This window comes from Pongo pygmaeus, chromosome 14, assembly GCF_028885625.2.
Source record: "Pongo pygmaeus isolate AG05252 chromosome 14, NHGRI_mPonPyg2-v2.0_pri, whole genome shotgun sequence".
Taxonomy (NCBI): Eukaryota; Metazoa; Chordata; class Mammalia; order Primates; family Hominidae; genus Pongo; species Pongo pygmaeus.
In genome coordinates this window covers 56101248-56245426 of record NC_072387.2, presented here as the reverse complement: position 1 = coordinate 56245426, position 144179 = coordinate 56101248, and positions in this window count along the sequence as shown.

Sequence of the window (144179 nt, the reverse complement as noted above, 5' to 3'; positions counted from 1 at the left end):
TTCTGGGTTGAAAATTCTTTTTGTTAAGAATGTTGAATTTTGGCCCCCACTCTCTTCTGGCTTGTAGAGTTTCTGCTGAGAGATCTGCTGTTAGTCTGATGGGCTTCCCTTTGTGGGTAACCCGACCTTTCTCTCTGGCTGCCCTTAACATTTTTTCCTTCATTTCAGCCTTGGAGAATCTGACAATTATGTGTCTTGGGGTTGCTCTTCTCATGGAGTATCTTTGTGGTATTCTCTGTATTTCCTGAATTTGAATGTTGGCCTGTCTTGCTAGGTTGGGAAAGTTCTCCTGGATAATATCTTGAATAGTGTTTTCCAACTTGGTTCCATTCTCCCCATCACTTTCAGGTACACCAATCAAATGTAGCTTTGGTCTTTTCACATAGTCCCATATTTCTTGGAGGCTTTGTTCATTTCTTTTTACTCTTTTTTTCTCTAAACTTCTCGCTTCATTTCATTCATTTGATCTTCAATCACTGATACCCTTTCTTCCACTTGATCGAATCGGCTGCTGAAGCTTGTGCATGTGTCATGTAGTTCTTGTGCCATGGTCAGGTCATTTAAGGTCTTCTCTACACTGCTTGTTCTAGTTAGCCATTCGTCTTATCTTTTTTTCAAGGTTTTTAGCTTCCTTGCGATGGGTTCAAACATCCTCCTTTAGCTCAGAGAAGTTTGTTATTACCAACCTTCTGAAGCCTACTTCTGTCAACTCGTCAAAGTCATGCTCCGTCCAGCTTTGTTCCGTTGCTGGCGAGGAGCTGCACTCCTTTGGAGAAGAAGAGGTGCTCTGGTTTTTAGAATTTTCAGCTTTTCTGCTCTGGTTTCTCCCCATCTTTATGGTTTTACTACCTTTGGTCTTTGATGATGGTGACCTATAGTTGGGGTTTTGGTATGGATGTCCTTTTTGTTGATGTCAATGCTATTCTTTTCTGTTTGTTAGTTTTCCTTCTAACAGTCAGGACCCTCAGCTGGAGGTCTGTTGGAGTTTGCTGGAAGTCCACTGCAGACCCTGATTGCCTGGGTATCACCAGCAGAGGCTGCAGAACAGCAAATATTGCTGCCTGATCCTTCCTCTGGAAGCTTCGTCTCAGAGGGGCACTCGTCTGTATGAGGTGTCAGTTGGCCCCTACTGGCAGGTATCTCCCAGTTAGGCTACATGGGGGTCAGGGACCCACTCGAGGAGGCAGTCTGTCTGTTCTCAGAGCTCAAATCCATGCTGGGAGAACCACTGCTCCCTTCAGAGCTGTCAGACAGGGACGTTTAAGTCTGCAGAAGTTTCTGCTGCCTTTTGTTCAGCTATGCCCTGCCCCCAGAGGTGGAGTCTATAGAGGCAGGCAGGCCTGGTTTTGCTGCGGTGGGCTCCACCCAGTTTGAGCTTTCCGGCTGCTTTGTTTACCTACTCAAACCTCAGCAATGGCGGATGCCCCTCCCCCAGCCCAGGCTGCCATCTCGCAGTTCGATCTCGGACTGCTGCACTAGCAGTGAGCAGTGCTCCGTGGGTGTGGGACCTGCCGAGCCAGGCATGGGATATAATCTCCTGGTGTGCTGTTTGCTAAGACCATTGGAAAAGCGCAGTATTAGGGTGGAAGTGTCCCCATTTTCCAGGTACTGTCTGTCACGGCTTCCCTTGGCTAGGAAAGGGAAATCCCCTAACCCCTTGCACTTCCTGGCTAGTCGACAGCCTGCCCTGCTTCGGCTCACCCTCCATGGGCTGCACCCACTGTCCAACCTGTCCCAGTGAGATGAACCAGGTACCTCAGTTGGAAATGCAGAAATCACCCGTCTTCTGCATCAATCCTGCTGGGAGCTGCAGATTGGAGCTGTTCCTATTCGGCCATCTTGGAGAGATCAACCTCAACTCTTCTAGTTTTAAGCCACTGAGTTTTCTGAGATTGTTACCGCAGCATAACCTAACCCATCCTAACTATCATATGCTTCCTCTTCAGAAATATATACAATGTCCAGCTTTAATTCAAGGCTTAACAAACTGCAGCCTGCCTGTTTTATTTTTTAAAATTTTAATTATTTTTACTTCTTTTATTGTGGTAAAATATTTATAATAAGATTAACCATTTTAAGAATTTTTATGTGTACAGGGATTCCATGGCATTAAGTACATTTGCATTGTTGTTCAACCACCGTCCATCTCCAGAACTCTTTCATCTTCTGTAACTGAAACTCTCTACCCGTTAAACACTTACTCTCCATTTCCCCTTCCCCTAGTCCCTTGCAAACCACCATTGTACTTTCTGTGAATTCGTTTACTCTATTCCAATAAAACCTTATTTACAAAAACAATATGGAACTAGAAAAAAAATCAAGACTTAAAAGAATTTTAAGTGGAATCATACAATATTTGCCCTTTTATGACTCGCTGATTTTACTTAACATGATGTCTTCAAGGTTCATCTATGTTGTTGCACATGTCAGAATTTCCTTCCTTTTTAAGGATGAATAATACCCCATTATATATATGTATATATGTCACATTTTGCTTATTTGTTCTTCCACTGATGGACGTCTGGTTGGGTTCACTTTTTGTCTATTGTGAATAGTGCTGTTATGGACATTGATGTACAAATACTTGTTTTTGTGCGTGAGTTTATTTCTTTTGTGTATATACCCAGAAGTGGAATGTCTGAGTCATAAGATAATTCCATGTTTAACTTTTTGAGGAATCACCACATAATTTTTCCACAGTGTTTGCACCATTTTACATTCCTACTAGTAATGCACAAGAGTTCTAATTTCTCCATGTCCTTGTCAACACTTGTTATTTTCTGTGTTTTTTTTTAAATCGATAATAGCCATCCTAATGGATGTAAAGTGGTACCTTGTAGTTTTTATTTGCATTTCCATAATGTTTAGTGATATTGAGCATCTTTTTGTGTGCTTGTCATTTTTATATCTTCTTTGGAGATGTGTCTCTTCAAGTCCCTTGCTTATTTTTGAATTGGGTTGCCTATTTTTCTCTTGCTAAGTTGTTGCTGCCTGTTTTTGTAAATAAGGTTTTATTGGAATTCAACTATGCCTGTTTATTTACATGTTTTTTTTTTGTGGGTGCTTTCAAATTTTAACAACAGAGTTGAATAGTGTTGATAGAAGCTGAATGGCCCACAAAGCCTAAAACATTTACTATCTGGCCTTGTACAGAAAACATTTGCCAAGTTTTGCTCTAGACCATTCTGTTTCTATTTCTAACTTCTATTTCCACTTTCCTTAGGGAACCTGGTAAGTTGTTTTCTCCCTATCACTTGTGCTTTACTCCTGCTCACCCTTGTCTTCAAGGTGTGAGACTTGGTCCATTGGTCAAAGTCTAAAGGCTGTGAAAAAAGGCAGAATCTGGGAGATGTGAGGAAGAGAATGGATATTATAGGAAGGACAAAATTTCAAGACTGAGGTGAAAACGTGGAAGTAGGACTCCTCAATGTTAATTTTTTTAAACTAATATTTATTAGTGCTTTAAATATGCCAGGTACTGCTAAGCAGTTTCTATGCATAATAACATTTAATCATCAGAACAAATCTCTGAGATTGTTACTCTGATTATTAACCCCACTTTAAAAGTGTGGGCACTGAGGCTACTTGCCCAGAGTTATATAACAAGTGGCTGAATCAGGATTTGAACTCAGGTCAGTCTAACCCCAGAGCCTAAGCTTAACCACTCAATCACTATGCAAAGCAGATACAAGCTGCATTTGGAAACAGAAAGCACACCAAGTAGGTTGGAGGAAAGGCTGTGTGTTCAGAAGTGGATGTAGCTAAAGTAAATGTTGTAGATTTGAACCAAATTTCAGATGGCCTTGAATGGCAGGCTGTAGATTTTGGACTTTATCCTGAGAACTGTGAAGGCTTAGATAATAAAAATCAGTCTAGAATTGTGAAAAATTGAAGGGCATGAGAAGAGGTGAGGCAGAGAGAGCTTTGGCAGGTTGCAGTAGTATTCGAGCACAATGATAAAGCCTTGAACTGGGATGCCATAAATTCAAAACTAGGTAATAAGAAGCCATGAATCTGTGTTCTCGGAGTAATGGCCTCTGAAGGTATTTCTAGGTTAATTTAGAGATGTTGGTTGTCCCTCTCCTGTCCCTGTGTCCTTGGCTGAATTTTTCATCTACCACATAGAGAATACTGGGAGATATGCCACAATAAAAATGGGAAACAGGATTCAGCATTCCCTGAAGTTACATTTACTGTGGTGGCCGTTATTTGTGCCTTTCTCAAGGCTTACTAGGGCTTTCTTCATGGTCACAAAGACTGAGAACTTTAACTTGATCGCCTTCTAGTTCCTAACATACTACAATCTTACTCTATTGTTGATATCAGATAGGACTTTTATAATATTTTCTTAGTTTTATCAGATAAGCAGAAAAGAAAGGGTCTTAATTTATTAATATTTAGGAGGGGTCTACAGGTGGGATAAACTTGTTGCTACTACTGCTCAGATGCCATAAATGTTTGAGAGTTGGAGGCCTGTCTATGCCCAAGAAGGTTCCTGGTATTAAGAAAGGTCCAGGATGGCCAGGCGCGGTGACTCACGCCTGTAATCCTAGCACTTTGGGAGGCCGAGGCAGGTGGATCACCTGAGGTCAGGAGTTTGAGACCAGCCTGGCCAACATGGTGAAACTCCGTCTCTACTAAAAGTACAAACATTAGCTGGGCATGGTGGCAGGCACCTGTAATCCCAGGTATTTGGGAGGCTGAGGCAAGAGAATCACTTGAACTCGGGAGGTGGAGGTTGCAGTGAGCCCAAGATCGTGCCATTGCACTCCAGCCTGGGAGACAGAGGGAGACTTGGTCTCCAAAAAAAAAAAAAAGTAAATAAATAAATAAATCCATCCAGGAATGAGGCAGACATTTTAGGTATTTCTAATGAGAAACATACAATAATTATGTCTAGTTCTGTGTATTTATCTTAGTAGAGATGGGGTTTTACCATATTGGCCAGGCTGGTCTCAAACTACTGACCTCAGGTAATCCACCTGCCTCGGCCTCCCAAAGTGCTGGGATTATAGGCATGAGCCACTGTGCCTGGCTCTGTGTATTTATCTAAAGTTGATTTAAATTATAACATATTCATAATACAGTCGATTCACATGATTTGCAGTAGTTATGACCTATAAAGTCACTGTAATCACTTAATACCAAACCATTGCTTCTTTTATCTATTTACGTATGTATTTATTTTTATTTTTTTATTTTATTTTATTTTATTTTATTTTATTTTATTTTATTTTAATCTTTTGGAGTTGGAGTCTTGCTCTGTCATCCAGGCTGGAGTGCATTGGCACGATCTTGGCTCACTGTAACCTCCGCCTCCCAGGTTCAAGCGATTCTCCTGCCTAAATCTCCTGAGTAGCTGGGATTACAGGCGCACGCTGCCACGCCTGGCTAATTTTTTGTATTTTAGTAGAGATGGAGCTTCACCGTGTTGCCCAGGCTAGTCTCAAACTCCTGAGCTCAGGCAATCTGCCTGCTTTGGCCTCCCGAAGTACTAGGATTACAGGCATGAGCCACTGCGCCCGCCCATATTTATTTATTATACTTTAAGTTCTGGGATACATGTGCAGAATATACAGGTTTGTTACATAGGTGTACATGTGCCATGGTGATTTGCTGCACCCATCAACCTGTCATCTAGGTTTTAAGTCCTGCATGCATTAGGTATTTGTCCTAATGCTCTCCTTCCCCTTGCCCCGCACCCGCCGACGGGCCCCGGTGTGTGATGTTCCCCTCCTTGCGTCCATGTGTTCTCATTGTTCAACTCCTACTTACGAATGATACCAAACCATTGCTTCTAGGGGAAATACAGGGTTAGGTTCCTGCAAGCCTCTGGTCTCAATGTTTTCACCAACTGATTGATACATAACCTTATTTTATGTGTGTGTCTGTTTAAAGACATCTTATTTCATATATATTATTGATTCATTAACATGGAACTCATGGCCAACAGCACTATAATTCATGCCTGAGTGAAGCTTATCTAAGATGTGTATTTTCTCTGTAAGACACATCACAGTCTTTTTATGATTAGAGACACTTGACAGCGCTTTGGTGCTGTGCTTGGGGCCATTTTAAATAGCAAAGTCACCAACAAGAAAAACAACACAGAAATGCTAAAAACGTAGCACTAGACAGATCACAAAAAGGATAATTATGTACAGGATGAGAGTTGAAACCAGAAGGCAGAGTGTTGCCTTGTTTGATCTGAGTCACATGTTGGGTGACTCATTTTTTCACCACTCTGCACAGGTTCACTAATGACCATGAAAGCATTACGAGTATTGATCTTTGGGGTTACAAATAAATTTTAGTCAGTAGGCAGACTTAGAAACATGGAATCTATGAATAACAAGGACTGACTGTACGTAATTATGAATGACACTATTTCTAAAACAGAAGTTTAATTTGGTTAACTAGGTGCTAACCTATGCTTAGTTAACCCCTGTCTGAGGCAATCCTTTATCCCACACAGTTCTGCTTTGACCAGTAGGTACTAACTGGACCAGGTGCTTGCTTTATAAATCTAAAACCCTACATGACAGCAAAGGGCCCTTCCCTAGTCCAGGTGTTAGAAACACCAGGGTAAGCAATGACTACTACCAGCCTACTGGTGAGAACTCATGACATACTTAATCTGCTTTTGCTTTCCTATACACTTATAACAATTAGGGCATAAGAAGCATGGATGGGTTTTAATTTTGAGACAGGATTTCCATCATAGGAGTCAAGGACACAAGGAACTTGCCAAAGTTAACCTTGCATAGACATCTTCCAAGACAGGGAAATCAATTAAACAACTTGGAAAGGAGGATGCCATTTGATGCAGTACAAACAATTAGACTCGTATGTAGATACAACAGGACATCTAACTTGGGTTTTGCCTAAAATATCTGGCTCATAACTCTTGGCAAATTAAATTTTCATAGGTGAAAGCCAAAGAGGTAGGAAGGATGACTCAACCTAGTTAATACAATATTGAAAGCTATTAAAGCACCATCATAATACATTACTGTCTCACTTGAATAGTGGGAACATTTGAGTCATTTCAGATTTCGGAACCAATTGCCAAATGTGGAACTGAGCTCCAAATTCCCTAGATACAAGAGGTGCCAGTGCTGGTTTGTAGTCCTCTGCAGCAGAGTGGAAGCAACACCAGGTCCCTTCTTGAGCATCATCTCCTGCACTCTTCTGGCACCCAGGGTCCTCACAGTGCTGTTGATCCCCACAAGCCTGCCCTCTGTTGCAGGACTTCATACTTCTAGGCCACTCATTCTTTCTCCTTCTATCAAAATGTCTGATTTTCTGGTCAGGATATGATCCACTTAGCCCTGTCTGAGCTTTTTAGAATAGTAAACCTGCGGCCTCCAAGCTGCTCTGACCATTTCCAGACTAGTAATGGGTTAACTGAGTGTCAGCTGGGATCCCTGGCCTGCAAAGAGAGCATTCAGTCACTTCTGGACTCCCTCTGCTGGGCAGCTCTCCTTACCACCACGTTCCTGTGGGGAAGCCAGGGACCACTCCTGGTTACCTCTGGTGTTCTTCATTGCCTCCCTAAGCTTTATTAAAGTACAAACAGTAGCAGATACTAATATTAGAAGTTCTGGGGAGATAGAAGTGACAGTAGAAAGCAAGGATGACTTCAAAGGAGAAGATACTTTCACAAGGAGCTACAGATATTTTGAAATATAGTGTAGACACCCCCAGCAGGCTGGAGTAAGATATGAGTGTTCAGTGTTGGAGCAAATGGAACCTCAGGGGCATTAGAATGTTCATGCATAGTACAATAATTGATACCCATAATGGCAGCTCTGATATTCAGGGAATGTTAAACTACGTTCAGACACACTGCCAACTAGGACATAGAAGTAAAGCAGTCATCCTTCCTACCTCTATGGCTTTCACCTATGAAAATTTAATTTTCCAAGAGTTATGAGCCAGATATTTTAGGCAAAACCCAGGTTAGATGTCCTGTTCTATCTACATACAGGTCTAATTTTTTGGACCGCATCAAACAGCATCCTCCTTTCCAAGTTGTTGAATTGATTTTCCCTGTCTTGGGAGATGTCTATGCAAGGTTAACTTTGGCAAGTTCCTGTGTCCTTGACTCCTATGATGGAAATCCTGTCCCCCAATTAAAACCCATTTATGCTTCTCATGCTGTAATTGTTGTAAGTGTGTAGGAAAGCAAAAGTAGATTAAGTATGTCATGAGTTCTCACTAGTCGGGTGGTAGTAGTCATTGCCTGGGTGATCTGGTGAGTACTTCTGTTTCATGGCTTCCAATTAAGCCCTGAATGCTTACAACAACAACCCTAACATAGAAACGATACTAGCTAACATTTTACTGAGTGTTTATGATGTGCTGGATACTGTTCTAACACCTTTACACGTATTAACGTACTAATTCTCTGGATAACTCCATCAGGTAGTGTGATCACTGGTCTCCAAGGTAATCCCCAATGATCCCCATGTCCTGGAATTCACATCGTTGGGTGGTCTCTTCCAACATTGTATCAGGGTGGGTACGTGTGACCAGCAGTGTAGGACACAAAGGATGGTATGTCCCATTCAAGATTAAACAACAGAAAATTGCAGCTTCCTTCTCGGAGAGGAACTGAGGACTTGATCCAACAGCCCACAATGAGTGAATGTTGCCAACAACCACGTGAGGGAGCTAGGAAGTGGATCATCTTATTTCAAAGGACTGCAGCCCTGGCCGACAGCTCTCCTGCACCCTCACAAGAGACCCGGGACAGAACCTCCCAGCTAAGGCTCTGTTGATTCCTGATTCACAGAAATGACTGGTTTGTGTGCCAAGTTTTGGGGGTAAATAGTTACACAGCAATGGATGACAAATACAAGTTGGTACTAATTTTTTTTTTTTAATGGAAGAACCAAGGCATTGCCAGATATGTAACTTTCCCAAGCTGACCCTTAAATGATGAGTTGGGGTGGAAATTCCAGTCTGTCTGTACAGCCTGTCGCCTCTAGGCTAGATTGCCTCTGGGCATTTTTATAGAGGTATGTTGTGAGATCATCTGGGGTGGTCTTCAGTGCGGAAGAAGGGGTGTAAATCTGTGGCCACTATGGGAAGAATAAGCTCTCTGCTCACTGTGGGTCAACTTTCTGCATCAAGGATGCTGTGTATGTAGGACTCTTGGCCAACTCAGGATCACTCTATAAATCTGTGACTTAACGGGCTCAAGTGGACCTAAAGCCTGAGCTCACTAGGCCTCTCTCTCCAATATTTGGTGCCTGCCAAGGATGTGGAATGGTGTCAAGGATAACGAGAATTTGTTTAAAACATGGGTTACACCTTTGGGAGAGCTTTGTTTAGTCACAGAGCTTGTTCTTGCTCCAAGCAGTGGGTTAAGTCCCATTTCATATTCTTTTCAAATTTGTATTAATTAATTCCTCCTCCCAATGACCTCTGGATGTGTCAGATTAAAAGCTCTTGGGAGATTGAGGTCCCAGAAGAAATGTTAGACATTTAGAGACATTGTAGAATATTCATTCCTGAGACAATACACACTCAGGCTCTTAGTCTTCAGTTTACCAAACTGAAGTGTGGCCCAAAATAAAAATACTCTTTGCAATAACAAACCTTGTATCATTTCACAATTTACCTAGCTCTTTTAACTTTTCAGAATGCCTCCACATACTTTTTTTTTCCCTCAGAATATACTTATTCTGTCACAGAATTCCCCATTCTGTCCAGGTGGGGAAAAGTGACTCAGGAGGCCAAGTGATTCCCTAAGGTCATATATTAATAGATTGTTTTTTGGTGCTTACTGTGTCTTCAAAGCACTTTGTACATATTAACTCATTTAATCTTAACAATAGCCCTATGAGGTAGAGTCTACTATCAGCCTCGTTTTTATAGATAAGAAAACTAAGACCCGGTTAATTAGCTTGATTTCATAGCAAAAAAGCCATGGATTGAGTCAGGATTTGAACTCAGGAAGTCTGACTCATGGAGGCTGTCTGCCTCTGAAGCCTTCTAGGTAACCAGCCCATGCTGGTTTTACTGGCCATTAGGTTTTACTGTAATTAATTCACAATGTAGGTTGAGATCTGAACCCAATTTTATATTTTCAACTCTAATTTTGTTGCCATGTCAAATATAAAATGTTATATCAGATGTTCATTTATTTGCAAGTGGAAACTTTTGTTTTAGAAAATGTAACGAGTTTATTTGTAAATATGGTCTGTCTTTTCTGCTAAGCTGACTGCCGTGTTTAATGGAATGACCTTCACATGATAGCATTGAAAAACGCAACCACCTGACTGTCATTCCTGAGTCCTGAGGGTGCCACACAGACCACAGAGCAGCCTGGAAGGTTCCAAGCCGCATGTCATTACCAGCTGGACTGTTGACTTCAGACTGCATGTAGCTCCTGTCATGGAGAGGGTAGGAGCTGGGAGGACCCCTTTTTCCTCTCTAGACTGGGACCTAAATGGAAATTACGTTCAAGATCTTCTGTTTTCTTTCCCCAGGCTCCAGGCTGAATTTGACCGAGGTTTTACCCCTCTAACAGTGAGAACTGAGGTCTGGGGCTGTCTGCTCATTGTCTATATTAGTCAGTTCTCCAGAGGGATGGAATGAATAGGGTGTGTGTGTTTGTGTGTGTGTGTGTGTGTGTGTATGTATGTATGAGTTTATCAGATTAAAAGCTGACACAACTACAAAGTGAAGTCCCATACTAGGCCATCTGCAAGCTGGGGAAAGACAGAAGGTGATAGTGGCCCAGTCCAAGTCCTAAAGCCTCAAAACTGGGGGAGCCTACAGTGCAGCCTTCTGTCTGCGGCCAATGGCCAGAGAGCCCCTGGGAGGCTGCTGGTCCAAGTTCCAGAGCCCAAAGGCTGAAGAACCTGGAGCCTGATGTCCAAGGGCAGGAGGAGAGGAAGCAAGATCTCAGCATGGAGAGACAGCAAGAGTGAGAGGGCACAGCAAGCTGCTTACCCCCTTCTTCTACCTGCTTTGTTCCAGCTACACTGGCAGCCGATTGGATGGTGCCCACCCACACTGAGGGTGGGTCTTCATCTCCCAGCCCACTGACTCAAATGCCAATCTCTTCTGGCAACACCCTCACAAACCCACCCAGAAACAATACTTTACCAGTCATCTAGGCATCCCTCAATCCAAGCAAGGTGACACCTAATGTTAACCATCACATTGCCTTCAGCGTTTGTTGCTATTTTGTATGCTTGATCATTTCTGTATTATTTATAGGAGGCAGTATAGTGTCAGGGTTAAGAGACTGGGTTTAGGGTCAGCTGGCCTGGCTTTTTATTTCTGTTCTACAATTTCTTTTCCTAACAACTCTCCCTGTCTTCTGTGACTTTTGTGAGCTGAGTAGAAGCAGCATTGAACATGGCTTGAGCCCATTTCTCCCACCCAGTGTCAAACGCTGGGCCTCATTACCCTTTGTGCTTTGTGACCTAAGAGGCCACCAACAGTTCTTACACTCTGAGGGAAGACGGTCGTGAGGGGAGAGTGGCTGGAAAATCTTCCCACGTCTGCAGAAATACCATGACTACCAGTGCACACAGTACTCCAGTGCTTACGTTAGAGAACTTTCTCACATGTAGTTACATTGGATTCTCACAATCCCATCTACTAAGTAGGACAGTTATCTTACCTATCCTAAAAGATTATCCTACATGGTCTTACAGAGGTTTCAAGACATGACAAAAGGGTAACAGGAGAATTCTAATTCGTGTCACACTTTGCCCATTACCATGCTCTTTCAAGAGCTTTTCAGGACATTATAAAGAAGATCTTACAGAATACACAATCACTAGCTTGGAGTCCAATAATTTAAAGGTCACTATAACGACAGAAACAACCATAATCAGATCAGCTTATAGTTACTGAATGCTTACTGTGTGCCAGGAACTGTGCTGAGAACTTCGTGTGCATTATCTCATTTAAGCTTAAAACCAGAACCCAGGCAAGCTTTGCCCCTCAAAATGTGGTCCACAGGCCAGCAGCATGGGCATTGCCTGGAAGCTTGTTTGAAATGCAGATCTCAGGTCCCGCCCCAGACCTCCTGATGAGAGCCTGCATTTTAACAAAAGACCAGGTGATTTATGTGCACATTAAAGTTTGAGATGTTCTTCTGGCTTCTCTGTGAGGAACTGTCATAGCCCATTTTACAGAGGAGGAAAGGGAGGCTAAGAGAGATTTAAGTAACTTACATATTCATTTATCCAGTGGAGTAAAACCAGGCAACTTGTCTCAAAAGCCTTGCACATCACTACTGGTCACCTTCCTTCTTTGAGCCTTAGCTTACACACCTGATGCATGGAAATAATGCATCTTAGAGCTTTGATGTCATTTTGTGAAATGCAAGAATCACGCAAAGTTGTAGGCTCAGTGTTTGGCCCACAGATAAAGAAAAGCTTGATATATTTCCTGTAAAATAGTCTTTCTAATACTCACTTGTCAGTATTCCAGAACTTCTACCATAACGCCTGCAAAGGACTTAGCCAGAGTTTAACAAACGATGCTTATTATTTGTATAAGAATGAAAACCTGTGGTTGAGGACTGGACTGAGCAAGTATTTTTGCATGAATTTCCAGGCAAAGTGTGATTTTGATTGTTTGCAAGGACAAAAACCCTTTCTGTACACACACACACACACACACACACACACACACTCACTCCTGTTGCAAGAAACCTGGAGCGAGATAAGCGGGATCAGAAACATCATATCTACCCAGAGGCATCAGGCTTCTCTTGAAATTATTGGCTTAGCGGGAAGCAAGCTGGACCATGAGCAAATGTCAGTTTCTGTATTTTCTAGCAATATCTCCCTGCTATGGATGTGATTCTGGAAGTGTTTCAGCTTGAGTGAGTGAATGCCATTTTTTTGTTTAGGAGCAAACTATAGCTGGCTTGAAATCTGTAATACAATCTACACATTCTTAATTGCCCCAGTTTTCTTCCCTGTGTCCTCTTATGTCATAAAGCCCCCTTTCTTTGTCACCAAGGAGACATCTGGGTTGGCACACACTGGGGGCGGGGGGTCACACAGGGACATGGCATACTGGGATCTGGCCATTGGGAGGCTTGCTGGTATCACGGGTGTGAGTCTGACCTCTGACTGATGAGCACTGGTCCCTCACCCACTCTTTGTACCCTTCTGCACCCTCCTCTTTGGTTAAGCACCCTCCTGCTCTGTACACCTTTTCCTGGGGTGACCAGTGCCATTCCCCTTTCCTTGAATGCCTTACATTGTGTAGCTACTAAGTCTAGGGCTTCTGTTTTCATTGTTTTCCATTTACAGTGAGACAAGTGTACAGTGGCCAAGGCACCACAGTTTAATAGACTGCCTAAGTTGAACTCCTGGCTCTGCAGTTGACTTGACTTTTTTGTGACTCGTTTCCTCTGTATTAGGTTGGTGCAAACATAATTGCGGTTTTTACCATTACTTTCAAAGGCAAAAACCGCAATTACTTTTGCCCCAACCCAGTAAAAGTGTAATAATTAAAATACCTACCTGCTTTCTAGGGTTGTGACATTTTAGTCAAACTTAGAACAGTGCACACACAGTAAGTATTCAGTGATGCTCTTGGGTACCTTTTTTTTTCCCCCAGAAAATCTGTGATCTGGTCAGGACAATTTTGTGTTCTCCTTTAACAGATGAATAATTTGGAGTCACCCAACTACAGGTTCATAATCCTTTGTGCCAAAAAACCCTGAAAACAAAAGGGAATTCTTTTTTAAAAGTAATTCTTTTGATGACCAGACTGACATGATGGTATTTGTAATCTTTCATCCCAGTTTGTGTAAATATTTATGTGTCACTGAAACATAATGTATTTGGTCTTGGATGTGGCTACATGCACTGCTGGGGAGTTGACGAAGTTCTCTGAGCCTCAGACCGCTTGCCTGAAAAACAGGGTTAACGAATCCCCCCTCTTTGGATAGCTGGGGGATTAAATAAAGGAGTCTATAAAAAATGAGGAGACAGGGCCATCCCATTTCTCTTCTCCTAAAGGGAGACTAATGACAGCCAAGACTTATGGAAATAATTTAATATGACTGTTTCCTGAATGGGCCATTTAGTGTGTCTCTTGTGTAAACAATTGGGTTATACCATTAAGGTGTGCTAAGGCCAAGTTCTTAATTCTGCAGGCTCCCAGGCAAGCAGGGAAAGAGCCAAACACTGCTCTGCGCACCAGTTGACCCTGCAATCCTGCTTTCTTCCCCCTTTTGTACCGAGCACTTATCTAATATGTTCTGATCTGTTGAGTTATCTTCTTCTTGTCCCTCTCCCCTCATTGGAATGTAAGCCCTCTAGGGAGGGGTTTCTCAGTCTTGGTCATTACCATGTTCCCAGAGTTTAGAACAATGCCTGGAAATCCACTAATTGTGAACAATGAATGTGTGAAATAAATGAATTAAGGAGCGGAAAAGGGAAACTCATCCTGGAAGACCCATATTCACTTTATACGATGGTGTCTGGATAGCCAGATTCCACCACTTTTCCCCACTTTGAAATGTTTTGAGGAGCTTGGAAATCCTGCTGGCATCATGGGAAAGCAAACCCTAGACTTCTCCAGCCCAAAAAGTGTAGACTTGAGAAAAATGCATGAGGCAAAACATCATATCCCTAAAGCAGTTTCCTCTAGTTAGGGGATGAGGGAGGAAGGAGGGCATGGGGTGGGAAGTGTTAGGATTATGGGATTTAATTATTTTTGTAAAATATTGTTACTTTTTAGAAAAAGAATCACAGGTAAATATAGCAAAAGTGTTTAGATTTGATAAAGCCTGGAGGAGGGTGCACGAATATTTAGTGTATGATTTGTCACAGTTTTCTCATTGTTGGAAAGACTTTATATTATAACATACTGTGCAAAAATAGAGATTCTGTAAGATCCAGGAGAGGAGACTCCTTTCTGTGGATAGGGATGATTTCACTGAGAGATGGGTGGAATTCACACATGGACACTTGCAGAAAGAGGTGACTGGGAGAGAGAGAAGCAGGAACCGCAGGGCAGGGCAGCCAGGTAGGATCTGTGGAGTATCCATGAATGATCCTCTTGTGGAGGGTTCATTTCCTCGGGGACTTTCCCTCTGGCTTCTGGAAGTAGTTAATGAAAACAGCCTCTCCTTCTCTCCATGTTGTAATTCCTTTTTAAAATTTGTCCTAACCCTTTAGTGAAGAAATTCATGAAGGTATAGCTTCCTGCAACAGCCTGGGGGAAATGGAAGACTCACTCCTATCCTGGAGAGGAAGCCTCATCCTGTTGAGTTGACAGTCAGGATTTCTGCACATGGCCATTAGTGCTGTGAAAAGTTGCTCATGGTGGGGGTTAGGAGGGATGGAGGATGAAGTCTTGATACTGAGAACAGCTCCTCAGGAGCCACTCACAGCTGTATAAAGCCTGTGCTTATCCTTATGTGTTAGGAGGCTGGAATCTGAGCAAGAAAGGGAAGTGGACATCTGGATTTTACATGTGTGGTAGATGCGTAATAGAATGTCAATGGAAGGTCAATCTCCAAAATTTGGTTGAAGTCTGTATTAGTCTGTTTTCACGCTGCTGTTAAAGACATACCTGAGACTGGGTAATTTATAAAGAAAAAGAAGTTTAATGGATTCACAGTTTCATGTGGCTGGGAGGCCTCACAATCATGACAGAAGGTGAAAGGCACATCTTACATGGTGACAAACAAGAGAGAAATGATAGCCAAGTGAAAGGGGAAACCCCTTATAAAATCATCAGATCTCATGAGACTTCTTCACTTCCACGAGAATAGTGTGGAGGAAACTGCCCCCATGATTCAATTATCTCCCACTGAGTCCCGCCCACAACATATGGGAATTATGGGAGCTACAATTCAAGATGAGATTTGGGTGGGGACACAGCCAAACCATATCAAAGTCCAAAACCTTAGACTAGGGGATAAGTATCCTCACATTTGTAAAGACAAGTAATAGACACATCCAAGCCAGTCTTACTAAAAGATAGAAAATCTGATCTAGCAAATAGCACCCCCAACCCGGCCGCATTTTCAGCTTATAAAGAACTGAATAGAAATTCGAATGGGTTTTATTGGAAAGAGTCCACATAAATAGAGATCTCTGCCTTTTTTCTCAGGGTGTTTCCAACAACTCTTCCCCTCCTCCATCAAGTGAGGCCTCCCAGGAGGACCCCTGTAGAGACTGGCAGTGCCCACAGCCTACAGAAGGGAGGATTGGTTATTCAGTCCTGGCGGGAGGTCTGTTGGGGAGTGTCACCAGCCATATGGAGCATGGAGAGGGAGTTCCTGGGAAACCTCATGTGTCCACAGATGTGACATTAAGACTGAAGCCTGTGTCCTGCAAGTTCTGAAGGCAGGAGGGTATCTGAAGTAGCCCACAGAGGCAGAGGGTGGGTGGGCTGTACCTGGGCGGATTTATAACAATGCTGAGTTCCCAAGGACCAAAGTAACAGGGCCATCTGGATGAGATCCTTCCCAAAGATCACTTACAGTTAGATCTTTTGGGGGTTTGACTGCTGAGGATAGGAGGTGGAGGTGATGCAGGATTTTTGCCCCTTAGTTCAGCTAAATGTGGGTTCTTGTCTCACAGCTAGAAAAAATTAGGCACGCAGAAACATTGAATGGTGAGAAGGATGGAAATTATTAAGCAAAAAAAAAGCTCTTGGCAAAAGAGGGGAGGTCCTGCCAACAGGTTTTCACCTCCTTAATTGAATATCAGGGCTACTACACACGCACTAAAGAGGCCACTTCTCCCTTGCATAAGGCATGAATTCCTGGTGGCTCCATCCCATTCCCCCAGTGTGCAGGCAGGCACGCCCTGGCAAGCCATAGATAGTATTGGAAAAGGCAGCATTTGATTGATTAAAAGGCCTTATGCAGAAAGAATCAATTGGGAAAGGGTGGGCAAACAGGGGCAGAAGTTTTCCGTCTGGGTTGCAGGTTTCATCCGGAACCAGCACTCCCGTCTTTCAGCTTTTAGGCTGCTTTAAGCTTGAAGGGGGGGGTCTCACCCGAGACCCTTCTCTATCTGCCTAGGCATTTGTCTGCCTCCTGCCTTTATTAGAGCAAGATTGAAAGAGGCTGGCCAGAGAGCCCCTTGCCCAGGTCTGAGAGCTCAACACAGCTGCAGGGAACCTTGGAAGTATGGACGTCTTCATCACTTGAGGGCTGATGTCCAGCTGGGGTGATCTCAGGGGGAGTTTCTGTAGTTTGCTCCTCTTCCCCTTTGGCTCTATGAGGCTGAGAGAGAAGGAAGATAGAGAAGGAAAGGTGGAAAAGACATGAGAGACCAGTTTGGCACCCTTATACCTACTGTAGTTGTCTGACCTGCAGGCTAGGCCTGGGTTAAAGGGGAGGAGAAAGTTGTAAATGTGATCTTGGGGTTTTGATATGACTCTACTGGACTTTTCAATATCTAAGAGTGAGTCTTAGTTAAAGTGAATGAAAGTGGTGGGAGCTGCCTGAGCTCTTGTCCGGGGATGGGACAGAAAGCTTTGACGTAGCAGACCAGCAATGGGAGAAAAAAAGAAGTGTTTCCTGGTTGTACCTTGTTGTGACCATCTCATGTAATAAGCCACACAGAACCTGATATGTTGCTGTAAATGGCAAATTCTTGGTAAGTGCTAAGTGAAAGGCAGTTTTATGATCATCCTTTTTATCTTCCCTATGTATCAAGTGAGTCAGAACTAAATCACCACTTTGCAGACACAGAGGGCACGAGGTAACAAGAGTTAAGTAATGCCTGACAACCAAAAATCCAAGAATGTCAGTAATCAAATCATACTTTAAAGTTCACCCTCTGACCCACTTGCTTGGGAAAATGCCAAGGAAATAAATAGGAAAGATGAAGTCTCTTAATACACAATACAGATTTGTATTGAACAAATGTGCTGTCCCTCCGAGGGAGCAGGATGATGTTGACCCACCTTGAGTGACATTTCCCAGATGCTGTCCCTGAAAAGCCCCCTTTATAAAGCCTTCAAGACATTTCAGTAAACTGGGGAAGGAGTTGTGGTTTTCAATGGTCCATAGGTCATGGGAATAGCAGGGTGTGAATCCATTCCTGCTCTTCTTGGGTTTGGTGTGGGATTAGCATAATTCCGTCTTTTTGTAATCCTAAATCATGCCATTTCTCCACGCCTGCATCTTATAAGTAGAGAAGAGCCTATGTACAAACTGTCAGGGTAAGGAGGATCTGGAAGGCATGACTATGCTAGTGAATATCAATTTTCACGACATGAACTGGCCTGGGGAAAGCATAGATGATTGAAATACACGCATAATCCAAAAGTGTCATCTTAGTCAATTGCTTTAATCCTTACCAGCCATCTTCACTGAGACCTTAAGTTCTTAATAGACTAGTTTGAGTTTTATTTTTTTTCTTCTTGCCAACCTAATACTTGGGGATAATGACAAGCACTGAAATGAAAAGAAAGTAGGTAAAGTGATGGACCAGGGTAGTCGAATTTGTAAACTGGGTCATCAGCCTTTGAATGCTTTGGAGTCAGCTATAAATACTGTTTTGTGATTATGTGTAAGCATCTGGGTGATTTAAACCCACAGTCCATGAAATGTGACAGGATAGATGTACCCTGCACCTGTTTTTCTTCCTCTTTGGATTTGTTAATAATGAAGCTTATACAACTCAAGAAAATTACCACTGACAGAATCACAGGAGGCTCAGTGCTTTGGGCGGTATAAATTTTAGGTGATTGAGTCTGCATGTGAAACAAACCTTTGTTGGGTCAGACCAGTTCCTGGAATAGAACCCTATTGAGATTTGCCATGATCGATTCTGAGAATCCTGGGGTCACTTTCTCTAGTATTGTTAGAAAAAAAAAAAAACCCACACATAAAATCAATACGGTCAGGAATATCATCTACCGAACAGTTTAACATGTCCTTCTCTCCTTCAGGAAATAGCTTATTTTTCATTCACAGGAATACTTTGCTCTTTTGAATGCTGACCCTACCTTTATTCGAGCTGACCGGAGACAATAATTTAGCAACAAAAAAAATTTCTTTAAATGCATGACAGAAGTTGACTCATTAATGTGGAGACAAACATTTAAGGAAACAGAACCTGTCTAAATCCAGCTACCCTGTTATTCAGCTGCAGCCCAGGGACCTGCCTGAGCCTGTGTACGGCTCTCTGCCCCCACTGAGACCTCCAAATGCTATCTGCTCCTGATTACCTTAATTCATATATATACCCCCCATTCATTTCGTTCATTTGCCATATACCCCCCAATCATTTCATTCATTTATTATATATCTTATTTATTTATTTACTTTTTGAGATGGAGTCTTGCTCTGTCACCCGGGCTGGAGTTCAGTGGCATGATCTTGGCTCACTGCAACCTCTGCCTCCCAGGTTCAAGCCATTCTCCAGCCTCAGCCTCCCGAGTAGCTGGGACTACAGGTGCATGACACGTGTCCGGCTAATTTTTGTAATTTTAGTAGAGACGGGGTTTCATCATGTTGGTCAGGATGGCTTTGAACTCCTGACCTCAGGTGATCCACCCGCCTTGGCCTCCCAAAGTTCTGGGATTACAGGCGTAAGCCACCATGCCTTGCCTCTTGTTCATTTAATCCATTGTTATACATCTTGCTCATTTTGTTCATTTGCTGTATATCTCCTTGTTTAGCTCATTGATTTGTCATTCAGCTCTGCTCATTTGCTGGGACAGGGCTGGCCAATGGGAATAGAAAAAGCTTCAGGACAGAAGAAATGACAGGAGCCTTGTCTCCTTACAACGAAGACTGAATGAATGTGGGAAAACCTCAATCAAATCCAGGGCGGTCTCACTATCCAAGGAACCAGGTTGAACTTTAAAAGGGCCAAGGTACCCCAATCCTGTCTAAAATATGGGTTTGGTTTCCAAGTAAGAAGAACCAGTAGCTGGTTACAACTCCCAAGGGAATTGACAAGTACTAGGCAAAGTATATGAGGTTGCCTGGCTCACTGGGTTGGAACTGAGGACCACTGCTTAAGTCCCCTCTGTCTGGAGTGGTGGTAGGTGGTTGGGGGAAGAGGGGATTAAGATGGTAGCAGGTTCTGGTCAAGGTAGGAACACCCTGTGGAATGGGAACAATGCAGAAATGCCATAACCTTATGCTGATATTGCACTTAGAACGCTCTGCTTGTAGATATTCAGATTTGAGGTAAGAGATAGCTAAGAATTTTTCAATTTGATGCTGGACTGGACTTTATTGCTTCATAGTTAAGCCGTCAAATGACTGATCTTAGTGTATTTTCAGTAGCCAGAGTTGGATGACGCTTTTTGAGGACAGGCTCTGTGCCTTATTCACCCTCCTATATGTTTCAGCACCTCTCACTAGGCATTGGGCATAGTCAACATGTCAAGGCAACATTTGAATACATATTTGAATCTTTTGATATTGAGCTTTACTCTATCAACCTTATCTATTTTTTTTTTCTCATTTCAATAGACTTTGTGGTTAGAAAGACTTGGATTTGGATTCAAGTTGTGTTAGTTAATAGCTGCAAGACTTCAGGCAAGTTACCTTCTCTGAGCCTCCTTACTCACCTCTGAATTGTGGATGACACAGCTATATCTTAGCATTATTGTGAAGATGCAGTAAAGTAGAAAGTATAACATACCTAAGGGTGCTAACAAGGAGGTGCTGAATCTTTTGCTGAATCTCCTTACTGTCCCGGACCATTGTGAGACCTTCCCTCAGTGGTTAGTGTGCCTCTTCATGCATCACTCTAAACTATTGTTTTTATCATAAGATGTATTATCTTTATTTCCTAGTAAAACAAAAACAAGTTAATTTATTCATGGATATAGGCCTGGAGTTCAGCATGGCCTGGAGTTCAGCATATCCAGGATTCAAATCCTGTTCTTTCTGACTCATATGCCCACAGACTCTTTTTTCTCTTATTTCTCTCTCTGTTGCATTTGGCAAGATTCTAGCATTAACTGTATTTTATTTTACTCTGGCACTTTGAAAATTGGATCAAGTTTTTGCAGTTTTGTATCCTCGCGGAATCACTTATGATAAACACAAAGCAGACAAAACAAAATGCTAAATTGCTGTGGTTATGTTTTGCTGACTCAATATTCCATTCCTCAACTCGCAGAAATTGGTTTCCTTTGTGCATACGTCTGCACTTTCACATATACCTATGTGTGGTCAGCTGAAAAATGACTCCTCGAAGGATATTCATATCAAACTCCTGGCAGCTATGAATGTGACCTTATTTGGAAAAAGGGTCTTTGCAGGTGTAATTAAACGAAAGATGTTGAGATAAGGTGATCATTTGGGATTGCTCAGGTTGGCCCTAATTCAAATGATGAATGTCTTTATGAGAGAACGGCAGAGGGAGATTTGAGACAGATAGGAGTGAAAACACAGAGAGGAGGTGGAGGCGATGTGACCATGGAATAAGATATTGGAGTGAAGTAGCCACAACCCAAGGAATGCCTAAAGCCACCAAAAGCTGGAAGACGCAGGAAAGGAGCCTCCTGGAGAACCTTCTAAGGGAGCACAGCCCCACCGACGCCATGATTTCAGACTTCTGGTTCCCAGAATTGTGAGAGAGTAAATTTCTGTTGTTTCAAGTGGCCAAGTTGGTGGTAATTTGCTACTGAAACCCCAGGAAAGTAATATACCATGTTTTTATCTGTGTATGATAAATATAATGATAAGAAATTATATCTCTTGAGGACCTACCCTCTTCTGTGATTTATATCTCAGACATTGCTCCAAGCTTTGAAGCAACTATCAGCTTTGTTTCTTATCTTAACTAAGATATAAATCTTGATGCAGCAGCTGCCTCAGCTGGTAGTGTAGCTGCAGAGTCTCCGCTAACCCATCTTGAATAGAGCAAGGTCAGATGACTTCGAGTGGAGTTTGGAGAGTTTGGAAAACTGGGTCTTGAAGACCCAAGGTCAGCTTTTTTGTCTTTAATCATTTGCTTAGAGGAAGGTGGAAAGGTGAGGTCAGAATTTCCATTAAATATGGAAAATATTAATTAGGGAAATGGGCAAAGAAGATTGTCTCATTAACTGGCAAATTAATTTTAGCTCACCAGCAACATGGTGCCACTAGATTTGAAGATCCTGCCAATAAGTATTTTAATACATTCTTTGCAAGGAGGTGACAACTGCCACAGTGAAGACTATGCATCATTTTAAAATGAAAGTAAATTCCTGTAGAATGCTATTGAGGTAAAAATCAGAGTGATCTCTTAACGTCTAGAAATGAATAAAATGACCAAGGGTTATGTGTAAGTGATTTGTAGTGAATAATTGCAGACTTAAGATGGAAAATGAAATAGATTAAATCTTGAAGACTTGAGATAAGGATTCTGTTTCTGAAGCTAATGTGGTGCAATATCTGTATCTTACTAGTGAGGAGAGAAAGAAGAATGGCATTCTGATGAAAGAAACCTGTCCACAGCGATGAGTTCTCTAAGGGCCTATTTTGATTGTCAGAAAATCCAAGATAAAAATTACGTTGCAAGGGCACAGAATTAATCTTTCTCTGAACAACAACCATAACAAAAATGCAATTAAAATATATAGATTTACACCTGGAAGTCAATCTGTTCAAAAGGATGCCGTTCCTCTTTGAGTGTCAGGTGAGTAGGGACTCACACATGAATTAAAAAATCTTCCTGCTTATAAGAGCTGTGGAAGTTGGGTTTGATTTCAGGTCAGAGTTGTTGGTCACTCAGAGGTGGCCTAGCTCTGTGCTGCAGAAAGGGCAAATTAATTCTGGTGAGCAAAAAATAGAAGTGGAGATGTTCCTGTTCTTCCCCATTTTGTCACAATTTTATAAATTCTCTATTTTAACTGTAATATCCATCAGAAATTCTATTTTTTCATGGCTGATACTGGGTCAGAGACATCACACAACTGTCCCTATGGCTCAGGTCCCTTCCTCTCTCTTTCTTTCTTTTTCTTTTCTTTCATTCTTTCTTTCTTTTTTTTTAAATAAGTCCGTGTCATTATCATAGTGCTTGAATGAAAGATAAAAAAAAGAATATAGAGGGCAACAGTCCTTTTCCCCCAACTGTTAATGCCTACATGTAGTTTTCTGGGGAAATAGATAAAAAAGAATGTGTAATTTTTGGAAATCAGCTATTCAGTGGTAAATATAAGGCATGATTCTTCTTTTCATGTAAATATAAGAATTTTAAAAAAGTACCAAGAAAGAAAACTAAAATAAGGAAAGCAGTGAGTGTTCTGTCTTGGAGATTCCTATCACTATCACATCTGGGTTATCTGGGACTCCTGGACAAGGTTTTATTCATGTTGGGTGTATATTATCATTGTTGTGTAACAAACTAGCTTAAGACTATCATCTTCAAATAGCAGACATTTATTATATCTGAGTTTCTGTAGATCAGAAACCAAGAAGCAGCTTAGCTGGTGGTTCTGTCTCAGAGTCTGTCCTGGGGTTGTTGTGAAGTTGTTGGCTAGGGCCGTAGTCACCTCAAGGCTCAACCGTGGGAGGATCTGTTTCCAAGCTCATTCACGCAGTTGCTGGCTCTTGGCAGAATGGGCAGTTAGCAGTGGCTGTAGCCAGGTTGGCCTTGGTGAGTGGAAGTCCATATTGCTGAGCCCATGCATAACCTCTATCCTTGCCTCCATGGCCTGTTTGTGAACCAAGTGGGCAATGACAGGAATGGCAGGGAAGGAGGCTGACTAGCCTCCACAGACTGGCCGTCCAACCCACCTAATTATTATAATCCTTCCCTGAGGTCACTTTTTAATGAGCATTCATAAGGGACACAAATATCTTTACACTCTACTCATTTGAACATATCTCTCTACATACTTCTTTCCTAGACTTCCTAGCCACCAATTTTCTAGTTGTGTTTCTTTCAAGTCTCTGACCATCCCGCCAAACAATTTATTAGCCACAGCTCATAAACTGACATAGACATGTATCTTTGGGCATCTCTCTTTCCTGAAAACTGAACAATCTGGTGCATTGCTTGAAGTTCAGCCCACTGGAACCTCTCTTCACCTTCTGGGTTCTTCCAGATTGGGACTGTAATATTGCAACTCTCCACTTTGGTTGGTAACTGCATATTGCGCAGAACTATGTGTAATCCAAGCCTTAGATTTTTTTCTTCAATCAAATGATCATAGAGAACTCCCTAAGAGGCCATAGATATTGTGTGTGTGTGTGTGTGTGTGTGTGTGTGTGTGTATGTGTGTGTGTGAGAGAGAGAGAGAGAGAGAGGGGGAGAGAGAGAGAGAGAGAGAGAATATAATGTATCATGATTGAGGCCTTGGGTATCTGGATCATTTCTTGTCAGACTTGTGTCTAAAGACCTGCTTAAGCCTGACCTCATAGTGCTGCTGTGCATGCCCATCTCTATAGCTGGGTGAGTTAGAACACACCCAATTCATGATGGGCAGTTCAGGTTTAATGTTAACTTGATATCCTATGGACAAGTATTCAGTCTCTACCAATGCCGAGCAGCAAACCAAATGCTGTTTCTCAAGATGAGTGTAATTATCTTCAGAGGTTGGAATAACTGCTCCAAAATCCTAACTATCTTCACTAAAATTCATGTATAGAGGCCTGCCAAAGGCTTCAAACAGCATCTTTATGGGCCACTGCCACTTCAAGCACCACCAGATCTGCTGAGTTGTACAGGCCATGTAGCAGAGTACTTTGCATGGCAGCCTGGGCCTGTTGCAGAGCCCTCTCTTATTTTGAGCACCACTCAAAACTGGCAGCTCCTATGGATCACTTGGTAAGTGGGTTGAGGTATACATTGCTCCTCAAATCAAAAGAAGGCTACTAGGTGTTAGACTTCTTTCTTATTGGCAGGGAGGACCAAGTGCAGCAATTGTCTTTCTCTTGGAAAGGCTATCTCAACATTCCCCAGACAAGTGGGCCTCTAGAAATTTCACTGAGGTGGCAGGCCCTGGAATTGTTGTGGAATTTATTTTCTATTCTTTGGTCTATTAGTATCTTATCAATATATTTAGAGTAGTTGCTATTCCCTGATCACCAGGACCAATCAACATCACATCATCAATGTAACGGACATCCTGTGGAGGGGAAAGGCAGTCAAGGTCTCTGCAAACTTGATCATGACATAGGGCTGGAGAGTTGATATACCACTGAAGTAGGTCAGTAAAGGTATTTGGCCGGTCTTCCTAGCTGGAAGCAAACTGCCTCTGATGGTCTTTACTAATAGATCTAGAAAAAAAAATAATTTCCCAAATAAATTCGTGAGTAACAAGTACCAATGGATGTGTTTCCAAATGAAACCACATTTGGAAGAACAGCTGCAATTGGAGTCCCCACCTAATTACACTTATCATAGTTCACTGTCATTCTCCAAGACCTGCCTTCTTCAGAAGCCAAACATGCAAGCTGAATAGGAATGTGTTAGGAGTTGGGAATAAGCAACCCTGCATCTTTCAAGTCCTTGATCATGGCATTAATCTTTGCAATTTCTACAAGAATGGTATGACTTTTGGTTTACTATTTTCCTAAGTAAAGGCAGTTCTAGTGGCTTCCACTGGACTTCCCTACAGTACTAAGCCTTATTCCATGGTCAGGGAACCAATGTGGATATTCTTCCAGTTTGTAAGCATATCTATTCCAATTACGCCTTCTTGAAATGGTGTAAAAACCATACATTGTGTTTAGACTCACTGGGCCTACTGTAACAGACCTGAGCCAAACTCCATTGTTCTCCATTCACCTGACATCCACAAGCTTCTTTTGCTCTGATGTGATAGAGAAGTGACACTTAGGTCTCCAGGAATTAGTGACAGTTTAGAGTCAGTATCTGGTAAACCCCTAGAAAGCCTGATTATTTCCCCTTCCTCAATGTGCAATTACTCCAGTAAATGGTTTCAGGTACATTTTGGGACAGCTGAGAAGATTAATAATATACAGGCACTTTTTTGGAAGCATAGCAGGATTTCTTCTTAGAAGGATCTAGCCTCCTCTTTATTTAAGGAGATCTGGGCCTATCAACTGGCTGAAGCTGGGGATTGAGTGAGGGACTGTGACTCTGTTTTGGTGATTCAAGTTAGACTTCTGTTCACTATCTCTAGAGCTTTCCTCCTATACAGATCAAGTAAGATTTTAGTCAGCTGACCTTATATTTCAGTTCGAGGGTTACCATGATCAACTAGCCAATAATGAAGATCTCAGACTATATGAATACTTCTTTGGCTTTGCTGTGCATTATGGTGACCAGGCACAATGCTCATGGATTGCAGAATCAGCTCTTGCCTGAGAGTTTTCAGCCTAGCCTTCTCGACAATTTGCCCTGCAGATTTTGCTTTGCCTAGCCAACCCCGACAGTCACTAATTCCTTGCAATAAGTCTCTTAATACATATTTCCCATTGGTTCTTTTTCTCTGGTGGAGCTCTGACTGATACAGAAGCCATGCTTCCTCCCACTATTTTCAAGCTTTTATTCTCACATCATTCCCTCATATTTCATTATTTGTCTCCTCGTTGTTCAGTAGCAGCCATGGTATATCAAACAAGATCATCTTTAGTGGCATAAAACTGATTAATGTCTTATTTCAAAGAGAGATTTATTGTTCTCATGTAACTATTAGTCTAAAGGTGGCAGTCCAGGCTCATTCCTCAAGGGAAACTTCAACGATCAAGGTTCCATTTAACCTCCCACTACCATCCCTAGGACATGGTTTTCCCACTCTTGATTTTAAGAAAATAGCAAAGTTCTTCTAACCTTTTCTCTACAGCTTTGTGCCTGGATACTAGCAGGAAGGAAGAGGAGGAGCAAAAGTGGAAGGTTTGTACCAACTACTTCTTATCCTTTTTAATGAGGAAAACAAGAGCATCCCTATTCTGCTCTTATCTCACCGAGTTCCATGGCCATTCTGAGCTGCAGTGGAATCTGGGGAGGTGAGTATTGCTTACTGGGCATATTTTCTTCCCAAATAAAAATGGGGTTGTCTATGGAAGGAAGAGAGGCATAATGGATATTAGAAGTTCCTACTGCTTGTGATTTTTTTCTTTTCCAGAGTTTGTATGTGTTGAAGTTGGTGGATAGACACGAGAAGCAGATTGAGGGATCTGTGGAAAGGGAGAGGAAGAGGAGGAGGGGGCTGTCAGAGGAGTAATGGATGCTAGAGGAATGGATTCCCTCCAGTTTTAGTAAATATAGGTAATTTTCACTGCATGTAAACTCTCATTCTCTTCTTAAGAGAGAAGGCTTGGGAGATAAGATTCCTTAAACTTCAAGCTACTTCTGCTGCCTTTTCTCTCTGAAAGGAGAACCTCTTTTTCCCCATTATTGCTTGCTGAGTCTTACGAGGGTTTACTTTGGCCCACGATACCTGTTTGGTGATCTTGTTTCTTCTCTGTCAACAACCAAAGTGACTTCTTTGGGTTTGGATTTCCATTTTTCCATTCCTTGGAGACATTGTCTGTAAATTTGCTGTCAAAGTAAGAGAATGACTCTCAGCTTATGATTTTAGGCTGAGTAGTTAGGAAGGGCAGAATTTATAACATCAGTGAAAGAGTTCCTTTCAGGCAGGTGGAACTTGGGAAGATACCAGGTCACACCATACAGAAGTTTCCGACTTGGCCTAAACACAGATGTTATGGCTGTGGAAATTCTCCTTAAACTCATTCTAGTGGCACTGATTACCCAGGTCCCATCTGAATGCTTCCTAAATCCCTGTGGAATAAACTTTGAACAGGGTGGCTTACCCTGCAGAAACCTTCTATCCTATGGTCATGACAATATTTAATTAACAAGACATCAGCTGTACTGAGTATTAGTTAAGTGGCAGGCCTTTCTGCCAACAACTTATTGGTATGCCATCTTCTGACACTGTACCAGAATAGAACATTGATTATTTGGGGGCGGGGCCGTGGTAGTTAACTCATTTGTTATGTGCAACTCTGTACTATATCCTCTAGTATATCTTATAAATCATACATATGTAAATTGACAAACTGACAGGATGAAGCTACGGAAGCTACTGTAACATAAAATTTCTGCATCTAGACTAATAATAAATATAGTGTGATAAACCTAGTATCACAGTTCATAAACTATTTAGAAAATAATGTTAATTTCTCTTGTGCTCCAAGATAAGTATTGCCAGTCTAAATGGAAAACTATTCAAATTATCAGGGTTTCTCCTTAGATTAGTAGGCTTTAATAATTTAAGTCATATCTTTGATTTCTAAGCTATCTCCATGGTAACCTAGTTGGAAGTCTTCGTGGCAACTAAGTGGGTGAGAACATGTCCCACGGCCACTTTGACTTGTGGAAAACTGCCAATAGCTGTTTATTGTTATCAGATACAGAGCATCTCATTAGAGCTGAATTATCCCCAAAAATTTTGTACTGAAGAAGATTTAGACACTTACATTTCAGGATGGGGGACTCCACTGCTCTCTGCCTGACATGTCACACCTATCCCCATGTCCTACCCCTCCAGCCCATGTTCTCTATTGTGGTGTGGCCAGTGTCCAAATTCCCTGATTCTGCTGGAAATTCAAATTTCTCAGAGGCAGAATGGCTTGTGGTTGCTAATATGGTCATTGTTTGTTACATTTATGTGCCCTCTATGAGCCATACTCTGTGATGACTTTGTGATTTTCTGCCTTCTCCAAGCCAGGCATATACTTTGTCAGCTGATCTATCACCACATTTGAATAAAGTTCTCTTCATGTTCATGACCCACTTCTGCATAATAACAACGTAAAGTGAAGGAAGAGGAAGGGAGGCTTAGAGCACTCAATTCTTCATTGCCTGCCATCCCATTCTCTGGCAGCTCATTAGACAAAGCTGCCAAATCCCAAGGTGAGATGTCAGGCTACTTTGGAAACTACATTTACTAAAAACTTCATTTGTAACAGACACCTAGGGGAACATAAGAGAGTGTCACAGAACAATTAGCTGACGATATTTTTTTTTCTGAATCTATTATTTATCCTTTTCTTGCAACTGTCAGAACATATTTGGGCAGTCATTTCAAAATGCTGGCAGGAGTTTGTAGAAATCAATTTTTTAGTTTATCTTCTATGGTGGTCTCATGGAGCAGTTGTCTTGTTCATGCCTTAGAGAGATACAGCCCACAGGAATTCAGAGAGTTAAGGCTGAGTAGTTAGGAATTCAGGGAGCATTCAGAAGGGGCCTGGATAGTCAGTGCCCCTAGAATGAGTTTAAGGAGAATTTCTACAGCCAAAACACCTTTGTTTGGACAAAGTAGGAGACTTCTGTATGGTGTGACCCGGTATCTTCCTATGTCCCACCTGCCTAAAAGTAACTCTTTCATTGATGTTGTAAATTCCGCCCTTCATAACTACTCACTTACCTAAGTCAGGGACTTCAGGTAAGCTGACTAGGGAAAGTGTGGGATAAGAAATCCTCTCATAAATATATTGTAATACTTCAATATCTCATTTACTGTTTCTATCCTCTCTTTCTTTTCTTTCTTCCTGCAAAAAATTCTTTTAAAAAATGGTAATTTCTCAGATTTTTAATCTCCTCAGATCAGCCACAATCCTGCATTCCATGGTTTAATTGGCCATGGCAGAGACCACTAGCTGTCCGAAACAAATTTGTGCTTCTCTTTACACAGTGGGCAGCTGCCCAGTGAGACTACACTTCCCGGAAGCCTTTGCATCAAGGCAGGGTCACATGACTAGTTTTCACCAACAGAGTTGAGTGGAATAATATACTCCTCTTCTGGGCTAGGGTTTAAAGAAATGTTTGTGTGTTCTCTACTCTTTCTTCTCTGGACATTTGGCTGGATTCAAAGAACTTTGAAGCCCAAGGGGATGGAGGAACCACAGGATGGAAGGTGCCTGAATCCTGAATGACTGTGTGGACAGTTTATAAACATTTGGGCAGTGCCATCTCTATCACATAAACTTCTTTTGTCTTCTTTTATTTCTTCTTACCTTCCCATGATTTTCCTGGGTGAATGGCTAATTAGAAGAGTAAGATGAGGTAGAGGGTGGAATAGAGAGATTATAAATTCTGCTTTGGGGATATTAATCTGAGTTGTGTGTGAGATGTTCAAGTGAAGATGTCAAGCAAAAATTTAGATATTTGCACCCCAGTGTGGTGGCTCACACCTGTAATCCAAGTACTTTGGGAGGCTGAGGAGGGTGGATCACTGGAGGTCAGCAGTTGGACACCATCCTGACAAACATGTTGAAACCCTGTCTCTACTAGAAATACAAAAATTAGCCAGGTGTGGTTGTGGGTGCCTATAATGCCAGCAATTTGGGAGGCTGAGGCAGGAGAATCGCTTGAACCTAGGAGGCAGAGGTTGCAGTGAGCCAAGATCATGCCATTGCACTCCAGCCTGGGCAATAAGAGCAAAACTTGTCTCAAAAAAAATTTAGATATTTGCCTATGGATTTCAGAGGAGAAATGTGGCAAGAGTAAAAGTTTCAGAGTCAACAACCTAATACTTGTATTTAGCTGCAAAAGAATTGTTGAAATTATATAGGGAAAGAGAGTAGAGAATAAAGAAGTGCCTGAAGTTGAGACTTAAGATTCCTCAACATTTAGAGTTTGGGTAGGAATGGAGTTCAAGAAAGAGCAGAAGAAAAAGTAGAAGGGATATCAGGAGAGCATGAGGTCAGAGAAGCCAAGAGAGAAATATTGTTCAAGATGGAAGATGTAGCCACCATTATGAGTTCTGTTGACTAGTGAAGTAACTATGGGAGCCATCAGTGGCCTTGACAAGAGACATTTCCTGGGATGATGGTTGGAACCTAGACTGGAGCAGATTGAGGAGACAACCAATAGTAAGGCTACAGAGAAAAGGGAACACTTACACACTGTTGGTGGGAATGTAAATTGGTTCATCCACCGTGGAAAACAGTTTGGAGATTTCTCAAAGAACTTAAAACAGAACTACCATTTGACTCAGCAATCCCATTACTGGGTATATATCCAAAAGAAAATAAATCATCCTAACAAAAAGACACAGGTTCTCATATGTTCATCACAGTACTATTCACAATATCAAAGAAATAGAATCAACCTAATACTCATCAACAGTGGATTGGAAAAAGGGAATGTAGTAATATATACCATGAAGTACTACAGAGCCATAAAAAAGAATGAAATCATGTCCTTTGCAGCAACATGGATAGAGCTGGAGGCCGTTATCCTAAGTGAATTATGCAGGAGCAGAACACCAACTATCACATATTCTCATTTATAAGGGGGAGCTAAACATTAGGTTCTCATAGACATAGACATCAAGATGGCAATAATAGACACTGAAGACTACTGGAGGGAGAGGGTGAAAGGGGGAAGAGTTGAAAAACTAACTGTTGGGTACTATACTCTGTACTGGGCAATGGGCTCATCTGTATCCTAAACTTCAACATCATGCAATATAACCTAATAACAAATCTGTACCCCCTGAATCTAAAATAAAAGTTGAGATAATAAAAAAAGGTGTTCATCATCATTAGCTATTAGAAAAATTCAAATTAAAATTACAGTGCAGGCTGGGCATGGTGGCTCATGCCTGTAATCCCAGCACTTTGGGAGGCTGAGGCGGGTGGATCACGAGGTCAGGAGATCGAGACCATCCTGGCTAACACAGTGAAACCCTGTCTCCACTAAAAATACAAAAAATTAGCTGGGCGTGGTGTCGGGTGCCTGTAGTCCCAGCTACTCAGGAGGCTGAGGCAGGAGAATGGTGTGAACCCGGGAGGCGGAGGTTGCAGTGAGCTGAGATTGCGCCACTGTACTTCAGCCTGGGCGAGAGAGTGAGAATCCATCTCAAAAAAAAAAAAAAAAAAAAAAAATTACAATGTAATATCACTACACATCTATGTGAATGGCTAAAATAAAAATTAGTGACAAGACGTAATGCTAGCAGGTTGCAGGGAAACTGAATTACTCTTACATTGTTGGTATGCATGGGTGGGAATGTAAAATGGTACAGTCACTCTGAAAAAGTTAAGCAATTTCTTATAAAACAAAATATGTATAGTACACCTCAGAAATTTCACTCTTAGGCATTTATTACAGAGAAATGAAAACTTACATGCACACAGAAAACTTATACACGAATATGCGTGAATATGCATAGCAGCTTTATTTGTAATAGCCAAAAAGTAGAAAAAACTCAGATATTATTTTTACAGGTAAGTGGTTAACAAACTATAATACACCCACACCGTGTAATATTACTCAGCAATAGAAGGGAATGAACTATTGATACTAGCTACAATTATATAAATCTTCAGAATTTATGCTGAGTGAAAAAATCAATCCCTAAAGATTACATACTGTATAATTTCAAATACACACACACACACACATATATACACGCATATATATATTTTTTAAATGATAAAATTTTAGAAAAGGAGCACATTAATGGTTTCCAGGGCTTAGGGAAAGAAAGTTGGGTGGGGAGGAGATGAGAAGGAGAAAGGGTCCAGGAAAGAATGAGAGAGAGGGGGGCGCGTTTATTAAATGGCAACCAACTGGAGGGATCCTAGTGATGATGGACTGTCTCTGTATCTTGACAGTGGTGAAGGATACATGACCCTATACATGTGATAAAATTAAGTACAACTAAATAGATGCATGTGCACACACATTCACAGGACAAAAAGCTGCTCAAATCTAAATAAGATCCATTGATTATATGAATATCAACAGCTAAGTCATGATATTGTATCATAATTTTGCAAGATGTTACCATTAGGTAAAGGGTACATGACATTGCTAAGTTTTATTTCTTACAATTGCCTGTGAATCTACAAATTTCTCAATTAAAAATTTGATTTATAAAAAGGAAAAAAAAGAAATTACATAAAAAGAGGGGCAGAGAAATCAGGTAGAGTGGGAGGGGATGTGAAGTGTGGGGTCAAGAGGAAGATTTTCCAAAGATAAAAAGTGCTTGAGCCTCTTCTAATGCTATTGGAAATAATCCAGTGGGGACAGAGAGAGAAATGATGAGGAAAGAGAGGGAGGGAGGGAGGAGAGAGAGAGAAAGAGAGAGAGACAGATATTAAAGAAGAGAAGTCCTTGAGAAAGAGATGAGTGATGAAGAGAGGAACCCCAGTGGGGGAACTGAACTTTGACAGCATGAGGGACATGTCTTCCACTCTAATAGGAGAGAAGGAGAGCTATCAGTTAGGCAAGGATGCAGGCAGATTTGGTGGTGGGAAGATGAAGGATTTTATTTCTATTTTCTGAATGAAATATGAGGTGGAGAACTCAGATGGAATAGAGGGGAAGGAGATGGTGAGAAAAGTCTAAAAGAGTAGGTATGAAGGTTGTAGTAGCCAAGGATATCCAGTCCTAAACCCTGTAATCTGTAAATGTTACCTTACATGGCAAATAGTTTGCAGATGGGATTAAGGATCTTGCCTTGGGAAGATTGTCCTGGATTACCTGAATAGGCCCTAAATGGGATCACATAAAAGGAAGGCAGAGGAGATTTGACACAGACACTGTTAGGCCATTCTTGTATTGCTATAAAGAAATACCTGAGAGGAGTAATTTATAATGAAAAGAGGCTTAATTGGATCACAGTTCTGCAGGCTGGACAGGAAGCATGATGCTGGCATCTGCTCAGCTTCTAGGGAGGCCTCAGGATGCTTTCAATCACGGTGAAAGGTGAAGGGGGAGTAGAAACACCACATGACAAATGCAGGAGCAAGTGAGAGAGAGTGAGGTTGGAGGTGCCACATCCTTTTTTTTAAAAAAATTATACTTTAAGTTCTGGGGTATGTGTGCAGAACGTGCAGGTTTGTTACATAGGTATACACGTGCCATGGTGGTTTGCAGCACCCATCAACCTGTCATCTACATTAGGTATTTTCCGAATGCTATCCCTCCTCTTGCCCCCCACCCCCTGACAGGCCCTGGAGTGGGAGGTTCCCCTCCCTGTGTCCATGTGTTCTCATTATTCAACTCCCACTTATGAGTGAGAACATGTGCTGTTTGGTTTTCTGTTCCTATGTTAGTTTGCTGAGGATGATGGTTTCCAGCTTCATACATGTCCCTGAAAAGGACATGAACTCATCCTTTTTTATGGCTACATAGCATTCCATGGTGTATATGTGCCACATTTTCTTTATCCAGTCTATCACTGATGGGCATTTGGGTTGGTTCCAAGTCTTTGCTATTGTGAATAGTGCTGCAATAAACATACATGTGCATGTGTCTTTATAGTAGAATGATTTATAATCCTTTGGGTATATACCCAGTAATGGGATTGCTGGGTCAAACACACTTTTAAATGACTGGATCTCATATGAACTCAGAGTGAGACTTCACTTATCAAGGAGATGACCCAAGCCATTCATGGCGGATCTGTTCCCATGCATCACCCACCAGGCCTTACCTCCTGCACTGGGGGTTACAATGCAACCCCCAGTGATTTGGGTGGAAACAAACATCAACACTATATTAGGCAAATAGACGAGAAGGTGGTGTGAAGATGGAGAAGAGGGGGCTACCAGCCAAGAAATATCACTTGCTACCAGAAGCTGGAAGAACTGAGGGATGAATTCTTTTCTGGAGCCTCCAGAAAGAATGTGGCCCTGCTGACACCTTGATTTTAGCCCATCAGTCCTGCTTTCAGACTTCTGGTCCTCAAGCTAAGAGAGTAAATTTCTATTGTTTAAGACACTAAGTTTGTGGTAACCTATTGCAGCAGGCATAGGAATCAAATACAAAGGTACTCTACACTTGTATTTCATTCAGTAGCTCTCTGTTTTTTTTTTTTTTTTTTTTCTTTTATTGAAATTATTATTATTATTATTATTATTATACTTTAGGTTTTATGGTACATGTGCCCAATGTGCAGGTAAGTTACATATGTATACGTGTGCCATGCTGGTGCACTGCACCCACCAACTCGTCATCTAGCATTAGGTATATCTCCCAATGTTATCCCTCCCCCCTCCCCCCAACCCACAACAGTCCCTGAAGTGTGATGTTCCCCTTCCTGTGTCCATGTGTTCTCATTGTTCAATTCCCACCTATGAGTGAGAATATGCGGTGTTTGGTTTTTTGTCCTTGCGATAGTTTACTGAGAATGATGATTTCCAATTTCATCCATGTCCCTACAAAGGACATGAACTCATCATTTCTTATGGCTGCATAGTATTCCATGGTGTAGATGTGCCACATTTTCTTAATCCAGTCTATCATTGTTGGACATTTGGGTTGGTTCCAAGTCTTTGCTATTGTGAATAATGCGGCAATAAACATACGCGTGCATGTGTCTTTATAGCAGCATGATTTATAGTCCTTTGGGTATATACCCAGTAATGGGATGGCTGGGTCGAATGGAATTTCTAGTTCTAGATCCCTGAGGAATCGCCACACTGACTTCCACAAGGGTTGAACTAGTTTACAGTCCCACCAACAGTGTAAAAGTGTTCCTATTTCTCCACATCCTCTCCAGCACCTGTTGTTTCCTGACTTTTTGATGATCGCCATTCTAACTGGTGTGAGATGGTATCTCATTGTGGTTTTGATTTGCATTTCTCTGATGGCCAGTGATGGTGAGCATTTTTTCATGTGTCTTTTGGCTGCATAAATGTCTTCTTTTGAGAAGTGTCTGTTCATGTCCTTCGCCCACTTTTTGATGGGGTTGTTTGTTTTTTTCTTGTAAATTTGTTGGAGTTCATTGTAGATTCTGGATATTAGCCCTTTGTCAGATGAGTAGGTTGCAAAAATTTTCTCCCATTTTGTAGGTTGCCTGTTCACTCTGATGGTAGTTTCCTTTGCTGTGCAGAAGCTCTTTAGTTTAATTAGATCCCATTTGTCAATTTTGGCTTTTGTTGCCATTGCTTTTGGTGTTTTAGACATGAAGTCCTTGCCCATGCCTATGTCCTGAATGGTATTGCCTAGGTTTTCTTCTAGGGTTTTTATGGTTTTAGGTCTAACATTTAAGTCTTTAATCCATCTTGAATTGATTTTTGTATAAGGTGTAAGGAAGGGATCCAGTTTCAGCTTTCTACATATGGCTAGCCAGTTTTCCCAGCACCATTTATTAAATAGGGAATCCTTTCCCCATTTCTTGTTTTTCTCAGGTTTGTCAAAGATCAGATGGTTGTAGATATGTGGCATTATTTCTGACGGCTCTGTTCTGTTCCATTGATCTATATCTCTGTTTTGGTACCAGTACCATGCTGTTTTGGTTACTGTAGCCTTGTAGTATAGTTTGAAGTCAGGTAGCGTGATGCCTCCAGCTTTGTTCTTTTGGCTTAGGATTGACTTGGCGATGCGGGCTCTTTTTTGGTTCCATATGAACTTTAAAGTAGTTTTTTCCAATTCTGTGAAGAAAGTCATTGGTAGCTTGATGGGGATGGCATTGAATCTGTAAATTACCTTGGGAAGGATGGCCATTTTCATGATATTGATTCTTCCTACCCATGAGCATGGAATGTTCTTCCATTTGTTTGTATCCTCTTTTATTTCCTTGAGCAGTGGTTTGTAGTTCTCCTTGAAGAGGTCTTTCACATCCCTTGTAAGTTGGATTCCTAGGTATTTTATTCTCTTTGAAGCAATTGTGAATGGGAGTTCACTCATGATTTGGCTCTCTGTTTGTCTGTTATTGATGTATAAGAATGCTTGTGATTTTTGCACATTGATTTTGTATCCTGAGACTTTGCTGAAGTTGCTTATCAGCTTAAGGAGATTTTGGGCTGAGACAATGGGGTTTTCTAGATATACTATCATGTCATCTGCAAACAGGGACAATTTGACTTCCTCTTTTCCTAATTGAATACCCTTGATTTCCTTCTCCTGCCTAATTGCCCTGGCCAGAACTTCCAACACTATGTTGAATAGAAGTGGCGAGAGAGGGCATCCCTGTCTTGTGCCAGTTTTCAAAGGGAATGCTTTCAGTTTTTGCCCATTCAGTATGATATTGGCTGTGGGTTTGTCATAAATAGCTCTTATTATTTTGAGATACGTCCCATCAATTCCTAATTTATTGAGAGTTTTTAGCATGAAGGGTTGTTGAATTTTGTCAAAGGCCTTTTCTGCATCTATTGAGATAATCATGTGGTTTTTGTCTTTGGTTCTGTTTATATGCTGGATTACATTTATTGATTTGCGTATATTGAACCAGCCTTGCATCCCAGGGATGAAGCCCACTTGATCATGGTGGATAAGCTTTTTGATGTGCTGCTGGATTCTGTTTGCCAGTATTTTATTGAGGATTTTTGCATCAATGTTCATCAAGGATATTGGTCTAAAATTCTCTTTTTTTGTTGTGTCTCTGCCAGGCTTTGGTATCAGGATGATGCTGGCCTCATAAAATGAGTTAGGGAGGATTCCCTCTTTTTCTATTGATTGGAATAGTTTCAGAAGGAATGGTACCAGCTCCTCCTTGTACCTCTGGTAGAATTCGGCTGTGAACCCATCTGGTCCTGGACTTTTTTTGGTTGGTAAGCTATTGATTATTGCCATAATTTCAGCTCCTGTTATTGGTCTATTCAGAGATTGAACTTCTTCTTGGTTTAGTCTTGGGAGGGTGTATGTGTTGAGGAATTTATCCATTTCTTCTAGATTTTCTAGTTTATTTGCATAGAGGTGTTTGTAATATTCTCTGATGGTAGTTTGTATTTCTGTGGGATCGGTGGTGATATCCCCTTTATCATTTTTTATTGCATCTATTTGATTCTTCTCTCTTTTTTTCTTTATTAATCTTGCTAGCGGTCTATCAATTTTGTTGATCCTTTCAAAAAACCAGCTCCTGGATTCATTGATTTTTTGAAGGGTTTTTTGTGTCTCTATTTCCTTCAGTTCTGCTCTGATTTTAGTTATTTCTTGCCTTCTGCTAGCTTTTGAATGTGTTTGCTCTTGCTTTTCTAGTTCTTTTAATTGTGATGTTAGAGTGTCAATTTTGGATCTTTCCTGCTTTCTCTTGTGGGCATTTAGTGCTATAAATTTCCCTCTACACACTGCTTTGAATGCATCCCAGAGATTCTGGTATGTTGTGTCTTGGTTCTCGTTGGTTTCAAAGAACATCTTTATTTCTGCCTTCATTTCGTTATGTACCCAGTAGTCATTCAGGAGCAGGTTGTTCAGTTTCCACGTAGTTGAGCGGTTTTGAGTGAGATTCTTAATCCTGAGTTCTAGCTTGATTGCACTGTGATCTGAGAGACAGTTTGTTACAATTTCTGTTCTTTTACATTTATTGAGGAGAGCTTTACTTCCAAGGATATGGTCAATTTTGGAATAGGTGTGGTGTGGTGCTGAAAAAATATATATTCTGTTGATTTGGGGTGGAGAGTTCTGTAGATGTCTATTAGGTCTGCTTGGTGCAGAGCTGAGTTCAATTCCTGGGTATCCTTGTTGACTTTCTGTCTCGTTGATCTGTCTAATGTTGACAGTGGGGTGTTAAAGTCTCCCATTATTAATGTGTGGGAGTCTAAGTCTCTTTGTAGGTCACTCAGGACTTGCTTTATGAATCTGGGTGCTCCTGTATTGGGTGCATATATATTTAGGATAGTTAGCTCTTCTTGTTGAATTAATCCCTTTACCATTATGTAATGGCCTTCTTTGTCTCTTTTGATCTTTGTTGGTTTAAAGTCTGTTTTATCAGAGACTAGGATTGCAACCCCTGCCTTTTTTTGTTTTCCATTTGCTTGGTAGATCTTCCTCCATCCTTTTATTTTGAACCTATGTGTGTCTCTGCACGTGAGATGGGTTTCCTGAATACAGCACACTGATGGGTCTTGAGTCTTTATCCAATTTGCCAGTCTGTGTCTTTTAATTGGAGCATTTAGTCCATTTACATTTAAAGTTAATATTGTTATGTGTGAATTTGATCCTGTCATTATGATGTTAGCTCGATGTTTTGCTCGTTAGTTGATGCAGTCTCTTCCTAGTCTCAATGGTCTTTACATTTCGGTGTGATTTTGCAGTGGCTGGTACCGGTTGTGCCTTTCCATGTTTAGCGCTTCCTTCAAGAGCTCTTTTAGGGCAGGCCTGGTGGTGACAAAATCTCTCAGCATTTGCTTGTCTGTAAAGTATTTTATTTCTCCTTCACTTATGAAGCTTAGTTTGGCAGGATATGAAATTCTGGGTTGAAAATTCTTTTCTTTAAGAATGTTGAATATTGGCCCCCACTCTCTTCTGGCTTGTAGGGTTTCTGCCGAGAGATCCGCTGTTAGTCTGATGGGCTTCCCTTTGATGGTAACCCGTCCTTTCTCTCTGGCTGCCCTTAACATTTTTTCCTTCATTTCAACTTTGGTGAATCTGACAATTATGTGTCTTGGAGTTGCTCTTCTCGAAGAGTATCTTTGTGGCGTTCTCTGTATTTCCTGAATCTGAATGTTGGCCTGCCTTGCTAGATTGGGGAAGTTCTCCTGGATAATATCCTGCAGAGTGTTTTCCAACTTGTTTCCATTCTCCCCATCACTTTCAGGTACACCAATCAGACGTAGATTTGGTCTTTTCACATAGTCCCACATTTCTTGGAGGCTTTGCTCGTTTCTTTTTATTCTTTTTTCTCTAAACTTCCCTTCTCGCTTCATTTCATTCATTTCATCTTCCAGGGCTGATACCCTTTCTTCCAGTAGCTCTCTGTTAAGACACTGTGCGGGGTGAAATAATTTCTCCTAGGATACTCAGTCACCTAGTACTAATTAGTACTTTTGTTAGTACTGGTACTAATAATCTAGCTAGTTTTCTGTGCTGCTAATAATTTCCAAATTTCACACACATACACACACACACACACACACACACACACACACATTTTTTCTCCCTGCAAAAAGTACAAATTTTTGAAGGCAAGCAGCTGCTCTATAGGTTTTTTGTTTTCTTCTAAAATGTTCCTTTATTGTGCTTAGAACAGTACTGGGATGTGACAGATACTAAAAAACTAGTATTTGAATTTAAATGAAGTAGTAATTTAAGTATGCATTTAATTTTGTTTTAGTTCATTTATAAATCTATGGTCTTTTGGCCTGTGAATTTTGGGAAAAAGGATGTCTATTTCACTGTAGTGTTGACAGAATGAGGCAGTGGATGGGAAAGTGGCTGTCCACGGTGGTGCATGAGCTTGTTTTGACTTGCAGCCTCCTCTGTCTAGGGCTTCACAACTCCAGTTCTAATGCATTTCCCTGGGACAGAACTGTGTTTTCTGAAGACTTTACAAAAATTCCTTTATGAAACAGATTTGGTAGTGTTGCATATTTTACTTTTTGAGTCAGATAATTTGTTTCAATTAATTTATTGTTGATTTTTCTTCACTTAATGGGATATACATACAGATTTTCCTATACTTAATAGAACATGTTCTGCTTTCTTAATTCCTGGGGCACTTTGCTTTGATCTTCCACTTCGTCCTTAATCTAGGCCTTCACTTCTAGTCTGGTTTATTTACCAAGTAAAGAAATGTTTTAAAAACACTTATATGAGAATGTAGAATTGACACACAAACAAACAGGATGTGTTCTCAAGTAGATTATAATTCATTAATCTATCCATTTATTAATCCATCTATCCATTATCCACCAATTTTGACAAACATTTTTCAAATATTTATTGTGGTCCAGGCCCTATATTATGGGTATAGTAAAAATAATAATATTAGTAATCAAAGAAATGCCACCTCTTTCATCAAGAAGTATACACCTGGGGAGGTAAGGGAGAGAAATGACTATCGTATTGTGTGCTTTTAGTGCTATGGTAGAGATGAGAACATGCTGCTTTAGCAGCATGGTGGAGGGCCATCTAGCCATCTAGTCAGGGGCAAGCGGACTGGGAGAGGTGAAGAGAGCACAGAGGAAGTCAATCTCAATTGTGAAGAACCATAGATTATGTGCGTGAGAGCTATTCTAAGCATAACACAATATGGCACCACCCGACCGGAACCGTTCTTCCAGATAAGGTACAGTCTCTTGGTACTCCATGGAGCCTTCCTTGATTGGCCTAACCTAAAGTTACCTCAGTCTCCTCCAGTCTCCAGAATGTGTGCTATGTATGGTGTTTTTCACATCTGCCCTGCACAGCTTGGTGTGGTGGGAGCACCAGGGTGTGGTTGAAAAGACTGGGGTTGAGTCTTCCTCCACCTATCTGCCAATGCTTCTCGATGCACATGCCTTTTCACTCCTACCTTCCCACTTTCTATTCCAGCCATTCTGACCTACTTGAAGTTCCTTCCTGTGCATTTCCCCATAAATTCCTGACCTTTGCAGGGGCTAGTTGCCTGGTCAGGTAAGCCCATATGCTCTTCTCCCCTCTTGGCATGGCTAACTCCTATGTATCAAACTCAAGTATTTTCTATATAATATTTCCTTGATATCTATAGTTAGATTCTCCTCCAGTGTGCTGCTGCAGAACTGCAAGCATCCCTCTGCAGTGCACTTATCACAGGAAAAGACAATAGTCCTTGCCACTCTTATTTTCCAGTAGACCTTGAGCACTTTGACAATAGCGACCATGGCCTGTTTATCTTTGGATCTCAAGTAACTTGCATAGTGTCAATGACATGATAGGCATTCAAAACATACTTAGTGGATGAATGGGCAACTGAAATAGGCAACAGATTGGCTGTTGTTTCACTGAGTTGGTTGTTATTAGTAATCTTTACCCAGCACCTAACAATACATTTTTTCTTATGTAGGCTCAAAAATACCCTGCATTCAATCACATACAAGATCACTATACTTAAGGATTAAAAAATGTCTATTCCATTGCTAGAAATTTAGTAAAATATATTCTAGTTATAGACGACATGGCTTAAGAAACTTTAACAAATATAGAGTTGAAATTAGGTAGAAAAATACAATCTATTGATCAGATCTAATTCTACTGCTTGGAACAAAGATTTTGATTTTAAAGAACCCAAGGGGTATTATGCAGTGTATTTCTGCTGCTGAGAAAGTTAATTTACATTAGGTAAAGAGAACTAATATATGATGTAATGTCAAGAGTAATTAAATTGATGATGACAAAATATCTTCCCGGGTTTATCTTTTATTGAAATGAAACTGTTGTTTTAATCCCCCTTTGAGGTGGTGTGGGAGTGGGGAGGGCGTGATGTCTCATTTTCAGGGTAATTTACTTTACGAAATGTGTCATTTTCAGTGGGAACATTTGTTAATTACCAATAAGGGATTTGAAACGCCAGACCTAAAATTTAAAGTCATAGCAGTTGGTTTGTTTTAAGAAATAAGTCACCTTGCAGGCTCTGATTAGAAGATGCTCTCAGTACTCAGAGAATTGTTAGGATCTCCTCTGGGAGCTTGTTAGAAATGCAGAATCTGAAATCCCAGCACTGCTCTAGGCTATCCATGCTAAGATTTTAGTTCAACCATTCTGTACCACACCCACCACCCCCATCTCTGGGCCTTAGTTTTCTATCTGTAGGTTGGATAGAGTGGGTTAGTCACTAGGTTCTTATTCCTGAGCTTGAAGAGACACTGAAGTGGAGGGACTCTTGGGAGGGAGAGAGCTATGTCCGTGCCAGATACCTGGCAAGTGCTGTGCGGAACATCATGGACTTTGTATCCTGTAAAATGCAATATACATGCAAAACTGTTCTGTCAGTTGATGAAATGCCAGACCAGAAAAGGTGACATTTTTTCCTTTGGAGTGCCATACTGTGATGGCAGGGGTCATCAGCCATCAGTTGTGGACAACAGGGAGCTGAAGTCAAAGGAGAGAGAGCAAGAGAGTAAAGGCATGTGAGCTCAGGGCAGAGCAGCTGCAATGACCTGGGAGGATAGGACCAAGTTAACAAAGTGGAAGGAACCAGAGCCATGGGGCTTGGAGAAGCAGAGATTTAATAGGGGCAGAGCAGGGCTGTCTGACAATTTGAGGGGTGTAAAACTGCAAGAGTGAGAGAGTGTTTGATCCACGGGAGATTTCAGCATGAGATGCAAATGGAAACCTCAGTGTAAGATTTTCCAGAAGAGCTGATGAGAAGGGGATAGACTCAAGGGATGTCTGACAGCTTGAATCATGAAATTGACAGAGTACTGAAGTACACTTCAAATCAATCCTCTCTGCTTTCTGTGTGTGGGGTGGGAAGGAGAAAAGGAAACAGGGTGTTATCTTTTCGGGCTACATTAATAACAGCACACTCACCTTGCTTTTTCCTCCACAGAGTCCTCATTGGATCTATCCCAGTGACTTCTACCTAGTCTTTATTGGTCTACTTATGTTAACTACCATTAAATATTTGCCTGGTCTTGATGTGCCTGAAATCTTTTTTCATTTAATGCTAGCCTGAGAGCTCCGGAGTCTTTTCTATTTCACCACCCTCCATATCCCCCTGTTCAAAAATGCCACAGTACATCTCACAGGTGCTGCCTAGAACTGACGAACAGCTGTTAAGTTAAGCTGTTCCTTTTCAGTCCCATCTCCTGCCAAATTTTTACACGAGCTACAGACGTGCAGAGAAATCAGAAATGACTGAAAAGCTAGCATTCCAAATAGTGCCAAAAAACAACAAAAATAAACTAGGTAAGTGAAAGATAGCATAATTAACCCTTGCACAATGTGGAGGGGACTGAGTCACTTGTCACCTCTGCTGGGACCTCTGAGAGAAACTGATCCTCAGGGGCTGTTGTTACCTATTTAGAGAGGACATGTTGTCCATAGTGCCCCATCTTTCCTTAATCTCAAAAGGATTGGCTTTAGTCCCTTTAAATTTAGTTGTTTGAAATGTTCTGTAGCAATGTTTCTTAAGACGTCTCTGACTTTCATTGTGAAGATGCTGTGGTATAGAAAAATCAACTTTGGGTCTGGAGTTGGAAGACTAGGTTCTGACTCACTAGCTAAGTGCCTTTAGGAAAGTCACTTAGTCTTTTTGAGCATCTGTTGTCCTGCAAAGTCTATTCCTTCCTCCTGGGCACATGGTTGCCCAGCTAAGGACTACGTTTCTCAGCTTTCTTCATAGCTGGATATGACTGGTCTCATGACTAAGTTCTCACCAATGGAATATAAGGAGAGGTGTTGTTTCAGAAAATTGCCTACCCTAGACTCTCTCCTCCTTCCCCTTCTCTTGAGCTGGATCCTGGACCTAGGGGTGATCCAGATTCTATGGTGCAGATGAGAACAACTTCCCTAGGAACAGCAGACCAAGAAGACGAAGGAATCTGGTTCCCAAGATGACTTTGTGAAGTATAGCTTTCCCACCAGCTTGGACCTCTTCGCTCCACAGGATAAAATGGGAGAGGAACAAATGTCTGTCTTATGTAATCCTCTGTATTGTTTGCCTCTGTACGATACCTGCTTAGTCTTAGCCTTAGTTAATAGAACATCTGTATCTTTATTGGTAAGATTGGAGAAATCATATGTACCTTGCAGAGCTGTTGTGAGGGTTAAGTCACATGATATATACAAATGTTTTACAAATTGTTAAATACTATGACAACGCTATCTTTTGTAGTCGTTGCCATTCATTGCATTTGTAAGACCATGAGGTGGAGCATGGCAAATGATTGGATATAAGGTGAGTACCAATAATCAAGTCTCTGGAGGGGCATGCAGCACTTCTGGTGGTCTATCTCCTGCCCCTGCTGGGAAACATGGGTAGTTATGATTAGAGAAACATGATGTCATTATAGTAGAATGATTTCTACTCCTTTGGTTATATACCAAATAATGAAATTGCTTGGTTGGATGGTAATTCTGTATATATATATATATATAAAAAATAGTTTAAGTTCTGGGTACATGTGCAGAACGTGCAGGTTTGTTACATAGGTGTACACGTGCCATGGTGATTTGCTGCACCCATCAATCCATCATCTACATTAGGCGTTTCTCCTAATGCTATCTCTCCCCTAGTCCCCCACCCCCCAGACAGGCCCTAGTGTGGGATGTTCCCCTCCCTGTGTTCATGTTTTCTCATTGTTCAACTCCCACTTATGAGTGAGAACATGTGCTGTTTGGTTTTCTGTTCCTGTGTTAGTTTGCTGAGAATGATGGTTTCCAGTTTCATTCATGTCCCTGCAAAGGACACGAACTCATCCTTTTTTATGGCTGCATAGTATTCCATGGTGTATATGTGCTGTATTTTCTTTATCCTCTCTATCATGGATGGGCATTTGGGTTGGTTCCAAGTCTTTGCTATTGTCAATAGTGCTGCAATAAACATACATGTGCATGTGTCTTTATAGGTGAATGATTTATAATCCTTTGGTTATATACCTAGTAACAGGATTGCTGGGTCAAATGGTATTTCTGGTTGTAGATCCCCAAGGAATTGCCACACTGACTTCCACAATAGTTGAACTAATTTACACTTCCACCAACAGTGTAAAAGCATTCCTATTTCTCCACAGTCTCTCCAGCGTCTGTTGTTTCCTGACTTTTTAATGATCACCATTCTAACTGGTATAAGATAGGGCAAAGACTTCATGACTAAAACACTGAAAGCAATAGCAACAAAAGCCAAAATTGACAAATGGGATCTAATTAAACTAAAGAGCTTCTGCACAGCAAGAAAAACTATCATCAGAGTGAACAGACAACCTACAGAATGGGAGAAAGTTTTTGCAATCTATCCATCTGACAAAGGCCTAATATCCAGAATCTACAAGAAACTTAAACAAATTTATAAGAAAAAAAAAAAACCAAACAACCCCATCAAAAAGTGGGAGAAGGATATAAACAGACAATTCTCAAAAGAAGACATTTATGTAGCCAACAAACATATGAAAAAAAGCTCATCATCACTGGTCATTAGAGAAATCAAAACCATAATGAGGTAATTCTGTTTTAAGTTATTTGAGAAATCACCAAACTGCTTTCCACAATGGCTAAACTAATGTACTTTTCCGCCAGCAGTGTATAAGTGTTTCCTTTTCTCCACAACCTCCCCAGCATCTGTTGTTTTTTCACTTTTTAATAATAGCCATTATGACTGGTGTGAGATGGTATCTCATTGTGGTTTTGATTTGTATTTCTCTAATGATCAGTGATGTTGAGCTTTTTTTGATATGCTTGTTGGCTGCATGTATGTCTTCTTTTGAAAGGTGTCTGTTCACATCCTTTTCCCACTTTTTAATGGGGATTTTTGGTTTTTGCTTTTAAGTTTATATAAGTTCCTTATAGATGCTGGATATAAGACCTTTGTCAGAGGCACAGTTTGCAAACATTTTCTCCCATTCTGTAGGTTGTCTGTTTACTCTGTTGATAGTTCCTTTTGCTGCACAGAAGCTCTTTAGTTTAATTGGGTCTGATTTGTCAATTTTTGTTTTTGTTTCAATTGCTTTTGGCATCTTCACCATGAGATCTTTGTCAGGTCCTATGTCCAGAATAGTATTTCCTAGGATACCTTCCAGGGTTTTTTATTTTTTATAGTTTTTGGGTTTTAAATTATGTCTTTAATCCATCTTGAGTTGATTTTTTATATATGGTGTAAGAAAGGGGTTCTGTTTCAATCTTCTGCATATGGCCAGCCAGTTATCCCACCACCATTTATTGAACAGGGAGTCTTTTCTTCATTGCTTGTTTTTGTCAGCTTTGTTGAAGATCAGATGATCGTAGGTGTGTGACCTCGTTTCTGGGCTCTCTATTCTGTTCCATTGGTCTATGTGTCTGTTTTTGTACTAGTACCATGCTATTTTGGTTATTGTAACCTTGCAGTATAGTTTGAAGTCAGGTAATGCGATGGCACACATATGTTCATTGTAGCACTATTCACAATAGTAAAGACATGGAATCAACCTAAATGCCCAGCAGTAGTAGGTTGGATAGAGAAAATGTGGTACATATACACCATAGAATACCATGCAGCCATAAAGAAGAATATCATGCCCTTTGCAGCAACATGGATGGAGCTGGAGGCCATTATCCTAAGCAAATTAACATAGGAACAGAAAACCAAATACTTCATTTTCTCACTTGTAAGTGGGAGCTAAACTTTGAGTACATATGGACACAAAGAAGAGAACAACAGAATTCAGGGCCTCCCTGAGAGTGGAAGGTGAGAGGAGGGTGAGGATCACAACTACCTATCGGGTACTATGGTTATTACCTGAGTGACAAAATAATCTGTACACCAAACCTCTGTGACACACAATTTGCCTATATAACAAATGTGCACATGTACTCCTAAACCTGAAATAAAAGTTAAAAAAAAAAAGGAGAAGCACAATGGCCTAATGCAAAACTTTGATTCACACTGCCCGATTTGAATTCAGGACCTGCCACTTACTATCTCAGGCAAGTTATTTAACCTCTGTTTTCTTTAGTTTTCTTAGTAAAATGAGGATAATAACCATGGCACCCTTGTTGGGTGGTTGTAAAGATTAAATGTAAAAGAGGATTACTGCATGTATAAACGATACTGACAACATGGGAATCACTCCATAAATATTATTAATATTTGTATTACCTATATGCTTACAGGAAAGGACAAGTAGAAGTGGGAGATACGAGGTACATAAATAGATAAGCAGCTTCTTCATCTTAGATTCACTATTAGTTAAGACTACTTCAATGTTTTTATAGATGACTTACTAGCACCAAGGTCCAAAGTTCCTTTTCTTCTCAACTTTCACTAGTATACCTTAGTTCTAATGGCTGTAAGAGGTACATTTTTTTTCACATGTCTAAAATTGGGATGCATCTTAAAATTGATAGCGTTGTTGGTGGGAGTGTAAATTAGTTCAGCCAGTATGGAAGACAATGTGGTGATCCTTCAAGGATCTAGAACCAGAAATACCATTTGACCCAGCAATCCCATTACTGGGTATATATCAAAAGGATTATAAATCATTCTACTGTAAAGACACATGCACACGTATGTTTATTGCAGCACTATTTACAATAGCAAAGCCTTGGAACCAACCCAAATGCCCAACAATGATACACTGCATAAAGAAAATGTGGCACATATACATCATGGAATACTATGCAGCCGTAAAAAAGAATGAGTTCATGTCCTTTTCAGGGACATGAATGAAGCTGGAAACCATCATTCTCAGCAAACTAACACAGGAACAGAAAACCAAACACCGCATATTCTCACTTACAAGTGGGAGTAGAACAATCAGAACACATGGACACAGGAGGGGAACATCACACACCAGGGCCTGTAAGGGGGTGTGGGGCAAGGGGAAGGAGAGCATTAGGACAAATACCTAATGCATGCAGGCTTGATAGGTGCAGCAAACAACCATGACACATGTATACCTGTGTAATAAACCTGCACGTTCTGTACATGTATCCCAGAACTTAAAGAAAAAATTTAAAAAATATTGACAGTGTTTTACAGTTGCCACAGACCAGGCAGGAATTGTGATGCAGTTGTCATTGCCTGTCATTGCATACACAAACTAGATCATAGCTACTCATACTGTTGTTACTGCAATGAACTCGTGTACCTTGTCAGTTTAGTTGCTATTTTAAATATCTTAATAAGAATTACACTGATATTTGGCATTGAAATGATAAACTATGAAAACAAGTAGACATGGAAACAGAACAGCAGCATGTGCATTTGATATTACTGAAATAGATATTTGTAGTTGGAGGCATAATTTCTTATTCTTTTGAAGAGCAAAAGCCGAGTATAATAAGATCTAAGGAAAGAAGATTCCCTCAAGTAGATGAAGCTGTGTTATGTTTGTAGAGATATCTGTACAAGGATTGTGGACCCCATGTCTACATAAGTAACTGAAGATGGAGAAATTATAAAACTCCTCAGTATACATGAAAAATGTCAAAGCCACAAAAACTGTGTATTGAAGAGAACTATGATTATAGTATTAAATCACTGAACAACAATTCGTCAGAAACTTCTTGCTAACTTTGAACAGAGAAGTTGATTAATTTCTAGCAACATATGATTCATTTGAGGGAAAAATGTATGAATTAAATGGGAAATGTTGATGAAACCTCAGTGGTTTTTGGCATGCCTAGAAATTTATACTAATGGTACTTAAGAGATAAAGCACTCGATCATGGGTTGGAAAGCACTGTATCCTTTAATAATACACATAATTGCACTGGTCAAAAGTCACCATATTTAATTGAGTCCACAAAAATATGTCAAATAATGAGATATTCCTCAAAGAGGAAAGAAATGGATGAATACGTGATGGTTAAATTGGTAGAGTACTGGCATGAAGTCCCATTTGTCTATTTTTGTTTTTGCTGTATTTGCTTTTGAGGTCTATATCATACATTCTTTGCCTAGGCCAATGTTGGACATCCCAATGTTCACATTCACACTCCAACCAGAATTTCATGGCCTTCCAGAGTTCTTATTCTCTTACACAAAATGTATTCTTTGCTTCAAGGAAATCTCCAATTGCCTTAGTTTCTCTTTTCCATTTTCCTTGCCAGTTCATTTCTCCCCTCCTCTGTCCACTTCACCATCCAGTCTGACCCCACGGCACATCTCTTCAGCTACTCTCCTGCTGGCACCTTCAACTTTCCAGTACTTTCCCTTTAATCCCATGTCATAGTTGTTTAGCTAATTGTCAACTTTGTATCAATATGCTTTAATTTCTTCTTTAAAAATTAATTACAATATGTGATGTGATTAGGCTTTGTGTCTTCACCCAAGTTTCATCTTGAATTGTCATCACCATAATCTCCACGTGGCAAGGGAGAGACCAGGTGGAGGTAACTGAATTACAGGGCCAGTTTCCCCCATGCTGTTCTGGTGATAGTGAGTTCTCATGAGATCTGATGGTTTTATAGGTGTTTGGTAGTTGCTGCAAGGAAGATATTTCTTTATGTGTCTTTGAGCTTGTGTGCAAGAATCTGTCTAGGGTATAATAGAAGTGGGATTGCTGGATGGCAGCATATACACCTATTCAAGTTTACTAGGTATTGCCGAATTGCCTTACAAATACACCAGTGCTGTATGTTGATTTCTGTCTTAGAGAAGCTTTAAATATTAAAGAAACCAAGTTTATCAATTTTTTTCTTTATGAATTTGTACTTTTCAATGTGTTATGTAAGAAACCTTCTCCTGCCACAAGGTCATTAAGATATTTGACTATATTTTCTTCTAAAAGCTAAAATTTTTCTTAAAAAAATTTTGTCCTTTGATGTACTTATATTAACTTTTGAGTATGGGATGAAGTTAGAATATAATTTTATCATTTCCCACATTGTGGGCCCTTTGTCCTAGCACACTTTATTTCATTCCACTGGTCTACGTGATTATCCCTGTTCTCACACTTTAAATTCTTGTAGCTTTATAGTTTGTCTTAATTTCTGACAGGGAATCAAAGGTTAGTGACTCATTGTGGAATCAAGGGTTAGTGACTCATAGTTATTTATTTTCTTCAAAACTGTCTTGGCTATTTTTGGCCTTTTACTCTCTTGAATGAATGTTAGGATCAAATTTTATGAAAACCCCTGTTGGGATTTTGATTAAAATTGTGCTGAATTTGTAAGTAAGTTTGAGGGAGAACTTATATTTTTGTGATACTGAGGGGGACATCTTACTAAATAGGGTCTTGCTCTTCAGCATGTGATCTTTGGGCCAGTAATATTGACATCACCTGGATGCAGCATTTTGGGTGCCATCCTGTTCTTACTGAATCAGAATCTGCATTTTAACAAGAGCCCAGATTTGCCTGCACATTAAAGTTTGAGAAATATGCTTCTAAAGGCATCTCTCCCCTCATTCTATGAGTTTCCAATCACCTTAGGCTTATATTTATGTTTTAATGAAACTCACATTAATGAATTGGCATGTTGTAAGTGTGTGTCTTGCCACAGTGTTTTTGTCAGCTGTGTAACAAGAAATAAGCAGATAACACAGTGGGATGTGTTAAAAACATCTTATCGTTTTCACATAATAAAACATGGATTTTTTTCATCTGATGTTCATGAGATAATACATATTGTCTGGTGTTAGAAGTCAATAAAAAATAAATATAGCTGTTGATTTAGGGTTTGGACGTCATATTTCAAACCTCCCTCTCTACTAGATTATCTTGAGCAGAAAAGACACATGCTAAAACATCGATCATTTTAATAAAAATACCCCAACCTCGGACTCTGACTCCATGTCGTTATTGTCCACTGTCATTGTCTCCCTTCACCATCAAACTCTGTGACAGATATGTTTGTGCTCCTGGTGCACACTTCCTCACCTTCCAGCCTTCTCAGGCTTCTAGTCCCTATCATTTCATCAAAACTGCTTGAGTTTAGGTTACAGAGGACCTCCTAATATCCAAATCCTCTGGGCATCTCCCAGAACTCACTTTACTTGACCTTCTTGCAGCATATCTGCACCTTTTCACGATTCACTCATTTCTCCTATATTCACAGCATTTGACTCAGTTCAGCTTCTAATCATCTTTCTTATACCCTTGCACTTCTCTCCTAACCAATATTTTCCTCTCCAGCCCATGCCTTCAACTGTCTATAAAGCTTCTACAATTCTTTTAAATGTAAGCCAGAACACGTTACTCCTTCACTTAAAACCACTCTGTAGGGCTCACAGATAAAACCTAAAACTTCTTGGCTCATCATCAGAGGGCCTTGTTGATTATGCCTGGCTGTCTTCATTTCCTTCCCATTCCCTTTCATGAGACTTACGTTCTAGCCAGTCTAGCTGACTTGCAGTTACCCAATAGACATTCCATTCTATTTCCTGTGTCCATGCCTTTGCATTTCCTTGCACCAGGCTGTCCCTTACTTCTGTGTCTATGTATCAAGCACTTACTTATCCTCTGAGATCCAGTCCAAATGTCTTTTCCTCTGTGAAGCCTTCCATTCCCACCTAGACAGAGAATCTCTGCCACCTTGGGCTGCATTTTTATGATTTGCTATCACAGTTTACAGCAACTATTGTTTACCTTTCCTCCCCTACCAGCCTGTGAGCTTGTTGTGACTGGACTTACTCGTACTCATGTTTATATCCCCCATAAAAGCATATAGTTAGGCACTCAATAAATGCTTATTGCATGAACAAATGGAAGACTGAATCAGGCTACTAAAGGAGATGTTGGTTCATGGTGTTTACTCTATTTGCTTGCAGTTGTTTCTGCTTCTGAAAGAGCACATCCTTCTGGGACCATTGCAAATTATTCCTCCTCTGGAAAGTCCTTCCTGAGATGCTCCAGTTGGAGGGAATCTCTCATCCTCATGTGCTTAAATACCAATTCTAGCTGATCCCTCTCTTAGACACTTCTCTCTTGCTCTGTATTTGAGTCTCTCTTGCTCAACCCAAGTCATTTGTAAGTTCCCCAAAGAAAGAGATTCTGCCTCATTCTTTTTTATCCTTTCCCCAAATGCCCATCTCAATGCTTTGACATGGGAGGCTCTTGATTGATGTCTATTAAAATGAATCAACATTGTTTTAAGTCAAGAAACGAGGAGTTTTCCAATGAGAACATAAAGGAGCTGTAGATCCCTAAACTGGTGAGAACATTATGTGGGTAGAGCACATGCTGTGATTATTAATGTCAGATAGGCCAGTCATTCCAGAAATCAGAAGCTGAATACTTGCTGAGAGAGAGGCTTGTGGAGGTTTGAAAAATCTACCTCCACAAGGAAGCTGCCCCACAGAAATGCTCTTAACCCTCATAGGAGTGTTTGGTATATCCTCTGTACTCTTATCCTGGGGCAGGAGCAAAAACTGCCTTTTCACTAAGCCCATCTAAGCTTCTGATTGGACTTTGGGGCTAAGCTCGGGGAAGTTTCTAAAGGGCTGTTCTTAGAAGATGTCAAAGGAGGTGACTAAATCTTCTCAAGCCATGGGAGACCATGGGAGACAATGCATTCCCTCCGGCTCAGTTCCCTTGGCTGAAATATCACGATTGAGGAGTGTTCCCTTCTCGCTCCCAGAGGTCTTAGTATTCTAATCTCTGGTTAAATTAAGCATCACTGGAGAGGAAAAAAATCCTGACTTGGTAAAAACAATAAGCTTAAGTGGAACAACCTGAGCTTGTGGTACAGAGCATGCCTTTGGCAAGTAAATGAGCTCAGACCTCATCCTTATTCTGATCCACACTCCTGACTAGAAGGAGGGGCCCATTAAATATCAAATTTACCAACAATCAACATTTTATTTGACTTTCTCATAAGGCATTAGAAATTTCAATATTTTATTTTAATATGTTTTCATCATGTGCTGTTTCAAAACAGGCTTGAAAACAGGCCTGCAGCCCCAGCCCCTTTCTCGCCTGCTAACGGAAGCAAGGCTGTGCCTAGCCCTGGGTGGCTCACACTTGCACCCTGATCGTTCCCGGGGTGGTGGTAAGTGATGACCTCCCCAGAGTTCCTCTAACAACAGGACGGAAGTCCCAGCAAGGTGACCTTTGGGCTTCTAGGACTTGAAAATGCTTATTAAAATATGCGGCATGAGACACGGCCATTCTGTGACCCAGAAAGGGTCATGTTTAATTTTTAAAATCCCTCAATACATTAAACCCCAACAAAGCATAGACGGACATTTCTCCTGTGAAGGCTAGAGGACAGCAGTGTTTCAGTGGCTTCATTTTTTCCAAGTAGAAACAAAAGGAAAACATTAAAGATAAGTGGAAGAAAACTCTAACTTTATTCTTGTTGTCAGTGAGCTTACTGAGTACCCACTCACTTCCTGCATCAAAGAGGCATGTGTCCTTCTTCCATTGAAGTCAGAGTTTAGTTGAGAGAGACACTGTACCATATAAATGCAATGACTGAAGCTATGTTGGATGTTTTCTGTTTGTCTTTCTAGCTCTACCTCCTTCTCTTTCTCTGCTCCCTAGGAGGTTAATCACTACAAGCTGAATCAGAGGGCTGTCTTGCCCTCTGGCTCCAGGTGGTGTTTGATCAAAGAATGGAACTAGCAATAGATGGAAGGAAAGGAGGACCATAAGGCTGGGGGTTTATTTCTTGGCTCTTCCCTGCTGGTCACTGCAGGTTAGATGGGTTTCTACTTACAGCCACAGCTTCTGTCAAGCGGTCCTCCCTTACAATTCCACTGACTTCCTCAAGATTTTGGCAGTTGTCTCTTCCCTCTGCTGCTTCAGACCTTGGAGGAAGAAACAGCTCCCTAATATTGCTGCTCTCAGGGTACTACATTATCCCTTGTCCCTTAATCCTGGCCAAATTTTGGAGAGTCCTGATATGATTTGGCTGTGTCTGCACCCAAACCTCACCTTAAATTGCAATAATCCCCACCTGTCAAGGGCGGGGCCAGGTGGAGATAATTGAATCATGGGGGCGGTTTCCTCATACTGTTCTCGTGGTAGTAAATAAGTCTCACGATATCTGATGGTTTTATAAATGGGAGTTCCCCTGCACAAGTTTTCTTGTCTGCTACCACGTATAAGACGTGACTTTGCTCCTTGTTCACCTTCCACTATGATTGTGAGGCCTCCCCAGCCACACAGAACTGTGAGTCCATTAAACCTCTTTTTCTTTATAAATTACCCAGTCTATGGGTATGTCTTTATTAGCAGCATAAGACCTGACTAATACAAGTCCCTTTATTAAGGCCTACTCTAGTGCCCTCCCTGAGTGTGCCAGTTGTTTTCTGCTAAGACCTTGCCTGATATAATAGGTATCTTGGAAATATAAGATGGGGCACTTAATACAGCATGTGGAAATTCTGGAAGGTATTTGGAGGAAGTCAGGCATGAAACAAATTGTGGGTTAGCCTAGTGGGGAGGAGATTTCAAGCAGCTGGAACTGAAGAAAGTACTAGTTTGTTGTGGTTGAAACATATTGCTCCAAAGGTAAAGGCATCATTACCTATCTTGCTTATTGTTACAGGCTCAGCTTCCACTGACGCCCCAGATACATTATTTGTGATCAATCACATTTGCCAAATAAATGGAAGAATGAAGGAAGGCAGGGAATTGTAGATGCTGGGGTATTCTGCAGAGTTCAGATGACAGGGAAATGGTTAGGCCATGGTAAAGAGCTGGGGTAGACAGAAAGGAACACATTAAAAATTATGTAGAAGGAAAAGAATGAAAAAGAACTTGGCGAATGATCAGATGAGTGGAATAAAAAATTCAAGAATGGCAACTACTATAAAACCTTGCTCATCGTTTTTAATAAGCTATTTTCTCCTGTATTCTTTTGGGGTCCTTTTGCAACTTTCAATGATTCATTCATACTGAACTGTCGAGAATTCCTGCTAACTGAAAATTCTAACCTAAGGCAGATTTTACCCTACATGTTTAGATCTTCAATTTGATAAAATGCCCTGGGGACACCTGAGTTAAAAAGGACACAGATGTTCTTAATCCTTGCCCTTTATTAAGACTCTCCTTCCAAAGCCCAGGCTCCTGCAATCAGCATTAAGCTCATGCCAAGAAGGCAACACCTTTTCCACCAAACAGGCAACACTTTCTGAGATGTTAGTGCATTGCTTTTGAAAGAGTTCTTCTTTAAAATGTAAATACTTTAAACAATTTTTTAGATTCTTTTCCACATGAGTCTTCATCCTTCCTTTTACCAGTATTCACCGAAAGCCTACTGTATGCCAGACATGGATAGATTTGAGAATTACAGAGCAAAACAGACACAGTCCTTGCTTTAAAGACCTTAAGGCAATTTCAATTGTAAATACAAGACGGTATTACCTCCTGCACAGGTTGTTCCTGAAAATATCTGTAGTAGAGTGTTTGAAGTTAGGGGAACAAAGTTTATCATGAGAGAGTTGTATGTACTAAGATGCACATGGTTGCAGAGAAGTGATATGGCCACAATTTCAAGTTGAAGTTCGTGGTTGGGAGGAAACATCTCTCTGAAGGTGTGGTAAAGCAGCCAGAGATGGATGGAAGTGCACAGAGAGGGCACAGTACTCAGTTTCCTGAGGTTAGGAACACCTGCTAAAATGAAGTTGCATCTGTGCTTAGTCTTAAAGGAGAATTAGTTTGCTGTCCTATGAGGTGGGGGATGGGGAAGGTGAGGTTTCGGTTAGAGTGAATGGTGTGTGCAAAGGTGAAGTGTGTGGGAGGCAGGTGAATGGCCATGAGTTAGGCAGGAGTCAGATCGCAATACAAAATTGCCTGCTATTTTATTTCCTTTTTCTATTAATTAGCTTGTATTCTATTATCAGAATAGTTCTTTTAAGTTTTTTAAATTATACAGAAAAATACAAGGTGAAAGGTAAGTTTTTCACACTCCAGTCTAACTCCCTAGAGGGATCAGAAAGCATTAAGACATTTCCATGTTTTCTTACACATAATTTTTTTTGCATACCTGCCTGCACATTCATATATTCCATATTTTGCAAGTAAAGTTTCAACCTAGATTATGTACTCTATGTAAAATGCAAAATTTTAAAAATGCCATTTAATTTCCATCTGGCTTCTAATTATTGCATGGTATTCTACATTAGGAATCATTATAATTTAGTAACCAAAGCAAATTAGGAAAGTTTATGTTGTTTGGTATTACAACAGTATAGAAGTTGGAATGGACAGATTCTTGAGAGTGGAATAGATAAATTCAAGGGAAGTAAGTAGCTTTAATTTTGACATCCATTTCCATGTTATCTTCCAAAAGCTGAACCTTTTTATGCTCACATCCATAAATGTATGAGAGCACTGGATACTAGATTTTTATTCAACTTGACAAATCTGAATGTTATTACACTTAATGTTTCATAAGACTGGAAAACAGACTTTAATAGTTGTCTGATAGGTGAACTCCTACTCATTTTTATTTATCCCATCTCTCCCAACCAAATAATTTATTTAGGCATCAATAACTTCCACTTATCATTTATGAATTGCAAACCCCAGTTAGAATAAAAACAAAGAAAACCTTTATTTATTTATTTATTTATTTTTTTTGAGATGGAGTCTTGCTCTGTAGCCCAGGCTGGATTGCAGCGGCATGATCTCGGCTCACTGCAAGCTCTGCCTCCTGGGTTCATGCCATTCTCCTGCCTCAGCCTCCTGAGTAGCTGGGACTACAGGTGCCCGCCACCACGCCCGGCTAATTTTTTGTATTTTTAGTAGAGATGGAGTTTCACTGTGTTACCCAGGATGGCCTTGATCTCCTGACCTTGTGATCCACCTGCCTTGGCCTCCCGAAGTGCTGGGATTACAGACGTGAGACACCATGCACGGCCAAGAAAATCTTATAAGTACTAATTAAACACTTGTTATTTGACCATTTTAGTTTTATTCCCTATATTCACTTCCTTCAGGATATTTCTACAGCTTCTGAAATGTGTTTTTTTTCCCATCTTAAATACGTGAGTATTTTAAATTAGCTTGCATATTAATTTTTCCCTTAGCTCATCTTTGCTGCTTTCTCTGGCATTTAACATAATTATTATTTCCTAGTTTTTCAAGGGTAATCTGGAAATGCAATTTCTGCATATGTTGTAGTTAGGGAGGCAGAAAATGAACAAGTGAAAAAGAAACCAATACAATTTCAGGTGGAGATAAGTGCTATAAAAATAAAACAAGGACAGGGTTTGAGTTTATGTGCCTTGGGGGATGTGGGTGATAAAGCTGGTGCTCAGATATGTAGTGGATGCAAGACCTCCTCGAGGAGGCAACATTTGAGCAGATTCTGAATGATAAGGAATGAGACACATGAAGATAGGTTGAGGGGTGACCCAAGTAGAAGTATGTGCATAGGGGTGGGAGGGAGCTTGGGACATTTGAGATCAGCAGGAAGACAGCTTGGCAGGAGCCTCGTGAGCAAGGAGAGGAAGGCAAGGGCAGGGCTACTAAGGGCCTGGCATCCACTGTAAGGAGTTTGGATGTGTCTGGATTGAAGGGACACCATGGGAAGGTGTTAAGCTGCAAAGCGACATGTGACATGCTTTTAACAGATCCTTCTGGTGACATGTGCTACCCTGGCTGCTTCCTCCTCTTTCCATCCCACTCAGCCTCAGGAGGCTTCTCTCTGCATAAATATAGCCCCCTGTTATACCACTTGACATTGTGATGTTACCAAAGGTGAGGATTAAACTGCAACGATGGCTTTGCATGTGGTCTTTTATCTCTCCTCCAAGTCCTTCAATTTATTACATCAGATGTAGTTTAATTATGCCAAGTCATTGAGTAATAGCTGAAGTATTTTGGATAGATCTGTTAAGAGTAGATGTCATTTGAAAACCACCACAGTTATTTTAGACCATGTCCAAGTACAGAACTGGATCGCTTAACATTAACTGCTGCTTTGACTCTTCAGAGATGCCTGAAATGTTCCATTCCCATGAAACTTTAAAAGGAAAGCAATTTCAAACAAATCTTCCCTTTTTTCCTCTTTCCAATTTTTTACTATTTTTTTCCTTGTTTAAAAACATTGCCAATAAAAGTCAACTTGTGTGTGAATTATAATTAGAGATACAGTCTCTGAGGTTGCCAAATTATGTTCTTCACAGATCCATTAACATTTCCCCAGTTGTCTGTTGGCTGATGTAGATCCAGTACCAGGAGGTCTTTTGGCTACTTCTCCATTTAGTCTCTGCACATAGGCTGATACGCATCAAGTTAATTGCGGGCTAATTCTGTAATAAATGCATCCCAGATGTTTTTCTCCGTCTCACGAAGCTTGTACTCTGTTCTCTTCTGCACTTGGACTTCTACTAACATCTTTGTCAACTTGCATAATGCATAAATATCTAATCTCTCACAAACAATGCCCCTCCCCTTCCTGTAAACTCTGAATTAAAAAATATCCTTGCTGACTACATTGAGTTTAGTTCAGGAATTTTGATTAATAGCAAAAATCAAGTCTGGAAGACTTGGTTATTTTGAACTAAAATCTGAGAATATACAACAGAATAGCCCAATCACACAGCAAATACAGGAAGAGTTCAGGATTGAGAGCGAAAGGGAGGTGGCAAAGGAAATGAAAGAGCAGTGCTCAGGCTCTAACTCTGCTGTCTTTTGCTATGTCTTACACGTTACTTTCTACACAACAGCAATTAAGTGGACCTACAGTTTCAAGGTGATGCCAGGTATGCCTTTCACCTTGTTTTTACTCCAGAAGTTTGGAATCTGAGCTGACATTTTCTAAATCTCAAATGACAAACTCTTCAGCATCATGGGTGGAAATTTTTTTAGCAGTCTTTTACAGCCATAGCCTTTACCAGTGATCTACTGGTGACATATTGTTCACATATTGTGTTTTAAAGGACGCCCACCCTTAACCACCATCCCATTTAAAATTGCAACACTACAGCCACCACTCCATACCATGTTCTTCTTTCATTTTTCTTAGCACTTGTCACACTCAAAGCTACTATGTTACTTATTTGTGAATCTTAAGACTGCAGGGACATTTGTTTTGTTCACTCACATATGCCGAGCACTTACTTAGAATAGTGCCTGGCACATAATGAATGAATGATGTCTCATGACAAGAATAGAACATGACCATCAGCTCTCAAGTTTATTTCTTATTTTGGGCAGCCAATTAATTCAGCTCTTCAAGCAGTCTTCACTTGTGAACATTTTCATAATGTAATATATCGACATCTGTCATAAGTTTTAACATGAATTCCTTACCAATCATGTACATTTTCATCTTACTCTTGGCTACCAAACCCCATAAAATTAGCTCTTCGCGTGGTAGTCAAACTGATGTAATATAGTCTGATCCTCATAATTATGTGATATCTTGATGTCTTTTCATTGTGCACCACTTCCTATTTTATTTTCATGTGACCATCTCCTCCTTCTTTGGATTTAGCATAGCACTAGGCACTTTGTAGATACCAATTAAGTACATGGTGATTAACTGTAAAGTGCTATAAGAATTTCCATCTTACAATAACTATTTTCAAAATGTAGGTTGTTAATAGTTCTATTATTGACAGCTATAGAACCTCAGAGTCTATTCTCATGAAATAGAAATCACACACTTGCCTGCTGCAAATGTTGTCTCCAGACTGTTTTCTCTGTCTCTAATCCTTTCTGCCTCTGCATTATCCTCTACAACTCCATCCAGTTCCCTCCTTAAAGCCCAGATCTGACCATCTCATGCTAACCTCAGAAACTTTCCATCATCCCCAGTGTTTATATAACTAAGCAGAAATTCTTCAGCAACTTACTCAAAGCTCTCTTTAAAGGCCTCAGATTACCTTCATAACTTTGTAGCTGATCATTTTCATATTCCCAGAAAACTAGGAGAATTATGCTTCCTGCTCTGTACTCTGGGCATTTCTGGTTCTACAACTTGGCTCATGCTGATTCTCTGACCAATTCTTTTCCTCTTTCAAACTTAGCCCCAGGGCAACCTTCTTCATGAAACTTTTTCTAATTCCCCCAACTGGATGTGCTTCTCCTTTCTCTAAACTACCACAACATTTTGTACTTCTAACATACACCTTATTATTATTTTTTTAATTATACTTTAAGTTAGGGTACCTGTGCACAATGTGCAGGTTAGTTACATACATATACATGTGCCATGTTGGTGTGCTGCACCCATTAACTCGTCATTTAACATTAGGTATATCTCCTAATGCTATCCCTCCCCTCCTCCCCCAACCACACAACAGGCCCCAGTGTGTGATGTTCCCCTTCCTGTGTCCATGTGTTCTCATTGTTCAATTCCCACCTATGAGTGAGAACATGTGGTGTTTGGTTTTTTGTCCTTGCAATAGTTTGCTGAGAATGATGGTTTCCAGCTTCATCCATGTCCCTACAAAGGACATGAACTCATCCTTTTTTATGGCTGCCTAGTATTCCACGGTGTATATGTGCCACATTTTCTTAATCCAGTCTATTGTTGGACATTTTGGTTGGTCCCAAGTCTTTGCTATTGTGAATAGTGCCGCAATAAACATACATGTGCATGTGTCTTTATAGCAGCATGATTTATAATCCTTTGGGTATATACCCAGTAATGGGATGGCTGGGTCAAATGGTATTTCTAGTTCTAGATCCCTGAGGAATCACCACACTGACTTCCACAATGGTTGAACTAGTTTACAGTCCCACCAACAGTGTAAAAGTGTTCCTATTTCTCCACATCCTCTCCAGTACCTGTTGTTTCCTGACTTTTTAATGATTGCTATTCTAATTGGTGTGAGATGGTATCTCATTGTGGTTTTGATTTGCATTTCCCTGATGGCCAGTGATGATGAGCATTTTTTCATGTGTCTTTTGGCTGCATAAATGTCTTCTTTTGAGAAGTGTCTGTTCATTTCCTTCGCCCACTTTTGGATGGGGTTGTTTTTTTCTTGTAAATTTGTTTGAGTTCATTGTAGATTCTGGATATTGCCCCTTTGTCAGATGAGTAGATTGCAAAACTTTTCTCCCATTCTGTAGGTTGCCTGTTCACTCTAATGGTAGTTTCTTTTGCTGTGCAGAAGCTCTTTAGTTTAATTAGATCCCATTTGTCAATTTTGGCTTTTGTTGTCATTGCTTTTGGTGTTTTAGACATGAAGTCCTTGCCCATGCCTATGTCCTGAATGGTATTGCCTAGGTTTTCTTCTAGGATTTTTATGGTTTTAGGTCTAACATTTAAGTCTTTAATCTATCTTGAATTAATTTTTGTATAAGGTGTAAGGAAGGGACCCAGTTTCAGCTTTCTACATATGGCTAGCCAGTTTTCCCCAGCACCATTTATTAAATAGGGAATAGTTTCCCCATTTCTTGTTTTTGTCAGGTTTGTCAAAGATCAGATGGTTGTAGATATGTGGCATTATTTCTGAGGTCTCTGTTCTGTTCCATTGGTCTGTATCTCTGTTTTGGTACCAGTACCATGCTATTTTGGTTACTCTAGCCTTGTAGTATAGTTTGAAGTCAGGTAGCGTGACGCCTCCAGCTTTGTTCTTTTGGCTTAGGATTGACTTGGCAATGCAGGCTCTTTTTTGGTTCCATATGAACTTTAAAGTAGTTTTTTCCAATTCTGTGAAGAAAGTCATTGGTAGCTTGATGGGGATGGCATTGAATCTGTAAATTACCTTGGGCAGTATGGCCATTTTCACGATATTGATTCTTCCTACCCATGAGCATGGAATGTTCTTCCATTTGTTTGTATCCTCTTTTATTTCATTGAGAAGTGGTTTGTAGTTCTCCTTGAAGAGGTCCTTCGCCTCCCTTGTAAGTTGGATTTCTAGGTATTTTATTCTCTTTGAAGCAATTGTGAATGGGAGTTCACTCATGATTTGGCTCTCTGTTTGTCTGTTATTGGTGTATAAGAATGTTTGTGATTTTTGCACATTGATTTTGTATCCTGAGCCTTTGCTGAAGTTGCTTATCAGCTTAAGGAGATTTTGGGCTGAGAGAATGGGGTTTTCTAGATATACAATCATGTCATCTGCAAACAGGGACAATTTGACTTCCTCTTTTCCTAATTGAATACCCTTTATTTCCTTCTCCTGCCTGATTGCCCTGGCCAGAATTTCCAACACTATGTTGAATAGGAGTGGTGAGAAAGGGCATCCTTGTCTTGTGCCAGTTTTCAAAGGGAATGCTTCCAGTTTTTGCCCATTCAGTATGATATTGGCTGTGGGTTTGTCATAGATAGCACTTATTATTTTGAGATACATCCCATCAATACCTAGTTTATTGAGAGTTTTTAGCATGAAGGGTTGTTGAATTTTGTCAAAGGCCTTTTCTGCATCTATTGAGATAATCATGTGGTTTTTGTCATTGGTTCTGTTTATATGCTGGATTACGTTTATTGATTTGCGTATATTGAACCAGCCTTGCATCCCAGGGATGAAGCCCACTTGATCATGGTGGATAAGCTTTTTGATGTGTTGCTGTATTTGGTTTGCCAGTATTTTATTGAGGATTTTTGCATCAATGTTCATCAAGGATATTGGTCTAAAATTCTCTTTTTTTGTTGTGTCTCTGCCAGGCTTTGGTATCAGGATGATGCTGGCCTCATAAAATGAATTAGGGAGAATTCCCTCTTTTTCTATTGATTGGAATAGTTTCAGAAGGAATGGTACCACCTCCTCCTTGTACCTCTTGTAGAATTCGGCTGTGAATCCATCTGGTCCTGGACTTTTTTTGGTTGGTAAGCTATTAATTATTGCCTCAATTTCAGAGCCTGTTATTGGTCTGTTCAGAGATTCAACTTCTTCCTGGTTTAGTCTTGGGAGGAGGGTGTATGTATCGAGGAATTTATCCATTTCTTCTAGATTTTCTAGTTTATTTGCATAGAAGTGTTTATAGTATTCTCTGATGGTGGTTTGTATTTCTGTGGGATCAGTGGTGATCTTTACTTATATTTTGTATATAAACTTGCATTGTTTCCATCTTCTATTGGAAGCCACCTGTGGGCAGGGATTGAAGGTAGTGATCACATGCACAGTGGCTGGCGTATGATGTTACATTGCCACACTAATGTGAAAGAAGAGCCTTATCCTGAATAATCAAATATTTTTCATCCTTGTATTTGGCCTTATCTCAAAGTTTAAGTAAGTTCAGCTTCCCTGGTTATCATATCAGAGTTGGAGGGATTACTTCATGAGATTGTCTCCTAGAATATCTAACTTTCATTTAGCATAAAAATCAAAATTAATGTATATGAAAGCACTTTGAAAATTAAAAATAGTTATGCAAATATAAACTATTTTTATTTTATAGATCTAGCACACTGCCTGAAATGCAGTTGACACTTCATAAATCTCTGTTGCATTGCATGGAATGAAAAATTAATTGAATATTTGAGATATATGATGATAAGTTGACTGTCACTATTGGGTCCTTCCTCTGTGCCCTTCTATTGACATGAGGCAGCTTCTTGTGGAATCCCTATCCAGGGTTGGGAGTTTTGACAGGGTGTGTTTGGATGCTCTCTGGTGCCACTCTGCATCTGTGGGTGAGGCCATCTCTGCCTAAACACTCTCCATTCCCAGTTCTCCTCCACTGCTACTATTGCTGATCTGCCAAAAATCTTCTGAATGGAAAGTTGATATTTTGTTATTAGAATGATTGGTTTGGCTACTTTGTCATTTAATTGTAGGTTACAAGGAGTGCAATTATGCATGAAAACAATTGAAAGGGCAATAAAAGCATCAGTCTCAATTGGCCACATTCCACTATGTAGTCATTCATTTATTCCACAAATGTATATTTGATCACCTAGTATGTCAAGGCTTTCTAATAGGTGCTGAAATAAAAGGTGAAAAAGTATAATTCCAGCTGTGAAAGACTGACAATGCCACTGTCAAGACAGACACATTAAAGTGTTTTATTACAATTCCACAGGGTAAGAGCTTGATAGAGCTGTGAACAAAGTACCATGGCCACGTTTTGCCTGGGGTTGTCTAGGGATACCCACAGAGATGGGTGACATTTGAATTGGGTGCTGAAGGTGGTAACAGGAAGAGATAGAGGGGAATGATATTCCTGGCAATGAGACTTGAATGTGTAGGATCAAGATTTGTGAAATGGCAATGTGCTTAGGAATGGTGAGATACTACATGTGACTAGAGTCCCTGGTGTGGAGGTAATTACATGTCTGAAAAGACTTTTATGTCAGTTTATGGAAGGTGGTTTTATGTTGCAGCCCAAGGGTGGAACAGATTCATGCTCCAATCTATTTCCACCTCTGGTTAATGTATAGAGGTTGTACTGAAGTGGGAAGGCTAGGATCGGTTGAAACCACACTGGAGACTATTTGTAATATTCTACCTCTGAAATGATGAGGTTCCCACTAAAGCCAAGGTCATGGGCATGGAGATGCTGGCCTGGGCTGGAGGGGGACATTTCTAAGGATGCATAGCAGGATGTGATGACTGGTTAGATATGGAAGATGAGGTGGGCTGTAAGGAAGAGGGAAGGCAGGCTCTTTGGCTTACAGGGTTAGTAGGCTCCATTAACTGAAACTTGTAGAATTGGAATGAGAGCAGAAATGTGTTTTTATGCATATATTAAGTCTAGAGTGCTTTAGAGATACTGAGTAGAGCTGGAATTCAGGTAAGGAGCAATGGAAGAGGGCAATAATGAGATCATCAAGGCAGGTAAATATAGGGAGAAGACTACCAAAGATGGAACTCTGAGCTTATCCAACAGTTATGGAGTTAACAGAAACAACCACCACTACAACAAGAAAAAGTGGGATCAGAGAGGCAGGAGGGCAGCCAGGTGCTCTGGCAGGTAAAGGGATGGAGAGCATTAGGGAGGGGCAGGTGGCCAGCAGTGTTGTTGCTGCCATGAGATCCAGGAGGGTGAAGAGTTCATTGAGGCCTTTGAGTCTGGACATAAGGAGGTCTATGGTGTTCTTAGGACCTTCACCTTTACAGCGTGAAGGCAGATAATAAAGCAGACTAGAAGACAACCACCAACTGCAGCTTGTACTTAGGAGACAATTGACAGTAAAAAAACAAACCAGAACACAAAATGAGAACAAGGGGAAAAGAGCTATATTTTCATGGAAATTGAGGGAACTAATATAATTATTGTAACTTTTCTTGGAATGAAGGAAGCTTAAATTTATAGGCTGATGGATAGGAAAGAGGAAAGGAAGAAGGGCACAGTGAGATATGAAAATAGAGAGGGCTGAAAAAAATGGAATGTGGTTCTGAATAGCGTGGAAGAGGATGGACCAGTCTCTTTAGCAGAAGGAAAACGACAAGGCCAGGTGTGTTTAGAAGGTAAAACAAAAGAAAATAAAAAGGTGGGTTGATAGGATGTATGGCAAGTTTTTTGCACGATAGAAGGAAAAATGAAAAGGAGTGAGTTGGCAAGAACATAGAGGGATTGATATGATAAATGAGAATTTGAAGTGCTTTGATGGGGAATGAGAAAGAGGGTTAAGTGACCCTCTAAGGACTAATGAAAGCTCTGCTAAGGTATGAAGGGGACCCAACTGAGCTGGCAAGGTGAGACGTCATACATTTATGTTGCTTAAGAATGAAAAATAATAATCGTTTACTATGTGCTAAGCAATATACTAAGCATTTTACAATAATAATTTTACAATAACATTTTACTAAATATAACTCCCTATGTGGCATATGTCATTTCCATTTTACATGCGAGGTAACTGAGGCTCAATGATTTATTCATGCAGCTAATGAGTGGCAGAGTCAGAATGAGCCACCAGCTGTTTCTGGCTCCACATCTGGGGCGTTTTATATTCATACTATCCTGTCTCCATGGGAGCTGAGCGTGCAGGCTGGAGGCGTACTTTAGCTCAAATGCAGAACTAAGCCAGAGAGCAAGTCCCATCGCTTTTGGATTTTAGCTTCCCTGTGTGTAAAACTGACTGGAGGTGTTGGGATTGGGAGGAATGGGAGGTGTCCTAGGTGGTCTCCAAGATCCTACCTAACTCAAACATTCTGTGATTCTAATCCTACAGCACATATGCCCAAACAGAGTTTTTACTTGGAATTACAAAACAAGATACAACAGCCTATGCAGGGTGCCTCCGATGCATTGCCTTTGTACAGGACAATCTCATTGCTGTTGTTTTCAATTCAGACTGAGAATCTAGGCCTGACACAAATTTTTTTTTTCTCAGCCACATTTTACCTTTCACCATGCTTGGGAGGAGACAGGGCTATTACATTTTTTTCTTTTCTGCAAACTCCCTATTCTTTGTCCCTGCTTTTTGGCACTTTTGTGATCATGGTAGCTAGAGTATAAAAGTTTTCTTGACCTTTTACAGACTGCAATCTCATCTCAATCAGAGTTGTCAAGTGGATTGCTGAAAGCCACTATTTAGTCTGATTGGGGAATGGAGTCCTACCTGCCTGGAGACACCTCCTTGCTGAATACTTCCCAATTCTAGTACATTTGCTGCTTTGGATACATGCTTTGAATCACACAGTCTGCTCACTCTGACCTCAGCACCTCTTACTTCTATGAAGTGGGAACCAATTCTCGGAAAGAAACACTCTCCAATAAGTTTAGGGATTTTCATTACTGCAGTTGTTTTCTCTTGGATCAGAAATACACTTTTTATTGTGAAGGACTGCATGATTTTTCATCTTTAAATGGATGTATAATTAGTTTTGTTTAAAGGTTGAGTCTTAGAAAGCGGTCTTATGCTAGTATTCATGTAGAAATAACAAGCTATAGGGTCAGAAAATCTAGGAGTAAATTAAAAATGCATTTTTGATTATGTTACATTCAAATCATCCAGGAGATTAATATCTGTTTTATTAGGCAAGGTATACAAACTGTTATCTTTCTTGATATATGAACTATGATTTTATCAGCAATATTTATACTGTTGTGGAGCTAGTCCATCAAAGATAAATCTCCACAAGTACTCCCAGAAATTAGAGCTCATCTGTGCACAAATCCAGTGCTTATGGGGAAGGATGTGCCTAAAGTCTTAGGTCTCCAGGCATGGGGCATTTGGCCTTCTATCATTAAGAGAACCTGAGAATTTCCTAAGTTTTATTTATAATGAAACTCTACCAGTTTGCCTTCCATTTAGCACTTACATTACCTGTCTCTAGTTATTTCTTATTGATAGGCAAAGAACAACTTTTAGCAAAGAACACAGATATTCGGTTTGCACACATTTCCCAAATGCCTGTTTTCTGTGGGTACCGTGTGCCACAGGGAATTTTAAAATTAATAAACTGGAGTCACAGTGTGGCAGGGACAAGTACAGACATAAATAGCTTAAATGCAAGGTAATTCTCCTTTTTGTATTTTTTCAGAAATTATTTTATGATTTCTTTTAAAAAATAGATTTAGCGGATATAAGTGCAGTTTTGTTACATGGATATATTGCTTAGTGGTGAAGTCTGGGCTTTTGTTAGAGCCATAACCTGAATAGTATACTTGTACCCATTAAGTAATTTCTCATCCCTAACCCCCTTCCTGCACTTCCTAGACTCCAATGTCTATTATTCTACTCTCTGTGTGTGTGTACATATTATTTAGCTCTCACTTAGAAATGAGAACCTATGGTACTTGGCTTTTTGTTTGAGTTATTTCACTTAAGATAATGGCCTCCAGTTTCATTCATGTTGCTGCAAAAGACATGATTTCATTCTGCTTTATGATGAAACATTAAACATTATTCCATGGTGTATATATACTGCATCTTTCTCTCTCTTTTTTTTTGAGATGGAGTCTCACTCTGTCACCCAGGCAGGAGTGCAGTGGCATAATCTTGGCTCACTGCAACCTCCGCCTCCTGAGTTCAAGCAATTCTCATGCCTCAGCCTCCCGAGTAGCTGGGACTACAGGCAAGCACGACCACGCCCAGCTACTTTTTTGTATTTTCAGTAGAGACAGGGTTTCACCATGTTGGCTAGGCTGGTCTCCAATTCCTGACCTCAGGTGATCTACCCACCTCAGCCTTCCAAAGTGCTGGGATTACAGGCATGAGCCACCGCACTCAGCCTACTGCATCGTCTTTATCCAGTATTTCATTGATAGACACTTAGACTGATTCCATATCTTTGTTATTATAATTTGTTCCTGGATAAACATACAAGTGCAGGTATATTTTTTATATAATGATGTATTGGGGTTCTCTAGAAGGATAGAACTAATGGAATATATATGGAGAGATAATATATAGTGGAATATACGTATGTAGGCAGGCAGGCTGGGAAGCTAGGCTGGTCTCTTTTTTCACATTTTTCTGCCTGCTTATATTCTAGCTGCACTGGCAGCTGATTAGATTGTGCCCATCCAGATTAAGGGTGGGTCTGCCTTTCCCAGCCCACTGAATCAAATGTTAATCTCCTTTGACAACACCCTCACAGACACACCCAGCATCAATACTTTGTATCCTTCAATCCAATCAAGCTGACAGTACTAACCATCATAAATGATTTCATTTCTTTGGGTAGATACCCAGCAGTGGGACTGCTGGATCAAATGGTAGTTCTATTTTTAATTCTTTGAGAAATCTGCATATTGTTTTCCATAGAGGTTATATTTACATTCCCATCAACGGTGTATAAGCGTTCCCTTTTCTCTGCATCCTCACCAATATCTGTTGTTTTTTTTTTTGTCTTTTTAGTGATAGCCATTCTGACTGATAAAGTTAGTATCTCATTGTGGTTTTAATTTACATTTCTCAGATGATTAGTGAAGTTGAACATTTTTTCATGTTGGTCATTTGTGTTCTTTTGAAATGTGTGTTCATGTCCTTTGTCCACTTTTTAATGGGGTTTAAATTATAAGGTAACACTAATAAGTGCTGTAATTAGGATGTTGAGAAAATACTGGAGTGTAAGAGATTAACGCTTCTAAAACACAAAAGACTTTTCCTCGTTGTTTTCTCCCAGAAATTTTCTTAGACTAACATTCTTGGTGTCTCTCCTCACCATGTGAGCAGGAGTAATGTATTAGTCTGGTGGCTTTGGAGAAGGAGCTCAGCTCAGCCCTGCTTTCTTCAATGTTTTAAAGTTAGTGGTAGAAACCCTCAGAAGCAAAAGCTGTATCAGTCCATGTCTCCCTGGGCTTAAGTGGGAAGCTTAGCTCTGGGCTTCATCTTAGGCCTCTTGGACTGTAACACATAAGCCTTTCTTTTCAACAATGATAATAAATTAATGATAATAAAAGGGATTTGTTAGTCTCTATCTGGCTGATTTCTCTGAAACTTCTACTGCATCCTCAATTCAGATTTTAGGGGAAGGAGCAGTTTTTTAATAAACCCCCAAAACCCCAAAGAGGACATTCCAGGAAGAAGAAACTATGTTGTTAGAGATGAGAGTGAGGAGTATAAAAATGCACAGAAACACTTTCATCTTAAAACAAGCATTTTAATTGTAGGGAATATGCTAAGTTACTTCTCATTTTATTGATCCATTACTTGGAAAATTCTATACTATGTTGTCAGCATTTTGCTGATACCATATTGTATAATGAACAATTCAAAAATTCAATCACTTATGACAACAAATATTCATTACTTGTAAGTCTGAGAGTTGGCCAAGGCTCTGCTGGGCTTCACCATGCTTGGCATGTGTTCTCACTCTGGGATCTTCTCTGGGATGAGTTACTGTCATGGTGGATGGCAGGAATGCAAATGGAACAAACCGAAACTCGTAATACCTCTCACAGTCATTGCTCAGATCTGGCATACTGTCATCTCCACGCACGTTCAATCAGTTAAACTCACATGACTAAGCCCAAAGCCAGTGGGGGTAAGGAAGTGTGATTCACCCACAGTAAATTGTGGCAAGGATGGGACTGTGTTACAGTCTCCCACATATGCCATTGGCTTTCATTTAGCTTCTCGTATATAATATCTTTAGCTGCTTTTTATGCTATTTGCATTATCTAGCTTATTTATCTGTCTTTGATGAAACTCTGAAGATTTTCACATTTTTTTGGTTTATTTTCCTGCTGTAAAGAGCTATTAAACACTCTTTGTGAATGCCTAGACTACTTTTGTGAGTTATTTTAATATTTTATTCATGAAACTCTGGGGAATCCAGTGAGGCTGGACATATTCTTTACTGCCAGAAAATATTTTATTTATTAACCGTTGGTGGGAGAGTAAATTAGTTCAACCATTGTGGAAGATAGTGTGGTGATTCCTCAAAGACCTAAAGACAGAAATACCATTCAACCCAGCAATCCCATTACTGTGTATGTATCCAAAGAAATCTAAATCATTCTATTATAAAGACACGGGCACAAGTATGTTTATTGCAGCACTATTCACAATAGTAAAGACAGGGAATCAACCTAAATACCCATCAACAATAGACTGGATAAAGAAAATGTGGTACATATACACCATGGAATACTCTGCAGCCATAAAAAAGAATGAGATCATGTCCTTTGCAGGGACATGGATGAAGCTGGAAGCCATTATCCTTGGCAAACTGAACAAGAACAGAAAACTGAATACTGCATTTTCTCACTTACAAGTGGGAGCTAAGTGATAACACATGGATACATAGAAACAACACACACTGGGGCCTTTTGGAGGTTGGGAGTTGGGAGGAGGGAGATGATCAGGAAAAATAACTAATGGGTACTAGGCTTAATACTCAGGTGATGAAATAATCTGTACAACAAACCTCCATGACACATGTTTATGTAACCTGTACATGTACCCCTGAACTTAAAAGTTAAAAAAAATTAAATGAACCAGGCTCCTTATAACTGTTCCATCTGTGATAGGTAGACTTCAGGGTGCCTCCTTGACCCCTGCCTCCTGGTACCCCAACCATTGTGGTCCCCTTGCTTTGAAAGTGGGCAGGATCTGTAACTTGCATCTAACCAATAGAATATGACAAGAGTGATGGGATGTATGTGATTAGGAAACTGAGGTCCTCAGTCCAACAGCTTACAAGAAATTGATGCTGCCAACCACCATGTAGGCTTTGAAATGGATCCTTCCCCAGTCAGTCCTCAGATGAGGCTGCATCCCTGGCTGATATTTTGATTGGAACCTTATGATATGAAGCAGAGGACTCAGCTAAGCCTTTCTCATACTCCTGATTCATTGAAATGGCGAGATAATAAATGGGTATCATTTTAAGCTGCTAAGTTTGTGGTAATAGTGTTACACAGCAATTGAAAACTTTTAAATCCATTGTCTGTTTTAGAGTACCAAGGATAAAGTGTCTTAATTTGCTGCCTGCCAGTTCTATGCTTTATTTCATTTTGATCTCCTATTTTGTTACAGTTGGCTTAGTTGATGTATTAATGTCAAGAACTTTTGTTGGTAAGCACTGCGTAAGCAGATTTGCTTAAATCCCTTTATGTCATATGTGCTTGTGTTTACAGAGAATTAAAAATACATACTTGTTAAGTTACTAAACCTCTACAATGTATATGGCACAATTCTATGTAGTGGAGTTGGATAGACAGACATGATCCCTGCTTTCATAAAGCTTATTGGAAGAGTCAGAATAACAATTAAATACAATTTAAAAATTACACATTTGAATAACTGCATAGAAGACATAAATAGGCTACTGTGCTCTAGAATAACTAGAGGATCTTTACTAGCAAAGTCTCTTGAGGAGTTAGCATTTAAGTTGAGATTCAAAAGATGAGAAGAGGCAAATATAGTGTTTAATTCTCATTAGTTTTGAATTGGGTGAGTTGGTGCAAAATTGTGTTTGCTCATGTGTGTAGATATAATATAGATGAGATTTATAATAGAAATTCAGAAATAAATTTTATAAGCACTTTAAATTCTGGAAATTGAAGGAAAATATAACAAAATGAACAAAAAGTGTATATGTTTGGAATGTAATCTGGTGATAAGTTGGGTAAGAATGGTTTGGTGAAATACTATATTAGAAATTCTTAGGACAAAAGAAAGATCTTTTAAAATTATAAGGAGTTATACTGAGTTCTATCTAGCATATATTGACCAAGCACATGGCTAGACTCGTATTTACAAGAGCAGAGCCAAGCTGTTTTTGAAAGTACTTTGTACATCCATCTCCCTTTGGCATCTCTATTATTTCTCTGCAATTGCTCTGCTGGCTTTTATTAAGCTACAGATATCTCATCCCACTGTGAATCTAAATCTTTTGCTTCTATCACTTCAGCGCACACATTGCATTTTAGAAGAGGCCAGTATGCAATTCTCGGTGTGCCAAGAAGGAAATAGAGTTTTCTCTTATTTTGGCTTGAACTTTTTTCTTACCAAGTAGTTCTCAGAGGTGTTTATCTCTTAGGCATTTCTCTTGATGGCAATAATCTTTCTCCCAAAAGTATGTTTGGGTTTGAAAGTGCATCTGTCTTGAGAGTCTGGAGCCATCTTAAATGTAAATGTGTACTTTGTGAACATTAGTAAATTCTTGGGAAAGCAAAGTGATGGCGATTTGATGCATGAATTCTGTGTATATGTGAGTGACTGTGTGTGTGTGTGTGTGTGAGAGAGAGAGAGAGAGAGTGAGAGAGAAACAGAGGGAGAAGGAGAGAGAAAGGGAAGGAAAAGGGAGTGGAGAGAGAGAAGGGAGGGCCAGAGTGTGTGTGTGTGTGTGTGTGTGTGTGTGTGTGTGTTGGGGGGCAGGAACAGGGAGAGAGAGAGTGAGCGAAAGTGCAAATAGGAGGGAGTCAGAAGGAGGAGGCAGATGAGAAAAAAGAAAACATAAATTCTTTGAAACAGTTGATAAATATAAACCAGCTTGACATGAAGCAGGTGCCAGGGTTGCAGAGACAATCACACCAGGACTATGTTTACTAATTAGACAGCAAGAAAATGATGAGAAAAGGGAAGCAACCACTTAGGGTAACCTTTTCAGATAGACAGGAAGGCCCCAGAGAAGGAAAATAGGAATGATGTGAGAATTCAGCTACTCTTCCTTTCCTGAGTTCTGTGTTCTAGAAAAAGAGGCTAATTCAAGGTCCTAGTGACAATAGAGGAGGAGGAACCCTTTTCTACATAAGTAGCTGACCTCTGCAGCCATAGTTTCAAAGTGCAATACGAGAGGAGGATTACTCGGAAATTGATCTCCAAAGGTACTTTTTTCCCCAGTATCAAAAAGTTGAGCGCTTGGATTGGGATTACAAGCAAGTAATGACAAGTGTGGAATTGGAAATGGGATAGAATAGAAGCCTGATTAACACATTATAGGTTGTTAATGGTCTAGAAGTGACTCTATATCTATAAATTCCAAGTGACTCCAGAAAAGTGAAAAGATAAGGCAATAGTCCTGATATTCTTCTTGGATTTTGGCAAAAGAAGAAAGGTTATTACATCTAGAACTCCTGGGAGGCATCTATTAATCTTGTTATACTTCCCTTCTCATCCCCACTCTTTACTTCAGACACATCATTTTCAGCTCTCTTTCTTGAACATTTGTCATCACATTTAAAAAAAAAATCCTTTATTTCTTTTTTCTCTTTTTCCCAATGGCTAACACTGAAGCATAAAATCTTTTCTTTTACTTTTTAAAATACCCAACCTCTAATCTTTGGGACATTTCTTCTTTAACTCACTATGCTACTGAACCTTTAAAAGCAAACATATATTATTCAGTTAGATTTAATTCAACCACAATTTATTTAATTTTTTTTAAATTTTTATTTTAGATTCAGGGGGCACATATGCAAGTTTGTTACAAGGCTATATTGCATGATGCTGAGGTTTGGGCTTCTGTTGATCTCATCACCCAGATAGTGAACATAGTACCCAACAGGAAGTTTTTCAGAACTTGCCCACTACTCTCCTTCCCTCCTTTGAGAGTCCCCAGTGTCTGTTGCTCCCATCTTTATATCTATGTGTACCCCAGATTTAGCTCACACTTGTGAGTGAGAACATGATATTTGATTTTCTGTTTCTTTTCTGTGTTAACCCACTTAAAGTGTTGGCCTCCAGCTCCATTCATGGACATGATTTCATTCTTTTTTATGGCTGCCTAGTATTCCATGGTATATATGTACCACATTTTCTTTATCCATTCGCCATTGATGGACACCCAAGTTGAGTCCATATCTTTGCTACTGTGAATAGTGCCATGATGAACATACGAGGGCATATATTTTTTTGGTAGAATGATTTATATTCCTTTGGGTTTGAACCAAGTAATGTGATTGCTGGGTCATGATTCAACCACAGTTTATTGAATGCTCATATACCAGATGTTTTGCTGAGTGTGTGGATGAGATGAGAGATGAGAAATCTGCCTCTGTTTTGTTTGACCTTATTGCTCCAGCAGTTTAGTGGTGGGGACAGACTTGCCTTCAGCAGATACTGCTTACAGCCATATATGCTCAACAGGGGAAGTTATATTTGAGTAGAATATTGAGAGATAGTAATAGCTCACTAAATGGTGGGAGATGGAAGTGGAGATATGCCATGGGGGAAAAAGAGGGGAAGGGTGTTCAGGGTGAAGGGAATGTCCTGGGTAATATTAATAGTGTGGAGAGAACAAATAGCATGGTTCCTTTCAGAAGTGGATGGAAGTTTCAAGGAAGTGATGAGAGATTAGATGAAAAGGTGAAGAGGAGCCAGTTCCTGGAGCATGGTGTAGGTGACAGTCAGCTATTAAAGGATTGAGGCAAGAAGAATTATGATTAGGTTTTGGTTTTAAAGATAAAATATCATTAGTTGTGCTGAGGATGGATCTGAGGACAGGTTAAATAGAGGAAGAAAACAAGTTAGCATACTATTGCAACTGTTGGTGTGAGAAGTCTAAAGTAGGTAGGGGTGATGGGATGAATACAGGAGTCAGATATATTTAGGAGGTAGAAACAATAGCATTTAGTAACTGGTTGGATATTAGGAATGGAGGGGAAAGGAGATTCTATAATTCAGGAGGTGGAAAAGACATTTTGGAGAGAAATAAATAATTTACCTTTGGACATGTGCTTGAGGGGTCATAGAAGTCAGCCTTATATATAATAAAGTGACTGGAAGTCAGCCTCATATACAATAAAGACTGTACTTTCAGAGTAAACAAGATCACCTGGGGCATTACAAAGAGTGAGAAAATGGATCTTTGGGAATACCAGGAGTTGAAAAACAGGTAAAAGAAGACGACAGGTCAGCCAAAAACTAGATTTGCCAGAAAGACAGGAGAACCTCTTAACCATGCAAAACGGCTCTAATCCCATAGGTTAAATGGCTAAAATGGATTACTTCAGCAAATGAATGGAATCATCAGTCAAATAACAGGCGTGCTCAAATTTAGAGCTCTTTCTGTTGTTGATGCTCAGGATAATATTCCAGAATGAATGCTTAGCCTAAAACTGAGTGTGTCAAAAGACTCTTAATTAGTCCTGAAGAGGGAGTGGAAACTTATAATGTAAGGAGCCAATTTGATCCAGAATACAGAGGAGCAAATGAAAAACCCTCAGTATGAAGGGAACTTTCTTTGAGTAGTTCATTTGAAAGTTATATTATTTCTCTCACTTTTATTATATTACCTTAATTCTTCTTTCTAAAAGTTTAGTTCAAGAAAACACTGATGTTCGAAAGTTAGATTTTATTGAAGAGATATTTTAGAAAATAGTATCTGAAACATTAAAAAATATATATACATAGATAGATATATCAGATATAATTGTGTCCAGTGGCTCTCTTTTTATTTCATTTAAAAATATCTCTTAATTGTCTTTTTGTATCAGTACACAAAGAATTTCCCTATTTTTTTAAAGTTTCTGTGCAGTATTCCACTGAATGAATGTACAATAGATAGCCAACCCCATATTGATGAAACTTTAGGTGATTTTAAATCTCCATACAAACAGTGCTGCAATGAATAACTATGTACATATGTCACTCTCACAATCTGCTATTGTAGGATAAATTCCTGAAAGTGGAATTGCTGTATCAAATAATATGTGCATTTGTAAATTCAATAGATATTGCCAAATCGCTTCTTTAGGGGTCATTCCAAATTGCATCCTCACCAGTAACATACAAGAGTTCGTGTTTTCTCCACTGCTTTAGCAACAAAACCTGTCCAAATTTTCAAATGTTGACAATCTGATAAATAAAAAACAATGCAGTATAGTTTTAATTTGCATTTCTCTTTTTTGAATGTGATCAAATATATTTTCTATGTTTGAGAGCCATTTGTAAAGCCTTTTCTGTGACCTACTTATTTTAATTTTTCTGTTAATTTTTTTAATTGGTTGTATAAATTTATTATGTATTAGTGAAATTAGTATGTACATTTTCCCCAAGCTATTCTTTTTTGTCTTTAACTTTGCTTATGGTGGTTTGTGCTTTGCAGAAACGTTTGACTTTTCTGTGATCAAATTTATTATTTAAAAGTATTTCTAAATTTCATAAGCTATACATTCTAAAGTTATAAGAAAAAATCTATCTTTTATTGCTTTATGGTTTTGTTTGTGTTTTAATTTTAAGGCTATTTGGAATTTTTCCTGATGCACAGTTGGAGTTCCTGCATAAGGACTTAGCTTAGACCTAGAAAATGTTGTTTTTAAATGAGACATTAATTAATAGAGAGAAACTTGAGGTTCTTTTAAAGTAAAAGAGCAGAGCAATTGAGGAAACAGTTTTGTTGTCAAAGATGGCTGACATGATCTCAATACACAAAAGCACCTAGAAGTAATTTCATTTTTCGTGGTTTATTTTAGCAATGTTTTAAATAGAATTTAGCTGGGTAAAGAAAGTCTTTAGAGGGTTTTGGAGTCAGACACAAAATTATGACTGTGTAAGTCAAAATCACAATGAGACAGCACCTCACATCTGTTGGGATGGCTATTATGAAAAGACGAAAGATGCCACTATAGAAAGCAATTTGAAGATTTCTCAAAGAACTTAAAACAGAACTGCCATTCGACCCAGCAATCCCATTACTGGATATATGATGCAGCTGGAGGCCATTATCCTAACGAATTAATGTGGGAACAGAAAACCAAATATTGCATGTTCTCACTTATAAGTGGAAGCTAAACATTGAGTACACATGGACACAAAGAGGGGAACAATAGACACCAAGGGTTACTTGAGGGTGGAGGGTGGGAGGAGAGAGAAGGAAATCCTGCCATTTAAAACAAACATGGATGAATCTGGAGGACATTATGGTAAGTGAAATAAGCCAGACACAGAAAGATAAATACTGCATAATCTTGCTTACATGGGGAATCTAAGATAATCTCACAGAAGCAGAGAGTTGGATGGTGGTTGCCAGGGGCTGGAGGAAGCAGACATAGGAAGATTTTGGTCAAAGAATTCAAAGTTTCACTTCTACAGGATGAAAACATTCTGGAGATCTAATGTACAGCTATGGCGACTACAGTAAACAATACTGCATTGTGTATTTGAAATTTGCTAAGAGAGTGGACCTTAAGTGTTCTTACCACTCCCTCCTTGCCCCACACGTGAGAAACAAAATGGTAACCATGTGAAGTGATAGCTATGTTTGCTTAATTGTGGTGATCGTGTTAGGATGTACACATATACCAAAACATCAAGTTGTACACCTTACATATACTTGTCAATGATACCTCAATAAGTCTGAAAAAAATAGTTTATATGCCATTCCTATACACACAGAAAACCCAATTCTGAGTTAGGGGTAGGTATGGAATGGAAGAATATAAATCAAGAAGCCTTAGAGTATTGTGAGAGCATAGAACCAGACAGTTGAGGACAAATCACAAAGTAGTTCTTTTTTCTTATTTTGGCTACTAACCAGATTTTAGAATGAAACTGCAGAAAGATTATTGAAAAAAGTGTTGAATTGCAGCCCTGATGGTGTGATAAATAAAGACTTTATATAGCCCTTAGATCAGGTTTTGTCATCAATTTGGTTCAGGTCAGGTCAGGTTTTGCTGCCAAATGAGTTTCTGAAAAACTTTTGGTTTTAGAGCTTTTAGGATGTGAACATTTCAGTTAAGAGAAATAATTTTCCTTGTATTTATCAGTGTCAGAAGAGGGCTGTTGACCTCTGTGGCAGAGTGGAAGTATATTTTATTCTTTGGAAAATCATTACAAGAGTAGAAAAGAAGACTCATGCTTTAAATATATCTTTACCTATAGTTTCACTTGATTGAATGGTATGAAGAAATTTTTTAAATCAAATACATATGTATATGGAAAATGCTCAGACAAAACCAAACTTCATTCTTCTCTGTACATTTTATAGTTTTGGATCATTTATATTGTGCATTAATATCCTACTGGCTAAATATTCTGCTTACATGTTTATACAGTGCATGGTGTTAGGCATCGGGCAAACAAAAAAAGAGATGCCTTCTCTTAAGTATTTGTAGTCAATTTAGTGAGACAAGCAAACCAGTAAGTATAGCCCAGTATGGAGAGTGCTAGGGACAAATTGGCATAGGGTGTTTTGGGGCATGGAGAAAGCACAGCTAAACTAAATAAAGGGAGGAAAAATCTTGAGCTGAGTTCTGAAGGAACTTGTTTTCTTCAGAAAACAAGTTAAGTGCAGAAATGGAAAAATAAATGAGGGAACAATCGACTGTAAGATGTGTGGGTGTGGAAGTTCAAATGGCTGAGCTGGGCCGCAGTGAAAGGTGCATGTGAGAGGGTGAAGAAAACAAAACCAGTGAGGCAGGAAGGAGTCAGATCATGGAGGATCTGATGTCCTAAGCGAGGGCACAGACCGCTGTTTTGAAACACACGCGGGTAGCAGATACTACTGAATAATTTTAAGCAGAAAACTGATGTGACTAAGTTTGCCTGTGACAAAGACCACTGTGATATCCCTGGAGGATAAATTTGGGCAGGCCACAGAGAAAGCCAGGAGATCCAGGCAAAAAATAAGGGCCTGACCTAATAGGGTGGGTGGGAGGAGGAAAGACTCAAGAGACATTCAGGTAGTAGAAGCTATGGGAATTGATAACGGAATGTGGAAGATGAAGAAGTGAAATTGAGCCCCAGCTCTCTTGCTTGAGTAGTTTGGTGGAGGTTGGTACCTCTAATGGGGAGGAGTTGCCTTGGGGACAGTTGATCATTTCTGTTTTGGATATCTCAAATTTGAGAGGCTAGTGGTATAAACGAATGGATCTACCTAGGAGGTGGTTAGCAAAGAGTGCTATACGGCAGAGAGGTTAGACCCAGAGAATAGATTTGGGCATTATTAGAATATATCTGGTTTTCACAGCAAAGGTTTGGGTAGGACCATGCAAGATGGGGCTGTAGAGAGTAAAGAAGACAAATTCTGGGTTGATGCCCCAAATGGACAGAGGTGTTTCCTGTACAAATTGGGCAGCCATTATTATTTTTTTTAACAATTTCCTGATGAGGGTACCTAAAAGTAATGAGTGAACATTTCTAGCTATATGGATCAGCTGCTTGTTGGTTACCATGTAGCAGAGGATGGCTAGAATGGAAAAATCAGTGGTGCCTGACCCTGTTGCACTTGAATGGACTGTGCACTGTTGCTTAAGTTTTCACTCTAAGTAATCTCAGGGGTCCACGCTTCTATACTGGAGGTGGGTGTTCTGGGGAGGTCAGAACAACTGATCTGGGTAACAAATAATGGCCCCCACTGGTCAGTCATGAAATGCTCTCAATTTCTTATCTTCCTGTATTTTGTCAGTGGAAGAATATTGGAATGTTGTAGGCTTAATGTACATGGAGATTTGGAATTTTGATGAGGATGGCCAAGTCAAGTTTTAGAATTTAAGCCTCTGGAGTATTTCTGTTATTGTTGATTGTGAGCCTTCTGCCATTATTCTCCTATAATCTGTCACATCAAAATTTTCTATCTCAGAATTTAAGGGAAAAATAGGAGACAAAATTCCAGAACTTTTGTCCATCACCATTTTGTGTTACAATCCCACTCAGTTACTGTGTTCTAGTGTCACTGGTCTGGCTTCATTCTCTTCAACTCATTGAGCTGTTTTATCTACCACAGGACTTTGGTACATTTTGCCTGGAATTTTTTCCACCTAGTTTTTATCATGGCTGGCATTTTCTTGTCCTTCACATTTCCATTCATACGCTACTTTCTTCCCTGATCACCAAATGCAGGTTCATCTCTCTCTCCCTCTCCCTCTTCTCAGCAGTCGGTCAATTTGCCTACTTGTTTTGTCTATTTCCTTTACTCAGTTTTAACTCTGACAAGGTAATAATTCGTGTCTGTGTTCAATATTTTATCAAAATAACAATAATCAAATATATTTTAAATTCATTCACATTTAAACCATCTAGTATACCCAATGAGTGGTATTAACATTAACCTCATCTACAAATGGGAAAATTTGAGGTCTGGAAAGCTCAGGTGACTTACCCAGGGCCACACAGCTAGTAAGTGGAGAGTTGCACTTGAATGTAGAATTTCTGACTGACAGGCCATACCTGCTTTTAAAATATTGTCTTGAGTGCAGGTCATAATGTCATCTTTCTAAAGAGTAACACTTTTCTCAAAGAATCTGTCTATTGCAAAGGTTTCACCTCTGTCTGTCTCTCCCTGTGAGTGAGTCCCTTTTATAACCCCTGAAATCTTAAGTGGATCTGTTAGAACTCCACAGAGGAATGATTTTGTTTTCCCTGGGAAAGGGAAATAGCTCCTTTCAGAACTGATTAAAAGTGATGGCTTTCCCTGGGGACATAATCAACCCTGGACAGTTGGTTCTGATGATGTCTGAGTTTCTTTATCCTGCTCTGCCTTGGGGGAGGTGAAGGGTTTTCAGTCTTTACTTCTTAATGACCATTTAAGGGATCAAGAACAAGCTGATGCCAGAGAAGAGGTCAGTCATGTTGGAAATGGTAATGGGACATGCGAGGTTATAAGCCATGTGTCACCGGCAGGGGGCTGATTTTGGAGTCCTTTCCCCCATACATGGTAATTATTTCAAGGTGCTCAATCAGATCCACATGTTGGCCCTGTGTAAATCAAAGGGAGAGTTAACTAATTGCCAATTTCTCCCTTTAAATTACATTTCTGCCTATCATTAAATAACTTTGTAACACAGATACATAAGTGACAGTGCCAGTTCTATATTTACTTGCACGATCTCTTCCCTCAATACTACTTCTATCAAGAGGGGGCAAGCAACCCTGATGAATCAGAATTTCAAAAAGCACTGACAGCCATCTAATTAGAAGAAGATGAGACATAAATTTCTCTGGGTGAGGAATATCTTGCTTACTCTCTTGAAATTATCTTAACATTTTTTAAAATTAAAAAAAACCCATTTCTGACTTTTATATTGCTTTCATGCTACAAAAGTGCATCACTCTCCCACTCTGATAAATTCATCCTCAATTACAGTGCTAGCATAAAGGAGAACACTTCGATACCGTCGTCTCTATTTCGTCTAAGCAGAACATAAGGAAGTAGAATATCCCCTCGAGGGCACAGCAGTTCTTCCCACTATATCAAGAAAGGTGTCAGAACAACTCAGTGCTCACTGTTGTGCAAATGTATCACCATATTTTGCATATTCGTGTTGAAACAGAGATTTAATTTCTAATCTCGCCAAAAGCTTCTGTACCTACAACACAGAAGATCCAGGAAGTAACCCTTCAGTAACTATGGCTGCCTCTGGAGCAGAGACATAGGGTGCTGGAGGAATACCTGGAGAGGGACATGAAGGAACATCTGGGGTGAAGGAAGTATTCCATATCTTGATTAAGGAGCTTACTCAAGTGTAGGCAATTGTTAACTTATACATTCAAAAGCTATGTATTTTAGTACATGTAAATTAGATCTCAAGATGTTTTAAAAATGTGATATTTTTTCTTATTAATTGATGCACAGGGCCTTTCCACCAGTATCATTATAATAAAAACATAGCTATATGACACATTGACTTCAGGTTCTACCTGACACCCACAGGTGCCAAACATCATTTGAAAGCACAAAAGTTAGAAAAGTTTGAGTTTGCTTTAGAGTGCTATAATCTGAATGTATCCCTCCAAAATGCATGTGTTGAAATCTAATCCCCAAATCAATAGTATTAAGAGGTGTGGGGTCTTTAGGAGGTGATTAGGTCACAAGGGTGGAGTCCTCATGATGGAATTAGTGTCCTTACAAAAGAGGCCTTGGGGAGCTTGTTTTCTCTCCCACCCTGTGAGGACACAAGCAAGAAAGCGCCATCCCTGAACCAGATACTGAATCTGCCAGTGCATTGACCTTGGACTTTCCAGCTCAAACTGTGAGCAATAAATTTCTGTTGTTTATATATACAAACAAAAACTAAAGACTTGGGTCTTCAGTCTCTTGCTGGTCCATACCCATGCTCCATGGAGTCATTAACTATTCCAGCTGAATTTTTCCAACTGGTGTTCAGTTGGGTCTGCCCCAGGTAAGCAAGTGTCTGTGTCCTGTGTTTCTCTGCAGACATCTGTCTCTTTTTGTATTTCGGAATAATTTGATTATCTGTCACCTCAACTCTCTGTAGGTTTTAAAAAGACTTATGAACTTGAACTTGGAGTTTACTTGTCCTTTTTTTTTTTTTTTGATGTAAGAGTAGGAGAAAAATTCTTTATAGTTCTTTACATCCATTAGTGGAAACTGCTATTTTTAATTATTAAAAACTTTTTTTTTGTTTTTAAAAGAATGGGGCAGACCTTATTCTGTAAAATAGAATGTGTTCCCCTATTTTGACTTTAAAAGAAATAAAAGCTGCGAATTTGGATTTTTGGGTAAAATCTTTTTAAAGGTTATAAGTTGGGTATTTTGAAAAGCACAGACTTTGTTAAATTCACCTCTTCTATGGACAACAACTATTTTTTGATTTCTGATAAATCCAAAAACCTCATTAATTTACAAATCATAAAACTGAGTTTCAGAGATTTTGTGGTTCGCTCAAAGTTACTAAGAAAAAGTCAGAGGTGGAATGAAATGAAATCCACTTTTTTTTTTTTAACTGTGGTGAAATATAAATAAGGTACAATTTATCATTTTAATCATTTTTTAGGTGTACAAGTCGGTGGGCATTAAGTATATTCACAATGTTGTACAATCAGCACCTTCATCCATTTCCAAAATTCTTTCTCCCAATCTGAAACTCTGTACCCTTTAAATAATAACTTTCTACTCTCATTTTCCCCTACAACCAAGTAGCCATCATTCTGCTTTCTGTTTCTATGAATTTGTCTATTCTAGATACCTCATAAAAATGGAATAATATTTGTCCTTTTGTGTTTGGCTTATTTCTTTTAGCATAATGAATGAAAAGCTCATCCATTGTAGCATGTGTTAATTGTCTTCCATTTTAAGGCTGACTATTCCACTGTCCACATTTTATTTCTCCCTTGATGGACACTTGGGTTGTCCTTTTGGCTGTTGTGAATAATGCTGCTGTGAACATTGGTGTACAGGTATCTGTTTAAGTCCTTGCTTTCAATTCTTTATGGGCATATACCCAGAAGTGAAATTGCTGGATCATATAGTAATATGTTGAATGTTTTGTGGAAAGGTCAAACTTTTCCATAGCAGCTGTGCCCATTTCCTACCAGTAATGCACAAGATCTTCCATTTCTATATCCTTGCCAACATTATTTTCTATGAAGTAGTTAAATATACTTCTTATTCTCAGTATAATTCTGCTTTTCTAGAATCACATCTGATGATGCCAAATGGACAAGTTACAGGAAAAACCTTCATGACAATAAATGTGATTTGGTAATCTTTATTTGGGGTTAATATAGCAGAAAAAAAATAAGGCTCTGTGTTACTTCCCAGATAATCTTGAGGTCAAAACAGATCCAAACGTCCATAAACTGGAGACCATTTTTTGGCAGTTAAAAAGAAAAGAAGGAAAACAAAAGCTCATCTCTCAAGCATTCCAGTTATAAATTGTCCCCTGATGACCCTGCTACCCTGCTGGGTGTCTTCATAACAAAGACAGTGTGACTTTGGCAACTTGTGTCACCTCTCTGTACTTTTGTTTTCTCATCTGAAAATATGAGCAATGAGTGTTTTCCTTATAGGATAGACATGAGGATGACATGATTTGATTTATAGAACTTCTTAGGACTCTGCCTGGCACAGAGCAAATGCTCCACAAGCAGTATAAATAATCTTAGCATTTCTCTTCAGTAGTAAAAGCACAATTAAAACAATAATAATAATTTTAAAAGCTTTAAAAATAGGCTTTTAAAATAGGAGGGATGTTAAAGATGGTGGGAAATTAACTGGAACCAGAATTTCTCATTAATACTTTTGCTATCCCTTCTTCAGGAGCCAGGGTTATTTCAAGAGTAGACACACACTCAGTGGATCTCAGGCAGAGTAGATTTTCCCTAATTCAGTCATGTATTTATTTTTACTCTGAACAACTTATAGAAAGAATTAAAGTACTCTAGTTTGCAGAGGCCACTGTGATATTTATGGCAAAGGTGGTGTTCTGAGTTTGCCATGTGTGGGTAACTGAAAAGGAATAAAACAGCTCATCTGATTTGTTTTCTATGATTGCTCATGAACTCTGTTAGGTCAGAGCTTCCAAGTGGAAAAAAGAAAAGCTTGACTTCATTGTTTAATGGGAGAGGCGTTCTTTCTATTTATATAGATGACAATCCCACAGTGCTTTCATTTTGTTCCTTGATCTAATGGTAATATTGTTCTAGTGACTTATTAACTGGAATAAGATCAGATGTTGAGTTTGTTGCCTGCTTCACATTTTCTTGCTCTTTCCATTTATTTATTCATCAGCATTCCCACTCATATCTGACAGGGGCCCAGCAAGAAACAAATGTCATACATAAATTGGGGTAATTTGAGTATGGCTGAATAAACAACCTATTTTTAAAAGCATTGTTGGATGTAGGGTACCCGAGGTGATAGTGGATCACCCAGTACTAGTAACAGAGGGGACTGCAATGGGGAAAGGGAGAGTAGCTCCTGGAATCTCAAAGCAGCCAGTGTGAAGAGGGCCACTTTAAGAGGAGTGTGACCATTGCAAGATGATGAAAGCAGCCAACCAGAGGTGATCCCATAGGGAGAAATCTGGGGGACCAAATATTCCCACCTCTCTCTCGTCTTTCCCACCAATTTCTCACCAGTATTTCACACTGGCTGATCCCAAGGGTAACTAGAGCTTCAGAGCTGGTTGGTAGTCCTTACAGGTCAGCCTTAGCTGAGTAGAGTAGGTTTGCATTGAATGCAGGTGGTATCACATGCTACCTGTCCTTTATTTCTTCTCTTTGACATCTGAGGTGGGCATGCAATGCCTGGAGCACCCCATCTCCATTAATCATCCTTTCTCTCCCACATCATTGATCTTTCCCTTTCCACTGACTCTTTCCCATCACAGGATACTTCAGCTCATTTCTTTCATCTTAAAAATAACCACTGTCACCCAAGCTTTCCCTCCATGCCATGGATCCTTTTAGCTTTCTTGAAGATTTGGCAGTTAAGACCTGAGGACTGAGTTGGTGTTAGCCAGGTGAAGAGTGCATTCCAGGATGGGAAAACCATAGCCTCAGCAAAATTCCTAATGAAGAAGCATAAGTCAGTGTGTTTGAAGCCTGGTGACCAAGGCACAAAAAAGGCCAGGGGAATAGCCAAGAGCCAGATCATGCAGGGCCCTGTAGGTTCCAGAAATAATTTTGGATTTATCCTGAGGATGATGGGAAGCTGATCTAGCCACTAATGCTGTATAACAAATTACCTCTCAATTTAGTGGTATAAGAACAACCATTTTGTTTCTGCTAAAAATGTTGCGGGCCAATAATTAAGGAAGGGGCTGTTTAGGAAGTTCTCATTCAGAGTATCTTATGTGGTTATGGCCAGGTGTTGGCTGGGGCTGTAGTCATTTGAAGTCATGACTGAGCTGGATGGTTGAGATGTGTCACTCACGGCTGGCAGTTGGTCCTGGGAGTTCAACTAAGGCTGTTGATTGAAACGCCTATGTGTGGCCTTTGCAAAACAGTAGTCTCAGGATAGCTGAACTTTCATGTGCCAGTTGGCTTTTCCCAAAGCAAGTGCCTCAAAGAAAACAGATTACTGTTTTCAGATTACTGGAATCTTCATGGCTCTTCTTGATGTAGCCTTTGAAGTTACATGGTGTCACTTCCACTGCTTTCTATTGGAAGTCAATAATAAGGCTAGACCAGAGTCAAGGGAGGGGAGCTATACTCCACCTTTTGGTGGAGAAGACTCATAGTGACACGCCTTAGTTCACTTGTGCTGTTATAACAGAATACCTGAGACTGGGTAATTTATAAAGAACAGAAATATATTATCTCACAATTCTAGAGGTTGAGGGGTCCAAGATCAAGACACCAGCAACTGATGAGATGTCTTCTTGGTGGGCCCTCATATGGTGGAAGGAGGAAGGGAAAGAAAGATTAAACCCACTCCCACAAGCCCTTTTTAGAGCAGCATGAATCCATTCATGAGGGTAGAGCCCTTATGACCAAAACACCTCCTGAAAGTCCCCACCTTCCAACACTGTTGCACTGGGGACCAAGTTTCCAACACATAAATTCTGGGGGAGACACATTTAGACATAGTACATGTGGTCATATGAGCCTGTGGGATGAAGTTATTTTGGCCATCTGTGGAGAACACAATCTCTCAGTCTATTGAAAGATTTTGAGCAAACAGTAATGTGAACCAATCTGTGTTTTACAAAGATCACTGATTGCTGCTTATACTATAGAGAGTGAAGAAAACTGTGGCAGCCTATGGAGGCAATGCAGGCATGGGGTGATGGTGGCTTGAAGAAAGCACTGGCAGTGGAGATGGAGGGGCAATGCAGAAATTTATAAAGTGAAGTAAAGTTATAGAGACTATATTGACAAGTCTTGGTGAAGGGCTGTGCAGAGTGTGACTTCTAGGTTTTTGGGGTTGAAGCTACTAGGTAATTGCCAGTGCCATTTACCGAGAATTTGCAGGTGGGAGGAGAAGCAATTAATTCTGAAGGGGAAAAATCAAGGTTTTGGTTTAAGATGAGTGTTAAATTGCTTTTGGGACAACTAAGTGGACTTTTCAAGAGGCTGGCTGCACGTTCGTGTCTGGAGCTTAGAAAATAATTCTGATCCAGAAATACAGTTATGCTAGTCATGATATATAAAGCCATGAGAATGGATGAGATATGCTTAGGAGAAGCCTGCAGAGAGAGGAGAGAGAAAATCTTAGGTGAAGGAACTGAGAACCTGTATCTGAACTTCCAAAGGAAGTGGGAATGGCCAGAGATTGAGTGTATTTTTGGTGGGGAAAAAATAGATATATATAATATATAAAATATATAATGTAGATGTGTCTGTAAAATATAGAATATGTATATTCTATTATCAAGATTTTATATTTATGTGGGTTAGAAAATTGTATATATACAATATATTATATAAATATATATTTAAATATTATATAGAGTATGTGTATAATATATATTGTATATGTATACAATTTCTAACCTAATATACAATTCAGTATGCAATTTCCTAGCCCACATAAAATAATACAAAATCTCTGTCAAAAAATTGGAAATGTTAAATATGCCTCTCCAATTACCTTTAAAAAGAGCTTTTCCTTTTTCATCAAGCACCTTTCATATTTAACAGTCTAATAGGCAGTTTCTGATGATCTGTGATTTCTGTGAATGAGATGTTTGTTTAAAATAATTAAGCATTAGAAGTGTTATGTTAGAATGCTGATCTCTGTTCCCAAATAACTTATTTAGCATATTGTGTTCTTTTTGTTTAGAAGCTACCTAAGTGTAAAGGGAATAAAATAGTAGTCTACAATTAATTTCAAAAGGTGAGTATCAGATGGTTTGCTTTATTAGAGGTAGTTTGTTCAGCTTCTTACTTGTCAGAGAAATAACTATTTTGAGGTAAATGAGAGGAGAACTTGAAAAAGGAGATGCCAAATTAGGTAGTAGATATAGATAGTGTTTCTTTGAAAGCAAAGAAAGCATGGGGTAGTTTGGATGACAGGAAGAATGTGGCTGAGATGTATCATTTGGTGCAATATAAAAATAAAACATCCAATATCCCACTTTTCTTTTTTTTTTTTCAAAATCACAGGAGTGAAGACTGCCAAGGGGAAGTAGGGTGGGGAATGGCAGAGGTAAGATGAAATATTGAAGCAGAAAAATAGGAAAAAGAGTTGTGTATTTCGTGACTAATGAAATGAGGAACACAGAGAAATCACATGGAGGAGATTTAAAAACATCTTTGACAAAGAACACATTTCAGCTTTAATATCGATCCATTTCTATAAATGATCATTGGAACATCATTTAATTTTGAACTGGCATCTTCTGGAACTTCCAGGGTGGCCCATAAGCAGTCATAGGTCTCTGTTGGAATCACTCACTCATCTCTGGAAAGTAGAGAAATATTTCAGACCTGCTGATGAGGGGGCTGTCTTTACTCAGATGGTGGTGTTTTCACAGTATGAATTTTAACGCAAATAACAACGCAAATGATGAAGCAAGACAGGCATGATCTGATTTGTTTTTTAGGATGGAGAGGTGGAAAGTTGGTCAGACCAGAGGCAAAATAATCAGTTAGAAAACCTGTAACAACTTGGGTTAGATGGAATGAGACTGAACCAACTAATTGACAGTGGAGAGCCTAGATTTGAGAGCAATTTTTGAAGTAGAATAAACAGATGTTGGTGACTGATGCAGTTGAGGCAGGTGAGATAAAGAGAAGAGACTGTGATAAGGCCAATGTATAGCCACAGGTAGAACAGGTTTTCTACACACATGAGATTTGGAAGAAGGAAATCAGCAATGTGTGGCATGGCAGTAGAAGAATTCAGTCTTTCTGCGGCAAGCCCTGATGGGAAATCTGGGGAAAGAGTTGAGTCCGGGCAGAAAAGAGGTTCTTTTTAGGGCAGGCTCACAGAAATACATATGGAGGAGCAGATGATGGATACGATACCGATGTGACAATTACGGAATACATGTATGCATTATCTTCCGAAGAGCTCTTTGAAGTGGGTCAGACAGGCATTGTTACTTCTCTCTGAGAGAATGCAGCTCAGTTCAGTTGCAAAGCTTAAGATTTCTAGGATGTGTAGAGTCACTTCTTGCTTGCCCCTGCGCCTCGGGTATGGGGAGTAGAATTTACGGAAGGGGATTGTCCATCTCACCCTGACACATTCTAGGCATTGAAACCTTCTTCTATCCTTTTATTTATGGTTCTCTCTAGGAACACAGTCCAAGCAGTCAGCTAGTTATGACAACAATCTTAGTGTAAACTGTAGCAATTTTATGATGGATTGGCTTGCACATTACTCATTCCAATTCCCCTTCCAGTATGCCTTTCAGTACTGGGGAAGCCGGAAAGTTAATAGCGACAATTTTCATGCTTTTTCATAGTCAGAGCTCCATATATGGCTCAGGTTTATACACACATGAGATTTGGAAGAAGGAAGTGAGCAATGTGTGGGATGACAATAGAAGCATTTAGTTTTTCTGGGGCAAGCTCTGATGGGAAACCTGGGGAAAGAGTTGAGTCACAGGAGGAAGAAGGTTTTTCCTAGAACGGTCTCATGGTGAATAGATGTTTCTCTGTTTGCAGGTGCTCCTGGCTATGGAGCATCTATTCTTGGCTCTTGGCCCTCCTGGAGATGCTGTACATCACCTGGTACTGTCAATAAATGCCTTTCTGATTAAACTTGCTGGAGTAGATTCTGTTGACTACACCTAAGAATGATGATGCTTAAACTATATATATCCACGTGTATCTATTTGCTAAAATAGACATATATATGTTCATGTTGAACAATTAATCTTGGAACAAATCATAGCTTTGAGAGTGATTTGAACCTGAAACTGACATTTTCAGCTTGAAAAATTATTTAGCAGACATTAATTGAGAACTTAAGATTTATAATGCACTGTGCTAGACATAGATAATCTGACACTGTCAGACCTGGCCTTCAAAAAAATCTCAAAATCTAGTGTCACTCTCTTACTTACAACCCCCACTAGAAAATAATCTATGAAGGTAGAGACCATTTTCTTCTTGTTAACCACTGTATCTAGGGCCTAGCATCTGTGCTCAACACACATAGGTGAGCACAGACATGTAAACACACATACACACATGCATACTCACATCCATATTCACACACTCACATATAAACAGATGCACATATGTATTTATTACATGAACAAATTAAGCTATATACAAAGAATACTTAAGTAAATACAATGAGGAGGGGTTATTTTGGGCTATTTTGGGCCTAATTGAAACTTCCGTACTTCTAGTCACCAAACCCTAGTTTAAAAATGACTCTGTAATGCCAGCTCTTTGGGAGGCCGAGGTGGTGGATCACCTGAGGTCAGGAGTTCAAGACCAGCCTGGCCAACATGGTGAAACACTGTTTCTACTAAAAATCCAAAAAAAAAAAAAAAAAAATTTGCCAGGCATGGTGCCACACGCCTGTAGTCCCAGCTACTTGGGAGCCTGAGGCAGGAAATAGCGTGAACCCGAGAAGCAGAGGTTACAGTGAGCCCAGATCATGCCACTGTACTCCAGCCCGGGTGACAGAGCAAGACTATATCTTCAAAAAAAGAAAAAAAAAAGACTTCAATTTTCTCTAACGTAATTTTCTTATAGTAAATTGTCTGTTTCTAAGGTAATTTTCTTAGGCCAGAATTTTCTTGAAAATTTTGTTTTTCTTTCTGATTGTACAGTTTTTCTAAAAATCTGCTTTCTCATTATGATGATCAAGATTCTCGGTTGAAATTAACATGTGTATTCCAAGCAGATTCTAGGCAATCATTTACCAACCAACTATTTATTTTCAGGACAAACATTGGTTTATCTATTACCCAATCTGTCTACTCACATTAGCTAATCCAGATAGCTACCTCTATAGGAGTTTTTTTGCAGTTTCATGTACGATTTTTTTTTCCAGTTTAAAGTTGCAGTGCAAGTGGACAGCGAGATATTTTGCCATAAAGTTTCATTTTATAAATGAGAAAACAATGACATAAAGTTATGCAACTTGCCTAAGTTCACTCAAAACTAGAGGAAGAATCAGTTTTGCTTCTTAATTTCATTGTCTTATAGTCGATGTTCTTGTTCAAGGTCATCTGCAATCCGTTCTTTGAACACACTCCTAAGGCTTTTAAAGTAGGGATGACTCGGGCATAAAATGACAGTGGTGGCTTAAAGGAAATTATTGGGAGTCCTCTCCAATCCTGGCTCTCAAACCACAAATAACCTCAAGTAGAACAACACATCACGTGACAGGCATTGGGCAGGTAGGCCTCACATTGCTTAGGAAGGTGTTTAAAGCCTAATGTAGTTTTTAGAGTTACATTCTTTGAGGCTGAAATAATCAATGAGAATGGAGACCACCATAGTCACTTCTAAAAATAAATGTCCACTTGCTCCTCAACCGTTTTCAGGTTTTCCAGAATGAATGATTCTTGGGAAACCTCAAATACAATCCTAGATTTTCATAAACTTAGCCGTGGCTTGGTACCATTATCCTAAACTAGCTTCATTGAAATTCAGCTTTGAATTCTGCATTGTCAGAACACAAGGTTGTGGCATCTCAGAAAACTGCCTTGTGCTGCCTTAGGCCAAATCAATTTAGTAAACATTTATTGAACATTTTTCTCAAGAATGTTCTGTAATAGGTGCTCTGGGGGGAAGAGATTAGAAAAATGTCCTTTCCTTCATGGTTTTCAGACTAATTGGGAAATAGTCAAATAAAAACAAAATAGGACCAAACAAAACCCACCTAATCACAGACTATAATATGATGTATTGTAATACAGGCGCCTGTAAAATGCTCTGCAAGAACTGATGCAATAACTAAATGCTTAAGTCCCCAAGCAATCAACCCCGATATTTTGAAGTTAACCTTATAGACTCAAGTAATTGTCAATCAACATTCATCTTAGAGGTTTTAGAGTGGAACGTTAATACATAATAAACTAAAAAAATAATTTTCAATGAAACCCAAAGTTAACAGAAAAGGAAAAATAAAGACCAGAAAAGAAACAGATAGATTAGAAACAGAAAAACTGAAGAGAAAATCAGTGAAACCAAAAGCTCATTCATGAAAGGGTTGATAAAATTGATATCACTAGGCAGAATGATCAAGAAATGATCTGAAATGAAGACAGGTGACATAAAAAGATTCTACAGATATAAGGACAATAAAGGAATATTGTGAACGCTTTATTCTAATGGATATGACAAATTAGATGGGAAAATTCCTTGAAAGATAAACTGCCGTAGATCATTCAAGAAGAAATAGTTGACCTTAATAGCCCCATCTCTTATTTGAATTTCTAGTTAAAAATCCCCCTCCTCCCTCTCCCCTTTCCCCATCCATGTCTGAACTTTTAGTGTACTCATTACTGGAATAGTGAACACTGTACCTAATAGGTAATTTTTTTTTTTAGCTCTCATCACCTTATGGTGTATTATTTTTTGATATGCTCCTGCATTCTGTTTGGTAATATTTTGATGTGGATTTTTGCATCTACATTCATCAGGGATATTGGCTTGGAGTTGTTTTTTTTTTTTTTTTCTTGATGTCTCCTTGGTTTTGGTAGCAGAATGATGCTGGCCTCATAGAATGAGTAAGGAAGAATTCCTTCTTCAATTTTTTGAAATAGTTTGAGGAGGACTTGTATTCTTTTTTGTAAATTTGGTAGAACTTGGCTGTGAATCTGTTTTGTTCTGGGCTTTTTTGGGGGGAGACTTTTAATACTGATTAAATCTTGTTACTCATTATTGGTCTGTTCAGGTTTTCTGATTTTTCCTGATTCAATCTTTGTAGGTTTTATGTGTACAGGAATTTATCTATTTCCTCTAGGTTTCCAATTTTTTAGCATATAGTTGTTCATAATAGTCTCTAATGATCTTTTGCATTTCTGTGGTTATCAGTTGTAATGTCTGCTTTTTCATTTCTGATTTTATTTTTTGGGTTTTTTTTTCTTGGTTAGTTTAGCTATAGCAGTTTGATTTTGTCCATCTTTTTTTTTTACATTTTTCAGTTCATTGATCCTTGGTATTTTTTCCCTCTATTTTAATTCTGTTCTGATGTTTATTATTATTCTAATTTTGGTTTTGGTTCTTGCTTTTTTAGTTCATTTAAGTACACAGTAATTGGATTACTGGGTCAAATGGTATTTCTGGTTCGAGATCCTTGAAGAATCACCATACTGTCTTCCACAATGGTTGAACTAATTTAGATTCCCACCAGCAGTGTAAAAGCATTCCTATTTCTGCACATCCTTGCCAGGATCTATTGTTTCCTGACTTTTTAATAATCACCATTCTGACTGGTGTGAGATGGTATCTCATTGTGGTTTTGATTTGCATTTCTCTGATGACCAGTGTTGTGGAGATTTTTTTCATATGTTAGTTCACCACATAAATGTCTCTTTTTGGGAAGTGTCTGTTCATACCCTTCATCCACTTTTTGATGTTTTTTTTTCTTGGAATTTGTTTAAGTTTCTAGTAGATTCTGGATATTAGCCCTTTGTCAGATAGATAGATTGCAAAAAATTTTCTCCCATTCTGTAGGTTGCCTGTTCACTCTGATGATAGTTTTTGCTGTGCAGAGGCTCTTTAGTTTAATTAGATCCCATTTGTCAATTTGTGCTTTTGTTGCAATTGCTTTTGGCATTTTTGTCATGAAGACTTTGCCCATGCCTATGTCCTGAATGGTATTGCCTAGGTTTTCTTATAGGGTTTTTATAGTTTTGGGTTTTACATTTTAGTCTGTAATCAATCTTGAGTTAATTTTTGTGTAAGGTGTAAGGAAGGGGTCCAGTTTCAGTTTTCTGCATATGACTAGCCAGTTTTCCCAGCACCATTTACTGAATGGGAGATCCTTTCCCCATTGCTTGTTTTTGTCAGGTTTGCTGAAGATCAGATGGTTGTAGGTATGTGGTGTTACTTCTGAGGTCTCTGTTCTGCTCCGTTGGTCTATATGTATGTTTTGGCACCAGTATCATGCTGTTCTGGTTACTGTAGCCTTGTAGTATAGTTTGAAGTCAGGTAGCATGATGCCTTCAGCTTTATTCTTCTGCATAGGATTTTCTTGGCTATACAGGATCTTCGATTCCATATGAAATTTAAAGTAGTTTTTTCTAATTCTGTGAAGAATGTCAATGGTAGTTTGATGGGAATAGCATTGAATCTGTAAATTACTTTGGGCAGTGTGGCCATTTTCATGATACTGATTCTTCCTATCCATGAGGATGGAATGTTTTTCCGTTTGTTTGTGTCCTCTTATTTCCTTGAGCAGTGGTTTATAGTTCTCCTTAAAGAGGTCCTTCACATCTCTTGTTAGCCGTATTCCTAGGTATTTTATTCTATTTGTAGCAATTGTGAATGGAAGTTCATTCATGATTTGGCTACTTGCCTATTGTTGGTATAAAGGAATGCTTGTAATTTTTGCACATTGATTTTGTATCCTGAGACTTTGCTGTAGTTGCTTATCAGTGAAAGGAGTTTTGGGGCTGAGATGATGGGGTTTGCTAAATATACAATTATGTCATCTACAAACAGAGACAACTCGACTTCCTCTGTTCCTATTTAAATACCCTTTATTTCTTTTGCTTGCCTGATTTCCTTGGCCAGAACTTCCAATACCATGTTGAACAGGAGTGGTGAGATGGGTCATCCTTGTCTTATACCGGTTTTCAAAGGGAATGCTTCTAGCTTTTACCCATTCAATATGATATTGCTTGTGGGTTTGTCATAAATAGCTCTATTTTAAGATATGTTTCATCAATACCTAGTTTATTGAGGGTTTTTAATATGAAGGGATGTTGAATTTTATCAAAGGCCTTTTTTGCATCTATTGAGATAATCATGTGATTTTTGTCTTTGGTTCTATTTATGTGATGGATTACATTTATTGATTTACAAATGTTGAACCAGCCTTGCATCTCAGGGATGAAGCTGACTTGATCATAATGGATAAATGTTTTGATGTGCTGCTGGATTCATTTTGCCAGTGTTTTATTGAGGATTTTTGCACCAATGTTCATCAGGGATACTGGCCTGAAGTTTTCTTTTTTTGTTGTCTCTTCCCGGTTTTGGTATCAAGATGATACTGGCTTCATAAAATGAGTTAAGGAGGAGTCCTTCCTTTTCAACTGTTTGAAATAGTTACAGAAGGAATGGTACCAGCTCCTTTTTGTATTTCTGGTAGAATTCAGCTGTGAATCGATCTGGTCATGGGATTTTTTTTGGATGGTAGGTTATTAAGTACTGCCTCAATTTCAGAGCTTGTTATTGGTCTATTCAGGGATTTGACTTCTTCCTGCTTTAGTCTTGGTAGGGTGTATGTGTCCAGGGATTTATCCATTTCTTCTAGATTTTCTAGTTTATTTGTGTAGAGATGTTTATAGTATTCTCTGATGGTAGTTTTTATTTCTGTGGGGTCAGAGGTGAGATCCCCGTTATCATTTTTAATTGTGTCTATTTGATTTTTCTCTCTTCTTTATTATTCTGGCTAGCAGTCTATCTGTTTTGTTAAGTTTTTCAAAAAATCAGCTCCTGGATCCGTTGAGATATATATATATATATTTTTTGAAGGCTTTTTTGTGTCTCTCTTTCAATTTTCTCTGATCTTAGTTATTTCTTGTCTTCTACTAGCTTTTGGATTAGTTTGCTCTTGCCTCTCTATCTCTTAATTGTGATGTTAGGGTGTCAATTTGAGATCTTTCTAGCTTTCTAACATGGATAGTGCTATACATTTCCCTCTTAACTCTGCTTTAGCTGTGTCCCAGAGATTCTGGTACATCATCTATTTGTTCTCATTGGTTTTTAGGAACTTCTTGATTTCTGCCTTAATTTCATTATTTACCCAGGAGTCATTCAGGAGCAGGTTAATTTCCATGTAATTGTGCGGTTTTGAGTTAGTTTCTTAATCCTGAGTTCTAATTTGATTGCACTGTGGTCTGAGAGACTGTTATGATTTCAGTTTTGCATTTGCTGAGGAGTATTTTACTTCCAATTATGTGGTCAATTTTAGAATAAGTGCCACGTGGCACTAAGAAATATGTGTATTCTGTTGATTTGGGGCAGAGAGTTCTCTAGATGTCCACTAGGTCCACTTAATCCAGAGCTGAGTTGAAGTCCTGAATATCCTTGTTGATTTTCTGTCGCATTGATCTGTCTAATACTGACTGTAGAGTGTTAAATTCTCCCAGTATTGTGTGGGAGTCTAAGTCTCTTTGTAGGTCTCTAAGAATTTGTTTTATGAACCTGGGTTCTCCTGTATTATGTGCATATATATTTAGAATAGTTAGCTCTTCTTGTTGAATTGTTCCCTTTACCATTATGTAATGCCCTTCTTTGTCTTTTTTGATCTTTGTTGTTTAATGTCTGTTTTGTCAAAGACTAGGATTGCAACTCATTTTTTTTCCCTTTCCATTTGCTTGGTAAATTTTCCTCCATCTTTTTATTTTGAATCTGTGTGTCTTTGCATATTAGATGAGTCTCCTGAATACAGCACACCAATGGGTCTTGACTCTTTATCCAATTTGCCAGTTTGTGTCTTTTAATTGGGGCATTTTGCCCATTTACATTTAAGGATAGTATTTTTATGTGTGAATTTGATTCTGGCATCATGCTATCTGGTTATTTTGCATACTAGTTGATGAAGTTTCTTCAGAGTGTCATTGGTCTTTATATTTTGGTGTGTTTTTGCACTGGCTGGTATTGGTTTTTCCTTTCCATATTTAGTGCTGCTTTCAGCAGCTCTTGCAGGGCAGACCTGGTGGTTAAGAAATCCCTCAGCATTTGCTGGTCTGGAAAGGATTTTATATCCCCTTCATTTATGAAGCCTAGTTTGGCTGGATATGAAATTCTGAGTTGAAAATTCTTTTCTTTAAGAATGTTGAATATTGACCCCCAATCTCTTCTGGCTTATAGAGTTTCTGCTGAGATGTTCACTGCTAGTCTAATGCTCTTCCCTTTGTAGGTGATCTAACCTTTCTCTCTGACTGCCCTTAACAGTTTTTCCTTAATTTCAGCCTTGGAGAATCTGATGATTATGTGTCTTGGGGTTGAACTTCTCATGGAGTATCTTAATGGTGTTCTCTGTATTTACTGAATTTGCATGTTGGCCTGTCTTGCTAGATTGGGGAAGTTCTCCTGGATAATATTCTGAAGTATGTTTTCCAGCTTGTTTCCTTTCTCCCCATCTCCTTCTGGTACTCCAGTCAATTGTAGGTTTGGTCTTTTTATGAAGTCCCATATTTATTGGAGGCTTTGTTCATTCCCTTACTCTTTTTTTTCCCTATTCTTGCCTGCATGTCTTATTTCAGTAAGGTGGTCTTCAACTGATATCTTCTTCCACTTGGTTGATTTGGCAGTTTGATACTTGTGTATGCTTCACAGAGTTCTCATGCTGTGTTTTTTAGCTGCATTAGGCCATTTATGTTCCTCTCTAAACTGGTTATTCTAGTTAGCAATTAATCTAATCTTTTATCATGGTTTTTAGCTTCCTTGCATTGGGTTAGAACATGCTCCTTTAGCTCAGCATAGTTTTTTAATATGCATTTTCTGAAGCCTACTTCTGTCAGTTCATCCATCTGATCCTCTTTCCAGTTCTGTGCCCTTGATGGAGAGATGTGATTATTTGGAGGAGAAGAGGCTCTCTGGCCTTTTGAGTTTTTAGCATTTTTCATTGATTCTTTCTCTTCTTCATAAGTTTGTCTAGTTTCGGCTTTGAGGCTGCTGACCCTTGGATGGGGTTTTTGTGGGGACTTTTTGTTATTGATGCTGCTGTTGCTTTCTGTTTGTTTGATTTTCTTTCAATAGTCAGGTCCCTCTTCTGTAGGGCTGCTGCAGTTTGCTGGGGCTTCACTTCAGGCCCTATTTATCTGATTCGCTCTTGTGCCTTGAGATGTCACTCAAGGAGCCTGGAGAACAGCAAAAATGTGTGCCTGCTCCTTCTTATGGGACCTCCGACCCCAAGGGGCACCAACCTCCTGCCCATAGGGGCACTCCTGTTTAGGGTGTCTGACAAACCCTGTTAGAGGTTCTCACCCAGTTTGGTGGCATGGGGAGGACATGTTTAACAAAGTACTTTGTCCCTTGGTGGAGGGGGTGTGCTTCGCTGGGGGACCCCTCTCTTCTGGGCTCTCCTGATTCCTCAGAACTACCAGGAGGAAAGGCTAAGTCTGCTGGTTACAGAGACTGTGGCCACCCCTCCCCTTAGGGGTTCAGGCCCAGGGAGATCTGAATTCTGTTCCTGAGCCTCTGTCTAGAGTTATTGAAGATCCTGCAGGGAAGCCCAGCCCAATGAGGAAGGATGGGTCAGGGTTAGGCCTGAAGAGGCACTCTGGTGGCACAGTGCTACAGCTGGTGTGTTGGGCTGTGGGGGACACCTCTTGAGACCAATCATCTAGCCTCCCTGGCTCCAGCAGGGGAAAAGTGCAGCCTGGAGCTATAGAAATGGGTGCTGCCCTTCCTCCACCCAGGGATCTTAGCGTGTTAGGCAGTTGTGAATCCCAGTGCTGGCTGCTACCCCTCCCACAAGTAGCTCAAATGGCTTAGACAGCAGGCAGCCACAGCTGGTGCTGGTTGCCCCTCCCCCTGGGAGTTAGGTAGTCTTAAGTAGATTCCAGCTGAGAGACTGTAAGAATCTGTGTGTTCTGGGTTTGGGTTGCTAGGCCTTGGTGGTGTGGGTTCACGAGTGAGATCTTCTAATCTGTGGTTTGCACAGTTCTGTGGAAAAAGTACAGTTTCCCCGACTGGGTAGCATGCTCACTTACTGCCTTTCTTGGCTGTCAGGGAGGGGGTTCCCCAGCCCCTGTGGCTCTCAGGTGGGTCACCGCACCACACTGTTCTTCCTTCTCTCTGTGGGTCATGCCAGCGTTCTAGTCCATTTTGATGAGAGAACTTGGATACCTTGGTTGCCAGTGAAGGATTCATATGCTTATTATGGTTTTTGTTGATGAGAGCCTCCGAATGCTGCTGCTTCTAGTAGACCATCTTGGTCCTGCCCCTATAATATGTATTTCCAAGCATAACATGTTTGAGAATAAAGTCATAGATGTGAAAGGAGTTAGCTAGTTTGCTTTAGGCAGACAGCAAGGGAAGGGTCCCCAAAGAACCTCTGACCCACCTCGCAAGTGCTTACATCGAATGTTTTGTGCAGGTAAGGGAACTTAAACAGGGGGCTTGCCTAAACATGCCTGCAGCAGACTGAGGGCCTGCATGTGCACTGGGGGAATGAGGGGGAGCCACCAGGAATTCATGCCTTATACAAATAGGGAACCCAGCCCTATTAACTTATATAGCCCTGATATTCAACTATGAAGGGGGCAACTGGAAACCTGCTTTTCGGGACCCCTCTCTTTGCTGAGAGCTTTCCTTTTGCTTAATAAATTCTACTCCACTCTCTGATGTCTGTGCACCTAATTTTTCCTGGCTGTGAGATAAGAACCTGGCCTAGCTGAGCTAAAGGAGCAAAAAAGAAAAAAAAAACAAAACTGTGCATCAGATGGATTGGAAAGATTAAATCCAAGAGAGATGGTATTCAGAGTCAAGAGGAATAACAACAAAAATAATAGTAATTAATGAAAAATAAGAGCTTTGTGTAGTCTCATAATGGTAGTTCTCTATGAACTGAGGGGGTCATCTGATATAAACATCAGGAGCGCTCTGCAACTCCCATATAGAAAGGGAAACTTTCTCAATGACAGTGGTGAGAGGGCAAACACAGCAGACTTGGGAGTAAAAGTCACTTGAAATTTCTGGCATTGGAAGAACTTCAAATGGAGTGGGAGATGACACAGCTGTAGTCTGGAAGATGACAAAGGCATAATATGTACAAGATACACAGGGATGATTATTGGTCCTCTAAGAACAATTTATAGAAAAGAATTGTTCACTCTTTTTTTTTTTATTATACTTTAAGTTTTAGGGTACATGTGCACAACATGCAGGTTTGTTACATATGTACACATGTGCCATGTTGGTGTGCTGCACACATTAACTCGTCATTTAGCATTAGGTATATCTCCTAATGCTATCCCTCCCCCCTCCCCCCATCCCACAACAGGCCCTGGTGTGTGATGTTCCCCTTCCTGTGTCCATGTGTTCTCATTGTTCAATTCCCACCTATGAGTGAGAACATGTGGTGTTTGGTTTTTTGTCCTTGTGATAGTTTGCTGAGAATGATGGTTTCCAGCTTCATCCATGTCCCTACAAAGGACATGAACTCATCCTTTTTTATGGCTGCATAGTATTCCATGGTGTATATGTGCCACATTTTCTTAATCCAGTCTATCATTGTTGGACATTTGGGTTGGTCCCAAGTCTTTGCTATTGTGAATAGTGCCGCAATAAACATACGTGTGCATGTGTCTTTATAGCAGTATGTTTTATAATCCTTTGGGTATATACCCAGTAATAGGATGGCTGGGTCAAATGGTAATTCTAGTTCTAGATCCCTGAGGAATAGCCACACTGACTTCCACAATGGTTGAACTAGTTTACAGTCCCACCAACAATGTAAAAGTGTTCCTATTTCTCCACATCCTCTCCAGTACCAGTCTTAAAATAGACTTTGGGCCAATAGCTAGAAGCACTCCCTGTTTTAAGATTTGTAAACTAAATTTTTATAAATTGACTAAATGATTCTAATGGAGTAGTGAACTTGGATGGCATCATCAACTGATGTATCTTTAGCTCCAATTTTGATTTGGGGAAAAGAATAGTAATTTGTGAGGATTGCTCAGGACTGACTGCTCTCAAAGGCGTTAGTGACTACATTTGGAGAAAGAACATGTATAGACATTTGTAGGCACACACATTTCCTCTGAGTGAATTATTTTATTTTTCCATTGTTACTTTTGCTTTTGAAATTGAAAAGATATACTTTAAACAAACAGATGTCTGATTTTGGTCACTCTTGTTGTCTGTTTGACTACTGGTCAGAAGTTGACAAATACAGAACAAACTAACCTTGAATTCCATGCCTGTCCTGTTTTTAGTGCTTCTGCCTGGTAAGTTTCTCTCCAGGGACTAAGAAAGAACTCAGCATGCCTAGCAGAGCCTCAGTTGGCTGGTTTCATTTCCTTACAAATTACCACCTTTTATGATTTTTTTTTTTCAGGACAACTAAGTGCTGACATTTGAATGTAAACCAAAAATCAATTTATTGTGTCCTAAGGGTTTTTTGGGTTTAATTTGGTATTTTAATAAAATACTTTTGAAGCAGCAGCTATCAACTCTGAAAAGCAATTGATGTTTCCATTAATCTTTTTCTGGGAGAAAACCTTGGTTCCAGGGTTATAATATCCTCTTTAAGTAGAATTTGAGATAACAGCATTTAATAAGTAGTCTTTTAATATAGTAAAAGCACATGTTAATAAAAAGTCAACTCTATCTTTTTTGATAATAAAATCAGTAAAAAGCCAAATAGTATGATAAGTAGGAAAACAGGGCATCTGGCTGTGCCTGATAAAGTGTCTGCCAAGTAAAATTTTATAGAGGAGGTAGGTAGCGAGCCTCAGAACCTGACAAGATAAATATATTTTTGCAGTGGGACAAGGGCATTATAAGCAGAGTGAAAAGAATGTTCAGAGGCACAGAGGGTACCTTCAAAACTTTCTACTGTGATCACAGTTTAAAATATTGACTCTAATCTGGGTTTGGTGTTGGGTTATGATAAAGCATGATGGTACCTCCAAATCCTAGGACTGACTATTTGAATCATGAACTTAAATACACACACACCCACCCCACTACCACAACCATTATAGAAAACATTTCAGAGATGTGTATCTCGTAATTCTAGTATTATAATTCTGTTCCATAAGCTAGCCCAAGACAAATCTTAATTAAAGGTGCAGTTCTAGGATTGCAACATGGAAGAAGTGAAATATGGAAGTAGAGAAAGTGAATACAGGGTGACATGTTACTGTGCTGGTGATGGTCCTTCAAGAAACGCAGCTGGTGCTTTATCATGTGCCATGTCTGAACTGGCCATAGGGAACCACATTGCCTGAAAACCATTGTGGTGGTGAAGGGGTGGGGGTATGAATGGGCAAGGAATTTATCCATCAGCCCCATTCATCTGTTTCTCTGGAGTCAAAGTCTGACACATTGTTCCTCATTACTCATTATTTTTAAAAGAAATGTATATCCGTGCACACTATTTGTCATGCAGCTTTGCAGATCTCCAGCCAGGTTGGCAGAGTATATTCACCACCTCACCAATGTTGAGCTAGGCCACTCTTATGTAGGGTGATTCACTGAGCATTATTGTCTGTCTTAGTCATTTTGGGCTGCTGTAACAAAACACTGTAAATTTGTGTGACTTTTAAACAACAGAACTCTATTTCTCACAGTTGTGGAGGCCGGCAGTCAGATCAGGGTGCCTATGTGGTTGGGTTCTAGCGAGGGCACTCTTCTGCACTACACATTGGTGGCTTCTCACAGTGTCTTCACATGGTGGAAAGAGGAGAGAGCTCTTTGGGATCCCTTTGTTTAGGGCACTACATTTTTGAGGATTCCACCCTCATGACCTAATTATTCTAATACCCTCACATTGGGAGTTAGGATCTCAGCATATGAATTAGGGGGGGTCCATAAACATTCAGTCCAAAACACTGACTAACTGATAGAAAAAACATGACAATAGGATGCTTTGGCAAGATTATAAGATCATAAAGCTTGGATTACAGGATTCCAAGGTGTAGATGGGCCCTGAGCACAAAAGAATCCTACCTAATTCAGTTGTACCCACACATCTGACAATCAATGTTGTCAGGATATGGGAACAAATTCTGCTAGCCAGGGCCCAGAAGTGCTTGTCTAAGAGTAAAGGAGGCAAAAAGACCTTGTAGACAGAGGGAAATGTGCTGGCAGCAGAAGTGAACTGTGGGAGATGGTAGCTAGGTGGTGAGACAAGGAAAACATTGCCGAGGCAAGGGTAGAGGAGTTGGACAGCTCCAGACAGCTGGAGTAAAAGAGCATTTCTCACAGGTAAGGATGTCCCTCCATTGCCATGTTAGTTCACATACCTCTGAGTGAAACCATTTCATAGCTGTTTTCACACTGTTATTTGTGATTCCCAAATATGAGTCATCAGAATTACCTGGGGTATTAAATGAAAAACACTTTTACTTTGAAATAATTTTTAAATCTGCAGAAAATTGCAATATTAATACAGAGAGCTCCTATATCCTTTTTATTAAGATTTAACAATTCTTAATGTTTTTTATATTTCCTTCAATCAGGGATATTCTTTTAAATTATCGTATAGTTAAGTTTCAAGAACTTAACATTGCTATTTTTATTTGTCTATATAATTTATATTCCAATTTTGTCCATTTTCTTAGTAATGTCTTTATATCATAATTTTTCTTCCAGTCCAAGCTCTAGTTTAGGATTATGTATTGCATTTAATTTTTGTAGTTCCTTAATCCCTCTTAAAGGAATATTGTCTTTTTTTTTGTCTTTTGTTGCATTGATACTTTAAAACAATAGAGGTCAGTTATTTATAGAATGATCCTCACTTTGGGTTCATTTAGTGTTACCGCTTAATTAAATTTAGGTTATGTATCCCTTACCAGATCACTACAAAAGTGATGTATGTCTTTTGCAGGGCTTCACATCCAGAGGTGCCACAATACCTATCTACCTCTTGGTAGTTTTAATTTTGATTACCCGGTAAAGGTTTTATCCAGTTTCTCCACTGTACAGTTACCATTTTTCCTCTTACTAATAATTTATGAGAAAATTCTGTGAGATTGTGCATATAGCCTACTTGTCATTAAACATTGCATCTAAGATTTAACAACCATTGTTGATTATTGCCCAAGCCAATCTCCACAACTATCAGTTGATTTTCTACTATAAGGAACAAGCCAGTATCCTATGTATGTATGTATGCACCTATGTATCTACGTATGTCTATATATTCTATTCATCCATCATCTATTTACATCTACCTCTATTATCCATATGGACTCATAGATTCCTATTATACTCAATGGGTTATAATCTATAACTAATCTTATTTATTGTTCCAGCTTTGGCTGTGGGAACCCCTCTTCTTCAAGCTGGCACCTATGTCTTTTTGACATGCCCACATTGTGTGTGTGTGTGTGTGTGTATTGTGAGAAGTGGTTAGCAAATTATCCTTACTTTCCCGAATAGCAAGATGTTCCAGCTCCTATTGTAACTACCTTGTTCCAGACCTGGGCTTACAGATCCCAACCATAAGCGAACTGAATTAAGTGTCAGGAAGTATGGTCCAGATAGCTGTACTTTAAAATAAAAGCTCCTAAATGGGTCTGATGCTCTGCAGCTGTACAAACCACTGTGTTATTTAATAAAAGGGGCTATAAAATGCCTCATAATCAGGCTAATGATGGGATTCCCTGGCTCAGTGATGAGTCCTTGATTTCTTCAGGAGTCTGTTTTACAATTTCAGACTGCCAAGATGACACCCAATTACCCTCCAGAAATGTCATCTTACTCACTGGTCAGATTGTGACAGTGTGGTTCTTTCTTCATAATGTGTTTCCCTTTTAGACTGATTTTAATTCTGCATTACCTTAACATCTTTAATCTCAGCTTCAGATGCTGGATATATTCTTGCTTTCCCTTCCTCCCTGATTCATTGTTCAACAGCATAAAAAGGGCTTAATATAAGATGGACTGTCTACTGATAGTATGAGATGGACTATCGGATTGCAGAAAGGGAAGCAAGTTGTTGGACATGAGAGTTTATTCCTTGAGTCAGTCAACATGTATTTATCGAGCACCCACTATGTTCAAAGAATTGTGATGTGCATGGAGCAGTTAACAAAGCAGTCATGTTTCTTTTTCCTTGGAAATTACTGTTTAGTGGGTTAAATCAATATTAGGAAAAGAACACATATTTGTAAAATTAAAAATGAGATGAAAGATCCAGGAAATCTTTCCTAAGTAAAAGATGATTGAGCTGAGAATTTGCAAGAATTAGAGGAGTTAATAGATATAACACTGGGGGATGGGAAGAATGTTCCTGGCAGAGGAGACAGCCTATGCAAAGGCCCTGTGGAAGACGAGTATGGATCATTGTAAGACCTTAAATGTGACCTCTGTGGCTGGAAAACAGAATAGTGACTAATGTGGTGAAAAATAGTACAGAAAAAATGAAGAGCCAAGGTAATGCAGCCCCTATAATGTATGTTAAAGATTTCTATCTTAAAAACAATGTAAAGCCATTGGAGAATTTAAATCTGAAGAGTGACATGATCAGATTTCTGTATTGGAAAGGTCACTATAATAGGAGAAATAGATCAAAGGAGGCAAGAGAAGACAAGTGGAGGGGATCTTCTAGCTGTTGATGGACAGAAGAGGATAGATTCAGGAGATATAGAGGAGGGAAAGCGGCTGAATTTGTTGATGGATTAGTTATTGGGAGTAAGGGAGAGACAGGTAAAAAAGCAAACTCATTATTTGAGACATACACAAGACAACAGTGACACTATCACTGAGTTGGGAATGATTTGAGAACCAGGTTTGGGGCAGATCACAAATTCACTTCTAGACATGTTGAAATTGAGGTGTGTTTTCAATATACAAGTACAGATGTTTAGTCAAGAGCTCAGGAGAGAAATACAGGTTAGAGATATTTAGGGAGCTTTGAGTTATCTTTGTAGATAATCTTGAGTGAGATCACACACGTGAATAAAATGACCTATTAAGACGGTAGAGAGGAAGAAGAGAAAAAGATCTAAAAATGAACTTTGAGAAACTCTAACATTTACTGGCCAATAGACAGGAGGAAGAGCATGTTGCGAAGAGGACAGAAAACAAGTGGCCAGAGGGCAGGGCTGTGTCATAGGCCAAAGCTAGAGAATGTTGTAGGAAGAAGTGCCTGGTCAGCAGGATCAAGTGTTACCGAGAGGTAATGTAAGATAAACAAAAATTGTCCATGAGCTTAAGTGGCATGGAAGTCATTGCTGACTTTGCCAAAAGATGTCAGTGAAATGATGAAGGTAAAAGTAAAATATGAGTAAAAGTTTAGAAAAATGAAGAGAGAATGCATAAATAATTCTTTAAAGAAATTTGGATAAAACTCAAATGAGAGAATTGGGTTGCTAACACTTTAAATTCCACCCTAGGTAAGTAAACCTCTGCCTTTGAAACACGTTCAAGGTCCCTTTTACCTTGTTTTGACCACCCTGAGCCTTACTCTACATATCTTTCTATAATCATACCTGGAGAGAAAACTTAACCTTGGTAATAGTCTTTGCCCTTTCATCTTCTAGTTCACTGATTTCCAAGGTTATATGATGTTTATATGTGTCAGGAAGCCTATAACTTTTCAGAAAGCCCTTGGTCTGTTTGTGTACTTGATCAACATGTTGAGCAAAATCCTTACCTATAATATTGCTAAGAGTTTAAATTTGCCTTTTTTATGCTCAACAAAATGCTGGCCACCTGCCTTAATTATAGAAAATGGTGGAGGGGTGTGTGTGTGTGTGTGTGTGTGTGTGTGTGTGTGTGTGTGTGTGTGTGTGTGTGTGTGTGTTAACCTGTTTGCAGTGAACTTTCAGCTCTTCAGTGTGTGTTTTAAGTTACATTATGGTAAAATATTTAAACTCCTTTTGGCTGAGAGAATAACATTTTTGGAGCTACTGCTGGAATGCATCCTTCATTGGACATACACAAGGACAGACACAGACACTGTGTAACCCTAGGGCTTCCTAAGCTTATCTAACTTAAGCCCAATGTCATGGGTGAGGTGACAAGATGAAGGCTTTCCACCCTTTTGAATGGAGAAAGCTCTTCACTTCCTACTCAGATCTGAGACTGCAGGGAGTGTGAGCAGCAATGTCTGTAAATCACATGTGATTGTAGCTGAAAGGGAGGTAGCTTCATTCCTGGGGGCTTGCTGGCCTCTATGGCTGCAGCCCCTTCCCACAGAAACATCCCCAAATAGGAGCAGGGCTTCCAAGCTGACATGGCCCCTTGGATAAAAGTTTTCCTGAAACTTAGGAAACGATTCCAAGTTATATTAAGTTGGTGCAAAAGTACCGGCGGGTTTGGCCGTTACTTTCAATGGTACAAACAGCAATTACTTTTGCACCAGCCAAATAGCTATGTAGTTGATTAATTAACAACATTGCTTCATGGTCTCTACATTAGTTTGAAACTGGAACTTGCTGGGGTTATTTTTAAAATGTGTGTGAAATCAGCCTTCTTTATTAAATGGGCTATTGGCAAAGTGAAACAGGATTCAAAACTTATTTTTCTCTTTTTTCTGTTGGTCTGAATGCTTGAGTGTTCACTGATGAAGAAATTCTCTAAAATGATTAAGCATTGATAATAAAGCCTTAGCCAGAAAGTTAATTGATATTAAAATTTGTGAGCTAAATAATCTCTGTTCCATGGCAGAGATTAATATGTGGTAATGTATGCTTTTGCATTTCTTTCCTCTGCAAATACTCCATAAGTAAATTTTTGTCTGATCTTTTTGACTAGAGATAAGGGGCTGGTATAGAAAACAAAGAAGCCCAAGATCTGAATGTGGAGGGTGGAAGAGGTGAGGCAGACATCAAATCCTTAAGACAAACAAATGGTAAATCTCTGTTTCTAGAAAGAAGGCAGAATGAGAGTAATATGAGATAACAATGAGTCTGCATGGCAGTTGCCACTGAAGAAGAAATTTTTGGTATGAGGAATTAGAAGTCAGACAGAGCCTTCCTTGAAAACCCGATAGACATCACAGGTTTACAATGGAAAGTCTAAGGAAAACTAGGAGTGAAGTGCTGCTGGATGTAAGGCTGGGGACAGGACAATGGAACCTATTGTTTGTATGGCCAAAATGTCTGAAAGATATTTCCTCTAAATTTAAAGCATAGAACAGACTTCTGAGTGAGTCAGTCTGGTTTCAGGGTTTCACAATGAAGGACTCAGGTGGAGAAAATCCCTAAGCAAGATGTATTTCTTTCTTTGGACTCTCCAACAGCAGTGGGATGCTGTGTATATCCTGAACAGTCCTCCTAACAGAAGAAAATAGATTGTTACACTGAAGCCTGTACAGTCACAATTGTCAAAGGATCACCCTGGGGAAATTGCCTGTTGGCCAGGAAGCGTGAAGATCTATTTGATCCGTTTTCTTCTTTAAGCCTCTTTTCAGTTGTCAGGAGTAGAGTTTCCCTACTTGCTGCTAGTGTAATGAAATGAAAGTTCCATTCACACCAGCATTGAAGGATAGGTCTTTCTATCCTTCAATTTTAACCCATTTGTTGATCTTTCTCTTTCAATCATTTTCCTCTCATGGAAACACATGGTGGTTTTTCTCTCAATTTTAGTGCCTGCAAACTCCCAAGGCTCTCACTGCAGCTCTGGCTTAGATGAGGCAAGAGAAGAAAAGTAGTTAACCAAGATGCAAGTGTTGCCCAGAATCTTGTGAAAGATAAAAGGGACATTAGGACAGGGAACTGAGGGACTCACTTCAGATAATCTTTATTGCTCGGATCTGGGGCAAAACTACTCAGCTGGTCAAAAGGGAGGAGAGTGTGATAGAAAGTAAAGATTGCTAAACCAAGTCAGTTGCACTGTTGGTGAAGTTTAGCAGAGCTCCAGAAAAATTGAGATTTTTCTACCTCAATTGAGGCAGTTTGAACAACAGATAAAACACTTCTGTTCATCTGGTTAGAGAGATAGTTATAGGGAAACCTGGAGGGCAAATGTGCATAATGAGGTTGTCATTTAGCAAAGGTAGAGTTTTGAGAAATTTAATGTGTTCCCATCACACACTTATAACTCTTCCTTTGTTGTAAATTAAGTGAACTAATTGTTTCCAAAAATAACCCCAAAATAATGTGCACATCATCTTTTAATAATAGCAATCCTTAGAACAAATTAAGCACAAACTTAAACTCCTTAATAAAGGAACACAGAATCGTTCGTGTGCTAGCTGGTAGAGGGCAGCCTGTGGAATTGATATGCTCTTAATCAGGGTATGTTTGTTTTATATCAGGCTTAGAGAAGAAGGTTTATTTTCTGTGTTTTGCTGACTTACACAATTCCTCTTAAGAAAAACAACAGCAAAAGCAAATCAGTTCGTCAAAGCCCCAGCTAATAGCATCAGCTGAGTAAAACACTGCTCTTGCTCCTGGTGTGTCCAAATGGCTTGAGTTGGGGGATGAGTCCCCATGGCTCGGCAGCACTTGGATCCCTGCCTCTCAGGGAGTGCCTCCCTGCCCAACTCTGTCCTCCAGGACCACAGTCCTTTGAAGAATCAGGCTGAGTCCCTGTGTAGGACTTCACCTCAGGGAGAGGGACAAAGCTGTTTTCTACAGGAGACTTTTAGGATTTGTGACTTTGTTTTGAAGATCTTCTGAACAAAATGCCACAGGGGATTAGTACACAATAAATCGAGTGAATGGATTTTAGATCATGTATTGGTTTTATTAGTATTTGAAAGTGTTCCCTACTGCCCTGCCTACTCATCACAGATTCAGCTGCCTGCTGTTCGTTGGGCGCAGTCCCCCTTGATGGCTGCTGCTCAGCTCCCAGAGGCAGGCCGCTGGCGTCCTCTCTTAGGGGAGCAACAACAAATTCCATCAAATGCTCAAGTAATAAGGTCAAGAGAGGTTCACATCTATCAGAAATCCTCACTCTGTGTGCTCAGAAGAGCAGAAAAAATTTAGAAAAGCGAGCACTTTTAGGAGAGACAGAAGTAGCTCTTGAAAGCATCTTTGTGTTGGGCGTGGTTCTCTTTATGTATGTAAGCCTGTATTACTGGAATACAATAGCGTTCATTGATTCTTCTACTTGTCCAGTCTCTGGAGCCACATGTACATTTAACTCTCCCAGGAACTAGAGTTACTAGAAGTTAAAAAAATGCAAAATTTATTTTAATAATATATTTTATTTAAACCGAGATACCCAGAATATTATCATTTTAATATGTAATTAGTATAAAAATCATGAGTTATTTTATATTCTTCTTTAAGTCTTTGAAACCCGATGTTCTACCCTTATTTTAGCTTTTTATCACAAGTACTTATATCGCTAATTCCTTTATTCAACACAATTTCTAATGCTTGCATATTATTGCATCACAGGTAAGTTCTGTCATTTTGTGTTTCTGTTTTTGGACACGGAAGGTTGTCATTTTGAGCTGGTATTATAATTGATGTGATGTTTAGCATTTTTGTGTAAAATTATTTTCAGGTTTATGATTTTCTTCTTAAACCAGATTGATAAGAACAGATTTACTGTTTAGATGTCATAAAACCTAATGCCAAAAGTTTGTACCATCCAAACTTTCATTAGTATTCTATGAGAGAGCTCATTTTACTTCATACTTGTAAATGAAAGAGGAAGGGGTCAACAAAGGTGTCAACATTCCTCAAAGCCTTAAATTACTTTTAAGACAGGAAAAAATCTGTGAAAGACAGTGAATGAGAGAAGTACGTTTCCTCGTTTGCTGATCAAAATTAGATAGGAACCTGTGGAGTGTGGATGTGGGGAGAGAGACAGAGAACCTGGGCATAAAGCAAGAGACTTAGGCCCTGATGTGGGAAGCTGTGTGCTTCATTGTTTTTTTCTATGGGCCAAGTCTTGGGCAGGGGAAAGAGATGAAGGAATCTTATGCCCCCCTTTAAGTCTGGAGATCCGTGAGAAAAGGAGGTGAATGCCACCCTTGGGTGGCTTTCCCTGAAGGCTGTCTTTTCTCATGGAAGCATCCTTATGCCAAAACAACCCATCAGAGATAGCTGCATGCAGCACCTAGGCAGATGGGTCAGAGTAACCCCATCTGGATTCTTTTAACTCCATGGCTGTTTGGGAAGCAGACTCATATTTTCATTGATGGTAAAGAGTGTCTTGAGTGAGACACTGAGAGCAGGAAGGACTCAGAAATGGCTATGGTCCTTTAGCAGTTGCCATCTGGATGGCTAAGTGTTAACCAGATCAGTGGAGAGTCAGGATGACAATCTTTTAGACCCTGCCTTCTTGGTACCCGGGTCCTTGTCAGATGTCCAGGAAGAATCAGGTCACACAGAATTGAAGGATGGTGAATGTGGGAATTTTATTGAGTAATGGAGGTAGCTCTCAGCGGAAGGGATGGGGAGTTGGAAAGGGGATGGAGTGGGAAGATAAATCTTCCCCTGAAGTTCGGCCATTCTGCGGCCAATCTCCTCTCCAACCATGCCCACCTGAACTCCTCTTGATGTTCAGATGCTCCATCTCTTCTCTCTCTCTCTGCCATGCCATTCTGCCACTCTGCCAATGGAGCTTGGGGTTTATATGGGCACAGGATAGGAGCATGGTAGGCCAGAGTGGTCTTGGAAAAGGCAACATTTGGGTGCGCAAACAGGAATGCCTGGTTCCATTTAGGGCTGTAGGTTTCCAGGCTTGAAGGTGGGGCCTTTGCTGGGGAACCACCCTCTTCTACCCAGGATTTCCCTGCCTCTTGTCCATGGGATGGATGAACTCCAGGGGAAGATAATCTTCCCACTCCATCCCCTTTCCAGCTCTCCATCCATCCTGCTGAGAGCCACCTCCATCACTCAATAAAATCCTGCATCCCCCATACTTCAGTTCTGTGTGACCTGATTTTTCCTGGATGGTGGACAAGGACCTGGGTACCAAGAGGGCAGTGTGTAAAAGGCTGTCACCCTGACTGGTTAACACTTAGCTGTCCATGGACAGCAGCTGCTAAAAGAGCATTAATTGTAACACACCCCAGATACTACTGTGGGGCTGGAACCCAAAAGTACTTGTCCTGGCTCTGCACCTGCCTGTCAGCACGCTCCCCCTCCTGTAAGGGGGTTTGGGCATGTGGCAGCCGAGCAAACAAGCCACACCCCTGTTGCAAGTCCCACAGGAGGGTCAGGGAACTCTCCCATTTCATCATGACATGGCAATGTATCTTTGGGATAGCAGTATGGACAATGCAAGCCTGATGGGGGAAGTGGCTTCCCAGAAGATATCAACATTATTGAGTGCCCATGGCCTCAGCACAGGCCCTTATAGAGCAGATCAGGACAGAGGAGTGGATAGCCTCCTCCTACCAGTGCTACATCCTGTAGAATAAGGGGTGGAGACAATGCTAAAAATGATTGAGTCTTAAACCCAAATGATTTAGAGGTCACTGATTTGACAAAATTGTCTTGGAATTGAGTCAATTAGGTATTGTGCCATCAGTAGGAGGTGGGGGTGGGTAAAACAAATTTAGTCTGGTTATAGAAAAATGAAGAACTTATCTTTTGCAATAAAAAAGAAGGGAAAATGAAATATTCATTATTTAAAATGTGCATTGTTTCTGTACTTTCTGCTGTGGCAATTTTTTTCAGAGATGAAATAAAAATAAATGACTTAGATTTTTCAACTGCTGCAGAATTGCATATAGCTCCCAGGTGGTGATTATTCTCCTTGAGAAAGACAGTAACCAAACACAGGTTATTTCATCTGTCTTTATTTGACATGCCATTTCAGCTCGATCAAAAGTTTCTGTGTTTCTGAAAAATAGTTTCACTTATCTCTTCTGATGGCAAAACAAATTAAGAAGAGTCTTTAAACAAAAACAGTGTAGAAGCTCACTGAGGCAAAGAAAATAAGGCATGAGGTTCACAGAACTATTAACAGGAGAGTAATCTTCATATATCATTGAAAATCAGCATAATCGAGATGCCCTGCATGAGTCCTGCTTAAGTGTAAAGAAATTGGTAGTAGATATGGATGTAGTTCAACTCAGTTTCCATTATTTGTTATAATTTATTTAAATACTGGATATTTTCTGGAAGGGACAGGTTAACACCCACATCACCATCATTGCTGAAAAGTACAATCAAGCATACAGTATACTATAGAGTGTTACAAGGAAAATATTCTACTTTTTTCTGTAGTTTGCCTTCAGCAGAAGATAATGTGGACAAATGGTAAGTCGTGGAATTTTAGAGGGGATGGGAACCTCAAAGCATTCAGTCCAGTAGCTTTCAAATGTTAAGACACAAGAGCACTTTTTATAACAAATATTTTGTAACACCCCTGTACTACCCTAAAATAAAATTCATACCATAATTTATATACTCATATAACTAAAAATGCTCTAACTAAAAGTGAGAAGTAAAATGAGTCATTTATGATAATATTTATATTCAATATATAAATGCACAGATCTGATATACCAGTCTTGAAGACATGTTGAATTAGCCAGAGGCTTGTACTACTTTACAGTGAATAAATTAAGATTTGAAAGAAGATCTGGAGCCATTCTGTATAAGCAAAAAGAAAAACGCAAGAGCAGAAGGGACAGGTGGATATTAGAATAGAAACTAGATAGTGGGATCCATATGCATAAAAATTGTAAAACAGAGTTAAACTCTGTAACATAAACTCTGTAAAACAGAGTTAGGTGTTAGGCTTATTAATGATAACAAGGGTTTTCACCTACCTCAATGTCAGAAGAGCATTAGAAAGCAGTGCAGGATGGAGGACAGTTCTTGGTTGTGCCAGACTGTGCTAAGCATCCAGGACATTCGGCGTCCCCATCCATACCTGCTAAATGCCAGTAGCACTCCCCAATCCTTGCAACAAGCAGAACCTTTCTCCCACATGGTCAAAATGTCCCCCTGTGGGGCAATGTGGAGAACCTTGTGGAAAACTATGAGTCTAATGGAATGCTTTTGTTTTGGAGAGAAGGAAACAGAGGAGCAAAGGAGTTACATGGACTGTTCCAAGGTCACTAAGCTGTCACTAAGAGGCAGAACAAGGAGTAGTTCCCCGTGACCCCTGCCCAGAGTTATCTCACACTTTGCTATATTCCATCCTATTGCTTCCTAAATGTTTGGGTAAATAGGAGGTCAAAGTTCTTCCAGTTTTTGGAAGAACAGGACCACAATTGAGGCTAAGTTTTCATTAACAATGTAGGCTTATTTGAAATGGCTTGAAGGTCTGATGAAGATTAGTAAGGAGCTCCCCCTGCACCCTCCCAGCACTCATAAGTACCCCTTTCAGTTGTCATTTCCTTTGGTCCATTTCTCACTCTCTGCCTTGGGAGAGGCTCTGTTTTAAGCTATTCTTTTCTTCTCAGGGGTATAAGCAACTTAATACTAGCACCAATCATTGCCTCTGTAATATTAACATTAATAATTACTTTCCTATTGCCTCATGGTCATTTTATGTGGATTATATTTTTCTGCTAATTGCAATTCTGAGTGAAATACTACTATACATCTAGTATGTGACAGGCACTTATCTAGGCCCTTTCACAACCTGATTTATTTTCCTCATAACACTTAAGATAGGAATTATTAGCCTCAATGTACAAATGAGAAAACTGATGCTTACAGAGATTAAGGAGGGAGGGATAGGAGAAAGCAGTCTAGGCAGTTAGTGGACTCTGCAAAGATCTGGGAGCCATAAATTAGGGGCCAATTAAACCAAAATCCAAAGAATTTGTGTAAATGAGTTGGAGTTCTTTTATCTCCATCACTTTGTCATTCCTTCTGAATCAGTTTTTTAGCCTAATTTCTCCCTTTTTATTTATAGTACATTTCCTGAAAGAGGGGTCCGTACATCTACACACCATCTTTGCAGGTTTGAATTTCTTGCAATATGCCTCTACACCCTAATACCTTGCTGAAGTTAGTCTCAGGAGCACGTCCAGTAACCTTTTTACATCTCCAATTCATTGAGTAGCTTTGAGTTCTTTACTTTGAAGGTTCTAAAGTTATTTGCACAGATGGCCATCCATCCTCCTTAAATGTCTCATCTCTTGAATCTCTTTATTATTTCTCCTGTTTTTTCCCCATCTACTACATTTACATATTCTTCCTATAACCATATATAAAAAATTATTTCCTATAACTACAGATGCCATTCTGTATTTCTAGCTTGTCATAATTTATTTGAATTAAATTAATTAACTCACATATGACTATATTCTACAAAGGCTTTGAAACATCTGATCTGTAACCACACAGAAATACAAATAACCATCAGAGACTACTACGAACACCTCTATGCACACAAACTAGAAAATGTAGAAGAAATGGATAAATTCTCTGACCCGTACACCCACTGAGGACTGAATCAGGAAGAAATTGAAACCCTGAACAGACCAATAACAAGCTCCAAAACTTAATCAGTAATAAATAGCCTACCAGCCAAAAAAAGCCCAGGACCAGATGGATTCACAGCCGAATTCTACCAGATGTACAAAGAAGAGCTGGTACCATTCCTACTGAAACTATTCCAAAAAAAAAAAAAAAAAAAAAAAAATGAGGAGGTGGAACTCCTCCCCAACTCATTCTATGAGGCTTGCATCATCCTGATACCAAAAACTGGCAGAGACAAAAAAAGGAAAACTGCAGACCAATATCCTTGATGAACATTGATATAAAAATCCTCAACTAAATACCAGCAAATTGAATCTAGCAGCACAATGACAAGCTAATCCATCAAGATCAAGTAGACTTAATCCCTGGCATGGAAGGTTGGTTCAATATGTGAAAATCAATAAATGTGGTTCATCAAATCAACAAATAAAGGTTCATCAAATCAACAAATAAATACAAAAACCACATGATCATCCCAATAGATGCAGAAAATGCTTTCAATAAAATTAAACACCCCTTTATGTTAAAAACTCTCAACAAAGGGGGTACTGAAGGAACATACCTCAAAATAATAAAAGCCAACTATGACAACCCCACAGCCATCATACTGGATGAGCAAAATCTGGAGGCATTCCCGTTGAAAACTGGCACAAGGATGCCCTCTCTCCCTACTCCTATTCAACGCGGTATTGGAAGGGCTGGCCAGAGCAATCAGGCAAGAGAAAGGGCATCCAAATAAAAAGAGAGGAAGTCAGACTATCCCTGTTTACAGATGACATGATTCTATATCTAGAAGACTCCCTCGTCTCAGCACAAAAGCACCTTCAGCTGATTAATAACTTCAGCAAAGTTTCAGGTTACAGAATCACTGTGCAAAAAATCACTAGCATTCCTATAAGCCAACAACAGTCAAACCAAGAGCCAAATCAGGAACTCAATCACATTCACAATTTCCATAAAAAGAAAATACCTAGAAATACAGCTAATCAGCAAACTGAAAGATCTCTGCAATGCTAATTACTAAACACTGCTCCAAGAAATCAGAGATGATTCAGACAAATGGAAAAACATTCTATGCTCATGGATAGGAAGAATCAATGTTGTTAAAATGGGCTTATTACCCAAAGCAATTTATAGATTCAATGCTATTTTTATTAAACTACCAATGACATTCTTCATTGAACTAGAAAAAAAACTATTTTGAAATTTATATGGAACCAAAAAAAGAGCCTGAATAGCCAAAGCAATCCTAAGCAAAAACAATCAGAAGGCATCATGTTACCCAACTTCAAACCATACTACAGGACTACAGCAACCAAAACAGTATGGTATTGGTTAAAAAAAAAAAAAAAAGTCAGGCACAAAGACCAATGGAACAGAATGGAGAGCCCGGAAATAACTCTGCACATGTACAACTGTCTGATCTTCGACAAAGCTGACAAAAATAAGCAATGGGGAAAAGACTCCCTATTCAATAAATGGTACCGGGATAACTGGCTAGTCACATGCAGAAGATTGAAACTGGACCCCTTCCTTATACCACATATAAATATCCACTCAAGATGGATAACAGACTTAAATGTAAAATCCTAAACTATAAAAATTCTGGAAGACAACCTAGGCAATACCATTCTGGCCATAGTAATGGGCAAATATTTCATGATGAAGATGCCAAAAGCAATTGCAACAAAAGCAAAAACTGACAAATGGGATCTAATTAAAGAGCTCCAGCACAGCAAAAGAAACTATCAACAGAGTAAACAGATGACATACAGAATGGGAGGAAATTTTTGCAAACTATGCATCAGATAACAGTCTGATATCCGGCATCTACATGGAGCTTAAATTACAAGATAAAAACAACCCTATTAAAAAGTGGGCAAAGGACGTGAACAGACATTTTTCAAAAAAGTTATATATGCAGCCAACAAGCATAAGAAAAAACTCTATATCACTGATCATTGGAGAAATTCAAAACCACAATGAGATACCATCTCATACCAGTCAGAATGGCTATTACTAAAAAGTCAAAAATAACAGATGCAATGCTGACAAGGTTGTGGAGAAAAGGGAATGCTTATATACTGTTGGTGGGACTGTAAATTAATTCAGACATTGTGGAAAGCAGTATGGTGATTCCCCAAAGAGCTAAAAACAGAACAATAATTCTACCCAGCAATCCCATTACTGGATATATACCTAAAGAAATATAAATAATTCTACCATAAAGACACATGCACTCATACATTCATCATAACACTCTTCACAAGAGCAAAGACATGTAATCAACCTTAAATGCCCATCAATGATAGATTGGATAAAGGAGATGTGGTACATATATACATGGAATACTATGCAGCCATAAAATAGAAAGAGATCATGTCCATTGAAGGAACATGGATAGAGCTGGAGGTTTATCAAGTACAGCTTGATAAGTACAGCAAACAAAGTGCGACACGTTCTCACTTATAAGTGAAGCTTAATGATGGGAACGCATGGACAAAAAGAGAGGAACAAGAGACACTGGGACCTACCTTAAGGTGGAGGGTGGGAGGAAAGAGAGGAGCAGTAAAATAACTATTGGGTACTAGGCTTAGTACCTGGGTTATGAAATCATCTGTACAAAAAGCCCTTGTGACATAAGTTTACCTAAACAAACCTGTATGTGTACCCCTGAACCTAAAGTAAAAGGTTTTTCTTTAAAACTAACTGGTGTGACCTCTTTCCTGAGCCATGATTTTGAATTTTTAAACATTTCCAGAAAATTTCCACCTAGTGGTCATATTCACATCTAAAACTGAGCATAAGTAAAAAAGGAATTTTTTCTCTCATAAATAAGCTCTTCTACTTCTTGATATTTTTTCTTCATAAATGACATCATTATTCTTCCAACCTCTTACTAGTAACCCTTTCTTTTTCTTTGTTCCTCAAGTTCATTAAGTCATTAGCTAAGTCCCATTGGGTTTACCTTTTTGGAGCTGCTCATGTTTGTGTGCAGTTTTCCATTCTCACTGCCCCTGGCCTGACTCACTGTGAGTTGTTATAATACTGTCTCTACATTTCACTTTCTGCCTCCTCGAAGGCATCCTGTGCCCTGCTCCCAGATCATTATTATAGTGCTCTTTAAACTTGCAATGACTCCCACATCCTACATTGCATGTATATTTAGTTGAATAATATTTTGATGTATTAAATACCTTTTTTTTCTTTCCCTTGATTTCCCCTCCTGATATAGTTTGGATATCTGGCCTCACCCAAATCTCATGTTGAGATGTAATCCTTAGTGTTGGAGGTGGGGCCTGGTGGGAAGTGTTTGGATCATGGGGGCATATCCCTCATGAATGGCTTTGGCCATCTTCTTGGTGATAAGTGAGCTCTCACTTTGAGTTCACACAAGATCTGGTTGTTTAAAAGCAGGTAGCACCCTCACCCCCAATTCTCTGGTGTGCTCCTGCTTTCACCATGTGATGTTCCTGCTTCTACTTCGCCTTCTACCATGAGTAAAAGCTCCCTGAGCCCTCCCCAGAAGCAGAGGCTGGTGTTAGGCCTTCTATACAGCCTGCTGAACCATGAACCAATTAAACCTCTTTTCTTATAAATTACCCAGTCTCAGGTACTTTTTTACAGCAAGGGAGTAACAGTCTAATACACCTCCTCATTCTCTCAGTTACTCAGCCCTCTGCTCATTTTCTCAGGGCAGGAATGAGATGCAGAAATAATCAGGGATTCTTCCTAAATTTTGCTTCCAAACCCTAAGCCCCACAGCATAGATCAAAAGAGAGATTAGGTTATTACAATTTTTTTTTTGGTCAAAAATTTTCAAGACTAAAGATTGTTCCAGACTAAAGAGCAATTTGGTCCTGGGCTTTAGGGGAAAGAAGGGTGGTTATGGTGGTGTCGTCGGTGGTAGTAGTGGTGATAGCGTCGGAGGTGGTGGTGATGGTGGTAGTGGTAGTGGGGAAGGTGGTGATTGTTGACATCGTAGAGATGGTGGTGGTGGTGGTGTGTTAGTGATGGTATAGTGGTATATAAGGGTCATGCATCATTTTCCAAGCAGTGCTACCAGTAGATGAGAGGACCTTAAAGAAGTTTGTGATGCTCTAGAGAGTGGAAACCTGTGCTTTCCAGAATCACTGCTGGAGATGCAAGGTGCTGGGTGTGGCCACATATTATATTAGATACAGCCATAATCAGGTTTGTAGAAAGCATCTCAGGAACTGACACACTGGGAAAAACCATAAGTTTTCAGTAAAGTTCATGAAAGACTAAAGGATCCAATGGTCCTTCCAGCACCTTAGCATGATGCTAAACTTCAACTCAACCTCTCAGGGTAACAAAAGGAGAGAAACAGAAAAACTGGGATTAAATTCTCCTGCCAGCCCAGCAGAATAGGGCCCAAAATAGAAATTGAATAGTTGAAAGTAAAGGAGGGTATAATGCTTACACACAGAAATTTACAGACTGAGATTCATTCATTTAACACAACATTGACATAGAGCCTTGTAGAATGGAGCTCGAATCAACATTTTAAGTTTTTTTTAATGTCCATTTTTTACTATTTCTTATCCTATCACATTTCATTTTATCTTTTAATTCTATTTTTTTATTGAGGTAAAATACACAAAATTTATCATCTTTCCCATTTTTAAGGGTACCATTCAGTGGTAATATGTACATTTATATTCTTTTTTCCTCCCTCTCTTCCCCCTTCTCCCTAGTTTTCCTGGCCTCTGGTAACCACCAATCTACTCTCTATCTTCATGAGATCTACTTTTTTTAGCTTCCAGTATGAGTGAGAACATGCAATATTTGTCTCTCTGGGCATGTCTTATTTCACTTAAGATAATAGCCTGCCTCTAGTTTCATCCATGTAGCTGAAAATGACAGGATTTCATTTTTCTTATGGCTGAATCACATTCCATTATGTATATAAATCAGATTTCATTCATCTGTTTATCCATTGATGGGCTCTTAGGTTGATTCCATATTTGGCTATTGTGAGTAGTGCTGAAATAAACATGGAGGGGCAGATAATCTCTTCAATATATTGATTTCCTTTCTTTTTATGTATACCCAGTAGTGGAAATGCTGGATCATACAGGGGTTCTATTTTTAAGTTTTTTGAGGAACCTCTATACTGTTCTCCATAGCGGCTGTACGCATTTATATTCCCACCAACAATGTATGAGGGTTCCCCTCTCTCCACATCCTCACCAGGATCTTTTATTGTCTGTCTTTTTGATAAAAGTCATTTTAGCTAAAATGAGATGATATCTCATTGTGGTTTTGATTTGCATTTCTCTGATTAGTGATACTGAGCATTTTTCATATACCTGTTGGCCATTTGCATGTCTTCTTTTGGGAAATGTCTGTTCAGATATTTTGCCCATTTTTAATCAATTATTTTTCTTGCTATTGAATTGTTTGAGCTCCTTATATATCCTGGTTATTAATCCCTTATCAGATGGACAATTTGCAAATATCTTCTGCCATGCTGTATGTTGTCTCTTCACTTTATTTCTTTTGCCGTGCAGAAGTTATTTAGCTTGATGTAATGCTATTTGTCTATTTTTGCTTTGGTTGCCTGTGCTTTGGGGTCTTATACAAAAATTCTTTGCCCAGACCAATGAAGCATTGCTCAGTTTTTTCCTAATATTTTCGTAGTTTCAGGTTTTAAATTTAAGTATTTAATCAATTTAAATCTGATTTTTGTGTATGGTGAAAGATAGGGGTCTAGTTTCATTCTTCTGCATGTAATTATCTAGTAGTATGTAGTAGCATGTAGTTATCCCAGCACCATTTATTGAAGACACTGTCCTTTCCCAACAAATGTTTTTGGCGCCTTTGTTAAAGATGAGTTGATTGTAAATGCATGAATTCATATTTGGGTTCTCTATTCTGTTCCAACGGTCTTTGTCTGTTTTTATGCCAGTACCATGCAATTTCGATTACTATAGCTTTGCAGTAAATTTTGAAGTCAGGGAGCATGATGCCTCCAGTTTTATTCTTTTCATGTAGGATTGCTTTGACTGTTTGAGCTCTCTTGTGGTTCTATATGAATGTTGAATTGTTTTTCTATTTATGTGAATAATGTCATTGGTATTTTGATAGTGATTGTGTTGAATCTATAAATTGCTTTGGATAGCATGTCTACTTGAACAATATTAATTGTGTCCTCTTCAATATTTTCATCAGAGTTTTATAGTTTTTTTTGTATAGCTATGCCGCCTATTTGGTTAGATTGATTCCTAAGTATTATATATTGTTTGTAGTATTGTAAATGGGATTGCTTTCTTTATTTCTTCTTCAGATTGTTCACTGTTGGTATTTATAAATGCTACCAATTTTTGTATGTGGACTTTATATCCTGCAACTTTACCAAATTTATTATTTCTAAAGCTTTTTTTGGTTAATTCTTTAGGTTTACCTAGGTATAAGATCATGTTGTCTGTGAACAAGGCTAATTTGACTTCCTCCTTTCTAATTTGGATACACTTTATTTCTTTTTCTTGCCTAATTTCTCTGGCAATACTCTGACAATACTTCCAGTATTGTGTTGAATAAAAAGTGGCTAAAGTGGGCATCCTTATCTTATTCCAATCCTTGGAGGAAAGGCCTTCAATTTTTCTATGTTCAGTTTAATGTTAGCTGTGGGTTTCTTATATATAGTCTTTATTATTTTGAGCTGTGTTTTTGTCTATATTCAATTTGATGACAGTTTTTCATCAAAAAGGGATGTTGAATTTTATCAAATGTTTTTTCAGCATCTATTGAGGCAACCATGATTTTTGTTCTTGATTACATTAATGTGATGTATCATGTTTATTGATCTGTGCATGTTAAACCATCCTTGTACCCCTGTGATGAATCCTACTTAATCATGGTGAATGATCTTTTTAATATGTTGTTGTATTTGGTTTGCTAGTATTTTGTTGAAGATTTTTACATCAATGTTCATCAACGATATTGACCTGTAGTTTTCTTGTTGTGCCCTTATCTGATTTTGATATCAAGGTAATAATGGCTCTGTAAATGAGTTTGAAAGTATTCCCTCTATTCAATTTTTTTTGAAGAGTTTCAGATTGAGATTATTTCTTCTTTAAATGTTGGGTAGAATTCACCAGCAAATCCATCAGATCGTGGTCTTTTCTTTGATGAGAGACATTTTTATTATGGCATCAATCTTGTTATTTGTTATTGGTTTGTTGAAGTTTTCTATTCATGGTTCAATCTTGGTAGGTTGTATGTGTCAAGGAATTTCTCAATTTCTTGTAAGTTTTCCAATTTGTTGGCATATAGTTGTTCCTAATTATCTCTAATGACTCTCTGTATTTCTGAGGTCTCAGTTGTTATGCCTCCTTTTTTCATTTCTGATTTTATTTGAATCTTATCTCTTGTCTTAGTCTTGCTAAACATTTGTCAATTTTATTAGTCTTATCAAAAAAACTCAACTTTTCATTTTGTTTATCTTATGTACTGATATTTTGGTCTTAATTTCATTATTTTTTTCCCTGACCTTTATTATTTGTTTTCTTCTATTAGTTTTGGGTTTGTTCTTGATTTTCTAGTTCATTGAGTTGCATTGTTAGTCTGTTTATTTGAAGTCCTTCTACTTTTATGATATAGCCATTTATTATTATATAAATTCCCTCAGTACTGTTTTTGCTGTATACCATAGATCTTAGTATGTTGTATTTCCATTTTCTTTCAAGAAATTATTAAAATTTTCTTAATTTCTTTTTATTGACCCATTGTTCATGCAGAAGCATGTTATTTAGTTTCCATGTGTTTGTGTATTTCCCAAGGTTTCTCTTATTGATTTCTAGTTTTATTCCACTGTGGTCAGAAAAGATACTTGATATGATTCCTTTTTATTTTGAATTCATTCAGACTTGTGTGGTGGCTTAAGATATGGATTATTCTGGAAAATATACCTCCGTATGCTGATGAAAAGAAAGTGTATTCTGCAGAAGTTGGGTGACATGTTCCATAAATGCCAGTTAGGCCTATTCGATCTGGGGTGCAGTTTAACTCCAATGCTTTTTTGTTGACTTTATGTCTCTCCATTACTGACAGTGGGGTGTTAAAGTCTTCTACTATTATTACATTGCAATCTGTCTTTCCCTTTGGATCTATTAATATTTGCTTTATATACTTGGGAGCTTCTTTGTTGGGTGTATACTTGGGAGTTTCTTTGTTGGGTGTACAGATATTTATAATTGTTATATCTTCTTATTGAATTGACCCTTTTTCATAATATAATGATCTTCTTGGTGTCTGTTTATAATCCTAGTTAATTTTATTTGATATAAATATAGACATTCCTGCTCTTTCTTGGTTTCCAGTTGTATGAAATATTTTTTCTACCCCTTCACCTTCAGTCTATGTGTGTCTTCATCAGCGAATTGTGTTTCTTGAAGGCATCATATAGTTGGGTTTTCTTTATTTATTCAGCCACTCTATACCTTTTACTTGGAGAATTGAGACTATTTGCATCCAGTGTTATTATTAAGTAAGTAACTTACTTTTGCCATTTTATTACTTTTTTTTCCGGTTGCTGTGAGATTTCTCCCTTCCTTCCTTTCTTACAATCTTCCTGTATGTTTAAGTAATTTTCTCCAATAGTATGCTTTATTTAGTAATTTTCTATTTTTAGTGAATCTATTATATGTTTTTGCATTGTGGTTATGAGGCTTACAAAAACATAGTATTGATATAACATCATGTTATTTTAAATAGATGATAATTTAGATCACAAAGAAATGAATAAAATCAAACCAAGGCAAAAAAAAAAAAAAAAAAAAAGAAAAACCCATAAAAAATTCTACACTTTAACTCTATTTTCTCAGCATTTGACTTTAATTGTTTCAATTTACACATTTTTATATTATCTATCTTTTAACAGGTTGCTATAGTTATTGCTTTTGATAGGTTTAACTATGGGGTTTTATATAGAGTTATGAGTGAATTGCACACTACAATTATAGTAATAGACTATTGTAGGTTTGTCTGTGTACTTAGTTTTATTAGTGGGTTTGAAAACTTTTATTTTTATGTACTAGTGTTTTTTTCTTTCAGATTGAAAAATGCCTTTCAGCATTTCTTTTTTTTTAATTATTATTATACTTTAAGTTTTAGGGTACATATGCACAATGTGCAGGTTAGTTACATATGTATGCATGTGCCATGCTGGTGTGCTGCACCCATTAACTTCTTGTTATATCAATCCGGTGGTGGTAAATTATCTCAGCTTTTGTTTGTCTGGGAAAGACTATCTCTCTCCATCATATTTGAAGGATAATTTTGCTCAATACAACATTCTTGAATGGCATTTTTTTCCTTTGAGCACTTAGTGCTTAGACTGTTATTAAAATAACACTTAACGGTGTCAGTCCACTCTCTCCTGGCCTTGCATGGTTTCTGTTGAAAAGTCTGTTGCCAGATGAATAGAAGCTTCTTTATAGGTTATTTACTTCTTTTCTCTTGCTTCTTTTAGGATCCTATATTTGTCCTTGACTTTTCAGAATTTAATTATTATATGCCTTTGGATAATCTTATTTGGGTTGAATCTATTTGTTGTTCTCAGACCTCCCTGTTCCAGGAAATTTATCTTTTTCTAAAGTTCTGGAAAGTATTCTGTTATCTCTTTGATGAAGTTTTGTACTTGTTCTTGCTCAGCTCCCTCTTGAACATCAATAATTCTTAGATTTGGTTATTTTCTATATCTTGTAGATGATCTTTATTCCTTTTCATTCGTTTTTCTACTCCGATTGTATATTTTCACATAGTTGATCTCAGAGTTCTCTGATTCTTTCCTCTACCTGGTCCACTGTGCTGTTGGAATCCTCTAATGAGTTTTTCAGTTCAGCAAGTGTACCTCTCAGTTTCATAATTTCTGTTTAATTTCTTTTTTATTGTTTCAATCTGATTGTTAAATTTTTCAGATAAATTTCTGAATTGCTTTTCTGTGTTATCTTGGGGAGCACTGAGTTTTCTTAAAATGGCTATTTTTAATTCTTTTTCAGGGAGCTCACATATTGCTGTGTTACAGGTAGTCACTGGATTTTTACTTTGTTCTTTTGGAAGGTCATAGATCCCTGTTTGCTGTTGTTTCTTGTGGGTATATGTCTAAACATACATGTCTTTTCATTGAAGAATTTGGTTATTTCATATTTCTGTCTGGCTTTTTTTTTTTTTATTGAATATGTTTGCTTAACAAACCTTTATCGCTACATTGTTGCTTCCTTTTTGGGTCTAAGTGGTACCTTAGGTAAACCTTGGCTCTAGTAAATGATTGGAGCACTATCCAAATCAGGTAGGCCCCAAAGAGATTATTTTGACATTGTGAGAAGCCTGACTAGGGGTTTGTGCTGCAAATCAGCCACTCTGACTTGGCATCTCCTTTGGTGGAATTACAGACCAGAGCTTCCAGGGCTGGTAGTCCCACCTGCCCGCTTTGTCTCTGCCTTTTCCCAGAGATATTTTTTTTTCCTTTAGGCAGTAACAATGCTTCCTGTAGGTTAAGGCAAGGACATATTTACTGAAAGAGAACTCAAGATGGTGGGGAAGCTGATTGACCACCTCAGTCTCACTTTTTCTAGTGTATAAAATGAGTTGGGGGAGATTGTCCACCTCTTGGTGCTGGACAGAATGGGGTTAGTGGCTTTGCAGATGTGGAATTCCAATTCTCTTACCATCTGCTTGTAGTTTTTTCACTTATCTTTGGTGCCAGGAACTGTCTCATCTTCATATTTGTGTTCCGGGTTGTTTCTGGTGATTATCTCAGCACTGTATATTTGTTTTTGGTTTTCTGTGGGGAGTGGGGAGAAGTGAAGCCAGCTTGCTTCTGTGCAGCTATTTTAAAACCAGAAGTCTCCATTTTTCGTTTTCTATATTTTACTTAGACATAGTCTATTCTCAATTTCCTGGTCATGTTTTCCTGCTCCTGATCCTTTGCTGGCCTTTCTCCCTGTGCCTAGAAAAGCCCTCCTCCAACATTCCTTTCCAACATCCCACCAGTTTTTCAACACCATCTCAAAGCCATCTCCTTCACAAAACCTTTCTGTTGTTCTCCTTTTCTAAACTCACAAGACATTTTGCACGCACTTATCCTCTGGCCCACGCTGAATAAGAAAGGCCAGACATCACATTTACTCTTATCGCTGATGTAAATGCAGCCAAACCCATGAGCTCTACAATTGTATGTGTTCACTCTTGCAAACTACAAATGCCTGCAAGTTTTATTCTCATAACTTTTCTCCCATTAATAATTAATAGGCAGAGGGTAAAAAAGAATAAGTTTTATGGTAACCATTTTGGATAACCAGTAGGAGTAGGGACCATTGATCAGCTTAGATGGAGGATAGGGGAGGGAATAGTTCATCAAATGAGCTTAAAGGGTGATATGAAACCCAGCTCTAGGGACTCAGACATGAGAGTAATGGCAGCAAGTGTCATATCTGAATCCACAATAGGAACATTCATTGCAAACATTTTTAATAACCCTGAGTCTGTTTCACTTAGGACTTTTCTGACTTGTGATTTTTCTGAATGTTGGGGAGTTGTAAAAGAAGCAGCAATCTTGGTTCCCCAAATCTACCGGAAAAGATAGTTGCTTAAATTGGGGAGATCTCCAGCCACATTTACAATCTGCCTTGTGTCATGATTATTTAAGTATGTCTTGGTTTTATTTTGTTCAATTATAAACTACTTGAGGTTAGAGGCTATTCACCTATTTTTATATTCTTAGTAACTAGCCTGCAGTTATGCAGTTATGTGGTCAATAAAAATTTATTAAATTGGATTCTTTAATAATATTTATTAGTCCTATTAAATATTTTCATGAATCATTATTTTTTTAAAAATAATCTCAAAATGAGTTGAGACTGTTAAGTGCCTAGAACAGACTATAGTAATAGAGACTGTCTTAGATTTTCTGGGACAGTATCATTTCATGTATTCTTTTTTTGCTTTTCAGTAATAGCACTTCATTCATTATAAAACCACATGCAATGTTATTTTTCTTCATTTATAAGATTTTCACACAAATACATTTATAATTCAAACTATGTATTAAGTGATGTGTCTTTATCTTTATACTTGAAAATATGGTTACTGTTCGTTCACATTATAGGTATCCAATAATGTTAGTTGATTCTAAATCAATTATATTTACCAAGTGTATTTTGCTTATAAAAGCAAATTGGACAGGGTTCTTCTCTATGAGATATGAATTTAAATCAAAGATGATGATTCAAACACATATTTTGGGCATGTGTTTTTGTTAAATGCAATATGCTTCTGATCAGTGCTTATTCAATTGCAAGGTTTAGATTGAAAACAACTTTGCTGTGTCCCTCCCTTTCTTACTAGGATAAAGACATAATTCATTTCATACATTGCTGGGTGTTGCATGGTTCTAGGAAGAAAAACCAGTTTAAGGGACTAAATGCCAATTAGAGATAGTTGTGATCTTGCTGGACCACTCTGGAACCAGAACCAAATAACTTATAGACCTTCAGAATTCTCAGTTTTCAAGTATGCTCAACTTAGGAAATTTTTTGTTGGACCAAGCAATGAAGAGGACTAGGATGTGACTTTCAGTCTTAAATAGGTACATGGAAACCTATCTTGCTTCCTCTGAGAATTGACCAGATGCCTTCTTTTCTGGTATTTCATGTGGCATTTGAGGCACTGGGGATATTGGGGAAAAAATGGCATTTTACGAGAAGCACTAGCCCCACTGGAATGAGACAGCATATGTGTGTATGAGTATGTGAAGGCAGGGATGGGGAGGGTGACAGCACACCAACATGATCAATTTTGGGTTTACAAATGCACAAGTAATTGATTTTCTTAATATCTATACATTTTATGAAGGCAGGAGCTGGGTTCATTTTGCTTGCCCTTCTTTAATCCATGCTCTAAAAAGTATAAGTGATTGCAAAAAAAAATTGTTGGTTGGATGAAAGAATTATTTATCTGAAGATCAGTTTCCATGTGAATCAATAGGCCCCTTAAAACTATGAGTGCATCAAAAGATTCAAGAAAAGTTCTGAAAGCTTTGGCCCTTGGTAACTGTGATGGCTAATTTTATATGTCAAATTATCTGGGCCACAAGGTGCCCAGATATTTGATCAAATAATATTCTGGATGATTAGGCAAAGGTTTTTGGATGAGATCAACATTTTAGTTGGTAAAGTTTGCCCTCCATAATGTGGGTGGGCCTCATCCAATTAGTTGAAAGCCTGTGTAGAACAAAAGGATTGAGTAAGAGAGAATTCTTTTTTTTTTTTTTTTTTTTTTTTTTTTTTTTTTGAGATGGAGTCTTGCTCTGTCGCCCAGGCTAGAGTGCAGTGGCACAATTTTGGCTCACCGAAAGCTCTGCCTCCCGGGTTCACGCCATTCTCCTGCCTCAGCCTCCGGCGTAGCTGGGACCACAGGCGCCCGCCACCATGGCCAGCTAATTTTTTGTATTTTTGATAGAGACGGGGTTTCATCGTGTTAGCCAGAATGGTCTCAATCTCCTGACCTCGTGATCTGCCCGCCTTGGCCTCCCAAAGTGCTGGGATTACAGGCGTGAGCCACTGCGCCCAGCGGAGAATTCTTTCTAAATCTCTTCCCCTATATGCTATTGGCTTTTCCTGGAGAACTCTGATGAATATAGCAACTGATTAATTGTAGGCAAGTCACCTATTGTCTCTGAAGTTCTCTTTCCTCATGTCTAAAAGTAGAGATAGTAATATTTGCCTTTGAGTTAGGATTATATGTGATTGAACACATGTATCAATGTCCCAAATTAATATACAATTCTAAATGATTAAAGATAGTAGCTCAGTTAACCCTTATAACAATCCAGTGAGATAACATTCCCATTTTATAGACAAGGAAACTGAAGCACAAAGGAGTTCAGTAACTTGCCCAAAGTTACATGGCTAGCAAATTGTGTGGCAGAGACAGTGTTATGTGTTCACTAAAACTAGTTACCACTTTTCTGAGTATACTGAAAGGCTACATTTCCTAGCCCACACTGTGGATAGGCAGAGGCTGTATGATTGATTTTGGTCTAATAAGAAAGTGGGCAGAAATAATGTATATTACATCCAGGCCTGGCTATAAAACACACAAACTATTGCTTTCCCTCTTTCTTTTCTCTGGCAACGTTGAAGTCATTTTTTGATGATGGTGGAACTGCAAGACTTAAAAAATAAAATCCTAGGTCTTAGGTCATTGTTTAGAAGAGAACTGCTAGACAACCTCCTCATCAGATACATCTACATTAAACTTTGTTTCAGGATTTATTTGTTAGCACAACAGAGTCTAACCTAGACTATCTAACAGTACATTAGCACTGGGGTTTGAACCAAAGCATTCTGGCTGTAGAGATTATCCATCTCTAGTTGACTGTAGCATAATGCTTTTCAGCTCCTGGCACATGGAATACTCTCAGAAAATATTAGTTCTGATTATTTTCTTACCTTTTGAGAGGTCTTCATAAATTGAAATTAAATACATTTGGATATTCAGTTTAAGTAAAGCTATACAGGTTCCTTTAGTTGGACTTCTTAATATGCTAGATAGGATGAAATGTTTCCTAAAATTACTCTTTCCATTGAACATTTTTTGTAAAAATACACTTAGGGGAAACATTGGAGGCAGTGTATGTGGCAAGTATTCTGGAGCTAGATTCTCTGGGTTCAAATCCAACTCCTCCACTAATAATGTATGACCTTGAATAAACCACTTCACCAAGATGGAGATAATAGTAATTACCATATAGGATTGTTATGAGACTTTAAAAATTATTTTTAAAGGGTTTAGAATACTGACTAACATATTGTAAATGCTGTGTGCATGTATTAGTCCGTTCTTGCATTGTTATAAAGCAATGCCCGAGATTGGGTAATGTATAAAGAAAAAAGGTTTAATTCGCTGAAGGTTCTGCCGGCTGTATATGAAACATGATGCTGGCATCTGCACAGCTTCTTGGGAGTTCTCAGGAAACTTACAATCGTGGTGGAAGGCCAAGGGGAAACAGGCACATCTTACATAGACAGAGGAGTTAGGAGCAAGAGATAGAGGGAGTAGGTGCTAACACTTTTAAACAGCCAGATCTCACTATTGCAGTGACAGCACCAAGGAGGGTGGTGCTAAACCATTAGAAACTGCCCCCATCATCTACTCAGCTACCCCTAGGTCCTACCTCTAACATTAGAGATGACAATTTGACATGAGATTTGTGCGGGGACACAGATCCAAACCATATCAGTGCATGAGTGCATGTATGTTTGTGTGTAAGAGTATGTGTGTTTAGTAAATTAATGAATAAATAACTTTTGCATTGCCTACTAGTTTATTATACTGTGAACTCCTTGAAAGCCAGGAGTGCCTTTTTCAGTATTTGGCAGTTCACTGCCTTAATATGTAGAAATACTTATTAAACATATACTTGGTGCTTAAAGATGTACCAAGGGTAGGAGGGAAGTAATCTGAAACTAAGTTTTTTTGTTATCTTTAAGAACACTCAAGTTAAAAAGTATCCATCTTTTGGCATTGTTATCAAAGGATATCTGAAAGACCGGAATCCAACAAATAACTTGCCAAGATTCTGGTGCTTGCAGTACACAGATAAGATAAACAGCAAACATTGTTTTACTCCTTGATTATCTTACATACCATATCAGCACCCAGGGCAATAGATTTTCATTAATTAAATGGCAGAATTAGATTAAAGACACTTAGCAAAGTTTTCTGAAGTTTTCTCAAAGCTTTAATTAATGTTATATATTTTCCCTTTTATACACCAGAGGGCGTTAATCACAAGTTCACCTTTGTGCATATTGGCCATATGATTGCCAGACTCTTTAACGAAAATTTCTAATTGTGGAGAAGAGAAACCTGGGCTAAACAAATGCAATTTATGGACAGAAGGTAAAAGTGAGTTTGACAAAAACTAAGGAATAATAGCAGAGAAAAGTAAAATGCTAAAATTAATAAGAATTTGCATTGCATGGAGAAAAGGATCAAACACTATGCTTTCCAGGCAGAGGTCAGGAAGCAAGCAATAACACCGGGTAGGTCTGCAGAAACTGGGAATGGTCTTTCCCTGAAGTAAGACATATGGCAGGGATAACTGCAAGTATCTCACTGATGATGTAATATATGTCCACAAAATGTCATTTGAAAGTAAAACTAAAAGATAATCAAACTAAAAACCACTTACCAGTCTTGAACTTATTTCTTTTCATGAAAGTGGGTTGAAAAAAGAGAAGGTTGTTGTAATGCTATGTTTTTCAAAGTGGGGTTCCCAGCCTCCTGAGACTAAAACATGTACTCTTAGACCCCTGAGAGTTCTTTATAAAATTTTTCAGATAATATATTTTCATTTGGAATCCAAACTCACGCCACCCCTCCTCTTCAACAAATGAATATTCTAGATTATTTATATGTCTGCATTATTTTTATGGAAATATGGTAGAATATTTCCACTTGATTTCAGTGCCCAAATTTGCTATGTGTTCGTGAGAAAAATAGGCAGATTATATATGAATATGAATGTTAATGCCAAGTGACAGCTGAATGATGCCACGGTGTGCTAGAGTAGAAGTTTGAGTAGATAAAAGTGAAGGGATAACTAAGTTGTCAAACAGCAAATGGCAATGTGACTCAATATTTTAAAAATATTTAACAATTGTTTTTGTCTATACAGTTTTTAGCAGACAGGCTAGAGGTGCCCTATCATCCTTCAACTTTCCTGTGCATCTTGATTCCTATACAGAATGTGTAGGGAATGAAAAATCTTAACATATATTTGGGGAACCCAAGAGTAGAGGATATCTGGACTTGGCTTCTAGGGTTAGAGAGTCCTCTGGAGGTGGCAAAACCTGCATGGGTTATGGCTATTGAGTATGTCTGGGAAGATGGAATGATTGACCGTGTGATGCACATTTCCGTGCCTCAGCTAGGCGTAGACATGGGAAGAGAGCACTGGGAAACTGAAGGAGTGCAATGGACAGAAATGAGAGAATTCTTCATGGTAACTGGCATATGTTGACAATGGGTTTCTCCACAAGCACTGGTGTGGGCGGAGGATTTGAAGATCAGACTGTGACCTTCTCTGTTCCACCACCCTTTCTCCTACTATACATCCCTCTCCCCACTCAATACACTTTGGTGCCATCTAAGAACAACAGAACTTAAGTGCAGTCATGGAGAGAAGCAAGACAAACCCTCAAATGACTGAGATTAAGTTTCAACTGTCATGGCAGATGACAGCTAAAAAGAGAAATTAAATTGAGTCACTGAAGTAATGAAGAAAATGATTTTCAGGTACACCTGAGATTATGAACACAGAGGCATTCCCCTACAATATTTATTATAGGCATACCAACTCAAATGAACCTGCACAATAACAAATCAATCCCCATTCTTGTTGTAAGCAGTGATTTAATTTTAGCAAATCAAGATTATGTGTCACATTAATGTTAATTGGAATTTTATTGGCTTTGCAGTTTTTATGTTTGTTTTTTATAGTTATTTAAGAGTTACAAGAGTTATATCAAATTTTATGTTTGTACATGTTGAGTAGCATAATATCAGTAATTTATGTCAACACAATAGTAGTCCACTAGGATATTTTTTCTTTAAAAGGAGTCTAGGCTGGGTGCGGTGGCTCACACCTGTAATCCCAGCACTTTGGGAGGCTGAGGTGGGCAGATCACTTGAGGTCAGGAGTTTGAGACCAGCTGGGCCAACATATAGTGAAAACCCACCTCTACTAAAAAAAACACAAAAATTAACTGGACATGGTGGCATGCACCTGTAGTCCCAGTTGTGTCTGGAATTGGTTCCTTCCAGTGGGTTCTTGGACTTGCTGACTTCAAGAATGAAGCCGCAGACCCTTGTGGTGAGTGTTACAGCTCTTAAAGATGGTGTGTCCAGAGTTTTTTCTTTCAGATGTTCAGATGTGTCCAGAGTTTTTGCCTTCTGGTGGGTTCATGTTCTCACTGACTTCAGGAGTGAAGCCGCAGACCTTCATGGTGAGTGTTACAGCTCTTAAAGGTGGTGTGGACCCAAAGAGTGAGCAGCAGCAAGATTTATCGTGAAGAGCAAAAGAACAAAGCTTACACAGTGTGGAAGGGGGGACCTGAGCGAGTTGTGCTGCTGGCTCAGGTGGCCAGCTTTTATTCCCTTATTTGGCCCCGCCCATGTCCTGCTGATTGGTCCAATTTACAGAGTGCTGATTGGTGCATTTACAAACCTTTAGCTAGACACAGAGCGCTGATTGGTGCATTTTTACAGAGTGCTGATTGGTGAGTTTACACCTTTAGCTAGACACAGTGCTGATTGGTGTGTTTACAATCCTTTAACTAGATGGAAAAGTTCTCCAAGTCCCCACCCGACCCAGAAGCCCAGCTGGCTTCACCTCTCACCAGCTACTTGGGAAGCTGAGGCAGAAAAATTGCTTGAACCTGGGAGGTGAATGTTACAGTGAGCAAAGATTGTGCCACTGCACTCAGCCTGGGCGACAGAGCAAGACTCCATCTCTCAAACAAAACAAAACAAAAAAGGAGTCTAGACTTTTTAAAATCTGAGAAGCACTTTTGTAAAGACAAAGTTGTAAACTTCAAGAAATCTAGGAACATGAAATTAAGAAGTATTTACCATTGTTTTTAAATCTTTGATAAAAAGACTGACAACCATTAACTCTGCAAAAACAATTACAGTTAATTACAGAAGCCATTTTTGGATAAAAAAGTCATCCATTTATTTTAATCAGCATTTAGTAAGTATACGTTGAACACTTACTTGGTATCAAACCTTGCGCTAGGAGCTATACATATACAAAGATAAATAAAATATGGCTTCTCTATTCCAACTCCAACTATAGGGAAATGTAGATGGCATGGTAGTAGTCCACTAGGATATTTTTTCTTTAAAAGGAGTACAGCTAAGTGAATAACATAATACTGCACTTGGGATTTGAACAATATTGCATGGGAAGAGAGTGATTAGTGTTCCTTTTGTATAAGGGAGTGTGGTATGTTGCAAAAACTGGTTACAAATTTATCCCCTTCCTGTGTCCATGCCCTTGTAATTTCCCATGCAGACATGGAATCTATTTCTGTACCCCTTGAATTTGGGCTGGCCTTGTGACTTGTTTTGGCCAATGGAATGGATCAGAAGTGACAGTGTACCAGTTCTGAGTTTAGGCCTAAAGAGTTATTATGTACTTCCTCTCTTGTTTTGGGAACCCTGCTGCCACCTTGTGAGCAAGCCTGGGATAGCTTGCTGGAGGATGAGAGACCATGTGGAGCAGAGGCCAGCTCTCCTGGCTAAGAATCCCCAACCCTAGCCTTTCAGTAGCTAAGCACAGACACACAAAAAAATCCCAGCTGAGACTGCAGGAAACAGAAGAGCTGCCTAGTTGAGCTCAGCTTAAATTTCTAACCCATCAAATATGAGTTAAGTAAATGGTTGCTGTTTTAAGCCACTACATTTTGGAGTGATTTTTGCAAAAAATGCTAACTGAGACAGCAAGTCAGGGAACACTTTCACCAATGAGGTAACACTTGACTAGATATTGAAGAAAGTGGTTTCTATAGACAGAAAAGAAGGGAGAGGAAAGGATGTTACAGGCAAAGGAGGAAGCATGAACAAAGGCATAGAGGGCAGAACCTCCAGTTCATGGTGTTCTGGAACAGCCAGTGCTATAGTTTGGGGCATGAAGAGTTTAGATTAAGACAAAATATATATGGCTGAGGACAAAACCCTGAGGTTCCCCAGTAGTGAAGGCATGGGATGAGTCTTTATAAGAGATGATTTAAAACACACAAAAAACAGTCTGTCGAAAATGTTAGAGAAGCAGAAGAGGGAGGCTTGTGAAAGGATAACTTTGCAGTGAGAGTCATCAACAGTGCTGAATTAGGTCAATCAAGGCAAGAACTAGAAAAAGTTTATTGGATTTGGCAGTGCTGAGGAAGATACTAGTGACCTCTGAAGGGTAGTTTTGGTGGAATGGTGCAGGCCAAGAGGCAAATTGTCTTATAGAAAACAAAACAAAGACAAAAAGTGGTTAAAACAGCCCTAGTTTATTATCACATCATTGGGCTCAAATAAGGATCTCCAGTATGTGCAAATTTTCAGGTTTTTAAATGCAGGGTAATCTTACATTCTGTCTTAGCTAAGTGCAATTCATGATTTCTTCTTTCACGCTGATCATGCAAATCTTCTTCTTTTTTTTTTCTTTATAATGAGGATATATTGCCTGCGAGCTATGGGAAAAAAAGTTTATTTCTTACCTATTTCTTAATATACCTATTATGTATCTCTGAGCAATTTCAAATGCCCAGGATCATTACAGTCTCTAGGCTTCATCATTGGAGCCTACATAACACATCTTTGAGCTTGTGTGTTATGATTTCAATGATTGTGTCCTCTCCAAAACTCGTGCTGAAACTTAATTCCCAACGCAATAAAAAGAGATGTGGCCTTTGGGAGGTCATTAAGTCATGAGAGCTCTGCCTACATAAATGGAATTAGCACCCTTATAAAAGGGTTCAAGGTTGAAGGAAGTGTTCTCTTGGCCTTCTGCCTTCCATCATGTGTGGATACAGTAATAAGGCACCATCTTGGAAACAGTGTTCACCAGACACTAGACCTGCTGGCACCTTGATTTTGGACTTCACAGCCTCCAGAATTGTAAGATATACATTTCTATTCTTCATAAACTACTCAGAGTATTTTGTTATAGCAGGCCAAACAAAGAAATTTGTACCAAGAAACTGGGTAATGGGTGGATGCTGGAAGACTGTAGAGGTGGAGGCTAGAAAAAGCCTGCATTGCCATGGTAATTCTGGTGAGAGCTCAGAAGATGAGGAGAGCTGTAAACAGAGCCTGAATCTTCTTAAGATGATCTGAGTGGTTATGATCAGAATGCTGGTAGAAAGATGGAAAGTAAAGGTCATTCTAATGAGATCTTAGATGGAAATGAGGAATATCTTATTGAAAACTGGAAGAAAGGCCATCCTTGTTATGAAGTGGCAAAGAATTTGGCTGCATTATGTCCATGTCCTAATGCTCTGTAGAAGGCAGAACTTAAGAGCAATAAACTAGGATATTTGGCAGAAGAAATCTCTAAGCAAAGTGTTCAGGGTGCCACATGGCTTTTCTCAGCTGCTTATAGTGAAATTTGAAAAGAGAGAAAATAATTAAAGACAGAATTTATAGTCAAAAGAGAAGCAGAATTTAAAGAGTTGAAAAATTCTTAGCCTGGCCATATAAAGAATGACAAAGTGAGTTTGGGAGAGAATACCAAGGGTGTGACAAAGCTACACTTGAAAAGATGATTAGTAGTATAAGAAGGTGGAAGTCAGGTGCTATTCATTAAGACAATGGAAGAATGACTCCAAAGGCATTCTGGAGTTGTTCTAGGCTGCCACTCCCATTACAGGCCCAGAGTGCAGAATGATTTCAAGAGAGGGACCTCAGAGCTCACTGCTTAGGGCCTCCTCAAGTTTCTGCTCCCTGAATTTCAGAGTAGCATTCCTTAGCCTCACTAGCTGTGCCTCAAATGCGCCTCAGTGGGGCTTGGGTCCCTGCTTCAGAAGACACAGGCCATAAACTTTGATGGTGTTTGTAAGGTGCTAACTCTGCAGTTATACAGAGTGCATGAGCTGAGAGAGCATGGCTACCTATACCTAGATTTCAAAGGTGCCCCAGAGAACCTTGAGGCCCACACTTTGGACCTGCTGCAGGGGTGGGGCTACCACAGAGAGCTCAAATTAGGGCAGTGCCCAGCAGAGCCCTAGGGTCAGGGCACTGCAGAGAGCCCCAACTTAGGGCAATGCCTAGTGGAGCCACTGGGGCAGGGCCATCCCTGAGACCCCAGGCCTGAAAAGCCACCTGTGTGCAGTGCCAGCTTGGGAGAGCTGTAGGCCTCTGACTCAACCCTGTTAGAATTGCACTGTTGGCTGCGTCCAGCAAATCCATGGGGCAGGGTCCCCTGGACTCTTGGGAAGGCAACTCCTGCCCCCGTGTGTCTGAAAAGTGGGACATGGAGTCAAAGAAGATTATTCTCAAGCTTTAAGATTTAATGTTATTTTCCCTGTTGGGTTTCGGACCTCCTTGGGACCTGTTACCCCTTTATGCTTGCCTAGTTTTCTCTTGTGGAATGGGAATGCTTGTCATATGTTTGTGCCACCATTATATTTTGGAAGTGCATACTTGTTTGATTTCACAAACAAGCTGATTTTACAGCTGGAGAGATATTTGCCTTAGGTTGCATTGTGCCTTGAGTCTCACCCATATAAGATTTAGATGATATTTAGATGAGACTTTGGACTCAGACTTGAAAGTTGATACTGGAATGAGTTAAGAATATTTCAAGCTATTGGGGCGGAGTGAATGTATTTTGTATGTGAGAAGAACATGAATTTTAGGAGACCAGGGGCAGAAAGCTATGGTTTGGATGATAGTATTCTCTCCAAAATTCAAATCGAAACTCAATCTCCAATACAACAGTATTAAGAGGTGTGGCCTTTGGGAGGTGATTATGTTGTGAGGGCACCACCCTTGATATAGTTTCAATGTATGTCTCCACCCAAACCTTTTTTTTTTTTTTAATTATACTTCAAGTTCTAGGGTACATGTGCACAATGTGCAGGTTTGTTACATATGTATACACGTGCCATGTTGGTGTGCTGCACCCATTAACTCGTCATTTACATTAGGTATTTCTCCTAATGTTATCTCTGCCCCCTCCCCCCACCCCATGACAGGCCCTGGTGTGTGATGTTCCCTGCCCTGTGTTCAAGTGTTCTCATTGTTCAATTCCCACCTATGAGTGAGAACATGTGGTGTTTGGTTTTCTGTCCTTGTGATAGTTTGCTCAGAATGACGGTTTCCAGCTTCATCCATGTCCCTACGAAGGACATGAACTCATCGTTTTTTATGACTGCATAGTATTCCATAGTGTACATGTGCCACATTTTCTTAATCCAGTCTATCATTGATGGACAATTGGGTTGGTTCCAAGTCTTTGCTATTGTGAATAGTGCCACAATAAACATAACGTGTGTATGTGTCTTTATAGCAGCATGATTTATAATCCTTTGGGTATATACCCAGTAATGTGATGGCTGGGTCAAATGATATTTCTAGTTCTAGATCCTTGAGGAATCACCACACTGTCTTCCACAATGGTTGAACTAGTTTACAGTCCCACCAACAGTGTAAAAGTGTTCCTGTTTCTCCACATCCGTTGTTTCCTGACTTTTTAATGATCGCCATTCTAACTGGTGTGAGAATGGTATCTCATGTGGTTTTGATTTGCATTTCTCTGATGACCAGTGATGATGAGCATTTTTTCATGTGTCTGTTGGCTGCATAAATGTCTTCTTTTGAAAAGTGTCTGTTCATATCCTTCACTCACTTTTTGATGGGGTTGTTTGATTTTTTTCTTGTAAATTTAAGTTTGTACAAATCTTATATTAAAATGTAATCTGCAAGGTGGGAGGTGGGGCCTGGCGGGAGGTGACTGGATTATGGGGGCAATTTTCTGATGAATGGTTAGCACCATCCCTCATGATAGTGAGTTCTTGTGAGATCTGGTTGTTTAAAAGCATGTAGCATCTCCCCCCTCACTCTTGCTTCTGTTCTGGTCATGTGACATGCCTGCTACCCCTTCACCTTCTGCCATGATTGGTAAGCTTCCTGAGGCCTCCTCAGAAGCTGAGCAGATGCCAGCACCATGCTTCCTGTACTGCCTGCAGAACCAATTAAACCTCTTTTCTTTAAATTACCCAGTCTTAGGTATTTCTTTATAACAATGTGAGAATGGACAAGTACAACTCTTATGAGTGGGATTAGCACTTCTACAAAAGGACTCAAGGTTGAAAGAGATGCACTCTTGCCCTTCCACCTTCCTCCATGTAAGGATACAACAAGGCACCATTCTGGAAGTAGAGAGCAGCCCTCACCAGACACCAATTTCGGTGCCTTGATCTTGTACTTCCCGGCCTCCAGACCTATAATAAATAAATTTTTGTTCTTTATAAATTGTCCAGTCTAAGGTGTTTTCTTATGGACAACACAATGTGGAATTGGAATAAGCATTAATTATCTGGGGAAATTAGCAAAAATATTGGAAAAAACTGGTGAGAAATCTTTTAGAGCAGATTTTTACAATATAGATATAAAAATCTATCTTCTCTACTGTATTCTTTCTTAAAACAAAAACAAAAACAAAAACAAATTTGTCATATTTTCCTTACCATTGAATCCCCAGAACTACAAGATGAAGTCCATTGTCTCCTTGTATTTCTCCTGATGCATTCAATCTAATCCCTAACATTTGCCATATTAGTTTTGTCTGCCCCCACCCCCAGTCACAGGAGAAGATAATCCTTCCCTAGGGCAGAACAGCCAATTACTGCTTTTCTTCCTACTACTGGCACATCTGCTGCAACCCATGCCTCAGCACCCACATCTTATTGGTTTCTGTAGTTTTGGCCAATAGGAGATCACTAAGTGTTGGTGCCAAGGAATGCACAAAGATTATCTGAGCCTGGACATTATTGGATGTGTCTGCACCAACTCCTCATCCCTTTTCCTGTCACTGAAATCAAATCCTACTAAAAGCACTGATATATGTGTGTGTGTATGTGTGTGTTTGTATGCATGTGCACATATGTGTGGCAGATTCTCATTTGTTACTCAGAATGACTACATCTCTTTGGAGCAGCACCAAAAAAAAAAAAAAAAAAAATGAGCAACTTCCCTGAACCCCAAAGCATGATTTAATCTGATTATTAAAGGAACTTTTCTCTCTACCCCTAGTTGCTCACTGGCTCCTGAGGGTGGCATATCTCATTTTCATGGCGAGAAGGAGCTCAGTTCATTCTCTGAATGTATTTTTTCCTCAAAAGCAACAATAATTTCTGGTATACTCTATTTCACCTCCTCATTGTTTTCCCTTTACAACTTGTGTTTTCACTCTTTCCTATTGATATTTTTTTTAAACTGGACCTCAGATTTAATATTTCCCCCTTTTTGATATGTGTCTTTCTACTTCAACAAAATATTTTGGACACATACTCCATTCCTCCTCTGCCAGGAATATGACTGAATAAGCTGTGGTCTGTACCCTGAGGAAGCTCCCACAGTACTAAGTTTTCCTTTATTTTATTTTTTAAGAGACGAGGCTCACTCTTTCATCCAGGCTGGAGTGCAGTGGTGCTTTCATAGCTTACTACAGGCTTGAACTCCTGGCCTCAAACCATCCTCCTTCCTCAGTCTCCCAAAATGCTAGAGTTATAGGTGTGAGCCACTGTACCCAACAACGCTAGGCTTTTAAACCTGCTAGGGCAGAGACCACTACATTAGACTCTTCTCAACTAAAGTAGTGTGCCACCTTGACCTACCCAATGTCTGCACTGTGTTTGCCACCTAGTGGATGTGGCAAACATTTCATCATTTATCAATTATTAAATTATTTGTGCCTTGGTTTTCTTATCTGTAAAATGGTATTAATATCAACTTCATGGTGTGATTAGGAGAAATTACATTAATACATATGCAACCCTCGGGAAACTTCATAGAATACTGTGAATGCTACTCAAGTGTTAGATATTATTATTCTACACTATGCCAAGCCCTGGGCCTTTAGCCTGAATAAAACAGAAATATAACCCATTCCTCAGTGAAGTTTCATTTTAGGAGAAGATATTAATTTAACAAATAATTACGAGGTATAATAAATAAATGAACTAAAGTTCTCTCTAGTTGTCTTAAATTTCAATCACCTTTCAACTCATCTCTTTTCTTCTGAAATAGATAAATAAATGAAGTCACTGGACACACATGACCATAGAGGGCTGGACACTGTCAACTTGGCTGGGACAGGTTTTCACTGAAATTATAAAAAATATTTTCTCTACAAGTTTGTACATACAAGTAGTTTATATACTATTTAGTTATTAATTTTGGCTGTGTGGTCTGTGACTTCTCGACATTCCTCCAGAATAGTCCAGGATGGTTTTATTGAGTGAAAACAACTCCTTTCTCCTGGAGGGGCCAATAACCCTTGGCCCTTCAAGGGTGCAGTTGGCAAGTTCCACACTGTAATTCTTACCCTCAGTGTGCTCCTGAGGTTGGTAATTTAATTAAACTATGTGGAATCTTATTAATTCACCAGTGACACTTTCAGCTAATTAAGAGTAAGTCACAGCAATGATCTCCTTTAAGTACTTGTACCTGAAGTAATATCACGGGGCAAAAATAATCACTTCACCTTCCAAAGACTCCTAGGAACAAAGCATATATTTGAACATTCTTTCCAAGGATAATGTATTTCAAACACGCTACCTGTGTTGTCTCTAAAAGGAAGGTATAATTGGACATTTATTTCTGTATCTAATGAGGCCATCTTGAAAGAGTATATTTAGCTTCAAGGTATATTTCCACTTTGGAACACAGACTAGAATGACATACAAAACATTTTTTATTGACGTATAATTGACTTAAAACAAATTGCATATATTTAAGGTATAATATTTGATGTTTTGACATGTATACACACCTATGGAACCAGCCTTATGATCAAGATAGTGAATGGATCCATCATGCCCCAAGATTTCCTCCTAGCCCTGTGTGATCCCTGTCTCTGGCTCCTCCCCACATCAGCTCTCTCCAGGTATCTACTGATCCACTATATACTGATTTACTTTCTCTTGAGTTTCATGTAAATAGAATCAAACAATATGTACTCTTTTGTCTGCTTTGTTCAGTCAGCATAATTATTCTGAGATTCATCCATGTTGTTGCGTCTATTAATAGTTCATTCTTTTTTGTTACTGATTAGTATTCCATTGTATAGATATGCCACCTTCTCCTTTTATCCATTTACTTACTGATGGCCATTTGGGTCATTTCCAGTTTTTGCCTATTACAAATATACCTGCTTTTATTGTAGTAATTTTGTCTGTAGATCTTTGTGTAAAAGTATACTTTTTTTTCTCTTGGTAAATATCTGAAAGTGTAGAGGCTAGATTATGGATTTGATGTATTTTTAACTTTTAAGAATACATGAAGAGAAATAGTTTGACTTTTTGAAGAGAGATTGTTTGACTTTTTCTTTTCCTATTTTCGATGCCTTTTATTTCTTTTGCCTGATTTCTCTGGCTAGCACTTCCAGTACTATGTTGAATAGGAGTGGTAAGAGTGGGAAACCTTGTCTTGTCAAAATTCTCAAGGAGAATGATTCCATTTTTTCCTGGTTCGGTATGATGTTGGCTGTGGGTTTGTCATAAATGGCGCTTATTATTTTGGGGTATGTTCCCTTGATGTCTATATTCTTGAGGGATTTTGTCATGAAGTTGGATTTTTGTTTTTAATTCTGTTTATGTAGTGAATCACATTTATTGATTTGTGTATGTTGAACCACATCTTGCATCCCAGAAATGAAGCCTACTTGGTCATGGTAAATTAACTTTTTAAAAAATGTTTTTGGTTTTGACATTTATTTGGTTATTTGATTTCTTTTGCATTTACCTATAAATTGTAGGGTCAGCTGGCCAATTTCTGTAAAAAGACAGCTGGGATTGTAACAAAAATTGCATTGAATCTGCAGATCTCTTTGAAGAATGCGATCTTACCAAAATTAAGTTTGTTATCTTTGAATATTAGCTGTCCTTCCATTTATTTAGACTGTCTATTTTTTTTTTCAAAAAATTTTAACTTTTTATAGTGGACAAATCTTAAACTTCTTTTGTTAAGTTTATTTCTAAGTATTTTTGAGTTATTGTAAATGGAATATTTTGTTCTTTCCTACTTTCATTTTAGATCCAAGGGGTACATGTGCAGGTTTGTTACATGAGCAAACTGCATGTCTTGTTGGTTTGGTGTACAGATAATTTTGACACCCAGGTAATCAGCATAATATCCAATTGGTAGTTTTTCAATCCTCAGCCTCTTCGCACCTTCCTCCCCACAAAATGCTCTGGTGTCTATTGTTCCCTTCTTTGTGTCCATGTATACTCAATGTTTAGCTCCCACTTATAAGTGAGAACATGTGTTATCTGGTTTTCTGTTTGTGTTAATTTGCTTAGAATAATGGCCTTCAGCTACATCCATGTTACTGCAAAGAACATAATCTCATTCTTTTTTATGGCTACATAGTATTCCATAGTATATATGTACCACATTTCTTTATCTAGTTCACCATTGATGGCCATCTGGGTTCATTCCATGTCTTTCCTATTGTGAATAGTCCTGTGATGAACATACGTGTGCATGTGTCTTTGTGGTAGAATGATTTATATTCATTTGGGTAATGGGATTGGGATTGACTCAGTAATGGGATTGCCGGGTCAAATGGCAGTTCTATTTTAAGTTCTTTGAGAAATCACCAAACTGCTTTCCATACTGGCTGAACTAATTTACATTCCCACTAGCAGTGTATAAGTGTTCCCTTTGCTCTGCAACCTTGTCAGCATGTTATTTTTTGACTTTTTAATGACAGCCATTCTCACTAGCATGAGATGGTGTCTCATTGTGGTTTTGATTTGCATTTCCTAGATGATTAGTGAGGTGGAGCATTTTTTCATATTTTTGTTGGCCATACATGTCTTTTGAGAAGTATCTGTTTATGTCCTTTACTCATTTTTCATAGAGTTGTTTGTTTTTTGCTTGTTGATTTGTTTAATTTCCTTATAGATTCTGGATATTAGATCTTTGTCAGATGCTGATATGGTTTGGCTATGTCCCCACCAAAATCTCAACTTGCATTGTATCTCCCAAAATTCTGAAATGTTGTGGGAGGGACCCAGGGGGAGGTAATTGAATCATGGGGGCTGTCTTTCCCATGCTATTCTTGTGATAGTGAATAAGTCTCACAGGATCTACTGGGTTTATCAGGGGTTTCTGCTTTTGCTTCCTCCTCATTTTTCTCTTGCTGCCATCATGTAAGGAGTGTCTTTCACCTCCTGCCATGATTCTGAGGCCTCTCCAGCCATGTGGAACTGTGAGTCCATTTAAACCTGTTTTTGCTGCCATGATTCTGAGGCCTCCCCAGCCATGTGGAACT